The following is a 132,132-nucleotide window of genomic DNA, read 5'->3' on the forward strand; positions in this document are numbered from 1 at the left end:
TCATCTTATTAAAGCGCGTGGATTGTCACCGTTATTTCGCAAATATAGTCTGACAAAGAAGAAGTGGGAATTTTGACTGATTGAACATCAAAGAAGCAACGTCTCCGCCTTTTCTATTAGAGCCCATTAAGAACAGAGGAAAACATCCATTTCTCACACATCAATGGCGGCTTCCTAATCAATTGAAAAAGACACTTGTATGGGGATGCAAATCGTATCTTTGTCTTATTAAAGCTTTTAGAAGATGCATGTCGGGATTTAATGTTATTAAATAAAAGAGGCCGTTTTTTAAAGTTTATTTTTTTATCTAAAGATGCAGAGGCGTTGGTAATGGTCTAAATCAAAGCCAAGGGACTCTCTTAATTACCAGAGGAGTTAGCCTATCCTTATTAATATTGATCAAATATACCGGGATCTGATTTCTAGGCTTATGATGCATTTGGGAGGTTGGTTAATGAACGGAAATAAAACATGGGACTCATTCCACTGTGTGAAGAAAAAGAACGGACCCTGATGGAACAAGGGTCTGCGTTTTCATTACCGTTATCACTAACTATGCTGGTCAAAATATAAAGACAGAATGAAACAGCCACCTATCTGTGCTGTGGTTTATGAGGACTGACCTGTGGCTTCAATGGCATTAAAAGGCATGCTTGTGTGGGGTATTTGTGTCTCCCTTTGCCCTTTGCCCTCTTTTTGTTCAGGTAATGAATTGCTATATCCTAATTGCAATTTGTAGCTTTGGAAGAAGGCAATTGCGTCAAAGAAGATTCAAAGTTGCTGCTCAATGAAACAATTTTGATGGAGTGCACAGCTCGAACCACCCAAATGGGCTTTTGTCCTCTATAGGCTTGAACGCACGAAACACACTGATTCATCAGCTGACAATACAGGCAGTACATCACAGATCACTGAATGCACATTTGAATTGTAAATCGGCAGGAACACTTTCAAACATGTTAGTAGACAGTAAGCGCACCAGTTATCAGCCATACAGCGAAACGCAGGAGGAATCTTACTGCCATGTTGAATCGTAGTAAGAAATACAGTGGGGAGAACAAGTATTTGATACACTGCCGATTTTGCAGGTTTTCCTACTTACAAAGCATGTAGAGGTCTGTCATTTTTATCATAGGTACACTTCAACTGTGAGAGACGGAATATCCAGAAAATCCAGAAAATCACATTGTATGATTTTTAAGTAATTAATTTGCATTTTATTGCATGACATAAGTATTTGATCACCTACCAACCAGTAAGAATTCCGGCTCTCACAGACCTGTTAGTTTTTCTTTAAGAAGCCCTCCTGTTCTCCACTCATTACCTGTATTAACTGCACCTGTTTGAACTCGTTACCTGTATAAAAGACACCTGTCCACACACTCAATCAAACAGACTCCAACCTCTCCACAATGGCCAAGACCAGAGAGCTGTGTAAGGACATCAGGGATAAATTGTAGACCTGTACAAGGCTGGGATGGGCTACAGGACAATAGCCAAGCAGCTTGGTGAGAAGGCAACAACTGTTGGCACAATTATTAGAAAATGGAAGAAGTTCAAGATGACGGTCAATCACCCTCGGTCTGGGGCTCCATGCAAGATCTCACCTCGTGGGGCATCAATGATCATGAGGAATGTGAGGGATCAGCCCAGAACTACACGGCAGGACCTGGTCAATGACCTGAAGAGAGCTGGGACCACAGTCTCAAAGAAAACCATTAGTAACACACTACGCCGTCATGGATTAAAATCCTGCAGCGCACGCAAGGTCCCCCTGCTCAAGCCAGCGCATGTCCAGGCCCGTCTGAAGTTTGCCAATGACCATCTGGATGATCCAGAGGAGGAATGGGAGAAGGTCATGTGGTCTGATGAGACAAAAATAGAGCTTTTTGCTCTAAACTCCACTCGCCGTGTTTGGAGGAATAGAAGGATGAGTACAACCCCAAGAACACCATCCCAACCGTGAAGCATGGAGGTGGAAACATCATTCTTTGGGGATGCTTTTCTGCAAAGGGGACAGGACGACTGCACCGTATTGAAGGGAGGATGGATGGGGCCATGTATCGCGAGATCTTGACCAACAACCTCCTTCCCTCAGTAAGAGCATTGAAGATGGGTCGTGGCTGGGTCTTCCAGCATGACAACGACCCGAAACACACAGCCAGGGCAACTAAGGAGTGGCTCCGTAAGAAGTATCTCAAGGTCCTGGAGTGGCCTAGCCAGTCTCCAGACCTGAACCCAATAGAAAATCTTTGGAGGGAGCCGAAAGTCCGTATTGCCCAGCGACAGCCCCGAAACCTGAAGGATCTGGAGAAGGTCTGTATGGAGGAGTGGGCCAAAATCCCTGCTGCAGTGTGTGCAAACCTGGTCAAGAACTACAGGAAACGTATGATCTCTGTAATTGCAAACAAAGGTTTCTGTACCAAATATTCAGTTCTGCTTTTCTGATGTATCAAATACTTATGTCATGCAATAAAATGCAAATTAATTAATTCAAAATCATACAATGTGATTTTCTGGATTTTTGTTTTAGATTCCTTCTCTCACAGTTGAAGTGTACCTATGATAAAAATTACAGACCTCTACATGCTTTGTAAGTAGGAAAACCTGCAAAATTGTCAGTGTATCAAATACTTGTTCTCCCCACTGTAGATAGGTGGTGACCAAAAGAGACTTCATGCCCTTGGATATATTCAATACACCTTACAACACCATGAAGGTGTATAATTCATTAGGTGTTTATTTCATTGAAATTCTTATCAAAATCCTCCAGCTATAGTTAGTAGTTTTATCCACCCATGTAAAAAGCATTGATTGGTGTTAGCTTGAAGCCATCATTAATACATTGCACACAAACTTGAGGCCAATTGATTTTCCTGCATTAATTTCTTAATTAGCGTCCTGGTATGGAAACTGTGAGGGGTGCTGATAAAATCACTGGTGGAGTTTAGACCGATTGGAAAGAGGGCATTTGGAGGATATGGGGAGCAATTCAAAACAGTAAACCAGGAGAAAATACACAGATGTGCTTAAAAATAGATACGATATGGTTGATTTTCATATACTTTAAGGAAAATAACAGATTTGTATCAGTTTGACCTAGGGCAGAAGTAATCAATATTGCAAATCATTATGCCCTTAAACTAATGCCCATGATAATAACTCACATCACACCAGAACTCTGTAAACTCTCGGATTACGTCATATAATCCATCATTTTGAAGAGTTTTGTTCTTTTGTTTACCTGCATTTATTCTCCTTTATAGCTTCCTTACTGTATGCTCTGTGTCACTCTGCATAGGAGAGTCTGTATACTGACTAAAGTTTAAAAAAAATACAGTAAATTTAAAGCCCTGGCTTTTTATTTCACTATTTGGATTTAAAAAATATGTACATCACCTCACCCATTGGGAGTGATTCTAATGGTCATGATCCAGGGGTACCAGGGGGACCTCATTTTGCCTATCTGGTTTCACCAAAAACGAGTTCATGTGTCTGCTGCATCCATCTTGTTTTTTTGCCAGGCATCAACCATAACCCTGCGCCCTTTAACCTCGAAACCATTCTCTGCCTCCGTCAGTGTATAAGCTTTGATCTTGCATTCAGCTGTATCCCTTCACCCACCTGCTGTTTATGAAAACACAAACTGAACAAACACGAACCGGTGGAACGTACTGTAGTCACAAGTAATTGATGAGAAACCGATTTCATTTGCATTATGAAGCATCTCATTTGACCTAAGGTCACTAAGCCATTGTGGCAATATTGAATACCTAGTGAATGTAGTCCTACAGCATAATGCACAATCGTGCCCCCTTCCAAAGCAATTACCGATATTAACCTTTTACTGCAGTGGGCTAAATCGGGGTCACACAGAGTGTTTCTTGGTAGTCTTGAACAAATCTACTTTGAAACCAAAGTATACACCTCACACACATGGTTATGGGCTTTAAAAAAAGAAGACACCTGTTCCATGTCAGATATAGAGTTGATATGTAATACATTTTGAGTTTGCATCTCAATATTACACTTTATATACATCACAAAAGACTGTGTTTCAAAAATAAAGTAATCTTTATTAATTAGGAAATTAGGAAAAATATGAAGAACATTCCACTCATGAGACCAAAGAGGGGCCCCTTAGTTCCAGTGAAGGGAAATCTTAACGCTACAGCATACAATGACATTCTAAACTATTCTGTTCTTCAAACTTTGTGGCAACAGTTTGGGGAAGGCCCTTTCCTGTTTCAGTATGACAATGCCTCTGTGCACTTAGCGAGGTCCATACAGAAATGGTTTGTCGAGATCGGTGTGGAAGAACTTGACTGGCCTGCACAGAGCCCTGGCCTCAACTCCATAGAACACCTTTGGGATGAATTGGAACGCCGACTTCGAGCCAGGCCTAATCACCCAACATCAGTGCCCGACCTCACTAATGCTCTTGTGGCTGAATGGAATTAAGTCCGCGCAGCAATGTTCCAACATCTAGTGGAAAGCCTTTCCAGAAGAGTGGAGGCTGTTATAGCAGGAAAGGGGGGACCAACTCCATATTAATGCCCATGATTTTGGAATGAGATGTTTGACAAGCAGGTGTCCACATACTTTTGGTCATGTCGTGTATAAACATTGAACTTGGATTTACTGCTATTAGCTCATCGAAAAACATTGAATAACACATGCATACATGGCAAAACAGATCAAAAGGAGAGATACAGGAAAGCATCAGGAAAAAACTAACAACAATAACAAAAAGGTTACATGTGTAACCCTGGTTTAAAAAAAGCCTTTTCATTTTTATAAATGTTTTACCGGTCTGTAACGGGTTACCTTCAGACAAGTCTTGGTGAAGCTTGTAAGCAAGTCTTGTGAGAGTCTCAGCTTTTGATAGTGGGTAGCTTAAACTGTTGGTGCTTGACGGGCGTTTCTATGAAAAGCACCATTTTTGGGATGTCTCATGTATTAACAAACACCTCTGCAGAACGGCTACCTTGCACTGCAGGTGCGGGAGGCCGACATCGGCGGCTGCGGTGGATTGAGACACAGCATTGGACTCTGCAGCTAGAGACTTCTGTTTAAGCAGAAGTCTCTAGCTTAAACAGACAGATTGTGATGGTGATTTTTGTATTATGCTAATGACATGTCCACATGGGCGCGGACATCGAGGCTAGGGTTAACATTCTGGGGACACAAAGTCTGAATCTATTCAGTATTTTTGTGTTAGAAAGGTTTATTTTTTTCAGTACCCTCAATGTCCTATTCAAAGAGCACCTGCATACAATCAACTCTGGAGCTATACAGCCACTACCCATGTGAATCCACCGCTTGTACATAATTTGTTTCTATATATAAATATGATTGGAAAACAATTCCATGAACCGTGAGAAAAAGACAGAGAGAATGATAGAGCGAAAGGAGGGAACGCAAACGTGATGTGGACAATGGGTAAATATCCTAAATAAGCCCTTTCTGAATGGAAATCTAATTCTCAGACCGCCCACCCACCACCACCACTACCCCTCTCAACATACACACACTTAATTCAGCCACAAACAGGGCAAACTGCTTGCTCTCAGTCAGTACAGTTGTAATTATGGGCCATTCTTCTGAATGTCATTGAAACATTGTTCCTGGTCTTTCTCCTCCTGGCCCTAAGACCTGCTGTTGCACCCCCCACCCCCCTACAAAAGTAGAGGTAGTGTGGTCCAAAACACAAGCACATCATTATGAGGCACTTCCTTTTAGTCCGAAACACAAAGCGGGGGGTCAGGATAACAGTTATTTTCCACATGCCTCCTGTGCATCTCTTTTGATACGGTTGTTTGTGAGGTTTGTGAAAAGTGAGAAACAAAACAGGCCAGTTCTCTGTCAGTTTTCTTTGTGGTAATGTTTAGTGCCACACCTGACCTGCAGTCAGTAGAAGCCAAATGGCACAAGCCTTGTCAGCATCATTATAAATACCGCACATATTTGTTTTAAAACTAGACAAAACCACAAATTTGAGTCACTCTCATGCAAAGTCAATGCTCTCATGTTCTTACTGAAGACCAGCAGAATGTGCTGGTGGAATCATCCAATTTAGCACTAACAAATACAGTCCCAGTCAAAAGTTTGGACACACCTACTCATTCCAGGGTTTTAGTTTATTTTGTACTATTTTCTACATTGTAGAATAATAGTGAAGACATCAAAGCTATGAAAAACATACGGAATCACGTAGTAACCAATGGACATTAGACCGGTGGAAATCTGTCCTTTGGTCTGATGAGTCCAAATGTGAGATTTTTGGTTCCAACCGCCCTGTCTTTGTGAGATGCAGAGTAGGTGAACGGATGACCTCTGCATGTGTGGTTCCCACCGTGAAGCATGGAGGAGAAGGTGTGATGGTGTGGGGGTGCTTTGCTGGTGACACTGTCAGTGATTTATTTAGAATTAAAGGCACACTAAACCAGCATGGCTACCACAGCATTCTGCAGCAATACGCCATCCCATCTGGTTTGCGCTTAGTGGGACTATCATTTGTTTTTCAACAGGACAATGACCCAACACACCTCCAGGCTGTGTAAGGGCTATTTGACCAAGAAGGAGAGTGATGGAGTGGTGCATCAGATGACCTGGCCTCCACAATCACCCGACCTCAACCCAATTGAGATGGTTTGGGATGAGTTGCACTGCAGAGTGAAGAAAAAGCAGCCAACATGTGCTGACCAAATTTGAGAACACCTCCAAGACTGTTGGAAAACCATTCCAGGTGAAGCTGATTGGTAGAATGCCAAGAGTGTGCAAAGCTGTCATCAAGGCAAAGGGTGGCTACTTTGATGAATCTCAAATATAAAATATATTTTGATTTGTTTAACACTTCTTTGGTTACTTTATGATTTCATATGTGTTATTTCATAGTTTAATGTCTTCACTATTATTCTACAATGTAGAAAATAGTAAAAATAAAGAAAAACCCTTAAATGAGTAGGTGTGTCCAAACTTTTGACTGGTACTGTATATGGATCTATGATGTAGGCCTCCGTAGTTTTCACTTCTCATTAAGTGTCAAGCAGCATGAAAACACAATAATACCAAACACAAATCTGCTGTGTTGTTGGCCTACTATTGAACTTTACCTAACGTTTACAAGCCAGAGGTGGCTTCCCACTGGGCACTGACGTCAGTTCAATGTCTAGTTTTGAATTACATTTGGTTGAGTTGTCAACTAACGTGAATTCAATGTGAAATAAACAAAACATATCAACATGCCATTGGATTTAGGTTGCAAATTGGGTGAGAAAAAAATACAAAAATGCCTTACGTTGATGACGTTTTGCAAATCCAAACAGTTTCCCACGTTGATTCAACATCATTACATAGATTGTTTTTTAAATGACATTGAAACAACGTTCATTCAACCTGTTTTTGCTCAGTGGGTTGGCTCGCCATCCAGGTGACCACAAGGCTTGACAGGCCCTGGCTGTGTTCCGTAGCTCCAAGGTCCTGCAGTCCTGTCTCAGGTGGGTTCCATGTTTAGAGAGCTCTAGGTCTGCCCCACCCTCTGATTAATGACTATCACATCCATTTCTGAAAAGCCTGCTGTTTGTTTTGGATGAAGGAGGCAATTCACTTAATTTCTCTAATATGGTTCTCACGATGTACTGTTTTGTAACAGTGGACTGGTTGGAGACAGTCCGGTGTTGCCAGCAGCCAATACCTACAGAGGTAGAAGTAGTGCTACAAAACCAGAATGTTACCATCAATCATGTTAGTCTGACCTGTTACTTGAACTCTTCTTCATATTGTGCTTCTCACTTCTAAACATTCTAATGCCTATAGTTTGTACAGTATCGAAAAAGTCTGAAAATGTGTTCACTCACTACTGTAAGTCACTCTGGATAAGAGCTTCTGCTAAATGACTGAAATGTAAAATGTAAACATTTACAGAGTGAGTATATATGTTGGGGAATTAATGTATAGTTTTTAATAATCTAATCAAACTACAGCCGCTTCGTTAAACAGATTGTTAAATAAATTGTGGCATGGCAATAGTATTGATTGTACAGTATAAGACAAACCCATGCTTATTTTTGTGACTTACTCTCCAGCATTAATAATTGCAGAGGGTGCGTGGTATCTGGCCAATATACCACGGCTAAAGGCTGTTCTTATGTGCGACGTAACGCGGAGTGCCAATCAGCATTCAGGACTCGAACCACCTCATTTATAATCTCTTTTCTGTTCTACTCAGCTTTCTGAGTGGTATTGTATGTTTGTACTGTACACTGGCAGGAAACATTAATTAACCACCTCTGCAAACACATTTTGGTAGTCCGATTAGCTTTTAAAATAATTATGAAAATACTGTACATCATAAAATAAAAGGTCCTTTGCATAATCAAATACATTAAAACAATTATTTCCCCCATTATTGTATTTTACACAATGGGGAGAACCATTAGAAACACGTTATTGTGGTTAACCATGTCATTATTCATATGATATAATGAATCTGAACTGTACTAGAGAAAAATGCTAAAATGGTTACCGGAGCCTTCACATACAATAGGGCTAATTTGTAATTGACTAAATGCAATAAAAGGTTAAATGCCAAGTTCCACTTGTTAAAGACAGAAAACGTTATATTGTTTTATTCATCTTGCTCAGACTGGATCTGGCATGACTCAAACTGTAGTTACCCTTTAAACACGGCTTTAAAATGCACATATTGTTACCAATATGAAAACAAGTGGGTAGGCAGACGGTTAGTGCTATCCGGGATCTTTGGGACGTCCCTATCCTAAACGCTAACCCTAACCTTACCTAACCCTAACACTTACCTTAACCATTTGAAATGTAAACTTCAATGGGGTAACGTCAGAGTTGGGACGTCTAAAAGATCCCGGATAGCAAGGACCATAGACAGACCCTATAATATACTAATTGTCCCCAGACCCATTTCAGCCTGCACGGTCGGGAATAAAGAGGCATTGTGGGTAATTAGCTGTAGGCTCACATAGTTTAGTATGTGTGCAGGACTATCTTGCCTGAGGTTGGCTGTAAGGACCACTAGGACTATAATAGCTCTTTCCACTGTAATATCTAGGAAGGAAGAGTGGTTGATCAAATACTGGGGTGTGTATTGATATAAAGTGGTGAGAATGTGATAGAATTGATATGTCCTTTTACAATTTATAAAATTCCTCCATTGTGAAATTACTACATAACTCCAGTTGATAGGAACACCAATAACAACACTTAATTTTTGTATTTAATTTTTACCCCTTTTTCTCTCCAATTTCATGATATCCAATTGGTAGTTACAGTCTTGTCCCATCGTTGCAACTCCCCTACTGACTCGGGAGAGGCGAAGGTCGAGAACCATGCTTCCTCTGAAACACAAACCTGCCAAGCCGCACTGCTTCTTGACACACTGCTCGCTTAACCCAGAAGACAGCCACACCAACGTGTCGGAGGGAACACAGTCCATCTGGCGACCGGAAGTCCGCTTGCAGGCGCCCGGCCTGCCACAAGGAGTCGCTAGAGCGAGATCGGACAAGGAAATCCTGGCCGGCCAAACCCTCCCCTAACCTGGATGACGCTGGGACAATTGTGCTCCGCCTCATGGATCTCCCGGTCACGGCCGGCTGTGACACAGCCTGCGATCGAAAATGGGTCTGTAGTGACGCCTCAAGCACTGCGATGCAGTGCCTTAGACCACTGCGCCGCTCAGGAATGATATAATATACACTGAGTGTACAAAACATTAGGAACATGACATAGACTGAACAGGTACATCCAGGTGAAAGCTATGATCCATTAATGAAATGTACTTATATCAGTGTAGATGAGGGGGAGGAGACAGGTTAAAGTTGAATGTGCAAGCCAAAATATTTAAAGTGCCTTTGAACGGGGTATGGTAGTAGGTGCCAGACGCACTGGTTTGAGTGTGTCAAGAACTGCAACTCTGCTGGGTTTTTCACGCTCAACAGTTTCCTGTGTGTATCAAGCATGGTCCACCACCTAAAGGACATCCAGCCAACTTTGACACAATTGGGCCAGCATTCCTGTGGAAAGCTTTCGACACCTTGTAGAGTCCATGCCCCGACGAATTGAGGCTATTAGGAGGGCAAGCGGGGCTGCAACTCAATATTAGGAAGGTGTTCCTAATGTTTTGTTCACTCAGTGTATAATAATAATAATAATAAAGTAATTCATCAAATGCCCATTAGATTACATACCATCCTGTTTTTGGCTGAGTCACACATCTGCCTATTAAAAGGTCCCTCAGATTAGACTCAATGGGACAGCATCAGAGGCAGGTACCCCGCTGCAGGCACGATAACACGCCACACAACACAGTGAACTCTCAGGCACCTGCTGAGGTAATCCAGGGAGAGGCAAGCTTGGAATTCCACTGCTTTGGGCTGTTATGTGTGGGCTCCAGGTCTGTAGAGCTTGGTGTGGTGGGGCGCCTCTTTGCTGCATACACAGACATACATGATTATCTAAGAAGAGTATCCTTATATTCCCTCCTGCCCAGCCAATGTTTCCTTCCTTCCTTCCTCAATAATTTGATAATATTGTGTAGATTTCTACCATATTGCTTTCAGCTGATCCAGTCATGCCAGATCAGTGATCATATTGCGCTTTTAAAACAGCCTGTTTAAGCGAGTTGATATACAGGTTCATTATAGAGCCCTTATCTCTGGCATGCAGCAGGTCTATGTGGATTTTTTTGTCAACACAGTATTTTGACCACTGAGCAGAAGACAGACTAAAAACCAGTATATTATGCCATAAAAAATAAAAAAAATCCTACAGTTGTATATTTTGTTTTTCTGGAAGAAACATTTAATAATTTATTAAACATCACTTTTATGATTATTAAATGGAATATTGCTTTTCCAGGCTGCATTTTGGAGCCTTACAAGTGGACTACTGAGTCACACACATGCTCTCTCTCTAAAGTGGTCTGTCTAGAGCTGCCAAATGAGAGGTGTCAGCTATAGGCCTATTTCATAAACTGCTTATATTTTCAAAAAATATATATATATACACATGCCTACCAACAGCATTTTAGGGGTCATCAACATATGAACCCTATAGGCTGAAGCAGAGATATACACTTTAATAATTACATTTCAGAATTAACAATGAAGAAAATTGTGCAAAACAAAAAATGCTAAACCCTCGTTTTGTTTCTCTGCCTAATGTATTCAAACACTTCAAACACTGAGCGAAGAATGACTTATTTTGAGTTCCAGAGGTTGCTGTTTTTAAACAACACTTTGAGACGAAGGCGTGAATACAAGCAGCGATAAGTATTGAGAATGATCGTAGACCACATTCAGGTAGGCAGTTTTATATTCAATAAGTCTTCGTCGTAAAAAAGACTAGATACTGGCCTTCTAGCTAGGCAGCCCTACAACCAGGCTGCTGTCAATTGACCGTGACCTGATTGACCACCTGGTGTAGAGCTGTCAAGGAGTCAATTAAGCATATTCATATTTAGACAGGCGACATAATTTGACGCAAACAGTAGGTTTTAGTGTGTTATTCATTAACAAAATCTAGCCTATCGTCTAATTAAAATTACAGCACCACTCGATGTCCATTATAAATAAACCTGCTCCATAATGATTTATTTTTTCGAGAGCCGTTAATAATTTGCATCAATGACACAGATGAGCTGAAAAGTTTATTGGTGGCATTTTTTCCTGTGCTTTAGAAATCTGTCAGATGGAGAAAAGAACACAGCACAAATGTACCAAGCCCCTGTTATATTATTCAGAATGAATAGGCTACAGGTTAGTCCTAAAACCCCGGCCTCATTAGCCCCTCTGCCTGTATTCTTCCCAACCGTGTGCAGACAGAGCACGTCTGTGCGCCCATCATTGTGTCCTTTGTATTTCAAAATGCAAATACATAAACTATAGATGCAACCTAATTCAGGATATAGTCTAAAATATAAAATTATGCAAAATGTTGTGAGAAATGTACAACAAAATGTCTAATAATATCAACATAATCATAGCTAGCATTACATGGGCTAAAGAAAAAAGGAACGGGCTCAAGATGTCATAGTAATCGAAATGGTATTCATACTGCTTCATGTAACCTGCCCCTACCCTATGAAGCAAATGTTGATATAGCCTAGATTGATTTAAGTTTATCCTGGAAAGCATGCGCAGTAAACTTTTGGCCCCTATGTCGTGGCTTTTCAAAATTGCTACATTTTGAAAACTGGAGAAAATAAGGATGTGCTCTCTATTCATTTTCAGTGGGAGACCGCCCATATATTGAATCCGCATTTACAAGTAGGCTACTTCTGCCTATTTTGCTATTCCAGCACAAAAGCAAACGGGTGCTTCACTGTCCTGCGTTCCTCACCCAAACTGCCTTCTCTAACTGCACACTCGTCCGCCGGCTTCCTCCAGGCTTTTTTTTTTCTCTCTCCCTATTTATAAAAACGTCACTTCAAGTCCCTCCCTTTTTGAATCTCATTAGTTTCTTGTGTGTTTCTCCCTGTCAATAATCCTGAATCCAGACTCTCTCTATTTCCATCCCTCTCTATCTGTCAATCAGCGCCGCCTTTGAACTGAAAACCACTCCGACCAACTTCAACTCACTCAATCCGAGCGGCTCAGCTCCATCTCCGGCTTCTTTTTCTGCCAAGATTCCCCTTCTTTTTAGTTTGTACTAACCGCCAGTGCTTGGAAAACGCCAATACAGACTCTAAACTTTAACTCGGATTCTAGATCACCAAGATCAAGGGTTTAAAACTTTGTGTTTTTGCCCCCCAAAATTGCTCGGGAAAATGCCGCAGCTCAACGGCGGTGGAGGGGACGATTTGGGTGCGAACGATGAAATGATTTCCTTCAAAGACGAAGGGGAGCAAGAGGAAAAAATTTCGGAGAATTTATCAGCAGAAAGGGATTTAGCAGATGTCAAATCTTCTCTTGTAAATGAATCAGAAACAAATCAAAACAGCTCGTCGGATTCGGAGGTGAGTGAAATAATCGTAATCGATTGTCCAGTCGGTATTTTGCAACCATTTACTTATTGTGCGCGAAATGTGAAGTGAAACCACGGTATTTAAGACGTAATGATTTCCCTATGTGTTTCTTTAATACAACCCCTGTGTTTCGTTGCATTTCAAGGCGGAAAGACGGCCTCCGCCTAGATCTGAAACTTTCAGGGACAAAACAAGAGAAAGTTTAGAGGAGGGTGAGTTTCTGCTTTTCCGTTCACGCTCTTGTCTCTTAGATTTTTACACAATGGCACTATATGAGCATACCGAATGAGTTTCTTCTGGAATCTCAGATGCATCAAAGTTTTCAAGGCACTTATAAAAGTTATTCTTTTCCCCCGCCATGTTAGCTGCGAAAAGGCAAGATGGAGGGCTGTTCAAGAGCCCACCGTACCCGGGCTATCCATTTATAATGATCCCCGATCTTACAAGCCCGTACCTTCCGAATGGATCACTTTCTCCAACAGCACGCACAGTAAGTTCGTTTATTTACACCTATACATTAGTGGACACAACCCAAGTAGCCCCTAGAGTAAACGCGCATTGTCACCCAGCTAGGTGTGTTTAGTTGTTAAATGTAGACAGAAGTTTCACAACTTATGAACTGTACAATGGCATGCATGTCGCTTGCAACACAGTGTTCCTGCATGTTTCTCTGAAGCCGATAGCATTCTATAGGAGCTCAATGCGTTTCCATCACCTCAAATAAAAACAATTGTATGCAAGGTCATGTGCATATGATGAATAATCTATTTATTGTTCACCTGTGATCAAATTATAATACAAAACATAAACATTAATTTTAATAAAAACATTTCAGTTTATAGTGGACAATAAAAAATTATTCTTGTTCTTCTTCTTGTTATTGTATTATTATGTGAGTTTCAGATAGGCTACTTCTGGCTTTGATTTTATACTGCCCCCTAATATAATGTTGTACTGTGCCTTGGCTACGTTGTTTTCACAACATCATTGAAAACCTTTTTTACTTTAATGCTTAAAACTCATGACCCATTTAAACCTTCTTAGTACTGTATAATAACACCTAACACAGGTACGTTTAGATAAATATATCAGCATAAAGGAAACTCAGAAAAGCATCGAGAAGGAACCTTATAAAAACAAAACCAATGTGTTGATTAGTTTATTTAATTTGCATCTGTCTAACGGCAGTGACATTAGCTGAAAGAGGCCTGTCATTGACAGTTACTTTGAATATGCAGACATGAATATTTTTCCCTCAAACATTTAAATCTAAAATAATTGATGTATAGGCTGGAAATAATGTGAGAATTTTACATGCCACAGTGTTGTAGCCTGTGTACTGCTTGCATACCACTCTAGCTTGTAACGGGTAAACCATCGCTCTTAAAAGCATGTGCCATGTAAAACGTTATTTATGAATAAATTCATCTTATTTATTAGAGGCAATCAGCTTTGCTATAATTATGCAAACTTACTCAATTACTCGCCACCTCCAAGTCACACTGGGCAATGCTTAAGCGGGATAATTTTCTAAACCGTTTTTATTTTATTTTATGGTTGCAATTACAAGTCATCGCTTTAGGACATGTCATCTAATTTTACAAGGTTAAGGCAAAAAAAATAGGCATTAGGAAATATGAACTTACCCCCATATATGCCTTTTGGTAATGAAATTAATATTTGTTTCCTCAATTTAGTGCATCAGGCACACCTTGAAAATCAACACACATGTGATAGGCAATGCAATGCATCCTTTTGTGTCAGGCACATTTTAAGCATGTCTTATAACATGTCTACAAAATAATTGCATAGCAATTTATTTTATTTAAAAAAAATGTTTTTATACATCTTATTGAATTATCTTGCTATTTGTATATTTTATGATTTGGTCTTTTATTAAAAGTGTGTCTCGTGCATATTTGAGACCAATTGCCATTCTTTACCTTTAACACACGCACACGCACACGCACACGCACACGCACACACACACAAACACACACACACACACACACACACACACACACACACACACACACACACACACACACACACACACACACACACACACACACACTTTAAGCTGGCTTCTAGTTTCAACGTGGCAAGGGTTAGTTTCTTTTTGTTCACTATAAACCCAGGTCCAGCACTAGCACACGTAACTTCCACATTAGAATGTGCTTATGTACTAAGCTGATAAGAATAAAGTCATGGAATGCCCTTGCACTGTAAGAAGATGCTGCTGCACATGTCTCAATCTGATCTCGGGTCTGTGTACAGTCTTCCTCCTATTGCCCATTAGTTCAGAGGTAATTCCTAATCAGGAACGTTGTCATATTAGCCTTTTTGGTCACTGTCATTCCCCATCACCTACCTGTATGTAGGATAAGATCATCTGCAAAAATAACATTTCAGAAATGCCTAGCGAACCGTGTTTGCTTTGTAATTGGTTTACAAAGCAAGGCGACATTGTGACATCATTTTATTGCACAAGTAGAACTGCACTATAATTGTGCTTTATTCTTCCCCTGAGAGTACGTCATACCTTTTTAGGCTGATGATGGTTTACCTACTGCACTAACCCAACCCTCCTTTTTGCACCGTGTGTGTCCAGCCGTTAGAGCTTTGATGTTTCGTCTCCGTTGTATTCATAAATGTATAGCATCAATAATTCACCTGGGCATTGATTATCTGTCTTTCTTCCTAACTAGTAACGAAGGCTGCGGAATATGACTAGTGCTGTGTCTGTGATTGGAAATGGCTAGCTCACTCCATTGTTATGTTACGGTTCTTTGATATAGCAGGCGTTGTCGGTTGTCCAATTTTCTAATTTAATCGATTTCCGGTCTCGTTGGTGCAGACGGTGCAATACTATTATTTTTGTAATTCATGTTTTGGCATGTGTGTGGACATTTTTGTTTTTTTGTTTCCATACCTTTAGGCATTTATTGGTCCAATGTGATACGATTGTGACGTTAGTGATGCTACGGTCTTACCACTTGAGTTCTCCTTTTTGTCAGCTGGCAGTGATCTTAACATTTCGGGCATGCCTTTCTATGCTTCCTGTGATTCCGTTACTGCATGTCTTTTTGAAGTGTGAGTGTGTGTGTGTGTGTGTGTGTGTGTGTGTGTGTGTGTGTGTGGAGGTCACTATAATTTGTCTGACCTCAGAGAGCTATAATGAGCGAGAGTTTGTTTTTCCAACCACCTAAGTCTAAAAAGCTGTACAATTTGGGATCATTTAGCAGTTTGACATGACGTTGTGCCCAGGGTGTTAGGCCTCCTGCCCTCTTCTCCTCTCTCTTCCCCTCATTCCTCACATCCTTCCCCTCCCTCCTTTTTCAACCTCACACAAAGGTCTGCTGGTTCAGTAGGAGCAGGATGAATTGGTGAAGTGGCCTGGCCAGCTAACCCCCGGTGCCATACTGTTTCTTGCACATCTCTCTCTCTCTCTCTCTCTCTCTCTCTCTCTCTCTCTCTCTCTCTCTCTCTCTCTCTCTCTCTCTCTCTCTCTCTCTCTCTCTCTCTCTCTCTCTCTCCCTCTCCCTCTCCCTCTCTCTCTCTCTCTGCGATTGTGCAGATGCTAATGCTAACATGGGTCTTTCTGAAAAGGTGATGGGTTAGCTCCAGTGCTACGGGCTAACGTCACACCTCAACAGGTCTGCAGAGAGGCGAGAGAGCGGAGTTGCAAGAACTCTGGCATAGGGCTGCAGGGCCATAAATCTACTGGGTTTATTTACTGCCTCTCAGACTTTTGAATGTTAAGATATTTGACGCCACCCCTGGCCCCATAATTCCCGGGGCAAGCAGGCTTTTGGCTGGGGTTTTGGGTTTCGTTGTATAATTACGATTAGTTTTAAAAAGGAACAAAAAAAGAGAGAGGGAGAGAGAGAGAACACAACACCAAGATTCCACTAGTCTATTTAGAGTGGGAAGAAAGACGCTCCCGAAACCCGTGGCGATTCCACAGCAAGCTTGGCGAGAAGCGTTGTGTGGTTAGCTATACCAATAGCTTTTTTTCTCTCTTTTCTTTGTTTCACTTGTATTGCTGCACCACTATGTCTCCTATTGTGGTAGACCCACCTATTTAAAAAAAAATACTACTTGCCTTCACAATTAATGACATGCCATTTTTACATGTTTTTGGAGGGAATGGTGGATTTGTGGCAAGATTATTGCAATTAACATCCGGTTTAGCAGTTGTAATTGCACATCAGCCTGGAAATAGCGCCTAGCGTAATCCTTTGTGTTTATGTAGATGTGATGGTATGTCCAATATTTTAGAATTGACACAGACAGTATCTTTTTAAATATGTTAGCAGCATATGCATAACAATGGTATATGATGTGGATTATGTGTGTTCTGGTGCAGTTCTGAATGGCTTGTCCCTGCGAGGTGGGGAAAGATAGCTTCATGTGGATTTAGGGGATAGACCCAAACCTTATCAAATCGGCTTTACATGTTAATAGGACCTAATTGCTATCCGCAGGGGGTTCATGGCACTATGCGTCCACATTTTGTGTTTCACCTCGCAAAACGCACTCCGAATTTATTAAGGTTGTGATCCTTTTGTCCTGCAAATCACTTTTGTTTACAAAGTATAGTGGAAGCAGGACCCGCTCTCTCTCCCCCTCTCTCTCTTTCTCTCAATCTTTCCTCTCCCCCCCTTCCACTTCTCTGTTCCTCTCATCCCATGCAAGGAAAAGAAAACATCTTTATTTTTCTTGAGCTTGATAAACACATAAAAAGTGCAATCTGTTTTGGATTTGAGGGAGTTAAGTTGGGGAGCAAATTTTGGCACCATTAAACAAAAATTGGGGCCTGCTAGACATTAGCGGCGCACAGCACATTCTCTCAGCTTAATTAGTCCAAACTGTAATTGTTCATGGTCTGCCAATAGGAGTAATGCTCAGGAAAAGTGGAGTTGCACTAAATCGGCCCACGGCTTTTAAAACAATAAATCACTCGCATATTTGTGCCGTGATTCAGATGGAGTCTCGACCTCTCCCATCTCGACATGTGGTAAATTGTAAAGTCAATGAATCGCAGATGTAGAGAAAGAGGAGGAGGGGGGGTTAGAGAGGGAGAGTACAGTAAGGTTTTGTTAGCGCCTGGTGAATGAATGGAAAAGATTTGCGCTGTAAATATTTACAGAGATTTTTTATTTTTTTTTGTTGGCAGGGCTTAATTGTCTTATGCTGATGATGTTGGCAGGCTGAGCTGTGTGAAAGCATACAAAACTCTCCATCGGTTGGTTTGAAACGACACACAGGAAGAATAAGTCAGTCCAACACGTTTGTGTGCGTGTTTTTAATTTGGTTTTTAAATACTGGGATGGGAGTTGTTCCCTACTGGTTGTGAATAAAGTTTGGGTATAGTTCTTGCGTCTTTTGTCCCCTTCTGTTTACCTATCAAACCTATGCGATGGGTCTTTGTGTAATAGAACTCTAAATCTAAGGTTATCAAAAAGGTGATGGATTTCATTCAATTGTAACAGACCAAGAACTGAAATATACAATGTTTCTTCCTCAGTAGAACTGCAGCTGGTAAAGCAAATTGCATAGACTACTGACAAAACACTTTCACCCCTAACCTTCCACTTCCCTATCGCTGGGCCATACCGCTGTATGCTATTCTGTTAAAAAAACAGCATTGGCTTAGCAGCTGTGGACTGGTGCTCTCCTCTTCTTCCCCTCCACTCACCCCCTCTCTCCCTATCTCTCTGTCTCTGTCTCCCATGCATTTCCATAAAGCTCAACACAAAGATCTCACTGTACATCTGGAATGCAACTTTTGTCATCTGTTAAATATAGTCTTGCTGCCGGCCCACAGGGCTCGGGGCTCTCTGAAACATGGAAATCTAACGATTGCCTATCTGTGGGTGTGTGTTTGCATGTGTGTCCCATATATGTACGGCACAGTATGTGCATGCAATATGCACTCATATATTTGATATTCTATGCTCCCTAGATCCGGCACATGTAAAATGCATGGATGCTCCCTGAATTTCAAGGGGCAGTTCTTATGGTTCTTTGTTGTACTGTCCTTATACCTTTAAATTGTTCTGATACAAACGCACGTGTTGGGTGCGTCGGATGAGTTAGCCCCGGACTGCTAGTCGAGATGTCAAGGCTTACCTTGCAGGCAATGACTCCTTAGATAGACCATCTCACCCCTTTATTCTGTAATTCTACTGAAGCTCAAAGATTTCTTTCTCTTTCCATCAATTATAGAATCAATATAGTTTAGAGCAGGTTGTAGCAGGGGGTTGTATTCCTTTACAATAGAGCTGGGGTTTTGCACTGCAACCAGTACAAAGATACCATTTTTGGGGTATTTGGATCCCTATTAGCTGTTGTAATATCAGCAGCTCCTCTTTCTGGTGTCCACAAATAGCTCTGTGGTACATCTGTAGTATTGATTGTCTGTCTAATGATCATTTCATGATCATCCTACCATAGACCTTTTTATAGGGAAAACCTGTATCATTAAGTGTGTTGCATTTTTCAAATGCATGTGCAAGGTATTTTACTGTATGTTTTTGGGGGGAAATAATTATTGATGCTATTATTGATAACATTTAGACTAGGTATATTTATTTTTTTGTCTGTGTGCATATTTCCATAAACTCATTCATTCAAGCCCAGCAGCGAAAGGAGTTTACCAGCGGCGTGGGAGAGAATGCGTTGGGTGGGGGGGGTTAAGAAAAGCGGGAAATGCGTCCAGCGATGTGTGTATGTGTGTGTGTGTGTGTGTGTGTGGGGGGGTCGCACAAAGGCCGGTTGAATAGGGCGCATAATTGCTGTTAATGCTGGGCAATGAGAGCAGCGACAGTTCCTGGTTAATGTCCAAATAATAGTGCCTCCAGGCCTCACATTTATCCCCCCCCCAAAAAAACAGCGGGACTAGGAGAAGAGGGGGGGGGCAAGTTTATTGCCGAGCTTGACGGACAGGCCATGTGTGTGGCTTTTCCTCTTAATGAATCTGGCCAGTTCTCTACAGTATTTACCTCCTCCTGTGTCCACGTCTCATCATCAAAATGTCCGCCCTAAAAGCGTTGGTGGGCGAGAGGATTGTGTGACTGTGGGGGAATTTGGTGGTGCCAGGCATATGTTTGGATTGGAGTGTGTTTGGGGAGGGTCAAAGTGCAGAGTGCTTTCTGTTGGGAAAAGAGCTGCCTCTCTGACCCTTTTATGACGAGTGATAGGAGTGGTTGAGTTTTCCATTGGAGTGTCTGTGTTTGAATGTGCTCGTGCGCGCATGCGTGTGTGTGCGCGCGCGTGTGTGTGTGCGCGCAGCTCGCACGCCTGTGTGTCTGCGGTTTGTGTAACACTATCACAACCCCTAATGATCATGTTGGGCTATATAATAACTAGCCGTGCCAATGTGCAGCGATCACCTGTGGTAGGCCAGCCTTTTGTGGATGCGGTAGAACGCTCTAGAATGTTCCATTGTGCGGAAATCTCACTCAGGAGAGCTTGGTGTTTTGGGAGAAGTGATTATGAATAATTGCCTGCAATGTTTGGAGAAAATATGTGAACCCTTTAGGACTTATACATCCCTGTAGCATCTCACCATTGTTATAAACTACAACAAACTTATAATTGTATTTTTAACTTGAAAGGGAAAAGAAATTGCATATATAAAGTCATTGTCATTACAATATTAGGTCCTGCGTTAAAAGATGCAGCAGTCTTACCAGTGTATCCTGTTATGGTTATTATCTGCTGTATTTAATGTACTCACAAATGTCAAGGGTTTCTGTATTTGTAAGGAGCATAGATCATTTGACATCCTTGAGATGGGTCTGTCTGTCCAGTTTGTGATTGCAATTTTTTGTTTATTCGGATAAACTGGACCCAAACCTTTTAAGATGTGAGGGACCGTTTTGTATTAAACGCATAATTGAGAAAGGAAAGGTGATAAAACTATGCATTTTTTTATATTCTAATTAAACTCTTAATTGTGGGAGGATAAGCTCTGAGGAGTGCTGTGTGTGTGTGTGTGTGTGTGTGTGTGTGTGCGAGCACTAATGAGGTGATTGTTTGCTTTTTTGCTGTTAAAGGTTGGTTCATAACTGCTTGAAAAGCTGAGGGAGTTTTAGAGCCACAGCAGAAATAAATTCATCTGCTAATCTCCAGATTATTGTGGGATTTAGAACAAAATGTTGCGGAGATTACTGTATGTAAAAATGCACAAGGCTAATGAAATGTAAGCCCTTTGCACACACGCAATGTGGAGTACTGAGAGAGCGTCCGGGTCTGTGCACCAATTTCCCAATAGATTAAGAGCAAATTTCCAGTGTCCACTCTTTTGCTGCCCATTAGAAATCTATTTGCACACAATAATATTGCCCCTCTTAAAAGGACAGCTTTGGGTATAGTAGATAACATATCATGAGAAGTACTGGTCACATGGGCACATGCTATAGTGGGCTCCTAGTAGGCTGTAGAGTAGATTGAAAACCACATCTCATTCTGTTGTGGGATATAATTGTATGTTGTGGTCTGTGTGTTTGAGTAGGTGGGGGGGGGGGGGGGGGGGGTCGTTTGTGTGAAAAGCATAGGTTTAAATCTCCCTAATGCACTCTACTCCACTGAGGAAGGGGGTCAGCAGTGTTTAGGGTCAATTCCAAACGTGAGGAAATTGACTCCCAGCACTGAGTGAATTGTCAATTGGCTCCCCAAGGGGTCAAAGTGAATTGAGTGTCTGTTTGGACAAGTGGCCCGAGGTGGGATGAGTGGCCTTCGCTGTCAGCCAGAGGGGATGGATGCGGACTGAGGACCAAATCAACTGAAAAGCAGAGAGCAGATTTTGCCCTGTTGAAGTGGAGGACAATTGGATTCAGCAAGGTTGAAATAAGGTTTGGGTTTAAATCATGACCTGTTGTTCACAGTCATATAGCACTAAGATCGATATCTACAGGGAAAAGGAAGTCGACTCTGATTTTCTATATTAGGCCTATTATAGTGATATAACAGGTTTGATTGACAGTCAATTGAAAGGATTTACATGATGTCATAATAATGGAAGATAAAAAGGAAGATTTTTGAGACCTTAAGTGATTTCTGAAATATTGAACGTGGTCCACATAATCGACAGTAAGCGTCTCGGTCGCCATCGTGTCATTTTGCGGGGGTGGACAATGAGGGTCATGTGACCGGCCCTTGTGACGTCTGTCACGGTGCCCTTTAGAACGAGGAGTTTTTTAAATCTTCCCCTTTACTTCCCCTCTATCTTTATGGAGCACCGTGCTTTGCATTTTTCAAATACCAATAAAGATAAATTGCTGGCTTTGTCATAACAGGTGGTGTTGAGTGGCAAGATTTCAGTTTTAACGCTTGATATTCTGGTTAGCTCATCTGGCTATGCCCAGGTGACTACCCTACCATTGTATGTGACCAAATAAAACCCAATTCAGACATCACACTGGTCAACGTAAACCTGTTATGGCCATTATGTATTTAAATATGTATTTATCTTTGGAGGATGACCCCGAGGACTTTTTGACTTAACACTGAGTCTCTCTCTGGTCTGCCCTGCACTGAGGTCTCAGTGGAGAGCAGCTGCTCTGGTAGGGCCAGACGGCCGGAGGAATTCTCTGCTGTTTAAACAGTGGGTCGTCTCAGTGCCGGCCTGAAGGACCGGAGGGGAAGGAAGTTCCTCTGTGTTTACATAGCTGAATTGTCCTGTGGGCCCCAGTGTGTCTAATGCACTACTGTTCAAACACAACACAAGTGTAGAGACGAACCCCACCAACACCAGTGTTCACAGCTATGGCGTGGTCTGTCTGTGTGTGGTTGCTCACCACCCTCATTTACCAGATACCACAACCATGGCCGGCTGTTGTTTCTTCAACCTGGAGGTTTGCGTGATTGATATGAAAGAATTGCGAGGTTTGAGTTGAGAAAGAGTGGGGATTAGATAGATAGCTCCATCAAGGCCTTGCCTACTGGCCCGCCAGACATTGACATACAGTGAAGTCATCAGACTAATTGTTGTTCGTATTACCTGTTATGATCCGATGACAAATCTCCCTCATTGGAGCGGAAAATGTAGCCGCTATTGGCATGATGTTAGCGAGTGTGTAAACTGCGTTTCAACAAGATGGATAAATGCAATTATTGGCCAGACCTGAGGAGGGGGAAATCCATTTAAAGCCTGTAACGCTAAGCAGAGGTCATGGTTAATTCATTTGGCCAATTTATGGGTGATGTATGAGTGTCGGGGCACATTAGTCAGGGGGGGGGAGTTGGGCCTCAGTGTCCGTCCGCCTGTGTGTGTGTTCCGGGGGGAGGTTGGTGTTGAGAAGCGCCGCTGTAGAAAAACACAGTCTCCTTGGGACAAGACTCCCGTGTTTTCTCCTCCTCCCTACCCCCTCCTCCCTCTGCCTGCCATTTCGGCAGATAATACAAATGGGCCCTCGGCAGGGAAACGACAAAAAGATACACTGAGTGCAGAAAGCGGGACTGCTGTGCAAATGAGGCGGGGAAAGGGGCGGTGGTCGGCCATGTGGCAGAGTGAGCACCGGCAGCATCTCCATACCAGGGGCTGCAGCACTCAATCAGGCTCAGTCCTCTGCCCCAGCACCCAGCTTGAACCCTAACCCCCCCCAAACTCACTATATAGCGCACATAAAGTATATTATGGGTAAAGAAGCACTAGTAATGGTAATAGTAGAAGGATTCACAGTAGCTGCAGCAGTGTCAGTTGTAGCTGTTGTTGGACTGTACAACTCAATTACACACTCTCTGACCCAGCTAGACTTTGATACTCTCAGTGAACTCAGGGGAGTTTACAATTAAGTTACAGTTACAGCGTGGATTCCGACGTTTACTCCAGGCACACAAGGCTCAGGGCCTCAGCCCCAGGCAGTCTTACCTATCTGTGCTTCTCACTGTTCCCTTAAAAAAACAACGCACTGTACAGGTAACTGCCAAAATAAAGGAAACACTCTGAGTAAATGAGGGATACAAACTATACTGAAAGTAGGTGCTTCCACACATATGTGGTTCCTGAGTTAATTAAGCAGTAAACATCCCATTGTGCTTAGGATCATGTATAAAATTACTGGGCAGGCCATTATTTTGCCTATCATGGCTATGCCCCCATAGGATGACAATGCCCCCATCCACAGGGCACGAGTGGTCACTGAATGGTTGATGAGCATGAAAACGATGTAAACCATATGCCATCTCATTCACCAGATCTCAACCCAATTAAACAGCAATGGGAGATTCTGGAGCCTGAGAACGTTTTCCACCAGCATCAACAAAACACCAAATGATGGAATTTCTTGTGGAAGAATGTTTTCGCATCCCTCCAATGGAACTCCAGACACTTGTAGAATCTATACCAAGGCGCATTGAAGCTGTTCGGGCTCATGCTGGCCCAACGCCCTATTAAGACACTATGCTGGTGTTTCCTTTATTCTGGCAGTTACCTGTATGTTACACAACTCTCATAGAAGTGTTTATTTTAAAACAGTGGACCAATCGTCTTGTCTCTCTCACAATCTCTAGCCTATTTAAAATGGAAAGATTTGGCCTGCTCTGTACACAGTCATTGTCTCCCGAGAGAGAAACCACTCGACAGTTACGCAAGTCGAGCGCTATGCAAAAAAAAAAAAACGGTGGTCACAGCAGAGACTGCGGGAAGCAACATTTTACAGCTCCAAGCCACAGATTGAATCTGAGAGACATGAGGGCATCTCTAGCGATGGTATTGAGGCTTTGTAAGTGGTCTGGATAACACTTACGTGCCTCTTGGTTAGGATATTGCAGCGCCTGTAGTCTACTGTATGTGTGTGTGCTGTAGTCAGGAGATGGGGGTTCGTGTTTTTCACCTGACTTCCAGGCAGCTTTAGTTTCTGTGGGAATGCTGGGACTTGTCAGAGACAGGTGTCAGAGCTGCCTGCCATGGCGCTCACCCTGCCACACACACAGCAGCTGGGAGAGTGTTGTTAGTAAGCCACTGGATGCTACTACTGTGGACCAGTATTGACATTTGATTGTGTAAGGATGTGGGTCAGTTTGCAGTATAGGCCTAGTGATTGGAGCTGTAGACTCAGGTCCTTCCAGCTTGCCAGAGCAGAAGCTGGTGGTCCTGTATGACTCAGTCGGTAGAGCATGGCGCTTGCAACGGCTGGATCGTCGGTTCGATTCCCAGGGCCACCCATACGTAAAATGTATGCACGCATGACTGGGTGTCGCTTTGGATGAAAGCATCTGCTAAATGACCTGTATTATTATAATATATTAGTTAACGTGTCTGCTATTCCCCCACACTATAACGCCGATATCATGGCAGAGTTGGAGATTACAACGGGGAACTCTTTTTTTCCAGGGCCACAGAGTGGATGTGCATGAGAGACTAACTCTGCCCACCAACCCTACTCCTCCTCGTCCTGTAACTTGGCCTGCGGGATCGCTTTGCGGACCTCCGCATTTTCTGAATCGCTCTGGAAGAATCCCTCTTTCTCAATTTGACATGTGGTTGGTAACATCCAGCCATCCTCCCTCCTTCCCAGTCGCTCACATGCCCTCTTGAGAGAACAACTGCTGACCACGCTCTATAGGCCAAGGGAATTCCTCACCCCGACTCAAAGAAACTGCTTGGAACTTTTCTATCTGTTCTGAGGGTCGTTTTACAGCAGAGGTCGTGCCACTCGACGCAACTGTTCCCATTTAGCGGGGAGCTGTCGGTCTTATTAGGGTTGTGAGGGGGACAAATGTTTTTCACAGCCATTATATACGGATTCAGAATTGTCCGCGTCTGAAAATGACTCAACCTGGCGAGTTAGTCTCAGCTTGACCCGTATATATATCCCCCTGGAAGTTCCTGTGCTGGTTTAGCCCATGTTGCTCCTTTCTAATCGAGGAGAAGAGGTGGGAGTCACCATAGTGTTCTTGTTGGGTTGGAAAACGTTTGTGTTGCATTGATCTTCTCCTTGTCCCTGTGATGGTTAGGGTAGATTAATAGCCCTCCTCCGGCCTGTTGGGCTCCAGCCCCCAGTGGCATGAAGCTCCGTATACATGTCGAAGAACATGACACCCCAGGGTGCAACCAATCAGGGCAAAATATATACCCAATGACCAAACGGGCAGCCAATCAGCCAGAGGATTTACAACCTGAAAGACCAAAGCATTTATCTCTCTTGGCTCGATTAAAGCCTAAGTTCGAGTATTTATACGAGCATCGGTGCAGCAATATTTGTGCTATTAAGTTCTAGCCTAAACTAACCAGGATTTGTGTCTTCATTGGTTTTGGCCGTGACATTTAGTAATAGTATCAATATCAAATCAATATCAGTATCAGTGTTGGTTTCAAGCATGTCTGAGTAGCCAACACATTCGAGCTGATTGGCCAGAGATTGAGATGCTTGGGGAGCTGTGATCAGAGACGCTGGGAAGCCAACCTCTAATTATTCACAGAAGCCATTGGCAGGAAGAGCGAAGCATCGGCAGGTTGGACACTGAGCAGAGCTCGCTCACTGCTGGGTTTTCAGGAAAGGAGCCGAGCCTCGGGATGTTCCCCAAAGACAACTGCTGGGCCCAGAGAAAACCATCAACCAAATGTCTTCCCCCTCTGCTTTTAAAGGCCCAATGCAATCAAAAACGTGCTTTACCTCTGTTTTATATATTTTTCCACACTGAGGTTGGAACAATACTGTGAAATGTCAGCCAGTTTTGGTGGGATGGAGTAAATGGCCACTTTAAAATGTGCAGTTTTATAACACAACACAATGTTGGAGGTACTGTGCGTGCAATTGGCTGCCTCCAATGTCATTCTATAGAATTTGGCCGTACGTCCAAATTGTGTAATAAAGCCCTTTTGTGGGGGAAAACTTTTCTGATTGGCTGGGCCTGGCTCCCCAGTGGGTGGGACTGGTTGCCTAGTGGGTGGGCCTATGCCCTCCCAGGCCCACCCATTGCTGCACCCCTGCCCAGTCATGTGAAATCCATAGATTAGGGCCTAATGAATTTATTTCAATTGACTGATTTCCTTATATGAACTGTAACTCTGTAAAATCTTTGAAATTGTCACATGTTGCTTTTATATTTTTGTTCAGTATAAATTGCTCTTGTTATGTGGTTTACCAAACTAGGGTGTTGGGAGCCGACATGTTTTTCATAGGCCCATGATTTTGGTTCCTTCATGAAAAATAAGGGTCTGTTTTCACTGGCCCTGAATATAGTATTATAGATAGATAGATATTTTTGAAAACTAACACCGCCCTGCGCTTGTGTTCTTCACGCTGTTTTGATCTCTGTCACAGATGCTTGGCAAGAGGCACATCTGCTCCCCCCACCCCACACTTGTAGCACAAATCCTGTTTTGTGGTGTTTTTGTGTGCCATAATTGAGCAAATAACATCAGTAATGATTCAATTGGGCATAAAGTAATTGAGAGGCGGCCTGCTTGCCATCTGTCTGGTGAGATTACTGTTTCTGTGTAATTAAAAGTGTGACCTTGTGGCCATGGTGAGAGGTGCCAGTGGGCAGTCAGAACCACAGGCCTGGACTGGGCTCTTTTCTTTTAAGAGGGGATGGGGGTAGTGGCGGTTTAGCAGGGCGGTAAATATAGCACAGGGCAATAGAGTGGAGCTAAAGTGGCATTCTCCTTTACATGGGATGTGCCCTGTATACACACAAGTACTGGTCCGTGTCAAAGCCCCAAAACCTGCCACAATTTGTAGGGGGAGAGAGGAGCCCCACAAAGTCGTGGTGATCCTTGTGTGCATCCAGTGTAACCACGAGAGGGCGGAGAGGTAGGGGAGATGAGGGGTGCCGAGGGGGATCTGTTTTTGCTCTGCTTTCACGTGTGGTTTTGTTTTGACTCCTGGGGTTCAGTTTCCCTTGGACAATGTCCAGAGACTACAGAGCCTGCATTTTGCACCCCTCCTCCACAACGTGAAGGGGTCTGTCAGACCTGGAATTGGATTTGAGATTTGATCTTGTTGCATGTAGTAAACAGGGCATTATAGACAAGGAGATGGGGTTAATGACTGTGTGTGTGTGTGTGCGCGCGCGCGCGCGTGTGTGTGTGTGTGTGTGTGTGTGTGTGTGTGTGTGTGTGTGTGTGTGTGTGTGTGTGTGTGTGTGTGTGTGTGTGTGTGTGTGTGTGTGTGTGTGTGTGTGTGTGTGTGTGGTGTGGTATGCATATTCTCTGCACCCTCATTGTGGTAACACACACTCAGATCAGGAAAGGAACTAAAACAACTATACCATGATTACACATAGCCTACACACACACTCACATACAAAAACAGGATGCATGGCTGAAAAAGACATTAGACCATGTTACCAGTGTGGGCTGGAAGCCGTCTTGCAATACTTCCGCTAAGACGGTGAGGGGAGAGAACAAAAATAACAGTTTTAATTACTATGGTTTGCTATGGCGCTGCCACAGTGTGGACAGCAGGCCCGGGTGAGGTGGCACCGGCCATAGGGGACCGAGACTGGGCGAGCCTCCAGGAGAATTACAGGGTGCTCAGGGCAAGAAATAGATCTGGCGGCCTCCACTACCTGCCACACCTTCAGCTGTCTGCCTGCTCCACTTCAACTGTCTGCCTGCTCCACTTCAGCTGTCTGCCTGCTCCACTTCAGCTGTCTGCCTGCTCCACTTCAGCTGCCTGCCTGCTCCACTTCAACTGTCTGCCTGCTCCACTTCAGCTGTCCGCCTGCTCCACTTCAGCAGTCTGCCTGCTCCACTTCAGCTGTCTGCCTGCTCCACTTCAGCAGTCTGCCTGCTCCACTTCAACTGTCTGCATGCTCCACTTCAACTGTCTGCCTGCTCCACTTCAGCTGTCTGCCTGCTCCACTTCAGCTATCTGCCTGCTCCACTTCAGCTGTCTGCCTGCTCCACTTCAGCTGTCTGCCTGCTCCACTTCAACTGTCTGCCTGCTCCACTTCAGCAGTCTGCCTGCTCCACTTCAGAAGTCTGCCTGCTCCACTTCAGCTGTCTGCCTGCTCCACTTCAGCTGTCTGCCTGCTCCACTTCAGCTGTCTGCCTGCTCCACTTCAGCAGTCTGCCTGCTCCACTTCAGCTGTCTGCCTGCTCCACTTCAGCTATCATCCCTGAGCGCTGCTGTTGCATCTCTTCCCACTTTCCACTAACTATTGCTTCTCCGGCGATAATTGGAGAAAGGTACTCCCACATACGAGGCCTGTTCCTTCAAAGTATCTTTGTTTCACGTAGTCAGTGTTTCAGTCAATAGACCTGTGTAGGGGTAGGCCTAGACATTCACCATATGAGGAAAAAAAACATATGTTTTCAGTGTAGCAATATTTGGGCTATGTTTCTAGATTTGACGTCTTTTTTTCCCTTTTCAGTGTTTTGTTGTACTTTCTACCTCTCGGGTTATATGTGTCTCTTCTTCTTTACGTCTCTTCCACTCTTCCTCTCCCCTTGCTCTCTCACTCACAGTGTATGCTCTGATTACCTCTCCAAACTGGCAATAAGTTGATTGCTTTACAGAGATGATGTAAGCCCTTGCCCTAGGGTACATCAGGTTGGATTTCTCCTGCTTTATCTTGTAAAGCCTAAATTAACAGCTGGTTTGGTTTGAGTTCTTCTGGATCTGACTAAAGGATTAGGCTTCGTTCTCATGTGAGTCGATCTAGTTAGATTTATTGCAGGTCTATCAAAAAAGATCAATGGGAGTCCTTTTTGAAAAGTAAATCCTTAATCGTTCTTTGCACTTAGGTGTCATCATTGGGACTTTTTTTCTCTCTCACACGCCCCCCGTCCTATTCCCCCCGTCCTCGTCTATCCTCCTGTCTTTTCTTCCCCCTAACCCGTCGTTGATAGGGAGGAAACTAGCGATCTGCCTTGTCGATGGATGGTATTCTGCGGTATCACCCGATGGATTTTTCTCTTGCTCATTAGCGATCCATCACGGCGAGGCAGACTGAAGCCGAGATTTAGCAACACAAGCCCTGATCACACCTGAAACATGCCCCACCTGCTAATTTCCTTTTTATTTTCAAGTTCATCCACCCATTTCTGGTCATGGCCAGAATGTAAAATTAACGTAAAAAGTAGATTTTTTTTCTTCATTTTAGCTAACCCTAACCATTTTCCTAAACTTAACCTAATTATCCTAACCTGCTACGTTAATTCTCCTAACCTGCTACGTTAATTCTCCTAACTTGCTACATTAGTTCTCCTAAACTTAACCTAATTATCCTAACCTGCTACGTTAATTCTCCTAACCTGCTACTTTAATTCTCCTAACCTGCTACGTTAATTCTCCTAACCTGCTACATTAGTTCTCCTAACCTGTTACATTAGTTCTCCTAACCTGCTACGTTAGTTCTCCTAAGCTGCTACGTTAATTATCCTAACCTGCTACATTAGTTCTCTTAACCTGCTACATTAGTTCTCCTAACCTGCTACGTTAGTTCTCCTAACCTGCTACGTTAGTTCTCGTAACCTGCTACGTTAGTTCTCCTAACCTGCTTCGTTACTTCTCCTAAGCTGCTACGTTAATTTTCCTAACCTGCTTCATAAATTCTCCTAACCTGCTACGTTAATTCTCCTAACCTGCTACAGAAAGTCAAAAACTGTATGCCCTCTAGCCATGAACCCCATTTCTGGCTCTTCCCCACAGTGCAGCCATCACTCAGGTTTGCTCTAGTATGGATACAGAGCCAAAACAGTTACTTTTCAACCATCTGGATACAGTTCATCTGGTGTTGCCATCCTTGCCTTGAAATCAAGACTAGGGCATAGGTTAATATAGAGAAAGTGGCATGTTGGATTGTTATTCTTGTAGAAAATCCTTTAGTCATAGGGAAATGGTGCATTATGTTGTCAAGGGGATTGTCTGCAATATCGAATGATCTACCTTTTGTGTGCTGCATTTCTCTATGCTATATGCACTATTTCCCAATGAAATTCAATAACCTAAACTAACAATTTTCTTAAAGGTCAATGAAAGCCGGAATGTCTTATAGATTGGACATATTGGTGCTGTATGCGACTGAATAGCAGCACAGGTCTTTTCCTTCAACTATCCTTCAGCTATTCATTTACATTGGGAAGGGCCCCATCTGTTTTGTGTTTACATACAATACCGTAGCACTTGAGCAATGGGATACTTTTGTAGTTCTTGTCGACAAGTTCTATCATAATGTATACATGCAGCCACTCATAACCTAGGCTTACTTGTACTCAGACACACAAAGATGTGGAAATACAGTAAGTCCAGAGGACCTGGCAGCTGTTGCGAAACAAGATCCGGACATGTTTTATGTCCCCCCCCCCCCCCCCCCCCCTCCCCTTCTCTCTCTCTCTCTTTCTTTCCATTCTCACTCTCTCTCTCACTTTCTCCTATTCCTCCAACAGCGGGCTGATTATGTCGTACCTCCATTCTTTTTCCCCCACTCCTCCCTCTCTCAAGGCCATGTCTCTTAAGGAATCTGTAACTTGAAGAATGGGGCTGTGGCGGTGACCCCAAGGGTAGATGAACAAACCTGGCTGACGTTGATACTGGCTGGGCTTTTAGATGGACGTAAGACTGCGTACATGTGTCTGTTTGTACACTATTCCGTGTGCTAGTTGGTTTATAGATGCAGGATGGTGACCTGCATGGATGGTAGAGTTCTCTCAAGGATGGCTCCTCCCATAGAGGAAGCGATGAAAGGATGAACATGTTTTCCACCCTCCTCATTCATCCTCAACGGTGCACCTCCATCCTCAACGGTGCACCTCCATCCTCAACGGTGCACCTCCATCCTCAACGGTGCACCTCCATCCTCAACGGTGCACCTCCATCCTCAACGGTGCACCTCCCCGAGGTGTCCTTTACCTCGCACCACTTTGGAGTTGTCAGCTTTATTTAGATCAGATTGTGTGTCTGTGTCTGTGTGTGTGTCTGTGTGTGTGTGTGTGTGTGTGTGTGTGTGTGTGTGTGTGTGTGTGTGTGTGTGTGTGTGTGTGTGTGTGTGTGTGTGTGTGTGTGTGTGTGTGTGTGTGTGTGTGTGTGTGTATGTGAATGTGAATGAAAAGCTTGGGGCCGATCGATGTCAAGTTCAGGTGTGTCCTCCTCGTAGGTATGGCTAGCTGGCAGACCAGGGGTGGAGGGGTGTGTGGCTGTGGGGGAAGATCGACGAGATACGTGGGAAGGAAGGGCTTGCTGTCAGCCAGCTGGACCTCTTAATCCTATAGCCTTGGGGAAAGGGTGTGTGTGTGTGTGTGTTTGTTTGTTTGTTTGTTTCTAGCAGGTTTGTCAATTTCAGCACACCTCTGCTCCAGTATTTGGCCCAGCTGTGTGTGTGTGTGTGTGTGTGTGTGTGTGTGTGTGTGTGTGTGTGTGTGTGTGTGTGTGTGTGTGTGTGTGTGTGTGTGTGTGTGTGTGTGTGTGTGTGTGTGTGTGTGTGTGTGTGTGTGTGTGGACGATTCTGTGAGAGACACACAGCATTTCATCTCCACCGTGTTTACTGTAGTCCTCACTTTAACAGCACACTGTATATTTATGTAGAGAAGACACAGCCTCACCGCCTTGATGTTGGGGGTAAGGGGTAGGTACTGCACTGCTGTTTGAGGGATTGGGTGCAGGGTAACAAACACTGCCAGTACTCCCCCCCCACCCCCTCTCAGTATCAAACCAATACCTATTCTCTGATTCAAACACACATTATTTTAACCTCCCATTCTAGCTAAAACAACCAGAGGTCAAGCAGCCAGTTGCATCCCCACTGTTCATTAAGAGTGAAACCTACTATTTAGCCACATTCCTTGCTAGCTTGCTCTCTCTTGCTCTCTCACTCACCCCGCTCTCCCTCTCGGTCTCTCCCTCTCTGCCTTTCTCTGTCCGTCTCCCTCCCTCTCTCTCTCTGACTCTCGCCCTGTCTCTCTCCCCCGTCTCTCCCTAGCTTGCTCTCTCTTTTTTTTTTTGCCGTAGATTTTTACATATATCACAGGCTGGCAGGCTAAGAGCCTGGGACTTCCCCACGCCACACTCCAAGCCTTTGATCCTTTGCTTTGGAGGTAACATCAAAAGGAGAGGCATAGAAAGGCAGCTACTACTGTGAAGTTCAATGTTCAACTTGATGGCTTGGCTGAGGGCTTTTTTTTCTCTCCTCCTCCCGCCGCTGCACTGCTTCCCCCCAGCTGACAGAAACACACAGTTTGTAGCTCAGATTTTTTTCTAGATGATGTTAACCTTTATGGGACCTATCTGGAACAAAACGAGAAGCAAAAAAGAACCTTTATGAATCTGTATCTACGTCACTATAGGTGTATACATAGCTTTATTCATATTAAGTGATTTCCGGTGCCAGGATCTAGCCTTTTTTCCCCGAAAATCTCCCAATATTGCCGAGGGTTGCTTCAGTGCTGGCCCTCGTTGACATAAGAGAGGACATTACTCCGTCTTGTTTGCTACGCGCATGTTCAGGTGTATTCATCTGCCCGTCGGAGAGAGCTGTCAGAATGTGTTAAGGGGAGGAGAACGTCTTCTGTTTAAGCTCCCGTGTTGACATGGGCGTGCCATGCACGCCTTTGTGTTCACTCACTGGAAAACAACTCAGACCTGCTCTTATGACGAAAAATTATTTCAGAATGAGAATATAGATCATATTGGAGCTTAATGGTATAATGTAGTGGGACTCTATGGAGCTAGGGTATATATAGTGTGTCCTCGCTCTGTCTCTCTCTCTCTTTCTCTCCCCTCTCTCTCTCTCTCTCTCTCTAACTCTCTCTTTCTCTCCCCTCTCTCTCTCTCTAACTCTCTCTTTCTCTCCCCTCTCTCTCGCACTCTCTCTTTCTTGCTCACACACATGTTTGGCGTGTCATTAGCCGGTCTGCTGTAAAGCGTGTTATTGGACATGATGAACGGTTAGCCACAGTGTGTAAGCATTTGTTCAGTTGTGTGTGTGTGTGTGTGTGTGTGTGTGTGTGTGTGTGTGTGTGTGTGTGTGTGTGTGTGTGTGTGTGTGTGTGTGTGTGTGTGTGTGTGTGTGTGTGTGTGTGTGTGTGTGTGTGTGTGTGTGTGTGTGTGTGTGTGTGTGTGTGTGTGTGTGTGTGTGTGTATGTGAATGTGAATGAAAAGCTTGGGGCCGATCGATGTCAAGTTCAGGTGTGTCCTCCTCGTAGGTATGGCTAGCTGGCAGACCAGGGGTGGAGGGGTGTGTGGCTGTGGGGGAAGATCGACGAGATACGTGGGAAGGAAGGGCTTGCTGTCAGCCAGCTGGACCTCTTAATCCTATAGCCTTGGGGAAAGGGTGTGTGTGTGTGTGTGTTTGTTTGTTTGTTTGTTTCTAGCAGGTTGGGTGGGTGGGTGTGTGTAATGATCTCCATCCAGCCTGGCTGTTGCACCCCAGCAAAGAGATGCAAAATGAAGCTGATCAATAGATGGCCTTAGCTCGTTATCGACGTATTATCATGGTGTTGGGATTTCTGTCCGTTTTCATGGGGCACTTCGGAGAGATATGAAGAAGGGTGTAACAAAGTGTGTATTTTCAAAAGTTTTTTTTTTCCCCTATCAAGTTTGCATGTTTAAAGTTGGCTATACAGGACAAAGGTCAAACACAGCAGATTGTCACGCTTTCCTATCTTTCTCCCTTTCCCCTACATTTCCCTTGGCCGGTGGAGATAACCCCTAGGAAAACCAAACAGGGAGTTGGTAGAAGACCATATAAAAGATTCATCGGTAATTGGCTTGTGTGCCCACGTTTGTTTGTGTCTCTTGTGAAGGAGGGGGTTTTCAGAGTCAGACAGATCACCCGGTGATTAAGCTATGCAGTAATTAGCCATGAGGTGTCTGTGTGTCTGTGTGTGTGCAAGAGACAGTGGGGGGTGGGGTGGTGGGAGGGGGGTCATTGTCAGTTGATTTGGTGGTGAGGGGTGGGGTACAGAGGGACAGGAGAGGGGCAGGAGAAACACCCGCGCAGCCCGGCCCACGTAGGAGGCTCCTTGACCCTCCCAGAGTCCTGTTTTCACAGCAACGTCCTCCATTTTAATGAGCTCCAATAACCACATCCTTATGACTTATTTATTCATCATAAACTGGGTGGTTCGAGCCCTGAATGCTGACTGACTGAAAGCCGTGGTATATCAGACCGTATACCACAGAGATGACCAAACATTACGTTTCTTACCAGTGTATAATAGCAATAATGCACCTCGGGGGTTTGTGGTATATTGCCAATATACTACTGCTAAGGGGTGTATCCAGGCACTTCGCGTTGAGTCGTGCGTAAGAACAGCCCTTAGCCGTGATATATTGTCCATTTACCACACCACCTCTGACCTTATTGCTTAATTAAGCCCCGACGGGGAAGAGCAAGTCTCCCAATGCTATAATGTGTGTGTTTTAAATGGATGGAAAATATTTGAATCACAGTCAAATGGATGGAATATTTCCCTGTATCACAGTCAATAAGATCAAATTTCCCTCAGGAACAGTAGATTAGTTTAAACTAGGCTTGATGTTTTCTCTAGGATACAGTATATTACAGAGTATTGTAGATTTACAGATTCCTCTGACCACTGGGAGGGTTTCTGCTGTAGTGCAAACTGTCTTCACTGTCTTGGCGGTGTAGTAAAGGCCCTATGCCTGTGTCCTGAAACCATTCTGAATTTTGAGCTGGAACCCTAGTAATGGGCCGCATGAATATGGAGTCTGAACTGCTTCACGGTGTGTGTGTGTGTATGTGTGTGCGTGCGAAAGTGTTTGCGAATGTGTAGAAAACCTTTTGTAGGTTGTGTGTAGAAATGGTCTGTGTATGTGTGTGTTATTCTTTTGTGTTGTTTGAGGGTATGTAGGCGTAGCTGTGGGATCTCTGAGCGTTTTAGTGTGTGTGTGTGTGTGTGTGTGTGTGTGTGTGTGTGTGTGTGTGTGTGTGTGTGTGTGTGTGTGTGTGTGTATGTGTGTGCGTGCGAAAGTGTTTGCGAATGTGTAGAAAACCTTTTGTAGGTTGTGTGTAGAAATGGTCTGTGTATGTGTGTGTTATTCTTATGTGTTGTTTGAGGGTATGTAGGCGTAGCTGTGGGATCTCTGAGCGTTTTAGTGTGTGTGTGTGTGTGTGTGTGTGTGTGTGTGTGTGTGTGTGTGTGTGTGTGTGTGTGTGTGTGTGTGTGTGTGTGTGTGTGTGTGTGTGTGTGTGTGTGTGTGTGTGTGTGTGCGCGCGCGCGCATGTTCTCTAGGCTTTTAGTACTTCACAAGGTCAGTGTATTTTTCTCCTAAAGGAACCTGCGTTCTTTGCTTTATACTCCAATATAATCCTTTTCCAATTTGACGGCCATGGAAGTGTATAGTACCGTAGTTACCTAAAAGTTACCTAACAGGTAAGCTTCTTGTTGTGTCAGGGTGACATCCATCTGACATCACAAGGCCAATCATCATCAGCCTCAACCCATTCAAGGGGGCTGCCATAAGAGGTTTCAGAGCTCTGGCTCAACCTTCAACTTCTTAGTTTATACTTTTAATATTACCACAAGAATTTACACACAACGTACACCTATTACCCAACCTTTTCTTTTGTAACACAGAACGAGCGCCTTGCGTAAAGGGCTCAGGCACACCTAGCCCTGCTGCGCTAGCATGCTGAGCCCACGTAACCGCTATGTAGGTCAGTGTGCTCGAGAATCCACCGGCGGAAGCAGGACTGGGATCTGACTTGAGCTTCTCACCTCAGCCCTGATCTCACTGTGCTGCTCTGGGCTACTGTGGACAAATAGTACAGTTATCAAGCGGATGCGTTCATCCAAAGCCACCTGCAGTTGACACTTTCTGTGTGTTAAGCATTCGCTGGAATTGAAACGATTAGAACCGTTCTCCGAACCACGGTAGATCCAAGAGACCCTTGGAGAGGTTTGTTTTAAGTATAGACTGAGGAAGATGTGGAACCACAGTCTTGGGGAAAAGGCCCAGACACGGAGAGAGTCAGAGAACTAGAGACTGAAGCTGAGATAGAAGCAGTAGCGGCCTGAGACCCGGGCAAGCCGAGCCTGATGTTAAAGATGCTTGTGCTGTTTGTTAGCGTCCCTGGTCTGTCGGAAGAACAGCAGGCCCCTGCAGTCCTCAGCCTCCCAGCTCTATTTATAGAAAGACCCAAAGATACTCTTAATGACACCGCGAGGTAGAGCCAGGGGGAGTTAAAGAAACACAACACTGTTTACTTTCTGAGTCTGTAGGCTGGGAATCCACCAACAGTCTGGAGTCACACTGGGATGATGTCATATCCCTGGAGAAGATGTGAGTGCCCCAGTGTGTCTGTGACTGGGAGTGGGATCAGTGCTTGACTTGGCCAGGAGCTCACAGGAGCTGAGTACCGGCACCTCAAATGTTCTACTGCTTGAGCTCCTGTTCCACTTATAGAATATTGTCTCTAAAGTATTGTGGAGCTCCTGGAGCTGAAATACTCTAGCTCCTACAGTCACTCAGTTTATTTATCATTGGTTCAGATTATTTTGTCTTTCGAACAGACATGTTAATAATAGAGCACTTTACTGCTGTTATTAACTTTTGTTCAATCCTTTTTGGATATTTTCTGGTTGTTGAATGTGTGTTGTGCGTCTTTTGAAACTTGTGTTGCAAGTCCGTGTTTTAAATAGGGCATGTGTCCTCACCTGTTAAGTATAAAGTGGAGGAGCAAGACCACACATATCTGGTGAATCTGTGTTTGAGACCAGAGTTAACATCCAGAACAGGACAGATTAGGAAAGGGTTCAGGGCCACATTTTGAGGAAACAGTGAAAATAATTTCCAAAATAAACCTTTTTTTATGGAAGAGTGCAAAGCCTCAAAGTCTTTTGAAACCAACACAGCTTTGGCCTCGTTGTTTTCAGACAGTTTGTAGAATACGTTTAGAGGATGTGTGGAGGGGTGGGGGAGGAGGTTGCGGTGTGGAGTGGGGGTGTAAGAGGTGAGGAGTCAGGGCCTTGTGGAACCCCCTAGCGGTTCTGGCTTTGGAGTAAATGCAGGCCCAGCAGACCCCTTCCCGCCCCAGGGCACACAAACCCCAGGCCTTCCCATATTCCACTGTTATTTTCCTGGTGCAAAACGCCTCGGGCTATCAGAGCTGGTGGGGCTTGTAAAAAAAAAATACAAATATTTACTCATAAAATGTGTATTAGAAGAACTAAATCAGTCATGAAGAGCCCTCTCGCGTCGACTAACTTTCTCTCAGCTTTGGCTGGACTTTTCCCCCTCCTCTACTGCTCTTCGCTGTTTGCCTGCTTATTTCACTCTTCTTCCTCCCCATCCGCAGTTTTCTGGAGACAAAGCCTACATACGCACCCACCCACACACGCACACACACACGTACGCACACACACATCCTAGAGATTGGGAAAGGGTCTCTCTTTTGACCTGGGGGATTTCAAAGAGTCTGGATTGCATAATTCTTCTCCCCCCCCCCTCAATTACAGAAAATGACTGTTCCCGCCCCAACAAGTGGGTGCATATTTTAGCCCTGCACCTGTGGCCTAGACAAAGGAACCCACAAATATCAACAAGGAAACATATTCGCCCATCGTTTCCCAGTATAATTTGAATCTAGCAGCTGTCCTTAGGAGAATGTGAAGTTAAACAATACAGCTTCTTAGACCTTCTAGTCTTAGTCAACGCCAATAAGACTTGACGCTGGGATAGTGGGATTGACTCTTTTGAATAAAGCTCTTTTATATTTGTTGTTTGATTTGGTGTTATCTGCGAGCTATCATTCTGATCCCAGGCCCCTGTCCCCAGGGTGTTATTGGACATGATGAGCATGTGTTCAGTAATGTGTGTGTGTGTGTGTGTGTGTGTGTGTGTGTGTGTGTGTGTGTGTGTGTGTGTGTGTGTGTGTGTGTGTGTGTGTGTGTGTGTGTGTGTGTGTGTGTGTGTGTGTGTGTGTGTGTGTGTGTGTGTGTGTGGTGAACATGCCTGTCACTTTGTGTTGAGTGTATGCGTATGTTGCTCATTGTAGCCTACATGTCAAAATCTCTGTGTGTGTGTGTGTGTCTGTGTGTGTGTGGTACACAACCACTGCTCTTGTGTCTGTCTGGCGGTGGCTGTGTCATGGCTGTACTATGAGGCAGCAGCGCCCATGGCCACAGATGGGCTGGAGATCTGCTTGGGGTCTCCAGAGCAAGATCCAGGCTCCATATGTAAACCGGAGCTGCTCGCCTCTCTCTCCCGCCGATCTCCCTCTCACGTTGTTTACAGGGCTGGAATGCCTCTAGACCCCGTTTGGCCTGCGACCGGGATTCACTTCATCCTCTCTCGCTGGTCTGTGGGGAATATTTACAGTGTTCCAAGCCACTTTGGCACATTAGGAAGCCTGTTTGTCTGATTGGGGGAAAGCCTCTGCTCTTAATCCAAAAGTAAATTAACAAACCGGTCTGCGCCGAGGCTTGGATTGGATGTGATAAACACGTTAGATGGGGTTTTAACAACAACAGGTTTTACACCATCGACCGTCTCCACAATTCAGGGCAGCTGACTCGGTTTATCGCTAGTAAAATTGCATAAGATTATATTATTTGGTCAGTGTTTTGACGCTTAGTTTATTCATGAAATTCGTACATTTTGGGAAAGCTTTAGTAACATTATGCATTAGACTAGTGTTAATGACATACAGTATGTATCAAAGTATTTCAGGTTAAAATGTTCTAGTAGTCCTCTCGTATTCCAAGTCAAATATTCAGTACTATCGCCCAATTGGTGGTGTGGACGTGGAAGGATGTGTGAGCACTCACAATGCACTCTGTTGTCTCCCGCTGTGGCCTCCTCCTGTATAATGGATGGCACTGGGTTAGCCTCAGCTTGTTTGCATTGTGATGACTGGGTCTCATTCAGCAGCTCAAGCCATGCCAAGCTGAACTTCTGCATCAGTCACTCAAATATGGCAAGCAGACAGTCCAGCAGTTAGACCTTGGTAGTGAAATGTGGGGGCTTGGGGCTATTTTTTAAGACCACTTCTCTATCACTAACTCTCACCCACTTTCTAACCAGTGTGCTTGTCGCTATGGGAAATCTCCAGGCGGAAGAGAGAGAGTTCATCCCTGTGTAAGGATTTAGAGGACTCCCTTGTGTTTCACTTCATCAGAGACAATTGAGTTATTCAGTTCCCATTGTTGGTCCGGTGAGCCGAGGAGGGGCGAAGGGTTAGGAGGGGGGGGACGCCCCCTCCCATGCACAGTGTGTGCTCTGGGTGGCTCTTAGGGGCGGGAGATGCTGGGGGTAAGGGGAGGTAGAAGAGGTAGGGGGCGAGAGAGTTATCCTCCGGAGCAATTTGTCACATTGGAATGGCTCTTGAGTTACCAGGGAGGCCCTCCTAGCAGGAGAGTTTTTCAGGGGGGGAGCAGGGCGTCAGAGAGGGGTCAGGGGTCACTGCCTACTCAAGCCCCGGCGGCGCGTCCGTCAGCAGGCGCTGGGAGGAGGGAGGAACGAGGGAGGAGGGGAAAGGGGGAGGAGGTGGGGTCAGAAAGCTTGCCACTTGCCGGGGCTCCGTTTTCCTTGGCATGCTTGTAAAACCTGCAGGAGGGATTAGCATGTGGGAACATTTGCAATAGCAGCCTGAAGTGGAGCTGCCTGTCAGGGCATGTGCCCCCTGTTTCTCCGTCTCTCACCGCTCCAGCACCACACTCTGGGGTGTCACCTTTCACCCCCCCCCCCCCCCCCCAAACACATACCACCTCAACGGACGTCCCCTCACTCAAGGCCTCCCTGTGGTTGTGTGGATATTTTTGTGCATCTGGACAATAATACTGAAATTGGACAATCATTTGGTTAGTCTAGTCTATGAGAAGAGTTTCCAATGACTGGAATCAGAATTAGGAACGTGACATCCACCAGGCTCTCTGGCACCAGTACACTCTTCGAAAAAAGGTGCTATCTAGAACCAAAAAAAGGTTATTCGGCTGTCCCCGAAGTGTAGCACACTTTCAACAGAGGGTTACAGGTTTTTGTTCTAGATCAAAAATGGGATTCGCCCTGACCGTCTGTCAAGCTTTTATTTTGGTGGTTGTGAGTACTCAAAAGATTATATCATCCAAAAAATATTTAGGGCCATTATCATTACCTTTTCTACATACTTTATATCTGGTTTTAGTCGTTGAGGTTTACACTGGGTTTTTCCATCCATACAATGTATTTCTAAAAAATAAAATACAATAAATACAGTTGAAGTTGGAAGTTTACATACACTTAGGTTGAAGTCATTAAAACTCGTTTTTCAACCACTGCACAAATGTCTTATTAACAAACTATAGTATTGGCAAGTCGGTTAGGACATCTACTTTGTGCATGACACAAGTCATTTTTCCAACAATTGTTTACAGACAGATTATTTCACTTATAATTCACTGTATCACAAGTCCAGTGGGTAAGAAGTTTACATACACTAAGTTGACTGTGCCTTTAAACAGCTTGGAAAATTCAAAAAAAATGATGTCATGGCTTTAGAAGCTTCTGATAGGCTAATTGGCATCATTTTAGTCAATTGGAGGTGTACCTGTGGATGTATTTCAAGGCCTACCTTCAAACTCAGTGCCTCTTTGCTTGACATCATGGGAAAATCAAAAGAAATCAGCCAAGACCTATAAAAAAAAAAATGGTATACCTCCACAAGTCTGGTTCATCCTTGGGAGCAATTTCCAAACGCCTGAAGGTACCACGTTCATCTGTACAAACAATAGTACCCAAGTATAAACACCATGGGACCAAGCAGACGTCCTACCGCTCAGGAAGGAGACGCATTCTGTCTCCTAGAGATGAACGTACTTTGGTGCGAAAAGTACAAATCAATCCCAGAACAACAGCAAAGGACCTTGTGAAGATGCTGGAGGAAACAGGTACAAAAGTATCTATATCCACAGTAAAAATAGTCCTATATCGATATAACCTGAAAGGCCGCTCAGCAAGGAAGAAGCCACTGCTCCAAAACCGCCATAAAAAAGCCAGACTACGGTTTGCAACTGCACATGGGGACAAAGATCATACTTTTTGGAGAAATGTCCTCTGGTCTGATGAAACAGAAATAGAACTGTTGTCCATAATGACCATCATTATGTTTGGAAGAAAAGGGGGGAGGCTTGCAAGCCGAAGAACACCATTCCAACCGTGAAGCACGGGGGTGGCAGCATGATGTTGTGGGGGTGCTTTGCTGCAGGAGGGACTGGTGCACTTCACAAAATAGATAGCATCATGAGGCAGGAAAATTATGTAGATATATTGAAGCAACATCTCAAGACATCAGTCAGGAAGTTAAAGCTTGGTCGCAAATGGGTCTTCCAAATGGACAATGACCCCAAGCATACTTGTGGCTTCAGGACAACAAAGTCAAGGTATTGGAGTGGCCATCACAAAGCCCTGACCTCAATCCTATAGAACATTTGTGGGCAGAACTGAAAAAGTGTGTGCGAGCAAGGAGGCCTACAAACCTGACTCAGTTATACCAGCTCAGTCAGGAGGAATGGGCCAAAATTCCCCCAACTTATTGTGGGAAGCTTGTGGAAGGCTACCCGAAATGTTTGACCCAAGTTAAACAATTTAAAGGCAATGCTACCAAATACTAGTTGAGTGTATGTGAACTTCTGACCTTATGGGAATGTGATGAAAGAAATAAAAGCTGAAATAAATAATTCTCTCTACTATTATTCTGACATTTCACATTCTTAAAATAAAGTGGTGATCCTAACTGACCTAAGACAGGGAATTTTTACTCGGATTAAATGTAAGGAATTGTGAAAAACTGAGTTTAAATGTATTTGGCAAAGGTGTATGTAAACTTCCGACTTCAACTGTATATACACTGAACAAAAATATAAACGCAACATGTAAAGTGTTGGCTCCATTTTTCACGAGCTGAAATTAAAAAAAAAAAAATACCTGACATTTCCCATACGCACATGGCTTATTTCTCTAAAATTTGGTGCACAAATTTGTTTATATCCCTGTTAGTGAGCATTCCTCCTTTGCCAAGAAAATCCATCCACCTAACAGGTGTGTCATATCAAGAATCTGATTAAACAGCATGGCCATTACACAGGTGCACCTTGAGCTGCGGACAATAAAAGGCCACTTTAAAATGGGAAGTTTTTGTTGCACAACGCAATGCCACAGATGTTTCAAGTTTTGAGTGAGTGTGCAATTTGCATGCTGACTGCAGGAATGTCTGTTGCCAGAGAAAGGAATGTTAATTTCTCTAGGTCCAACCGGCCTCACAACCACAGACCACGTGTAACCACGCCATTCTAAAATGGATTAAATAGATTTTTTCCCTCATCAATCTACCCACAATACCCTATAATGACAAAGCAAAAACATGTTTTTATACATTTGAGCAAATGTTTTAAAAAAAATTTGGGGAAGAAATATCACATTTACATAAGTATTCAGACCTTTTACTCAGTATTTTGTTGAAGCAACATTGGCAGCGATTACAGCCTTGACTCTTCTTGGGTATGACGCTACAAGCTTGGCACACCTGTATTTGGGAAGTTTCTCCCATTCTTCTCTGCAGATGCTCTCAAGCTCTGTCAGGTTGGATGGGGAGCGTCACAGCATAGCTATTTTATTTTAAAATAAAGGTTAAATAAATAAAATACAATGTTCAGTGTTTCTCCAGAGATGTTCGATCAGGTTCAAGTCCGGGCTCTGGCTGGGCCACTCAAGGACATTCAGAGACTCCCGAAGCCACTCCTGCATTGTCTTGGCTGTGTGCTTAGGGTTGTTGTTCTGTTGGAAGGTAAACCTTCGCCCCAGTCTCTGGTCCTGAGCGCTCTGGAGCAGGTTTTTATCAAGGATTTCTCTGTACTTTTCTCCTTTCATCTTTCCCTCAATCCTGACTAGTCTCCCAGTCCCTGCAGCTGAAGAAACATCCCCACAGCATGAGGCTGCCACCACCGTGCTTCACCGTAGGAATGGTGCCAGGTTTCCTCCAGAAGTGACGCTTGGCATTCAGGCCAAAGAGTTCAATCTTGGTTTCATTAGACCAGAGAATCTTGTTTCTCATGGTCTGAGAGTCCTTTAGGTGCCTTTATGACAAACTCCAAGTGAGCTTTGATGTGCCTTTTACTGAGGTGTGGCTTACATCTGGCCACTCTACCGTAAAGGCCTGATTGGTGGACTGCTGCAGAGATGGTTGTCCTTCTGGAAGTTTCTCCCATCTCCACAGACAAACTCTGGAGCTCTGTTAGAGTGACCATCGGGTTCTTGGTCACCTCCCTAACCAAGGCCCTTCTCCCCCGATTGCTCAGTTTGGCCCAGGGGGGCAGCTCTAGGAAGAGTCTTGGTGGAGGCCACTGTGTTCTTGGGGACCTTCAATGCTGCAGACATTTTTTAGTACCCTTCCCCAGATCTGTGCCTCGACACAATCCTGTCTGGGACCTTATATAGACAGGTGTGTGCCTTTCCAAATCAGTCAATTGAATTTACCACAGGTGGAAACAGGATACACCTGAGCTCAATTTCGAGTCTCATAGCAAAGGGTTTGAATACTTATGTAAATACGGTGTTTCTGTTTTTTATTTATAATAAATTAGCAAACATTTCGAAAAACCTGTTTGTCGTTATTGGGTATTGTGTGTAGGATGATGAGGCATTTTTTTATTTAATACATTTTAGAACAAGGCGGTAACGTAACAAAATGTGGAAAAAGGGAAGGGGTCTGAATAATTTCTAAATGCACATTTTTTAAGCGTCCAGGATTTCAACGGCAGAAAAGTCCCTGGGGTTCTACATGGAACCCAAAAGAGTTCTACCTGGAACTAAAAAGGGTTCTCCAATGGGATAGCTGAATAACCCTTTTGGAACCCTTTTTTCTAAGTGTGTACGGTGTCTTCAGAAAGTGTTCACACCTCTTGACTTTTTCCACATTTTGTTGTGTTACAGCCTGAATTTAGAATGGATTCAATTGTGATTTTTGTTTTTGTTTGTTACTGGCCTACACACAATACCCCAGAATGTAAAATTGGATTTAATTCAAAATTAAAAGCTGAAATATCTTGAGTCAATAAGTATTTAATCCCTTTGTTATGGCAAAAACGTAAATACGTTCAGGAGTCACATAAGAAGTTGCATGGGCTCACTCTGTGTGCAATAATAATGTTTACTGTGATTTTTGAATGACTACCTCGTCTCTGTACCCGACACATGCAATTGTCTGTGAGGTACCTCAGTCAAGCAGTGAATTTCAAACACAGAATTGTGAAAAGAATAATGGGCAAATGTTGCACAATCCAGGTGCGCAACGCTCTTAGAGACTTACCCAGAAAGACTCAAAGCTGCCAAAGGTGCTTCTACAAAGTATTGACTTTAGTGGTGTGAATACTTATATAAATTAGATATTTCTGTATTTCATTTTCAATAAATTTGCAAAAATTCTTAGAAACATGTTTTCATCTTTCATTATGGGGTATTGTGTGTAGATGGGTGAGAGAAAAATATATATTTAATCTATTTTGAATTCAGACTGTAACATAATGTAGAATGGTATGAATACTTTATGAAGGCACTGTATATGCTGTTCTGAGTTACCTCACATCACTCTCAAGTGCCTCCGTCTCCCCGTCCCTTCATGGCAATTAATACCCAATGTGGGGGGTCTGTAAAAACCACAAGACCACAATCACTGGAGCTTTACAAGTCGTCTTTTCCACTAGGGCTGGGAATTGCCAGGGACCTCACAATATGATATTACCACGATACTCAGGTGCCGATATGATATGTATTGCGATTCTCATGATTCTATATGTATTGCGATTTTTATACTGCGATTTTACTGTGATTCGATGTTCCAAAACATATTTCTCACCATATGTCTGCTGCAGAAGAACAAGAGAGAGTCATGATAAAACGAGTTTTGATCAATCATAGAAATACAAGTGCTGAAAACAAAATGGCTTCCTATTTAAAAAGAAGATGATGAACAAGCCTTGAAGGAAAAATAGTTTCGGTGCAGGTACAGCCAATTAGCGCAAAGTAATATTGTGATATTGTCAAAACGATACGATATATCATAAAAAATAATATCACAATATGTAACTAGCGATTCCACCCCTTGACGCACAAACATACCGTTGCAGTAAAAGCCTTGCGGGGGTCATAAATGAGTCGTTGTGGAGGCAGCCGGAGTTTTTGTTACAGGGGCTGAGGCAGAGGACGGGAGTCAGGCAGAGGACGGGAGTCAATAACTCCCTCCAGCACAAACCACAGCAAAGCACCCTGCAGTGAACCCTCTGCTAATTACCACTGATTTATCCACGGTCTCAGGAAGGGTTGTGGCACACACACAAATACAGACGTCACACACACACACACACACACACACACACACACACACACACACACACACACACACTTTCTGACGTAGTAACAAACACAGCAACACACAAGTGTACAGATTTCTTCTAGCACAGGCCCTTACATAGAGGACAGAGAGTAGCTCTGATTAGGTAGTTGAATAGGCTACAGGAAAGGAGCTGTCGGATAGCGGGCAGCAGAAGGGCCATAGTGATTGTTTTATTTAGAGGCTAAGGATAGGGACACTGACGTATATGGAATGACAACATTCCAATTCTAGCTCCGGCCAAGTTTTTTGGACGGAATCCTAGCCCAGCAGTTGATGTTCCCTTTGCATCAGAGGCCAAGATACAAGGCCAACTCGACTTGTCAGAAGTTTCCTTTGGGGGGACCTGGTGTGGTATAAGGCGGCATACATTACGGTGCTACTTTTTATATCGAGTTTACTTCAAATCCATTTTTCATGCGCCGGCCTGTGGTCCCAAGGTTAAGAAACGAGTCCGGAACCCTCCAGTGTTTCCACTAGCCAACTCTAACGACCCCTTTCTCTCTCTCTCTCTCTCTCTCTCTCTCTCTCTCTCTCTCTCTCTCTCTCTCTCTCTCTCTCTCTCTCTCTCTCTCTCTCTCTCTCTCTCTCTCTCTCTCTCTCTCTCTCTCTCTCTCTCTCTCTCTCTCTCTCTCTCTCTCTCTCTCTCTCTCTCTCTCTCTCTCTCTCTCTCTCTCTCTCTCTCTCTCTCTCTCTCTCTCTCTCTCTCTCTCTCTCTCTCTCTCTCTCTCTCGCCTTATTCTCTTGGTGTCAGTTTTCCTATCTGGTTGTGTTGTTCTCCCTGTACATATTTAGTTGTTGATCATGTTCTATCAACTGTACAGGGTTTTATAGTTCTTTTTTATGTCATATTTTTCCATTCATATTTTGACTGCCCTCATTCCCATTAGTAGTGTGTCCACAGCCCCACATGCAAATTCAGGGAACTCCTGTCACCGTTTGACATATTGGTTTGAATACCTATTTGAATGTACTCTCCGTCAGTCAGCAGTATGGAAAGGTCAATGGTTCTTACACAGTGCGCCCTAGCATGATATTTAGTAGTTCTATTTCTCACACCGTACAGTAAGTGCCTGTTTGACCCTGTTGACCCCCTGGGGCTCTCTCTGAGCGCAGGCAGGCAGCTGAGGTGATCTCAGTCTGTGCCCCCTCCGACTTGGTAGACCTGACATTCGTAAGGCAAGAGTAGTCTATAGCAGGGTCACCCCGGAAGGATCACTGTGTCAAAATGTAATGGGAGCATTAGCTATAGTCAAAGAGCAGGCACAGCAAATAGAGGTCTAGAAGGGAAAGCATTCGGCTGTGGGTAGTGGAATGAGCGGGGGGGGTATTATACTTCCACTATTGCATTATATGAGTACCCTTTTGAGAGTGTCCTTGAATCCTTTGAAGGTAAATAGTCAGTATGACCTGTTGACAAAGAAGACATTGGTCACAATACTTAAGATGCTAGGCTTCTTCTTTATGAAGTTCTTGCCGCTGTAAAGTTTTCTCTTCCTCCTGCTTCCTTCCGCGTTACAGTCCAGGAAACTAAGTATGGTTGACTATGTCACCAAAACGATTGGCATATCATCTGATTTAAAGGGCTCCACCCAGTTTATGAGAAAATTGTCCATGTATTTATCTACATCTTGTGTGTGTCTCTCTCACTCTCGCTCACTCCCACTCTCTCGTGTGTGTGTGAGTGTGTGTGTGTGTCACTCAGTCCTGATAAAGGCCAAGTCAATTATTCACTGGGACAGTCACTAGGTAGAGTCAGACCCATAACAGCTTGCCGTGGCTCCACAGTGCACCGTTTTATGAGGTTGGCCAATAAAAGTCATTCAAGTCACCTGGAATCCCAGAGTGGTCACATTTATGGCATTAAGTCATTCTAAACCCATAATCCACTTACAGTAGCCTTCACAGAAGCAGTGATTTAGCCTACCTCAGATTTGGAACGGTTCTAATTCTTGAACGGATGCCATAGAACACAACTGTACCCCCTTCAAACTGCTAGGACATGTAGTTCTCTTTTTTAATGTCTGTAATAAATGGTTTCAATCTAATGTCGTTTTTTGGGGGCGGGGACTAATATGACACCGAAAACGCAATGTTATGATTCCTCTCAATCCATATGAAGAGCGTGTACTTGTTCCTGAGGCAAAACCTCAGGAACAAATTTAAGTTTGTTTTTACTTTCTTTCATGTCATCTCTTTTAAAATGTTGATTCCTTTTTGTTAAATGTTTTTTTTTTTATTACTTCCTGCATCGTTAACGTGTTCTTTTTTTTCTTTCTCCACTTTGTTTCTTTCTCACCATCTAGTACCTACAGATGAAATGGCCCATGCTAGACGTTAACCACGGAAGTCTTCAAAGTAGACAAGCACTTAAAGATGCCCGGTCCCCGTCACCGGCGCACATCGTTGTAAGTAACACCCTGCTTTAGTCCTTTACATTTCTCTACCTCTTTTTCCCTCTAAGACGGAATGACAACCCTTCTACTGTATCCCGTTGTACACCTCTGTATACCCTCTTTTTCCAACACAAAACCTGTTGAATGGATGTCAGTGACTAACTGAAATACCTAGAGAGATGGCTGTCTTCCTGGAAATGACAGTCACTCACTAACCAGCCAAGATATTTTAAACCCGACCAACAGAGGTAGCTACTCATCATATTTTTAGAGGGGTGTCTTGCTTATATAAAGCATTTTGGGGGCTATAATAATTATATTGATTGTACTGATTGCGTAAAGCCAGTGGTAAGATCATGGGAAAGGCAAAGCTCACTTGGGATAAGCTGTTGGCTGTAGTGGAGTTGGCAAAGTGGCAGGTGACCATTGCTCTTTGGACGGCCACGCCGCTTCGGATGCAGTGTGTCGACACAAGGCCCCGCCCAGCCCTTACTGTACAGTAGAGTTTGGAGCCGGATAAGGATAAAGATATGAACCTTATAGGAAACCTATGGAGATGACCCATAACCTCATGGAAGGTTTATTCTGCTGACTTCATGAGCACGGTGTAGGCGGAGTTATAGCCACGTGGTTAAAGAACCCACGCTGCTCACATTCTGGCACCCAGGCTGGCTACGTGACTATTGGACCGTGATAGGGTCGTGAAAACTGAATCCTTGTTGTCTAATAGACCATGTTGAAATTTAAAAGGCCAGTTCTCTGTTATACTGTTCTGTTTCTCACTTTCCTGGCTATTAAGACAGGTCAATGGGACAGTAACATGGTGAGGAATATCAATCCGATGTGTGGCATGAATGTTAAAGGTGTTAACAAGGTGACTAAGAAGTGCCTTAGGCCAGAATTAGCATAGTGGGTAGCATTGTTTCTAGAGTTACATCACCAACGTTAATGTTCATACATGGTGTATATGCAATATTATCGGACATATACTTGGTTTAGGCTACGCTATAGACCCATTGGCCCGTATTCATAAAGCTTTTCCGAGTATGAGTTTTGATCTAGGATCAGTTTGAACTTTTGGATCATCGCAAAGAAGATTACATGGACACGGGGGAACTGATTGGAGATTAGTTGTCTTACTCTGACATGATTTATTTAGAGTTCACCACATAGCTGACCCTGTGTTGACCCATGGAGCGAACACGTAGTCTACATTTGTTTAGCGCTTGAGTTTTTACGCAAAGACTTGAACATTTAGTGGCATAACTGTCAAGGCACTGTCTTCACGTACATCACTGTTGGTATTTGCTAAGTATAGACAGTTTTTATGAGCCACAATAAAAATACTATCAGAAATGGTTTCCAGTTCAACATTAATAGAAAGTTGGCAAGCCAGCCCTCTTGGTCTTTTGCCCAGTTTCGTTAAGTACATACAATTTAAAATAGGCTGTTTATTTGAAACAGAAACCTTGTCAAAAGTTATGCTAAGACAAAGAGATGGCGATGACAGTGCTCTAAAAAACACAACAACTAAACTCAGTAGGAGAGTCCTACCTTATCCTCCGAGAGACGCCAGTGTTATTTTTATACCGTAAAGTTCAGGGGGCCCTACTTGGACGGTTATTTTAAGAGACATACATCTCCTCTGAAATCATTAAGCTGGTAGGAGGCAGTTAAGTTGCAGGTAAATACTTCTGTTTTTATTCCTCCATGAGTCATATGGCTGTAAATACTTATCACCTCACGTCTTCCATTGCTCCTTAGTACCGGGGGCTTGAAGAGGACTTTCCTAAGATGACATCCAACACACGGTTCCGGTTCAAATGCCTCGTGCTCAGAATACATTAGCGTCTCGTTGCGCCAGCAAACGTGTTTATCTCATTGTTTATTATATTATTTATTTTGATTGATCGGTACCATCTGTGATTTGTTTGATCAAGAACCGGGGGGGGGGGGGGGGGGGGGGGGTGTGTAAGATCAGAGGTGTTGCTGCACCAGCACACACTTGCTGTTAGAGTAAGTGATTCAATTGAATGTGAGATGAAGCTTGTTTTGTTATTTCCCCTCCCGCCCTTCCTCTCCATCTATCTCTGACTGAGGGGAGTTGGATTTAATGTTTCCCTGGTTTGCATCATTCCGGTGTTAGCAACGTATAGACAGATGGGTATGGTCAGGGATAACAGCACCTTGCGCCTTCGTGTCTCAGTCAGCGTGTAAATGTATAGATCGCAACCCCCTAACCAACATGGCCTATATGTTACTCTACGTGATCCCCTTATCAATAAATTGAGCAGTAAACAGTGGTTTCTTTTTGCTTTTAAATGGGAAGAACCTTGACCTCTTTGGCTAGGAATATGCTGTCTGCACTGCAGCGATAAGAGCCAGCCGATAGGCACCGAAGATAAGGAGAAGTTCAAGTGACCCTTCAACAATCTTAGAAAAAGTCAGAGACAGTGAAACAGTAAATAAAACAAAAAGATCAAGTTTGAGACATACAAATGCTAAATTGAGCAGAGAGAGATGGAGTAGGACAAAGACAGATGGACAGATACACAGAATGAAACAAAAATGGACTATCTTGTGAAGAGTCTCTGGGTAGGTCAGTTTCTGGGGTAGAAGTGGGTGGAGCTCTTGAGGGTCAGCCATGAAGGGAATGGAGGAAGTGACCTCGCAAGGGCTTGTCGTTACGAGGCTGCGTGGTTTGCCCATCACCTCCACGCTCGCAAAGGGAGCACGCCAGGGCTTTTGAAGTGTCTGACCGCCCTGCGGGGCAGCCTCCAAACCACTGCCGCTGAACTTTTAGACCATTGGCTGAATGTTATTATTTATTGATATGTCTATTGATGTGATTTTTTTACAGAAAGGAACCCAGGGAGAGACATTTTTGTATTGTGCATCTGCCTCACACAGTCAACAGTCCGAGATATTGTGGGAAATAGACCCTCAGTCCGTAGTCATACAGTTCCTAATGTTATCTTCATGTGACACATCATGAACACAGTCTCAAAACTCAATGAGTTGACAGTCATCTTCATTATTGGTGCACCACAGATAACCAATTGGCTGATGTTTTATGCCACTTTTTCTAGTAGCTTAGAGGTGGGATTTGTTTTTAGACAGATTTATGATTTGTTACGGGATTTGTTGTGTGTGTGTGTGTGTGTGTTCCACCACATCACAGTCACTGCTGCGACTCAGTCAGTCATCATAGCAGTGGCCAGGCATAAAACGGGGGTGTTCTGGTCATGCCATTTCTCAACACGTACAAGTTAAGAAAAGTACTTTACATTTCTACTCTGTATAAAGACTAGAAAAGGGTAAGGGAATGTAAGAAAGGTGACGTCACTTGTTGTTGGCTTTAAAACATTGAGTCATCTTCTTAGTCAGTCATCTGACAAAGTAAATTATAGGCTATGTGATGAATAGCCTTCATTTCGCAACCACTTTAGACTTACTATTATGGTGCAAGTCAAACATTCTTAACAATGTTTCTTAAATTGACATGCTGGGAACTGGGGCAGAAATACGCATATGTTTGAGAGCGAGAGAGTGCACGTGCGCACACACACACACAGTCCTTTTGGTAGAGTCTTGTTTAGGCCAGACAATGTCTGCATTGTTTTCTGGGCTTTCACTAGCAACAGGGGATGGGCTGGAGTGTTAACCATTTCCCAATTGGGCCTCCGTGTAGTGTGTGTGTGTGTGTGTGTGTGTGTGTGTGTGTGTGTGTGTGTGTGTGTGTGTGTGTGCGTGCGTGCGTGCGTGCGTGCGTGCGTGCGTGCGTGCGTGCGTAATTAGCTTTGAGGAAGTGATGGAACCTGACCATTACATCTATGTATGGAAAGACCTCCCACCTGAGGCTTTCTAACCAATGAACACTCGGCTTTCACGTTGCAGGCCCTTTTGTCACTCCGTATAAAGTGCACTGGAAGAAGACCTACAGAAACGAGTGGGAGCTGGCTTGAAATGAAGTGCCCATCCCTACATTTTGAAATAGAATAGATGTGTTCAGGAAATGCCCACAATGACTTCTCAGTCCCCAACTGTGGCTGAACGGCTTGGCCGGTCATCCTTAGAAAAGAAGTGGCCTCTTGCCCACTCTGCGTCCATCTTTATGTATGTTGTGACAAGTTAAATAAAGATTTATCTCCTCCCTCTGAATCACAGTGCACCTGGGTTGTACAGACAATAGCCCTTTGGGTTGGAAGCCCTGGTGTGAAATCCTGGCCTCCTTCACTGTTAATGAGCGCCCCCAGGGTCACAGACTGGAGACACTGCCCTCACTGTTTACGAGAGGAGATCTCTCTCTCTCTCTTTCACATTCTCTCTCTCTATCGATATTTCTCTCTCTCTTTCTTGATCTTTATCTCTCTCTGTCTCTGTCGCTCTGTCTCTCTCTCTTCTCTGTTCCTTGCTCTGAAACTCCCCTCAACTACAGTCTGTAAGCTCTGGCTAGTCTGAGCAAAGTCAGTGGTAGCGTTATCACAGATGTGTTCAATGGTGTCTGTTGTTGTGGCAGCAGTGCTTTATGCCAGAGCTGTTGGTAGGAGACATGGCCTCACCCTGAGACAGGGGGCTTTGTGCCTCCTATGGACACCCAACCAGGCCTTTGCACTGTCCACTGTCTCAGACGAGACTGTCAGGCTGACATCACAACCAACTTAGGTGCCAAATGTGAGACCAGCCGAGACGAGACGTGTGTCAATCATGGGAACTGTGACGAGAGGGCAGTAGGGGTTTGCTGTTTCACTCAGTGAAACCTAATCTAGACAAAGTCATTGTTTCTCTACGACACCGAATGTCCAGTTGTTTACGAACACCCCAACGACAGTCAGTGGCTGCTAAGCAGACGACAGAGACATTTCTAGAGAAGTAGCATCCAGATTCTGACCTGTAATAGCGGGAAGCCTATTTTCTCCACCGTTCGTTGTCATCCGATTTGCACGGAGAAATGTGGATAGCGGCTTTGAAACTCACAGGAATAGTTGACAAGTCATTGTCCTCTTTACCTCTGAATGGTATTTTAGCGGTTATAGCCCTTGTGAACTAAGGCCTCCCTGGGGAATGTGTGACGGAGATCTAGAATATGTAACGGAGATCTAGAATGTGTGACGGAGATCTAGAATGTGTGACGGAGATCTAGAATGTGCGACGGAGATCTAGAATGTGCGACGGAGATCTAGAATGTGCGACGGAGATCTAGAATGTGTGTGCGTGTGTGTGTAAGCACTGACAATACTGTAAGCCTGTTCCGAGAATTGACTCATTGACCTTAGTGCAGAGTGACCTGTACACGACAGTAACTTAATGTATGAGGTTTCGGTATATGGAGAAACACACTAACCTAGGTGGTCCAGTAGGGTTTTGTGTGTGTCTGAATGACTTTGCACAATGTGATTAGTGTGCACGTGTTGTCTGTAAACTGATGCATGAACTCTCCTTCCCTGTTTCTCTTCCTTTTCCCTCTTTTTCCCTTTCCTTTTTCCATGCCCTTCATATCCTGATTTTAGAGTGATTTCAAATGTGATTTGGCTGTTAGCTGCACACCTACCGACATGCACAGGAAGACATCTTCCCATGTTCACCCTAGTGCACGCTGCAGTCTCCTAAGTCAATGTCTTTGAACCAGCAGCAAGAAACAGCCAAGTTACTCCAGTGTTAACAACTAGCCAGCCAGTATAACAGCCATGTAACCAACCCAGGGCCAACCCATGTTCTCATATTCTCTCTGTGTAATGTGTGTGTGTGTATAAGGAGAGTTAAGGCACCCTAGAGAAAGAAAGCTGAGGTACTGAAAAGGAAAGGAAATAGACGTTTTAAATAAATGAATAGCCTAGCTAGTGAAAAGGGGGGGTGCATTAGGCTTAAGTGAGAACACATTCCTTTGCATTCATGTCCCTGGTAGGCTAGGATGATGATGTGTGTGTGTGTGTGTGTGTGTGCGTGTGCGTGCGTGTGTGTGTGTGTGTGTGTGTGTGTGTGAGCTGATATAATTGTGTGACTCGGCAACGTCCGTCTTTGCCTTTCAGGGGCCCTTCTGCTTGGAATTCCCCGGACAGTCAGATCTGAGCCTTCACCAATTTCAGTTGGTGAGAACTTTGAATTCCAAGTATCTTGCTAGCTGGTTGATGATGCCAAATAACAACTGACAAATGATGATGATGATGATTATTTTTTTTAAATAATAATAATAGTCATTCTAATGATAGCCTAATCATGCTATGTTGTTGTGTTTGCTGCTGATTGAGTGTGCTGTTGCTGCATTGTTGTTGACTTGCTTTTTGTTGCTCTGTAATGGGGGCTGGTGCAGATATTTTGGGGGATACTTATCAAGTTTCAAGTGCCTATTGACTTTTTTACCCTGGTTCTCACACCAAATATGTACTGATGTCTTGTGCAACACATACATGCCTAGTTCTCTGACAACCCTGATTTCCAGAGATGGTTTAGAAAACTGTGAACTGTGTTTTGTAAGTAATTGGCTTGTAAACCCACTCTAGCGTTATGATAGTCGGTGTAGCCTAGCTCCGTTTGCTGACTGTGCTTTGTAGCTAACATCAGATGGTTTAGAATGTTTACTCTCGAGGTAGTATTACGCTCTCTGTCGATAGAGGATTGTATCATTTGCTTTAAAACAGTGCCAAAGTGTCTGTTGATTATAAGGAAAACTCCACCCAGAAAATATTTTGGGGTAATTTGTTTCATTAGTCCGTTGTTGACATAGTCCCAAAACTTTCAAACTATAGAAATCATCTGCGGATGCAACATGCATCATACTGGGATGATTTATGTATTTTGAAATGTACGTATTTTGGGACTATGTCAACAGACTAATGAAACAAATACAAAAATATACTTTTTTGGTGGTATTTTACTTTAAGTCTATACTGTTTGAACATGGTATAGATTGATGATTTCAGGTCCACAAAGGTTTCTGTCAGACAGTATAGTGTATTTATTCTGAGGTTTTTGGTAATTATTTTTTCACATATTATGAGATGTCAATCGTTTTCCAGTCTTTTGCTGAAGGACTGTATTCTGTGTTCGTGTTTGAATTACCATCCGGGAGAGAGAATCTCTTTCTGTTCTCTTTTCATCTATTTCTCTTAGCAGCTGTCTTGAAGAGGATTCTCTTTATTATCGTCATCTGAATGCAGAGCCAGCGAGAAGTTAACTAGGGAGTGGAGTGTGTGAATCTCTCTCTCTCTCTCTCTCTCTCTCTCTCTCTCTCTCTCTCTCTCTCTCTCTCTCTCTCTCTCTCTCTCTCTCTCTCTCTCTCTCTCTCTCTCTCTCTCTCTCTCTCTCTCTCTCTCTCTCTCTCTCTCTCTCTCTCTCTCTCTCTCTTTTCTGAATTGTTCTCCTGTCGTCAGGAGCCATCCACGGACCATGAATAGTCAGGGCCTGTTTCATTTCTATATTACTACTTTTTCAATTATGGTTCCCTTCTTGACGTACCCAAACGGTCAGAGTTTGAATGGAGCAGGACATAATGGTTAGCCTTCATCTGCAGAGCTGACTGTTGACTGCTGCCAGATCAGTGGGCGCTAGGCTAGATTGTGGCTCATGGTTGCACGTTTAGCCTGATGACGGGAGTGAGAGGAACTGTGGGACGTGGGTTGTCATTGAGGAGCCAAGACAAAAACAAATTGTTGTCTCCTTTGTATGGACCCCGGATTCTTTTGAGTTGCCTGCTTGAGTTGCTCCGGCTGATCAATTGCTTGATTTTCCACGCTCCATCGGGACCGTGTCGGTAATAAAAATGTTACACTTGGAAAAAACACTTTCGGAAATAACCTTTAATGTTAACACTGTTTACAAGTGGAGAGAGATATCCCTCCCTCCCTCCCTCCCTCCCTCCCTCCCTCCCTCCCTCCCTCCCTCCCTCCCTCCCTCCCTCCCTCCCTCCCTCCAGTAAAAAGTGTCTGCCAGAACTTGTTTGATTAGGTAAGGCAGGAGCTCTGTTGGGTGTGTCTATGTCTGTGTTTCTTTGTGAGTGCGTCTTGAATATGTGTTTGTCTGCACAAGTGTGTCTGCATATGTGTTGGTGTCTGTGTCTCTCTGTCTAAGATGTAGATGTATGGTTGCCCAATCCAATTTGAGGTGTGTCTGTTTGTGTGCTACATTAGTGGTCTTAGTCAGGTCAAGTAAGGTTGTCAAGCACAGTTGCACATGACATCACAGACACCACGCCTTGTGACACACTGCAGGCGTGTGTGTGTGTGTGTGTGTGTGTGTGTGTGTGTGTGTGTGTGTGTGTGTGTGTGTGTGTGTGTGTGTGTGTGTGTGTGTGTGTGTGTGTGTGTGTGTGTGTGTGTGTGTGTGTGTGTGTGTGTGTGCTTGAGAGCAAACTAGAAAAGTGACGAGAAAGTGATGGCACTGAATTTTTTTAAATAGTAGCTTAGCTTTGCAGTCAGATAGAAAAATGTCTCATCAAAATTTGACTTTAAATAATGGTACAGTGTGCAAACAGATACGTTAATTTGGCATAATGGTCTTCAGGAACCTGGTGAAACATCCCACTGCGAATTTTCCAAATAATGATCATTAACATTAAGCCCTTTTTCTATATCCCCCTGCTTGTCCAACCCTCCCTCCCTCCTCCTCTGCCCAAGTCCCGCATCTGATTCTGTGGCTGCGCTGCTGTGAGCGATGGAGAGGGGGCCGTGTACTGTAGTAGGTCTTGAGGGCGTTTCACAGGGAAACTCGTTTTGACAGAACTCCAGGTCTCATTGTTGGAACTGCTATGGTTCAACAGATTTACCAATTAGTATTGGGCTGAGGGCATGGTTGGGCGGGAAGGGGGAAACGGGGGGTATGGAAGAATTGAAATGGGGAGGTGTTGTTCCGGGTTGGGTAGAGTGATGGAATGAAATGGGGGGGGGGGGGGGTTCTTCTGAAGGGTCTTGTGGCTGTAGAGGGAGAGGGACGCTGGGTAAGTCGATACGTGACCTCCTTTTCTCAGCTGAGGAATGGAATGACTGGTTCCAAGGAGGAGGAGAAATAGGAGGAGGGGTGATGGGAAGGCAGCAAAGGAGGGAAACATATTACATGAAGATTTAGGCTATAACTTTACAAGTAGCCTATAGTCCAGCCCTGATGCCTCCAACAAAGCATGAAAAGTTGTATTTTCTTGCTCTGTCAGTTATTGCCAATGTTACTGCAAAATTGAGACAATTGGATTTACCCTATCTCAAGTGGGCATCAGCACACGAAATTGATTGACTCAGGGGATAAAATCTCAATCTTTGGAGGGTGTTTTTACACACATCTGTTCGCCAAACCAATGATTTGTTTTTGTTGAAATGCTTCCTCCCTCTGTTCTCACTTTCTTACCAGACTGAATTGTGTGGGATTATACACAGCGTTATTACTTTGTGAAACTCTTTGTTTTTCCTTTAGAAATGCCTACTCCAGGAAGTTTTGACATGAGAGAGTAGGGTTAAGTAATTTAGAGAATATCCCCAGGGTCGCCTGTAGAATTTGGAGCAGTGTTTGCCTCCAAAGTACAGTATGTGTTTGTGTGTGCGTCATGACTCGTGTTAGCGCTCTATGAAATCACTGCCCGTGCTTACTTGGTCAGAAGGTTAAAGGAAAATAAACTGTAAATAACAAAAATGATGATCCCTCTAGAATTAAAGTCTTAAAGATTTCTCATTAAAGGAGAATTGTGTTTAGTTTTTTTTTACAGCAAAATCTCTATTCTTGATGTAAATTACATGTTATAGAAGGGTCCAGACACTTTTGCAATTTCACTTGTTTTTGAGAAACTTGCATGACATTGTGTCATTTTGAACTTTATTCGCAACGTTATATTCCATTTTGTTTCGACTCGAGTGACCATTCTAGCAGCAGGCTAGAGTAAACGTCTTGAGTCGCACAAAATGGAATATAACATTGCGGATAAAGTTCGTAACGACCCAATTTCATGCGTATAACATCTAAAGACCTGCATCACTATACTGAGAGATTTGCTGTTTCTAAAAGGACATATTTGGGTGTTTTTGGAGCATTTATTCATGTTTTTTCAGAGTCCCCCGTACTGCACAACAGGAATGAGTTTCTCAAAAACAAGTGAAACCGCTAAATAAGTATCTTGACCCTTCTAGCTATAACATGCCATTTACATAAACAATAGAGATTTGGTTGTAAAAAAGTAAACTTCTCCTTTTAAGGACTATGTATTGCTGTATCTGGCTGAAAGATGTCCAAAGGTCAGGGTCAAATAGCAGTGCACCCAAAGGAAGCTGGATGTACAGCTCTAAAATTCGACTCTAAAAGTATATAGTGCTACTGTCTGCTGTCCTCTTGAATCACATTCAATGGCTAGACTGGTACAGCATCCCTTGTGTCGGAGCACCCATCCCCTGCCTGCTTCTTTGCCTGACTGCAGTGGCCACACTTTGTTTGGGGTGAGAGATTTTGGGTGGGATGTTTTGAGAGGGGTAGTGCGGGCTGGGGGTCTATGGAGAGGCGATGAACCCCACAGCCCCAAATAACAATTTATTGCTACGGTTGAATGCACTGTGGCAGTCAAAGTTTAAAATCTTCTCTCTCTCTCTCTGAGTGTGTGTCTGTCTGTGTGTGTGTGTGTGTGTGTTGGCCAGTGGAATGCTGACTGTTTCCAGGGAGCACTTAAGCTGCCCTGAATTAGGTTTAGGTTTTCCCTGCTCGTACGGCGTGAGAGCGGGTCAGGGGGATTAGTTGAGAACACTCGGTATCTGATTTCTGAATAGTTTTCTATTGTCCTCAGTGAGTTTTTCAACCTGAGTGAGACTAACCTCCAATTTATTTGATTTTATTCTTCTCAGCAGTTTCAGTGAAGACATCGCTGAACTTTCTTTATTTGTTTGGCTGTGTTTTTATTTTCCACAGTCAGTGTAGTCAATGATCCCTGAGTGCCAAGCCCTTCTTTAGTCTCCTGAATCCTCAAAAAAGCAATGACAGACTATTTAATATATTTTGTGGAAATTTGTGACAGTTCACACCAAGGCAGGTGATTGTATTTGCATGCTCTTGCATTCCTCTGCAAGTATGCACGTTTCTTATTTATTTATTTTTCTCAGCACTCCAAGAATCACCTCTGACTAAAGGGCTTATTAAAGTGCCACTTAAATCTACCTGAGCATACCACAAGTGCACTAAGTAAGGGGACATTCTTAAATCATAATTACCATACATGTCAGGGAAACATTGGCCAATTTCATTCAAGTATGGGTATGTTGTTAAGGAAAATCAATTATTATTGTCGCACTGGTCGGCGCTACAATAGTATGGCGTTGGTTGAAACTCAATATTAAATTCAAATTTCCTTACCATCATATCATATTTTTTAAATATATTTTTTAAACTTTTATTTAACTAGGCAAGTCAAGAACAAATTCTTATTTTACAATGATGGCCTACCCCGGCCAAACCCTCCCCTAACCCTGACGACCCTGGGCAAATTGTGCGCCGCCCTATGGGACTCCCGATCACGGCCGGCTGTGATACAGTAGTAGTGATGCCTCTAGCCCTTTAATATATGACACTAATGTCAATGAAAATTCTCAAATCACCTCGATTGGAGGTAACTCCCTGTCTCTCATTATTAGCCGTCACCGCAACCATATACCAGATTTTGAACAGGGTCGTTAGCATTGGGGAAAAAACAAACTAATTTGCCCCGGCCAAGCTCAATATCTAGGCGTTGGATAAGAACTAGACTAAAGTGTCCATAAAGTGACCATTAGACTTGCCACCTTTTCGGACTGAATACGTTTGTAGGGGCAACAGTTTTGATTAAATGCATACTTTATCACTCTCACGTGCCAATGACGTGCTACCTTTTTTGTAGCATTTCTGACAATGCTAATACACCAGGTCAAGCAATTCGGTGGCTCGGCAACAACACAGCTGCACCAGGATACCAGTCATAAGAAAAGTATAAGAACAAACACAGGCTACAGTAGATAGCTAGCGATATGGTGGTATTCAAGCTGAGCTTAATCAACAAATACAAACAGATATTTTGAGTAGCTAGCTAGCTAACATTAGCTTACTTGTCTAGCTGACACCAGTCAGCTGAACGCTAGCTAGCTAATGAACAAGCAAAGAAAGATAACTTAAACTCACTCACTTTTGTACATCGCCTTGGTCCGTACAATTGACCTTATTTTAGCGCCCCAAAAACGTAATACTTCCAGATCAACTGTAATGTCAATACCATTGTAAAGCACAATTTCTCCCCTTTCCAACAGAATTCATGCCGAGACCTCCACGCTGCCCGTTTCTGCATGATTCAAGAAGGCAATGAGCTCCGTCCGGTCTTCTAAAAAATGGCGGGTGGGGAAGCGAAACTAATGCGTGGTAGTGAGAAGGAGAGGAGATGTATGGGAAACTGCTTTTTTTCACTCGATCTGTCCAACTTATCACCTTATCGCCTCTAAAATGTAAATAAAACACTCTAAAGAGTTTATATAATGTGTCATTACATACCTATTTGAAAGTACGTGTCGAATTTGAATCTGGTTTTTAGGGCGGTGCTAAAGTGATTTTCAGAAGTAAACAGCGGCTTTGAGAATCATGATCGCTTGCAGTGATGACGCAAAAAATGACTAGGTATCCCCCCTTACCCCCGTCACTGTCCATTTCTTGTTTTTAAACGATGAGAGAAGTGCTACACCTGGTGGAGAGAGATTGTAAGACAGAAATAGTTGCTTTATGCGTGCTGTACGTTACGGCATGACACGTCAGTTTTTTCAACTTTTCTCCAATACTATAGAGCCATTACCATGTCGATCAACGCATGAATAGAAACGTAATTCACACCCCAGATTTTGAAGTCAACACAGTCGCTACAGTCCCATTAGTTTTCTATGCAGCCTCGTTTGAATGTCGCGGTTGCGCACATTTGTACGGAATGGGGTGAGTTTATGTTAGCTAGCTATTTTTGGTTATGGAAGATTTATACACAAAAACAGCTGACAACAGCTGACCTTGACACAGAAGCTAGCTAACGTTAGCTAGCTCATATCCAAATGGGAGTCCTACATTTTCCCACAAAACATAGCTAGCTAGTACATTAGTTCAAAACCAACAAATTGTGACACTGCTACCGTACAATGCATGCGATTGGCTTTTGCAACACTAGCTAGCTAGCTAATCCATACTCCAGGTTTCAGTAAGGGTTAACCACATTTCACTCTCAGACAGGACACAACTCAAACTGTAACGTTAGCTGAGAAAACAAATTGCTAGCTAACGTTACATGTGAACAGTGCCCCGGTTGTGCACTGACTGCAGTGTGCAAATACATGCTTGCTAGCATCAGAAAAACTCACCAGTTTCTAACATCCGTAATACATTCCAGTACGCTCCATCTCCTGTTACATTAATGTGGATGCAACCATGGTTACGGATAATCCGGAATTAATCCTGAATAGTGATTAGTGAGAGGCACAAATATCATACCCCCAAGACATGCTAACTTCTCAACATTACTATAACAGGGGAGGTTAGCATTTTTTTTCTGGGGGTATGATATTTGTGCATCTAACTTTCTCACTCATCATTATTCACGATTCAGTCAGGATTATCTGTAATCATGGTAGTATCCACATTCATGTAGAAGTGTATAGAAACTTATTCTGTTCTTGTTTACAATAAAAGTGACTCCAAAATGAGACAATACATTATCTACCATCATCCTGACTGGTTGCATCACTGCCTGGTATGGCAACTGCTCGGCCTCCGACCGCAAGGCACTACAGAGGGTAATGCGAACGGCCCAGTACATCACTGGGGCCAAGCTTCCTGCCATCCAGGACCTCTATACCAGGCGGTGTCAGAGGAAGGCCCTAAAAATTGTCAAAGACTCCAGCCACCCTAGTCATAGACTGTTCTCTCTGCTACCGCACGGCAAGCGATACCGGAGCGCCAAGTCTAGGTTCAAGAGGCTTCTAAACAGCTTCTACCCCCAAGCCATAAGACTCCTGAACACCTAATCAAATGGCTACCCAGACTATTTGCATTGCCCCCACTCTTTTACACCGCTGCTACTCTGTTATCGTCTATGCATAGTCACTTTAATAACTCTACCTACATGTACATATTATCTCAACTAACCGGTGCCCCCGCACATTGACTCTGTACTGGTACCCCCCTGTATATAGTCTCACTATTGTTATTTTACTGCTACTCTTTAATTACTTGTTACTTTTATTTCTTATTCTTATCCGTATTTTTTTTTAAACTGCATTGTTGGTTAGGGGCTCGTAAGTAAGCATTTTACTGTAAGGTCTGTTGTATTCGGCGCATGTGACTAATAACATTTGATTTGATTTGATTTCCAATCTAGGTCCAAAAGGCTCCTTAACAGCTTCTACCCCGAAGCCATAAGACTGCTGAACAATTAATCAAATAGCCACTCACTGTTTATTATCTATGCATAGTCACTTTACCTCGGCTAACCTGTATCCTCACACATTGACTCATTACCGGTACTCCCTGTATATAGCCTCATTATTGTTTATATATAATTATATATATATATACAGTTAAAGTCGGAAGTTTACATACACTTATGTTGGAGTCATTACAACTCGTTTTTCAACCACTCCACAAATTTCTTGTTAACAAACTATAGTTTTGTCAAGTTGGTTAGGACATCTACTTTGTGCATGACACAAGTAATTTTCCCAAAATTTGTTTACAGACAGATTATTATTATTATTTCACTGTATCACAATTCCAGTGGGTCAGAAGTTTACATACACAAAGTTGACTGTACCTTTAAACAGCTTGGAAAATTCCAGAAATTATGACATGGCTTTAGAAGCTGGATGTATTTCAAGGCCTACCTTCAAACTCAGTGCCTCTTTGCTTGACGTCATGGGAAAATCAAAAGAAATCAGCAGAGACCTCAGAAAAAAAATTGTAGACCTCCACAAGTCTGGTTCATCCTTGGGAGCAATTTCCAAATGCCTGAAGGTACCACATTCATCTGTACAAACAATAGTAAGCAAGTATAAACACCATGGGACCACGCAGCCATCATACCGCTCAGGAAGGAGACGCGTTCTGTCTCCTAAAGATGAACGTACTTTGGTGCGAAAAGTGTAAATCAATCCCAGAACAACAGCAAGGACCTTGTGAAGATGCTGGAGGAAACAGGTATAAAAGTATATCCACAGTAAAACAAGTCCTATATCGACATAACCTGAAAGGCCGCTCAGCAAGGAAGAAGCCACTGCTCCAAAACTGCCATAAAATAGCCATATGGGGACAAAGATCGTACTTTTTGGAGAAATGTCCTCTGGTCTGATGAAATAAAAATAGAACTGTTTGGCCATAATGACCATCGTTATGTTTTGAGGAAAAAGGGGGAGGCTTGCAAGCCGAAGAACACCATTCCAACCGTGAAGCACGGGGGTGGCAGCATCATGTTTTGGGGTGCTTTGCTGCAGGAGGGACTGGTGCACATCACAAAATAGATGGCATTATGAGGAAAGAAAATTATGTGGATTTATTGAAGCAACATCTAAAGACATCAGTCAGGAAGTTAAAGCTTGGTCACAAATGGGTCTTCCAAATGGACATTGACCCCAAGCATACTTCCAAAGTTGTGGCAAAATGGCTTAAGGACAACAAAGTCAAGGTATTGGAGTGGCCATCACAAAGCCCTGACCTCAATCCTATAGAAAATTTGTACGCAGAACTGAAAAAGTGTGTGCGAGCAAGGAGGCCTACAAACCTGACTCAGTTACACCAGCTCTGTCAGGAGGAATGGGCCAAAATTCACCCAACTTATTGTGGGAAGCTTGTGGAAGGCTACCTGAAACGTTTGACCCAAGTTAAATAATTTAAAGGCAATGCTACCAAATACTAATTGGGTGTATGTAAACTTCTGACCCACTGGGAATGTGATGAAAGAAATAAAAGCTGAAATAAATAATTCTCTACAATTATTCTGACATTTCACATTCTTAAAATAAAGTGGTGATCCTAACTGACCTAAGACAGGGAATGTTTACTAGGATTAAATGTCAGGAATTGAGTTTAAATGTTTAAATTGAGTTTAAATGAAAAACTGAGTTTAAATGTATTTGGCTAAGGTGTATGTAAACTTCCGACTTCAACTGTGTATATATATATATATACTTTTTTAAACTTTAGTTTATTTAGTAAATATTTTCTTAACTCTTTTTTCTTAAAACTGCATTTTGGGTTAAGGGCTTGTAAGTAAGCATTTCACGGTAAGATCTACACCTGTTGTGTTCGGCACATGTGACAAATAATATTTGATTTGATTTCTATTGGGCACAAAATAATCTGAAACACAACCAAAACAAACAGGAAATGCATCCAACAAATTTGTATAGTAAGCGTGATATTGTCATTGCCTGCTATGAATATGGGACCAAATACTTAACTTTTTACTATTTTAATACACATATAAGTGAATTTGTCACAATACTTTTGCTCCCCTAAAATGGGGGGGCTATGTACAAAAAGTTCTGTGATTGCTCACTAGTTCACCTGATGAAAATACCCTCAAATTAAAGCTGACAGTCTGCACTTTAACCTCATAGTTATTGTTTGAGTTCAAATTCATTCTTTTGGAGTATAGAGCCAAAAGAAGACAAAAGGCTTCACTGTCCATTAGTTATGGACGGCACTGAATATGAAAACAGCTTTGCTTTTATACTTACAAGACCATCATGCTTGATTGAGCAAGCTATTTTGTCTTGTAGTAATGTGGTGCCTGCCTGTATTATAATTAAGCTATAAGGCACGAGGGGGTTTGGTATATGGCCAATATACCACGGCTAAGGGCAGTTCTTAAGTTGTCCGCATGCTTCCCAGCCGAAACAGTTCGGAAGAGTTTGTGCATATATTACAGCAATATTTTTTTTAACGTTTTTGTTTGTTTTGGACTTCGGTAAGGGTTTTTTCGGCTGTTTGGGCACACAACATTTTTGGGGGAGGCAAGCTGTAAGTCGGTAGCCAACATTTTACACCCCTTCGTTGGTGATTGGTCAACTGTAGGGATTCTTCAATAAAGTCTTTGTTGTCATTCAATGAGCGACAACTTGTTTTCATGCGCATTTTTCATTGGGAAATACTGCATGAACATCTTAGTTAGATGTAAATTCATGTGGCTAAGATCTCCTCTGCATAAAAAACTTCAAAATTCATGACAGATTTATTGAATTATCTTAGATTCATTCTGACTATTTTGAGGAAGTGTATACTGGCAACGGCGTTTCAAAATGGACAAAACGGTTTTTTTTTCAAGCAAATGTCTTTTAAGGGAGTATGCGAGCACACGCACTCGTTTTGACTAGCCGAAGCCAGCAGAACTGTAGCATGCTGAAGCCTTTATTCACAACGCAATGCAGAGTGCCTGGATACAGCCTTTAGCCGTGGTATATTGGCCATATACCACAAACCCCCAAGTTGCCTTACTGCTGTTATAAACTGGTTACCAATGTAATTAGAAACGTACAAATATTTTTGGGGTCATACCTGTGGTATACGGTCTGTTATACCACGGCTTTCAGGCAATCAGCATTCAGAGCTTGAACCACCCAGTTTATAATATTTAATATAGAATATAGCTAGTGGATACAATATTGTTTCAGGCAACATTTCACACTGCTGATGGGCAAGCAGAAATGCCATGTGCACCAGACACTAACCAGACTGTAAACAAAAACACGTACAAGAGTTAATGAACCCACCATAATGAACCAACCCACTGTCATGCCCTGACCTTAGAGAGCCTTTTTATGTCTCTATTTTGGTTTGGTCAGGGTGTGATTTGGGTGGGCATTCTATGTTCTTTATTTCTATGTTTTGTAATTCTTTGTTTCTGGACGAGTGTGGTTCCCAATCAGAGGCAGCTGTCTATCGTTGTCTCTGATTGGGGATCATACTTAGGCAGCCCTTTCCCTCCTTCTGTGTGGGATCTTGTTCTTTGTTTGTGTGCAGGTAGTTTGCACATCGAAGCTGGTCGGTCGTTGTATTCTTTATTGTTTTGTCCTTTCAAAGTTTCACTTCGTTATTAAATTATGTGGAACTCAAAGAACGCTGCGCCTTGGTCTCTTCCTTCCGACGACAACCGTTACACCCACCATCAAAGTCCTCAGCATTGGGATATGTGTCAAAAAGCAAAACAGCAGCTTACTTTTCATACATTATTAACGTTATCTAAATGCATTATTTGTGTATTTATTCATTCATTTGTCTTGTTAACATCCTTTCAGAGTAAAATAAATAGCATGGATGCAGCCCGGCCCGAGTGGCTGTGTGACAGTTGTTTGTGTGTGTGAGATTTGAAATTAAAAACCCGTTAAGCGTTGTGATTGGAGTGAGACAGGCGTGGTTTTGCAGACACGCGACAGGCTGCTCTTTAGATGCTGATTAAGGGACAGTGAGGCGATGATGTCGTATCTGCTCAAGTTTTACCGGCCTGCCTCTTTGAACACTGCCTCTTTGAACACTGTCGCTCTGTTATCTGCTACATGCTCTGTTCCTCCGTAACAAGATGTCGCTACCCTTCCCCCTCCTCTTCATGCTTATTTATTTGGTGCTCGGCAGAAACCGAGAAGATGCGGCTTGTCCGCAGAATTTGTTGTTTTCATCGACTTTGTTGGAAAGCCCAGCATTTGGGCTCTTTCCGTCACACGTCTTGCTGAATGGAGGTTTTAATTAGAACTTTTGGCACTGTCTCCATCTTGTGTTGAAATGGCAGACAAGTGACTGGCTGGTGGTGTGGCCGGGCGGGCAAGCTGATTGGTGTGTAGTGAGGCATGGATAAATCAACTGGCAGCCTGAATGGCTCAGTGGATTCTCACTGGCATTCATTGAGACCATAGCCGTTGTGTTTTTTTTATGGGATTCTGTCTTTAGAGAAGTCTAAAATAACAGACAAAAGACAGAATGCTTCCTTGTTTTATGAAGCATGACTTGCAGTGCTATGTACACAGAACTGATGTCCAATTTATGTTTGCAAATAAATGCAATCTTATGCATTAGCTATTTTTGTTTCTATCACTATCATGCAGTTTGTTGACAAGCTGCTAAAAGGGCACCCTTTTGACATGTTAGTCTTGACGGATGCTAAAACGCTGGTTAAGCTCTTGTCTTGACCGATGCTACAGTAAAACGCTGGTTAAGCTCTTGTCTTGACCGATGCTACAGTAAAACGCTGGTTAAGCTCTTGTCTTGACGGATGCTACAGTAAAACGCTGGTTAAGCTCTTGTCTTGACGGATGCTACAGTAAAACGCTGGTTAAGCTCTTGTCTTGACGGATGCTACAGTAAAACGCTGGTTAAGCTCTTGTCTTGACGGATGCTACAGTAAAATGCTGGTTAAGCTCTTGTCTTGACGGATGCTAAAACGCTGGTTAAGCTCTTGTCTTGACGGATGCTAAAACGCTGGTTAAGCTCTTGTCTTGATGGATGCTACAGTAAAACGCTGGTTAAGCTCTTGTCTTGACGGATGCTAAAACACTGGTTAAGCTCTTGTCTTAACGGATGCTACAGTAGAACGCTGGTTAAACTCTTGTCTTGACGGATGCTACAGTAAAACGCTGGTTAAGCTCTTGTCTTGACGGATGCTACAGTAAAACGCTGGTTAAGCTCTTGTCTTGATGGATGCTACAGTAAAACGCTGGTTAAGCTCATGTCTTGACGTATGCTAAAACACTGGTTAAGCTCTTGTCTTGACGGATGCTACAGTAGAACGCTGTTTAAGCTCTTGTCTTGACGGATGCTACAGTAAAACGCTGGTTAAGCTCTTGTCTTGACGGATGCTAAAACACTGGTTAAGCTCTTGTCTTGACGGATGCTACAGTAGAACGCTGTTTAAGCTCTTGTCTTGACGGATGCTACAGTAAAACGCTGGTTAAGCTCTTGTCTTGATGGATGCTACAGTAAAACGCTGGTTAAGCTCTTGTCTTGACGGATGCTACAGTAAAACGCTGGTTAAGCTCTTGTCTTGACGGATGCTACAGTAAAACGCTGGTTAAGCTCTTGTCTTGACGGATGCTAAAACACTGGTTAAGCTCTTGTCTTGACGGATGCTACAGTAGAACGCTGTTTAAGCTCTTGTCTTGACGGATGCTACAGTAAAACGCTGGTTAAGCTCTTGTCTTGACGGATGCTACAGTAGAACGCTGGTTAAGCTCTTGTCTTGACGGATGCTACAGTAGAACGCTGGTTAAGCTCTTTTTGGCTACTGCTCCTTGCTGTAGCTTAGCGGTCACCAAATGATCGATCGCGCTCGACTGGTCGCTCTTCAAGGCGTTCCTAGTCAATCACCAAACATTTCTGTAGAAAAGCCAACTATAAAGGCTGTGAAAGGCTTGCTTTCCTTATTTTAATTTTTTTTGTGTGTTGTGCTGTTGGTGGTTGATTCAGAAGCCCTGCGCACCGGGTAAGCAAAGTGTTCCCATTTGAACCATTTAATTCTTATGAAAAGAGAAACTCTGCCTACCCGGCGGACTGGGAGATCTGTAGCTAAATAGAGTGTGCCTGCTGCGCTGGCCAATCGGATATCTCAAACCACCTACAGAGACTCCATGACCCCGGCCACAGAAAATGTTAATACTAGTCTACGTAAGATTTACAAACTTTTAAAACATGCTACTTCCGCTCGCGCTGCATCTGCAATGAATGACAAGACGAGTATATCGATAGCCCTGCGTTTTTATTATTATTAGCAGCACGTCGTGTCTACTTTAATATCGAGGAATATTTCACTTTCTCTGGTCATGCCGTGTTCAAAACGACTGGGAACTCAAGATCCGACTGGGGAAAATAGTTTTGAACGGTTATCCAACTCGGAATTCCAATTCGTAAACTCTGGCAACTGTCTAGACCTCCAACTTTCGAACCTGAAAATCACTGATCAAATCAAATCAAATTGTATTTGTCATGACTTGACCTTGTTTTTTCCCGAGTTCCCAGTTGTCTCGAAAGCATCATGATCATCAGATGCAGGTAGCATCAGTCCAGTAAAATAAAAAATAAAATGATTTGCAAATGTTTTCAATTTATGCTCAGCTGTGCCTCGCAAGTGATCACCACCTGATCTATAGCTCAAGTTTTGAAATATAATATGGTCTGAGAAGAACAATATTGGCAGGCCAGGCATATAGCCAATATGCTGTGATAATGTATTAGGCCTACTGTACAAACCTCATTCTTACAGAACTGTTTTTATTAGGTTCATGTTTAAAAAAAAATGTGGAGTGGTAGATCTCTGCTTGCTTTTTGATTGCGAAAGTGGTCTTGACTTGGAAATGGTTGGTGACCACTGCTGTAGCTAATGCAGACCACATGTTCCGTTGCATCTGCGTAAGCACACCTGTTTAAACTATAGATGACCCTGCACCGTACAGCAGAGTCAGTCCTGGTATACTGTAGGTATAGCACGACAGACTAAAGGCAAAGGAGTTGACAGGGGAGGATCGCAGTATATGGGGACTGGGGAACAGGGTATGATTTGAAGTCATTGTAATCCTCCTTAAAATTATGTGGGTTTGTGCCTGGCTGTGTGTCAAACTGATTCTGCATTTGTAGGGGAGGTGTGTGTGTGTGTGTGTGTGTGTGTGTGTGTGTGTGTGTGTGTGTGTGTGTGTGTGTGTGTGTGTGTGTGTGTGTGTGTGTGTGTGTGTGTGTGTGTGTGTGTGTGTGTGTGTGTGTGTGTGTGCGCACTCTATCTGGGCTGGTAGTCAGTGCTGTGTAATTACCTGGAAGGTTGCCACTGAGAGGAGTAAAGCTGTGTCTTATGCAACATGGAGTCACATACATTACAGGCCATCTGGGTTTTAGTAACTACCACTAAGACGGATTGTGTTACCACTAACTCCAATTGTGTTGATGAAAGAGAGGTAATGACAGAGAAGCAACAGAGAGAAAATGGAGATGGATGGAAAAGACGCTACTAGGATATATGTGTCAAGATCCTTCATCGCTTGTACCGCGGTCTCTGTCGGTGCTAACCCGTTAGCCACCATGCTAAACTTCATCGCTTGTACCACGGTCTCTGTCGGTGCTAACCCGTTAGCCACCATGCTAACGCCTAGCTTGCCTCTCCTCCATTGTGGCCCACCTTCTGAGCGGGCGTGCTTACGGCACACGAGCTCTCCTGCATGCGCATGAGCCTGTGTGCTGTGCATGCGTGCCGTGGTGCCTGCCTCTTGCCATTTTAATTGTTACGTCTCCTCACCCTTGATATGAGCAAAAAGGGAGGCCTCGGCAGCGCCTGGGACTTCAAAGGCTACCTCCCCCAGTCTTACAAGTTGCCCGTCTCTTTGGAAGAGTAGGCTCCAGAGAGCGAGGGGGTTTGAGAGGCGGCGCCGAGTCTCGGCTGGAATGAGTTTGATTGGTTAATTGTAGCCCCCAGTGGACACAGCTGCACATCACAGAGAGGACTAGCAGAGTGGGGAGCACTGGGTGAGAGTCTACAGCTCTGGCTCATCATGGGAATGAATGGAGACTGCAAAGACTCCCGCCATCTCATTCTCCCTTTCTGTAGTTGCTACCTTACCCAGCATTCTGACCGTGCTGTCTTTTTTCCCTGGCTCCGTATCTTGCTTCATGATGGGGGAAATGAATGGACGTTGCAGACTACCTTCGTTCTTCTCTTTCTCCCTCTGCTGTCAAGCTTTCTCTACCTGTCACTCCATAACTTACCATCTCCTTCTCCCAGCTCATGTAACTCTTAATTTGTTGAATAATAGTGATGTTCTTTATGTTTCTCCCTGTGTCTGCAGTTTAATACCGCGCATCGAGTGAGCGAATGTATTCCCTTCGTCTACCGTTCAACTCCATAGGGATAGGCCGTGTACAGTAGGTCACGTGCTGGAACATTCTAATGATCGTATATCAGCGTGTCGTAAAGCTGTTGCATGTTTTCACTACATTTAATGAACCTACTGACCACATGGAATCTGGGCGTGAACTAAACACAACGCAGAATCAAAGGAATTCACAGATAGACGCACACAAATTCACATATACAGTCTTTGTCTACTGTTTACTACTGCCCCTACTAACAAACACCACTAATGTAGTGGTGATCAAAACAGAATCTCCGCGGCTTTGAACTGTCCCCCCCCCCCCCCCCCCCACCATCTCATCAAACAGAAATCAATAGATGAAACTTTGGGCCGCATGTATCAGCTTTTCTTTTCTTCACCCGCTCCTCTCTGACGGTTTAGTACACTACGCCACTAGAGTAAAGCACGGTTAAAAGGAAGGATGGTGCTGGAGATGACACCGTCAAGGAAGGGCCCCGGCTGAGAAGAATCAATGGGAGGGAACACTTCCACACACGGAAAGGGCACACAGGGAGGGAGAAAGGGGAGGGGGTGTTTTTGGGGCCGGAAATTAGGGATTTGTTTTACCCAGAGAGAGAGGAGAGTAGAAAGAAAAAAAACACTTCAGAACATTTTTGAAAACAAATAGTTATTTGGTAAAGTTGAGTTGTGCGGTTAAGGTTTGTTTTATCCAACTGTGCAGAAGCGCATGTAGCTGTCTTTCTGGTCTCTTTTTTTGTGTTGGTGCACAGAAGGACTAGCTTACTCATGGCATGTCCAGGACAGACTCAGTGGGCATGAATTCCATAGAGGAGGCAGGGGATTGGGTTGTGAAATGTACTACAGTAAGAATGCCATAAACAGTATTCAGACTTTAATTTGGTATCCAGTAGTAGTATTAAGTTGTGCTGGCAGGTGAAGGTCATTGTGACTGACACAGTTGGCACCACAGTGACGTGCACTCAGAATACTATTCTCCAACACTGCGAAGAATGCCTCTTCTGAAAGGACTGCATTCTCATTTTCCAGTTTTTATTGTCGGGCTTCCTGTTTTGAAAGCCATTAAGGAGCAAATTTCCTCACAGCATGAGGCGAGATAAAAAGCCCTGGTCTTTTGAAACGTGTCCAAACGCAAAACGTGAAGAAGACAGAATGATAGCTATCTGTAAACATCCCCGCGGTGGGGTCGAAGGAAAGGGGGCGATTGTGGAAAACGACGCATTCATTTGAGGCACATTTCTGATGCGATGATGACTGATGAAAGATGTGCCGGTGTTTTGTTCCATCACAGCTGTAGTATTACGCTATTCACACACACAAGTATCCCAGGGCAAGCTCACATGACTACTGTATGTAGCCCCCTCCCAAATTGCTTTGTGACATCTGCATTCAGGCGTTTTTGCTGTCAGATTTCAGATGGGTGGTATTTATTAGGGCTGGGAATTGATTCTCACGATTCCACAGTGCCTTCAGAAAGTGTTCACACACCTTTTATCACATTTTGTTGTGTTACAAAGTGGGATCAAAATGGATTTAATTGTTTGATGTCAAAGTGGAAGACATTTTTTAACATCAGTAATAAAAATAAGAAAAACTCTAAAACACCACATTGCCAAAAGTATCTGGACACCCCTTCAAATGAGTGGATTTGGATATTTCAGCCACACCCTTTGCTGACAGGTGTATAAAATTGAGCGCACAACCATGCAATCTCCATAGACAAACATTGGCAGTAGAATGGCCCGTACTGAAGAGCTCGGTGACTTTCAATGTGGCACCTTCATAGGATGCCACCTATCCAATCACCCACAGGTGGTTCTGTGGGTGGCAGGTAGCCTAGTGGTTAGAGCATTAGACTAGTAACCTTATTCAGGGGCGGAACAACAGATGTTTTCCTTGTCAGCTCAGGGATTTGATCTTGAAACCTTTCAGTTACTAGTCTAACGCTCTAACTACTAGGCTACCTGCCGCCCACAGAATCACCTGTGAGTCTTTCTGTGTAAATCTCACATTGCTTTCCACACCAGAATTGTGCAACATTTACTCATTATTCTATAAAAAAAATATTCAAGATCTGTCAAATTGGTTGTTGATCATTGCAGGACAACAATTTTCATGTCTTGCCATAGATTTACAAGCAGATTTAAGTCAAAACTGTTACTCGGCCACTCAAGAACATTCACTGTCTTCTTGATAAGCAACTCCAGTGTAGATTTGGCCTTGTGTTTTAGGTTATTGTCCTGCAGAAAGGTGAATTTATCTCGCAGAAAGGTGAATTCATCTCCCAGTGTCTGGTGGAAAGCAGACTGTACCAGGTTTTTCTCTATGATTTTTCCTGTGTTTCTCTCTATTCCGTTTCTTTTTTATCCTGAAAAACTCCTCAGTCCTTATTACAAACATACCCATAACATGATACAGCCACCACTATACTTGAAAATATGGAGAGTGGTACTCAGTAATGTGTTGTATTGTATTTGCCGCAAAGATACAGTGGATTCGGAAAGTATTCAGGCCCCTTGACTTTTTGCACATTTTGTTACTTTACAGCCTTATTCTAAAACAGATTTTTTTAAATTATAATCTCATCAATCAACACACAATACTCTATAAAGACAAAGTGAAACGTTTTTTTTTTTTTTTTTTGCAAATGTATTTGCAGAAATACCTTATTTATATAAGTATTCAGACCCTTTACGATGAGACTCGAAATTGAGCTCGAAATTGAGCTCCCATGAATCATCCTTGGGATGTTTCTACAACTTGATTGGAGACCACCTGTGGTAAATTCAATTGATTGAACATGATTTGGAAAGGCACACACCTGTCTATATAAGGTCTCACAGTTGACAGCGCTTGTCAGAGCAAAAACCAAGTCATGAGGTCGAAGGATTTGACCGTTGAGCTCGGTAAAGAAGTGGCTTGGTCAGGGAGGTGACCAAGAACCCGATGGTCACCCTGACAGAGCTCCAGAGTTCCTCCAGAAGGACAACCATCTCTGCAGTACTCCATCAATCAGGCCTTTATGGTAGAGTGGCCCGACGGAAGCTACTCCTCAGTAAAAGGCACATGACAGCCTGCTTGGAGTTTGCCAAAATGCACCTAAAGGACTCTCAGACCATGAGAAACAAGATTCTATGGTCTGATGAAACCAAGATTGAACTGTTTGGCCTGAATGCCAAGCAGCACGTTTGGAGAAGCATGTTGGTGGCAGCATCATGCTGTGGGGATGTTTTTCAGCGGTAAGGACTGGGAGACTAGTCAGGTTGAGGGCGAGATGAACAGAGCAAAGTACAGAGAGATCCTTGATCAAAACCTGCTCCAGGGCGATCAGGACATCAGATTGGGGCGAAGGTTCACCTTCCAACAGGACAACAACCCTAAGCACACAGCCAAGACAACGCATGGGTGGCTTCTTGACAAGTCTCTGAATGTCCTTGAGTGGCCCAGCCAGAGCCCGGACTTGAACCCGATCAAACATCTCTGGAGAGACCTGAAAATAGCTGTGCAGTGACGCTCCCCATCTACCCTGACAGAGCTTTAGAGGATCTGCAGAGAAGAATTAGAGAAACTCCCCAAACCAGGTGTACCAAGCTTGTAGCGTCATACCCAAGAAGACTCGAGGCTGTAATCGCTACCAAAGGTGCTTCAACAAAGTACTGAGTCAAGGGTCTGAGTACTTATGTAAATGTGATATTTCCAAGTTTTTTTTAATACATTTTCAAAAATGTCTAGAAATGTGTTTTTGCTCTGTCATTATAGGGTATTGTGTGTAGATTGATGATATATATATATATATATTTTTAATACATTTTAGAATAAAGCTGTAACGTAACAAAATGTGGAAAAAGTAAAGTGGTCTGAATACTTTCCAAATGCACTGTAACACTTTGTATTCAGGAGAAAAAGTTAATTGCGTTGCCACATTTTTAGCAGTATTACTTTAGTGCCTTGTTCAAAACAGGATGCATGTTGAATATTTGTATTCTGTACAGACATCCTTCTTTTCACTCTGTCAATTAGGTTAGCATTGTGGAGTAACTACAATGATGTTGAGCCATCCTCAGTTTTCTCCTATCACAGCCAAAAGACTGTAACTGTTTTATAGTCACCATTGGCCTCATGGTGAAATCCTAGTTCCTCTCCAGCAACTGAGTTAGGAAGGATGCCTGTATCTGAAACACAACAAAATGTGGAAAAAGTCAAGGGGTGTGAATTTGAGTTTTGATCAGTCATGGAAGTAAAAGTGATGAAAACTTGTTGGCTCACTATTTAAAAAGTTGAAAGAAAATTTGATCAATTGTTAAATCAGCGGTCATAAAAGTAAGTAATCATACCATGCTTTTTCTAGTTTGATAACTCAGTAATACAGTATGGCGTAGCCTGGCACACAGTACTGCCTCTAAACCTGACTGTTAGTCCGACCCCGTTTCACCTCAAGGATAGATGATCAGTGTGGCCTGAGCAGCTGTTTACAGTACTAATCTCTCTACGTGCCAAACGGGGTCTTACCCTGATGATGTACATTAGGCTAATCATTAGAGCATCTGAGGTCAGCTCACCTGCTGACCCCGGCCTGGTTGAAGAATAGCTTTAAACTTTTTCTGTTTTTCTACACCTCCATTGTTTACATTCACAGCCGAGTTGTTTAGTCAAGTTGTCTGTCAGTTGTCTTTTTTGGTTTGCTGACGTCTGCTTCTGTTTGCCCTTCTCCTCAGAGTTATGCCTCTATTCCCCTCCGTCAGCCAGTCTGGCTGCGTGCAGTGCAGCAGTTTGGTGCTGCTGCAGCTCCTACTCCCCGTGCTGCCCCCGAGCCTGGCCAGCCTGTGCCTCTTAATAAAACCGACAGGCTGTAATTGGACTTAATTGCACCCTTCGGGCGTCGTCAAATGGAGTGTTGCTAAACAAACTGCAGGGTCTGCAGGCAGGCCAGCACTGATGTCTATGGAGGCATACAGTACATAGACCTACATGTGAGGGGTAATTTAATAGTGGGAATGCAAGGTGGGTGTGTACGGTATGCGTGAGTATCCGCAAAAGGGTGTGTGTGCTGTATTTGTGTGCACGCTGAGATTGGAGGCTATAGCAACGCGTTCCTCCCGCACAACGAGCCAAGAAAACAAGAGAGCACAAGCCTGAGAATCTCATTCAGCCAGGCACCGTCACCTGACTGAACCTATGTGTGCGCCACCGTTAAATAGTGTGTGACAGTAAAACTGAGAGTTTCTATGCCTTTGTGGAAGTGTCTACAACTCCAGGTGTCAAAATGCCTTTTAAATCCCTGCTAATAGAAAAAACAAAACAACCCCCCCCCCCCGCAGTAGGCCCCGCGTTTCAGGGTAAAAACCTGAAGCACCGCTGCCTGGTGCGGCAGCCATTTTGGAGCTGCTCTTCCCAGTGGCACTGGCTCCTCCTTCGTGAATAGGGCGCCCCCCTCCCAGGACGGTGAGACGTTGGTGGGCATTCTCCACAAGGACCTCTGTGGGGCCACTGAACACAATCGATTGAGGGCTCCTGACGCAATTCAATCATTGAAATGGCAAGGCCAGGCATGTGTGAATGGCACCGCTGACCCCGAAACCTGCGGCCAGAAAGGAAAGAGAGAGATAATCACATTGAGCTGAGCGCAGGGCTGCTGTAGTTGCACGTCAACTGGGCTCGCTTTTCTGGGCATTTGTTCCTCTTCACCACCTCCTCAGTTATTCCCCCCCCCCCCCACATTGCAGCCAAATGGATTTGTGTTGTTGTTTTTCAAATGCCCATGTGTTAGAAGAGATAGGTTTACTGCGTGTCATTAAAAGACTGTGTATGTAGGATCTTGATTTTGATAAAAGGAATTATAATTTTTACGATAATGCAAACAAGTGGCGCTTCATGTGAAGCTTTTGAGACCTATTGGCCTTGTATAGTGTGTGAGCATGTGCCTGTTTAAATGTGACACACTGTTTAGAGAAGGCCGTGAGTTGTGTGGTAATGCGGTGGGTAAGACAGAGCCCATAAAGTCTAGCAGAGATTCATTACAGAGGCCTTCTGCTGCCCTGGGATGACTAGGAGACTCTTCTCCGGCTCCACTCTCCCCTGTAGGAGAAGAAACACAGCACATAATTAAGATGTATACAGCCAGGCTGGTGCTGAATACATAGAATAAGACCAGACTACTCTCCCTCAAGCAGAGCCTGTGGTTAGTGTTGGACTACTGCGAATACGAGACGTGTGTGTGTCTGTCTGCCGTCTCACAGCAGTCTGAGCAGCATGCTATTACAGGGTGCCGAGCAGAACCATAGCCTCTCTGTGTGAAGGGGTCACTGGGAACCAAGTGGTGTGTATGCTGATATAGGTGTGTGTGTGTGTGTGTGTGTGTGTGTGTGTGTGTGTGTGTGTGTGTGTGTGTGTGTGTGTGTGTGTGTGTGTGTGTGTGTGTGTGTGTGTGTGTGTGTGTGTGTGTGTGTGTGTGTGTGTGTGTGTGTGTGTGTGTGTGACCCAAAGCATTCCCTCTGTCCCATCTCTCCATACACACCCCTCAGTAATGTAGGACCACTCTTAGACGGTAATAGTGTGTGTCTGAGAGGACGCATCCTCCTGCACCCCGGCATTAGGCCCAACACACGCCTCAGTCGTTTCAGTGCTTTGTCACCCTCTAATGATAACTATCCATCAATGAGGGGGGCGGTGCCGGGAAAATGAAGATGGATTGAATTACCAATGTTAAATGAGATGGTTGGAGCGTTGTGGGGAACCCGTAATTACACTGTCAGGAGTACTGAACCCCTTCTACCACAGGGTAACCTTAACACATTTGCTCCAGTGTTAATTACAAGGTATTTTATACGGACAGATTCACCTCGTGTAGTTCCTAATAGCAAGTGACTGGTGCAGTCGTTTAGGAGGTATTAGCTGGTTGTGTGTGTGTGTGGGGGGGGGGGGGGGTCTGTCTGTGTGCGTATGTGGTAAGATGGAGAGAGTGAAAAGGTGGGAGAGATGTTATTTTTTTCCTTCTAAAACCTTATGACACACACAAGCTACCAAAATCTAGGGGAAACACTAAATTGACCAAACCGTATTGGTGACTCATGCCATTTTCTCCAACACCACCCCACAGCTGCATGTAGACAGGCAGCCCGATTCTGATCTTTCTTTTCACTCATTTGTCTTTTAACCAATCAGATCAGCTCTGAAAAAGATCTGATGTGAAAAGACCAATTACTTGGGGGGGAAAAATCTGAATTGGGCTTCCTGTCTAAACGCAGCCTTGTGCACGTACTCATGGCAGTGGATGATGTTTATCTGAAAGAGAGCTTTGTACACCATGGGGTATCTATGAAGAGCATATGATGGTTCAGGAATCATGGGAAAGCATTGTAAGACCAACCAGCATAAACAAACAAATAAATAAACAAACAAACAAGCAGACATGGTTAGATTAACACAGCCTTTTTTTCAACTGTGTGGGAAATGGAAATTGGGCTGAAGTGTTTGTAATTAAATAAGTTGTGGAAACTCCGGGAAATGGCTTAATTTCATATTGAGACACATGACTCTGGGATCTTAGCGAACCAATTAACCCTAGTGCAACTCATTAAAGCGCTGCTTTCAAGGCCAGGAGCAGCGACTTATCTGCCAACACGGGACATGAAAGTGCACATTTGTAAATCCCAAACTCTAAAAGTAATTGGAAAGGTAGATATGAAGGGTGTAATCAAGTGACACGGCCAAACTTTAATGGACTGAAAATAGAAGTGATTATAAAGAGTAGCGACTCTAAGATTGCTCGCTAGTTTTCGACGAAAATAAGCACGTCTGTCGAGCGTTTAACTAAAATAAGCACGTCTGTCGAGCGTTTAACTAAAATAAGCACGTCTGTCGAGCGTTTAACTAAAATAAGCACGTCTGTCGAGCGTTTAACTAAAATAAGCACATCTGACGAGCGTTTAACTAAAATAACCATTGTTTTTTAAATAAACACCAGGATTATATAGACCTAGAGTTTAGACTGGGGTTTCCTGTTTTGTTTTTGCCCTAACACTACACAGCTGATTCAAATTATCGATGATTAGTTGATTATTTGAATCAGCGGTGTAGTTCTTGGGCAAAAACCAAAACGTGTAACTCTTGGGGTCCTGAGGACTGAGTTTGGGAAACCCTGCTATAAGGTATCACCATTTGTGCCACACAAAAGAAAACTGAATTGCTTTCTTGTAAAATGGATAAATGGATCAAACAGAATGCTATGTTCCTGTTTTATTATATGACCTATTATATGACCTATTATAAGACGTATTATAAGACCTATTTAAGACCTATTATAAGACCTCAGGAGAATAATAGATGTTAGTATAAAAACATTACGGCCTACTGACATTGCCTTTATTTTTTTTTACCTTGCTTGTGTGTAATTGCTCCTTTAAACTGTCAATGTGCAGGTAATGAGAATAATATGATGGAGTGCTCTTCAAGAAATACTTTTATCTTTCACTGGATTGTTGTTCATAGTTATGTTTTGGGAAGAACAAGAAATATGAATTCTCCTTTACAATTGAAGCCATAGGAGATGTGTGGGTGGCCCTGATTGCCCATTGAAGCGCTGTCCGCTAGCATGGCAAATGTCATGCCGTGGTCGTCGAGTTTGCCTGTTTTTCTACCTCATTGAAAGTCCATTAGTGTCACGTCACCAGAACATTACTGTCAGTCATTACTTGACTTGAAGATGGTCATTGTGTGTGCTCAAACCTGCTCTTTCACCTAAAACAAAACGCTTACTGTAAGTCCTTTTGTAAGTAAAAAAACAACCACTATCTAATGGGTTAATGGTATTTCGAGGCACTACTCTGCTTTGTCCATGTAGAGGTCTTTAACTCACTGTGCGTACGTGCGTGTGCGTCATCAAGCCTTACACACCGCCGCTCAAACAATCTCCGTCATCTGCATCAAAATAATTACAGGGAGATAAACAGAACAATTTGACCATTTTCACAGTGATCTAATCTGAAACAGGCCTGTGAAAGCACATGGGGAAGATGATCAAATCCCTGCTTAATGGAAATGATCACTGCTGTATGTTCAGCATTAATCTAGCAGAGGTATTACAAATGTACCGTTACTCATTTTGTTCTGCATTTAGCCTGCTTGTTTGTTTTAGCCATATTTACAATGTTGTACATAAAACGTTAGGTAAATGTGTCACCGTACATTTCAGTTGTGTTCTTCCTCATCAGTGTGATTTGTAGCCTATAGCTAAACCTCAGATGGATGTATTAAAGGACTTGTTTTTGAGGTGCAGACATGGACTCTGATGGACTAGGGGAAGTGTATTGGTTACAGCCCTCTTGCTCTATACAACCCATCTCCCCTTAGCTAGAAGGCAAATAGCATCCGAAATCTGATTAGCCCCATTATAAAGAGTGATATTTACATCCCGCCGATTCTCGGGCACTATGTCAGTGCACTCCACTGCTTCAGTGCCGGGAAAAGCCTGCTCTTTTGACAGATAGTAGATATCCCCACCGTCGCTTGTTTGGACATCTATGTCTTTTGTGACGTGGAAGAAAAGACGGGCAAGAAAATAAAAAGCATCTAAATAATGTCAAAAGATCAGAAATCAATGGGCCGGAGGAACGTGATCCCCGCGTCTCTGTATATGATCTCCCCCATCGCAATACGAGTGTCTTTCCGCAGCTGCTGAAGTTGCTTCTGTTGGCCCCCTTCGGAGATGTAATTCAAGCATGAGGAAGCCGTCTGACGATGTTTGGATATCAGCAGAAAATAGCCTTTTACTTAAAGGTTACTATCCAAGGTTTATTGGGTTACATGTTCATCAATGTTAGGAAAGAGGAAAAGTTGGGCAAAGAAAGGTTTATTAATGTGCAGGTTCAAATTTCAAAAACACTTTGTGATGTCATGCGTACAAATCTGGAATTTATCAATTGAAATGAGCTGATGTACGGTATTTAATAATTTTTTTGTATTTTTGTGTAGCATATCATGTATCCATGATCCATTAATGGGTAAAAAATATAGCATTTAAATGCAAAGTTAAACTATGAGGGGGGTGTTATACCATGCCACATAGGCTATATTCCAAGACTACTTATCAGTACAGGGGATATTGGATATTAAAGTCTAAACTAATTTAGACTTTAATTTAAGATAGGATTAACGTAAAAACTCAATAAACAGATTTTTACCTCAGATTTGTCAAGTGATATGAAATCTGGTGTATTTAATTACTATTTTAGGATAGAAGTTAAATAATTCAACATTAGGCCTAGGTCTATATTTTTTATTTGACAATAGGTTGGTTAAAGGGTTTTTATCAAAGTCTCAATCCATCACATTGTTACATTTTCTGTGTTGGATTTGGCGTTACAAGGTTTCAAGTTCTGTGGAAGAAGTTGTGATCTGTTCTGTGGAAGAAGTTCCAATCTGTTATAATGAGAGAAGGAAAATATGGCACCACTATGCTTTGTGTTGCCCACAGTGGCCGAGCAATAGACATAGGATAACAATAAAAATAACTATTTTTGGACATTTCTAGAAGATAAATTGAATTTCTTTGCTATTTGGAGGTCCTCTTTGTAAATGCAATTGTAATGAACACATTCAGAAACCAGAGAATAGATTTACCCTCAGCTTCAAATAAGTCCGTTATCAGACTCTGTGATTCGCTCCTTCCCATTTTCCAGCTGCTAATTGATGTTTTTGATGTTGGCTAGAAAATTGAAGAAAATGTCATGTGTGAACCAGCGCGGAAGTTAATAAGATTGACTTCGTTGACTGAATTCACAATGAGCGAAGGGGAGGTGTGTGATGGGGACTTCGCCCGTTCGTCTTCGGGGGGGGGGGGTGAAATTGACACCCTGCATGCTGTAGGCCTAAAACGATCGATATGGAGAGATGGAGCTTTTGGGATGGTTCCCCCCCTAATCTGGATCTCTTTTTTTAGCAGTTTTTTTTTTGTGTTTTGTTTTCCCACTTTGCTCTATGGAGTTGCTGATTCGTGCGCATAAGCAGCTGTTTATCCAGAGGGCTCTTGCCCCGGACCAGGCCTAACAATTCTGTGGAATCGTCTCCCAGGGCGGCCTCCCCCCCTCGCTCCAAACAATGCTCATTCTTAATGCTGTTTTGAGTCTGAAAAGCCACAGAGCTTTAAAAAGGTAAGATTAAGATATGGCTAAAAGATGCACCGATATCAGTTAGGGTCATTGCATATGCTTGGGCGATGTGTAACAGAGCTCAAACCCAAATCCCCTTGAATAAAAGGATCGAAGCACCACCATGGTTGTTCCATCTTGAGCCATTTATCTAGCCTTGGCTGAAAGCCGAGTGCAGTCCCTTGTTCAAAAATTCCCTCCATATATTTTCCATTGTTGTTTTATTCGTTCTCTTTATTATCATTATTATTTTGTAACTTCGGAATAATTCGATGTTCCGACCTTTTTATCACTCCCTTTTTATTTCGATTGGCATTACTGTGAGGTGTTTTGGGGTTTCAGAGTTTTTAATTAGGGTGCGGATTAGCCGAGGTTGGTTCAGCGCCTCAGATTATTTCCCCCTGGTCTTTAGGGGACTAAGCTAAAACCCGAATACGGCCAGTACCCCCAAGCGGTCCTCTTTTTGAAGACACTGAACAAAAAAAAGTGCCCTCTGCTAGCGTTAGGCCCTCCGAGGATCGTGGGTAAGGGACATTATTCTCGGAATAGCCAATTAATTCCACTGGCAATGATCGGTTAGTGCTTCTTTCCCCCACCCCTCCAAATACCCCCCCGCCCTCAACTCGCCATTTGAAATGCTAACACAATGAAATATTTTTCTATTGGTCCGTGTCCCTCGGCTAAGCCACTGCCGCGGGCAGAGAATTTCATCGACTGATGAGACCAGAGGCAGGCCCGATAAAAAGGTTACCTATACGTGACATGCACTCCAAGTAGCTAGCGATACCTTGAACTCGAAAGTTCTGTAACTTTTATTTGACTTTTTATCGTTAGTGATGCCACAGTGAGGCCGCAAAGGCTAGAAATGAAGCAAGCCTTCTTGTTACTGTTTACTGAAAAACTGAACAATGTGACTAATGCTTTACTCTTTGTTTGATTGCGTCATTTTTACGAGAACCGTTTTCCATTATTCCATTATACATGATACTTTTTTTTTTATCGACTAGATTTTCAGTAAATGAGCTTTAATCAATTAAGGTGCTTTTCAGATGATAGTAGAAATATTTTTGCAAACTTAATGCAGCATTGCCAATAATTTATTGCTCAATGAAATAGATACTTAAGATTGTTTATGAAAGTCAACAAAAAAAAGTGAAACGCATCATCTATTTGTTGTATTTTAATTTCACAAATTGTACTACCGAACGGTTAGTATATATATGTGTGTGTGTGTGTGTGTGTGTATATATATATATATATATATATATATATATATATATATATATATATATATATATATGTGTGTGTGTGTGTGTGTGTGTGTATATTATTGTGTGTGTGTGTGTGTATGTATATATATATATATATATATGTAATTATTACATTTTTTAAACAATATTATGCATTTAATTTTTTGCAGTCTTTGCACTGACCCAGGCTTTGTTTGGCTTGACTAGTTGAGAATGAAACAGTACAGGTGCACCTGTCACATTTGAACACTTCAGGTTTGGGTAAGGTAGGAAGGAAGAGAGGGGAGGAGGAATTGAGGCCTTTTCTCAAATTGTTAGTAAAATATATGTGGGCACAGAATAGGTATATATGGTTGCTGCAGTACTCCCAACCCTATCTTTCAAATTCACACACACACACACACACACACACACACACACACACACACACACACACACACACACACACACACACACACACACACACACACACACACACACACACACACACACAAAACACACACACACACACACACACACACACACACATTGCTGTCTACGAGGACTGAGGCATGTGTCTCCCCATGGCTGCGGCTTCATGACAACATGCCATTAGAAATAGCAGGCCTGTTGATCAATCCTGCCGACATGACAGCTTCGCGCCGCGAGGCCCGGCTCTTTGAGTGCCGGTGCTGCTGCAGCACCCTCTCCCGTTTCTCCCCACTAATTGGTGAAAGTTCTCTTATATATGCTCGTGGCACAGGGCCTCCCCTCTTCCTCTTCCTCCTTCTTCTTTTGCATTTTCTCCCCTTCCTCTATCCATCCCCCATGCATCTTTTTTTATATATTTTTTGACTTTAACATTGTCACAATGGAAATGCTAACTTTTAGCTAGATAGTGCGAGTGGGTTAAGATAAAGGCTGCGTGTGCCGCAGGCGCTGCTCCTCCTGATTTACTACGGTTCTAGTGCAGCTCGGGTTTGACGTTGACTCCTGGCACATCATCAGTGCAACATAGGAAGCGTCAGAAGAAAAATAAGTCTCTCATTGCTGATTGGTGATTTTACTTGCAGGGAGAATGAGGTCATGAACATTAAAGCAATATTTGACATTGTCAAATCACTTGATATTGTTTGAAATAGAACATTTTAAATGAAATGTTCTTTGTCATTCAATATCATAATGTCATCAAATTCGAAACCAATTTAATTGTTGCCTTTCACAACAGCTGTTTAGTAGCACAAGTCTTTTTACTTATTCAATTCATTGTATAATCCCTCTCCTTTTATCAAACAGAATTAAGTTGAACAGTGAAAAATGTCAAAACAATTGGCAGGTAATCTCTCTCTGTTGCCTGCTGGCTGTCACGGTATTGCTGCGGCAGCGTTTTAATTCACCGGCATCTCTCCCATCAGTCTTTAACACCACCCACTCTGAGTCTCCTCTGAAGTAAATAAATGAGTGCGTGAGGGGGGGAGATAAACACACATTAAATGTTTAACTGTCTCACATTTGCCATCTATTTACCCCTCTTAATTAAACAGACAAGGCTTAGCCCTGGCACTCCAATGTATCCACACGCACACGTACACACACACACACACACACGCACACGTACACACACACACACACACACGTACACACACACACACACACACACACCTCTTTAGTACTGGAGCCTGAGCACAAACACTGAGTTACTGATGACTCATTTAGTTATTCATATTTATTTTACTCTGCCCTTCTAGGTTAGTCGAGGAATGGAGGCAGAACCTGAAACCTTGTACCTCTTGTGTTTACAGTGGGGCTTGTTGAAATCCATTTCCCGGCTGTTCTAGTAGTGGAATGGAGAGAGCAGATAGGACTTCTTCTGAGTGGGTCAGACTCTGTTTTTTGTGTTAGGTTCATTAAAGTAGCCCCTGTAGAGGGTTTGCCCGGAAAAGATGGTGTTCCGTGGGCTTGTCTGGATTTGTTTATTACTCAGTATGTAATTGTGATTTAGTGTGAACTGAAAACATTAACTACTACCTCCACCCAGTGGCACAAAAGGAGAAACAAATCCCAGGTATGATTGGCAGTGTGCAGTATCTAATGTGGGTGTGAAGACTTGCCTTGGGCGGGGGGAGAAGGAGGGGGGGTTTTACCACACAATAGCATTGCTAGATTTAGCATTCTGCATTGTTCCTCTTATCCTTACACTATTTCATACTGTAAACTCGGTCAGGAGACTCCCCTCATTATCAGCAGTCAATTGTAATGGTGACGTCTTTAGAAGCGGCAGCAGAGCCGACGTGAATGTGACTTTTTATGCATCGTAGCACGCAGTCAAACTGTGTGTGTGTGTGTGTGTGTGTGTGTGTGTGTGTGTGTGTGTGTGTGTGTGTGTGTGTGTGTGTGTGTGTGTGTGTATTTTCATGCGAGTGTTTGTGTGAATCAGCAGGGAGATCTGCACCACTGTAAAAGCTACTGTATTTCTCCATGTTAATCATTCCCTTAAATCTGCTGCAATTAACAGTATGTGTGGTTGTACAGTAGTGGTGTGCCAGGTTTCCAGGCTGCCGGAGAGAAATAGAGAGAAAGAGAGAGCCGGTAGTAAAGCCCGGGCCTCGGGTGAGTGGGAGAGAGAAGAGTAGAGGAGAGAGGAGACGAATTGGGGGTTCCTCAGAAGCCCCTTCTCCAGATCCGAGGCGGGATCAAAGCGGCTTGTTTTATGTGGCTGGTGCGAGACTTTGAAGTCCCCGAGTCACCTACAGCACTCACTTCATCAAGTTCACTAGTGTCTTAATAGCAGATCAATAAGTTTCAAAGTCGGAGAGTTAATTTGATACTAGTGCTGATGTGATCACGCTGGGCCACAGAGCTGCTCTCCTCTCCTTCACCTAGATTGGACCTGTTTTAGACTCTCAACATGCATTAAGATGTGGAGGGGTTCTCTGATAACTGTTTGCTCTTAAACACAGAGTCCGGTGAACACATAATTAATTGGGTTGTGTGTCGGTGTCAATTACAACATTATCCAATAAGAATTATATTTGTGTAGTGTCTAATTTTGTTGTTGTTGTTATTATTATTATTATTTATATTATTCATAGACATAAACATGTATATCGATGTAAAATTACAAAATACTGTACATCTATGAGAAACACTCAATTATGTTGTAAAATTCAGCATATATTAAACTATTACTGCAATGTTTGGAAAATATTCTCCCATGTTAAAGTATAACTCTAAATATAGCAGTAGATTAAAACAAATATTGACTATGTTCAATTTATTTTTAAAGCAATATCAAAATATGATATTTCACACTAACCATAAGTGAGGTAAAATATAATACATCTCTTATAAAAATGACAGCTATATACTATACTTATCTAAAAATAAAAACACTCAATACAAATCCCGGCGACGGCTTTTTGAGTCGCGGAAAAATGTAGACATGGAGCTGTTGGTCCTAAACTGCTTTCTTCATTTGATAAAAGACACTACCATCTGTATTTTGGGGCGGTAGTGCTGGTGGGCTGTTGGGGTCGGATCGGCACCTTGAGAACAAAAGCCCAATTTAGAATGTTCATCTAAGGGTTGCTAATGGTATTAAATGTCCGGCGGGGTGGTCGGCAGGGGCCCGACACTCCAAGGTGCGCCCAAAGCTTGACCCCCAAACTGCACCAATTCACCGGGCCGGTGGCATTAGTGCTCCACATCTGCCATTTTTTGTACACCCCCCTCAGCACCATTTTACTATATTTCATAGTAGTATTTTCTAGAGAAAATATAGAAAGTATTAACGTGCCCAAAAAAAAGCTTCAGACTTTGGTCACCCCCCTGACCGATAACTGGAAAATGAAAGCAGCGAAAGCACGTCACAGAATGGTAAAAATCGTTTTTATCAAACGAGTTCGCTTTCTGTTTGTTCAAAATCTTACGCCTCATGACTGAGAAGACAAAATAATTTTTTTGCAGAATATATATATTTTTAAATATGTTGGATTAACAGTAGGACTGAACTAAATGGCATGTTACCCGGCTAAGTTCTCAGCGAGGCAGGTGAAGGTAAGAATGCTGGTGATTAAGGCGCTATTTGTTTAAAACACATTTTTATTACGACTTGGTATTATTCTGGCCAGTCTCGATCAGAAAATATGTGATTATTCAGACGTGTTGTTTGATGTACATCCCAGATTGTACGTAGTGCATTTGAGACTGGTAGGAAAAGGTTCTCTGGTTTGAACTGTAAGCGGGTGGTTCTGATGGTTTAGGGAAAGGGTTTCCCGGTTAATGTTGAAATGTTGGTAGCGGGTGGTGGTAAAGGCTGCATGTGTGGTCCATGGCAATCGGCACTGTGTCAGGCTCCGCGTAGAGCGCTGGAGGTCCAGGTTTTTGATTAATGTTTCATGGCAAATTTGTGCAGGGATTATTTACTATTCCGCGTCTGCAGCGCATTCCTCTTCATTCCAACTCATGTTAAAAATCACCCAGGAGAAAGTGTTCCATGAGGATGGGAGCAATGTCCCTCATAATTCAGGTTCTATCAAAAGGACAAAAAAAGATCATAATTTTGGAATGTTGTCACAGTAAATATTTGTAATTTGTGGTTTCTGTCCTTTCAGTAAAAACTGTAAAAATCATTAGTCAGAATATTTATATTTTTCTGATGTTCCTCCAGCTCACGCACAATGAAATCGTGATTCATTAAAAGTGTATTAATCTTGTCTCCAGGGAGGCACCTTAAGATGAGGAGTCTTTTTCTTTAAATTGTTGGAGTAGAAAAAAATCTCCCAGATTTGGTCCCTGTCAGTCAGAAATAATTGTGTGCTTAATCTTGTCCCTGATGGATGACTTGGAGTTCAGCAATGGGCCAGGTCCAATGACAAATACAATATTAATATTCATTAACTGCTTTGACAATGCTAATTTTGAAGCAGTAGTAAAGGGCCTTCCAAAGTTAGCGGCCAAAGCATCAGAGCTGCACAAGGTGGCAAGATAATTTACTGGTTTACTGAGCTGAATGCTTTTAAAGTCTAAGGAAGGGGAAAAAAGCTGGTTACCACAAACAAAATACAAGGGAAAAGTTCAGACACGTTGGAAACCAGGACTGCGGAAGTAATACGATCAAGAGACGGCTACAAAAATTTGACACCTCCGATGCCGCATCTTTGAGCTAATATTTTTTTTTTAAACAAATTTAAATTTGAAACCAAAAAAAATATCATAACATGGTAAGTCAGCACATTCTCGTTTTTGTTTAATCTTTTTGATCTTTTCAATTATCGCCATTTGAAGATCAATAGTCATTTTTTTCTGCTATGGTTGAAAGGCTCACAGCGGTGGTACGGTGGATGGTCTGAACACGGCTTTAAGAGTGGGCTTCCTCTCTTCAAGCCACCAGTTGGCCGGGCTTCATTTCCTTTTGCCAGTTTGCTAGGAACCCTACCGGCTTGTTTCGATGTATTAGTATTTTTGTTATTGTTAACTGCTGTTGTTAGCTTGTCTTCTGGCTTTGTTTGACTTTGGAGTCGGGGCTCGTTTTTCTTCTCGGTTGTCTTTAGAGATTACAGGGAGACAGTAGAGGTTGCAAAGCTGTAACAGTGCGACAGGTCTTTTGTTAATAAATGTCTGGTTGGTCTTTTGGTGTCGTTGTATTTCTCGGGGTCCCTTCGTGAAAATCTGGGGCTATCGGCAGGCAGGACCGGCGGCAACGTGGCCACAACACCACACACCCGCTGCCCGATCGGATTACTTTCGTTGGCTTTTTTGTTGTTGTTGTTGTTGTTGCCTTGTGTTGTTTTTTATTTTGCGTTTTATTTCGTCCGACTCCTATTGAATGGAGCGTGGATAGCGTTGGGGATTAATGACATGACGAGGGACACTCCACTGCTTGAGTTTAGCCAAGTTAGGGCAACTCCTATAGAAAAGTCGACTATCTTTATGTCTGCCAAGCCGCCGAAGGAAAGCCTCTCTCTCTCCCTATCTCTAACTTCTTTCTCTCACTTCTTTTTATTGTTCTTGCAACTTATCATGGAAAGAGAGATGGACACGAAAGAGCTTATTAGGGGGGGATATGAAGATGGGCCAGGGGGAGAGAGGGACTCCTGGTCAGATGCGGAGGAGAGCAAAGCTGCCTGAGTGAGTGTGTGTGTGTGTCTGAATGAGGGGGCTGAGTGTTTGCAGCCCGGTTTGGGGCGCTTGCTCTCCTCTGTCGGACATGGATGCGCTTGCCATCGCTGGCTGGTGTTCCACCGTTCATTTTTCCCTCTTCTTTGGGCTGGTGTGTTATTGACTCAGCCGATCGGGCGTTTGGTTAGCGAGGGGCTGTCGTAGATGGGGTGCTGCCCCCCAGTGGATTAGGGGATGACATGGTGATGGGCGTCTTGTTGTAGTCTGTGCACTGCCATGAGCGCCAGCATGCTTGTTTTAACCAGGAACCGAGCAGCATCCCAAATACAGCTCTTTTAAATGGTAAGACTTCAACATTATTTATTACCTCCTGTGCTTTCTTTGTTCAACTAATGTGAGCGTACTTTAAATCTGGCTTTAAATATAATTATTTTATTGGAGTTTGTTGACATTATTGTGTGTCTTCCATTTGGCAATTTATAATCGTTTAGTTGCTAAGTGACAGGTTGAAAGGAAGTGTTTGATTGCTTTGTCTGACAGTCTGACAGGGTTTTTTCTCAGGCAACACTAATCTTAAATTATATATATTATTTTGTCAAAATAATCATATTGATATTGATATTAAATCATAACAATTATGATTAAGGTAATGAAAACAGTGAAGTGCTCCGTACTACTTTTAATTACTAAATATCATGTCTTTTTTCTTCAGTTTCTTCTAATGCATTTTTCTATATATATTTTTTTCTATCAATTTTGATAGTTATTGTTCTCAAATAATTTTGCTTTAAAAAAAATTTTTTTTAAATTTTAAATAATGAAACTCAATTTCTATTATCAGTACATTTTCTATGAAATCAATTATCATGGTATGTAGATTAGGAGCATCTCTTGGAGTTTATGCCAGTAATTTTCATTTAGTGACCAGTCTTATATTCCTCAAAGTTAAGTCCAAATGAGTGGGATTTGTAACGGTCTCTGTCCATTGCTGTCTATTCCGGTGTTCTGTCTTTCTACAGACTTTCCTCTCGGTCATTTCTTTTCTTGCACACTTTTTAGTCTAGTGCGAACGCCGGAGACAGTGGAGGGGGATGGAGGGTCTTTTTATTTCTCTCTTTTTTCAGAGTCGTCTCTCCTGTTGGTCGCACTGTTGCCATTGTGGCCCGGCGGATCGGGAGCTGTCCATCATTTGCGGGCGAACTGGCAGTTTACTTAAGAAAGTGCACATGGGACAAAGGAGGTCGCGGGAGTGTGAATGGAGGGAGGGAGGGCAATTAGCCACCACGTTGTGAGGGGCTCATTTACTTGTCAAGCCGGAGCCTCGTTGCTTTTGTGGGAGCCGTGTAAAGGACATTCCCAGTGCTTTGTTTTGGCATTAAGGGCCTCGGGACTGCCTGGCGAAGGCCAGAGAAGAGCAGGGCAAAAAAAGAGAGAGAAAGAAAGTGAAAAAACATATTGAAATAAAATAGTTGGATAAAAGCCATGCGGTAGGTTTTTGTTGTTTCCGTTGTTGTCTTATTGTTGCACAGATATTGAAATATACCGGACCACCTTTTCAGTTGGCCCTATATTTAAAATATTTTTTTAGATTCATTATCACTCGGTAAAATTAAGTGACAATGTGTTTGGAATATACCGTCGGCCAATTCCACCTTTTTTTTGTCACTAAGTAATATTGCAATGATATAATTATAAATTTATTAGAAACCAACCGTTTATATTTAAAATAAAATATCTAATTAAACCTTGGTGAAGCAGGTTGTAGTGCAAATGAGTTAATTCACCCTGCGTGTTAATTGGTTTCTACGTCTCCTAGGTATGCTTGCCCTGGTCAAACGCCCTGGATGTGCTAAGAGTCTGCTAAGAGATGGGGACAGGAGCATGGTTGTGGGGCCCGAATATTCAGAGGAAATGATCTCAAGATAATAATGTTTAAGAGAGGGAGTACAGTGAGAGCAGTAGGGGGTGTGGAGGCTTTAGGCCTTGCCTGGTTGATCTCCTCACACGGAGAAGTCAGAAAGAGTTAACAGTGGAATCGTCCACTATTGTTGGACAGGACAAAACAGAAAGAAAACCCCATGCAGATGTCACGTCCGTGTCAAAGGGAAGACAAATACCTTTCTTTCTCGTATTCTCCTTCCCCCCTGGAAAGTGGGGTTGGACAGGGGACTGTCAGTATCACACGGATAAGTGACTGTTGGCCACACTTTGCTGAGCCTACCCTCCCTTTGTGGATGTTGTCGTGTCTTGTTCTTTTTTTGTCCCCGTCTCTCCTCTTTGTCTTTTTCCTCTTGCCTTGCTGGCTTTACCTTGTTGTAGCCAAAGCTTTTCAAGCCGCCAGTTCGACTCTGGGCATCCTGGAGGGACTGCAGAGCCCACACACACATACACACCCATATATACACACACACACACATATACACAGATACAAGCGTGCAATCTGGGAGTTGAGTAATAACATGATTTTGTTGTTTATATTTTTTCTTGTTTGTTGCTTGTGGGAACACTTCTCTGCACAGACGGGAAGCAGCACTTGATATTTCTTCTCTCGCCTCGGTATGTGTTCTCGCTTTCATTTCTTGTGACCGGCACAAACTTTCCTGAGAGAGGAGGCTGCGAAGGGCTGCTGAGAGTGGTGGAGGAAGCTGAGGATTCCTCGGGCTGTTTTAGGGGAGGTACGGGGGGGGGGGGGGGGGCAGGCCACTAGGCCCCAGACCCTGAGCCCCATCCATGGATCTTCAGAGACATACGCCTGTGGTACCTTCAGTCACAAAACCCCTTGAACAATAGACCCGTCGTGTGGCGATGAGGATGCCTCAGTTTGAGGGACACGCACATGCCCAGCTGCACACACTCCAGTACTTTGGGGGATGAAGAACCGAGGTCTAAGAAAAGACGAAGAAGACGAAGTAGAGGAGGAAAAAGTGGGCGAAGAAGAAAGGGAAGGCCGTGGTAAGGGAGGAGAAGTGGGAGGCAGGTGAAAGGAGAGCGAGGGGTCATGTACCCGCGGGATGGCGTTTTAGCGGGGCCGGAGGAGAGGTGCTCCAGAGGAGGAGTCCTCGCCCCCGGGCTCCCCCTCCTCCAGCAGATTGGCTGCTGGCATCTCAATCTCAGTGGCTGGGTGAGTAACGCACACTCCCCTGCCTCTCTCTGTCTCTCTTCATCTCCCTTTCTCTCAATTCCTGTGCTCCACACTTTTTGTTTCCGTTGAACTTTGAGGATCAGATGATGGTTGGTGTGATTAAGGGGGGCCCAGGGGGTATTCCCCCCACTGAAAGTGCAAGCTGGTGGTCATCTGCTTTAAAGTGGCTTTAAAGAGCGCTTTTTCCTTTCAAATATTATAACTCTTAACCTTCTTTATTTTTGGTGTCTGTGTGTGTGTTTATGTGCGGGGAGTCGGTTCTTGATCTTGATGTGTGTATGGGAGGTGTGTGTGGGGATATGTTAATGAGCAGTGTACATTTACTGAAACAGTCCAAAAAACCGGAAGTAGCAGCATTGGAAATATTTGTGCTTTTTGCCATTTTGTTTTTAAATCTATAAACAGTTATTTACTAACACATTTACATTTAAATTGTTATTTCAATATTGCATGGTTATTCCTCAAAATATCATATCTTGTTATCCAGCTGAATAATATTTCCTAGACAAATAATTACATGATTATGCTCACGTCTAACCATGAAATGTTAAATATAATTGAAATAACCCACAAATTATCATATTCCTCAGTTCATTTTGCAGTCTAATTCAAAATTATAATTGGCTCTTTCAACTGAAAATGTGAGGCGCTGATTGCCTTTCAAAAGATGACAGAACTCGTGTAGCTCTTGTACTGCTTCGAGACACCTCTTCAACTCAGGTAGGAAAGCTCAAGAGATGTTTACATTTTAACGGGAAAGCATAAACACACACAGCATTCATGTTGCTCTTGTATAAACCTCAAAAATTGAAGACATTCAAATCAATGTCAGACAATTATTTTTCAAAATCACATTGACAAAGTTTTGTGTAAGATATATTGTGGAATGTAAATTTGACAAATGAAAGACTTCGGTATGAAAGATTGAATGAAGAGAGATGGAGAATGAGAGCAAAGGCTTTTTGCCCAGATAACATTTTTGTTCGGTTTTGTGATCAGCAGCATGCAGCAAAGTGAATAGATTAAGTTTTAAATATACTGACTTGGTCTCTGGAGCAAGATGCTCTGGGCTGGGCTGCTTTCCCCACTTTCTGGAATAGCATTTCTGATCGCCTGGCGCCTTCCTAAATTCTTTAATTTTTTCCCAACGCAGCACTGAGATCCTTTAATGTTACTGACAGATACTATTTTAGTGCAAACACGACTGTGAAGGTTGGTTTCACGTGTAAACAAAAGTATGTATTTAATGCTGTAGAAATTTTCCAGTTTTGACTACAATATGGTGATCTAATTGATTGTTTTTACTGCTAACAGTGAGAGGGAAAATGTAGTTACTGGAAACAGAGGTGGGAAATGTGCATCACTTGGAGATTAGAATATTTTTGCCTGGGGCACTCTGAGGAAGGGAAGGGGCATTCTGAGGAAGGGGAAGGGGCACTCTGAGGAAGGGGAGGGGCTCTCTGAGGAAGGGGAAGGGGCACTCTTAGGAAGGGGAAGGGGCACTCTGAGGAAGGGGAAGGGGCACTCTTAGGAAGGGGAAGGGGCACTCTTAGGAAGGGGAAGGGGCACTCTGAGGAAGGGGAAGGGGCACTCTTAGGAAGGGGAAGGGGCACTCTTAGGAAGGGGAAGGGGCACTCTTAGGAAGGGGAAGGGGCACTCTGAGGAAGGGGAAGGGGCACTCTGAGGAAGGGGAAGGGGCACTCTGAGGAAGGGGAAGGGGCACTCTGAGGAAGGGGAAAGGGCACTCTGAGGAAGGGGAAGGGGCACTCTGAGGAAGGGGAAGGGGCACTCTAAGGAAGGGGAAGGGGCACTCTGAGGAAGGGGAAGGGGCACTCTGAGGAAGGGGAAGGGGCACTCTGAGGAAGGGAAGGGGCACTCTGAGGAAGGGGAAGGGGCACTCTGAGGAAGGGGAAGGGGCACTCTGAGGAAGGGGAGGGGCACTCTGAGGAAGGGGAAGGGGCACTCTTAGGAAGGGGAAGGGGCACTCTTAGGAAGGGGAAGGGGCACTCTGAGGAAGGGGAAGGGGCACTCTGAGGAAGGGGAAGGGGAACTCTGAGGAAGGGGAAGGGGCACTCTGAGGAAGGGGAAGGGGCACTCTGAGGAAGGGGAAGGGGCACTCTAAGGAAGGGGAAGGGGCACTCTGAGGAAGGGGAAGGGGCACTCTGAGGAAGGGGAAGGGGCACTCTGAGGAAGGGGAAGGGGCACTCTAAGGAAGGGGAAGGGGCACTCTGAGGAAGGGGAAGGGGCACTCTGAGGAAGGGGAAGGGGCACTCTGAGGAAGGGAAGGGGCACTCTTAGAAAGGGGAAGGGGAACTCTGAGGAAGGGGAGGGGCACTCTTAGGAAGGGGAAGGGGCACTCTGAGGAAGGGGAGGGGCACTCTTAGGAAGGGGAAGGGGCACTCTGAGGAAGGGGAGGGGCACTCTTAGGAAGGGAAGGGGCACTCTGAGGAAGGGGAGGGGCACTCTTAGGAAGGGGAAGGGGAACTCTGAGGAAGGGGAGGGGCACTCTGAGGAAGGGGAAGGGGCACTCTTAGAAAGGGGAAGGGGCACTCTGAGGAAGGGGAGGGGCACTCTGAGGAAGGGGAAGGGGCACTCTGAGGAAGGGAAGGGGCACTCTGAGGAAGGGGAAGGGGCACTCTTAGGAAGGGGAAGGGGCACTCTTAGGAAGGGAAGGGGCACTCTGAGGAAGGGGAAGGGGCACTCTGAGGAAGGGGAGGGGCACTCTTAGGAAGGGGAAGGGGAACTCTGAGGAAGGGGAGGGGCACTCTGAGGAAAACTTGAATGTTTTATGAAAATAGATCCTATCCTGCCAATAACAGTTACTGTGGACAATAATTTCATGTTGCCATGGTAATGACATCAGTTTGTGTGTTGCTTTTTTGCGCTTATCAAAGTCCACAGACACACACACTCCAATCATTCCCTCTTTCTCTTTCCATCCCTACCTCCCACTCCCCTTGTACAGTTTGTGTTTTCTGCAAACTGGCACGTTTTGGGAGCGGTTCAGGGCCTTGGCAGCCACTTCTGTTTGCTCTGGAATTTGTGGGCCTGTGAGTACCCCTATCCATCACTACGCTGTCGGCCCCCCCAACTTCCCCTCCCCGGCTCATCCCCACTACAGCTCATTACAGCCCGCAAGCCATTGTGACAACTCATCATATCATGACACAAAGGACGGAGAGACGCGCTAGGCCCCCCAGGGGCCACAAGGTCGCCACCTTCACATTTAGTCTTCAAATTGCCCTGCAAGGTGCCACCAAGCGGATATGCAAGGCCAACAGCTTTTCCCTGTCCTTTTTTTCTCTCTCCAGGGCCCCTCTCTCTCTTTCTCTCTGTCCTCCTCCTGTCCCTTTCCTTCTGTCTCTCACAGGGCATCCTCTTGTAACTGTCATTCCCACATATCTGTGGTGAAGTCCCCGGTAGGCCGTCATTGTAAATAAGAATTTGTTCTTAACTGACTTGCCTAGTTAAATAAAGGTTAAATAAATAAAAATGTTTTTTTTTTAAATAAAAAAGAGCGTGTTGTAAGAGTAAAAAAAAAAGACAGTTTGATTAGCCTAGTTTCCTCTTATTTATTTAAGGAAGTTTGTAACTAGACTAATTGATAAGCAATACATCATTAAAACATAGTTACTGACTCTAACATACCATTTGAACGTCAAATACCACTTGATATCTTCAGATCCAAAACCATGGTCAGTTGAACCATAGAGCACAAGGCAGTATGAGAGAAAGAGGGTACCTAACCAACTCTGTCAAGTTGTGTCCGCCCTACATCAGCCCCAGTGCGTGAGTGGCTGATGGGAAAGCCTTGGGGTCAGGGGGCCGGACAACGATGCTGAGTGAGTGTGACACTGCCTCTCCGTGGCAACCAGAGAGCCTGCACACAAACACACAGGCCCTCTCTCCGTCCACACAGCCCAGACACTAGTGAGGTCACCACCAGGGGTCAAAACCCTGAGCCCTGCGGCTGTCACTCGCACCGATGGTGTTCAGCGTACAGACGCGTACGCTCACGTCGACACGCACGCTCTCACACACACTCACGCAAACCTTTCTCGAGGGAAAACATAGCTCTTTCTTGGCAGTGTGAATCATTTTTGTATTTTCTATATTTTAATAAAGTAGTGTTTGTGTGTGTGTGCAAGTACTGCAGGTCTTCTGGAAAGAGCTTAGCCATTCAGCGGTTGGAATTGCTGCAGGACACTTTGGTTCAAAATGAACATCAAGGAACAGCAGTGCATACAAAGTCAGAGGTGTGTGTGTGTGTGTGTGTGTGTGTGTGTGTGTGTGTGTGTGTGTGTGTGTGTGTGTGTGTGTGTGTGTGTGTGTGTGTGTGTGTGTGTGTGTGTGTGTGTGTGTGTGTGTGTGTGTGTGTGTGTGTGTGTGTGTGTACGCACTGTACTCAGCAGCTCTCTCATGACTGGTCTCCTGATATATTTCTGTCTATTGTAATGCAGGAAGTGGTGAGATTGATTGAAACAGAAGGGCCAGGAAGTCAGCTTTGCTCCTGCCTTTGTAGAGAAACAGAGAAAATACTCCCACCTAGTTCCTTTGCGTAGTGTGCGTGCTTTGCATAATGCTCCGCTTGTTTTGCGGAGCTGTGTTGTGATTCCGTCAGCGCCTGTTGTCCGAGGGTGTAAAAAGCAGACGCTTCACCGAGGTCTGGCTTACACAGGTAGAGCAGGGCTTGGATTCACTTGAATGGAAGAGGTGTGTGTGTACAGTGTACAGTGTAGGCTGTATTTTATTTTCTAGAAGCAAAAATGTATTGTTGATCGAAGGCATATGGTGTGCACCTGCAAAAAAGGCCTGAACTTCAGGTTTTATTGGTCTCACAGCAGTAAAACAAAACAAATAATCCTGCTTCTCTCCACGGATGATCCGCTAGAGCTCTGGGAATGTGTTACAGTCCAGATGGGCTCTGCACTGTAGGTGTTGGAATCTGGGATGGCCCACCTGCTCTCTGTGTGAGTGTGCAGAAGCTCAACTCATGAGCTTGTCAGGGAACTCTGGACTCTAGGTCACGTAGAGGTGTGTGAGTCGACTTGACCCAAATGGAAGTGGCAGAGAATCGCTGGCGCACACCTCTTGCTGCACACCTACTGCAAGCATATCACTGAGAGTTGTTTTAGAATAACTGCACGGCGAAACAATCATTAGAAAGAATTCAGAATGCATTTATTCTTTAGACTTGATACAGCCAAGCTTTCTCTGTAAGGCAGCACACCTCTGTTGCTTCTGCATTATTCTCTCTGTGTGTGACATTACTCCTCCCTTTTCCCTGCTCCCTTCCTGGGGGGGTTGTGATCCTCCCCTCAGTGAGACAGAGAGAGGCTGGCCGCTACAGTAGCCAAACAGCAGCAGTGTCCGCGTGGACCCAGAAGCCACATAAACTGGAGCGCTTGTCTTGGCTATTATTTACCTGGCTCTGCTCGGGGCTTCTGAAATGGAGGCCTGTTAGCCTCTGAAGTGACTGTGATGTAAATCGGTTGTCTCTCTCTCTCTCTCTTTCTCTCTCTCTTTCTTTTCCTCTTTTGCTGTCTGTCTCTCCTTCATTCTCTCACCCTCTCGCTCACTCTCTTTCTCTCGTCTCCTTCGCTGTCTCTCTCCCTTCCTCCCTCTCTCTCTCTCTCTCTCTCTGTCTCTCCATCCATCCATCCATCTCTCTCTCCATCCCTCTCTCCCTCTCTCTCAATGGAGACTCAGTGGATGGGCATTTTAAACTGTCTCTGAAAGGAGACTCAGTGGATGGGCATTTTAAACTGTCTCTGAAAGGAGACTCAGTGGATGGGCATTTTAAACTCTCTCTCAATGGAGACTCAGTGGATGGGCATTTTAAACTGTCTCTCAATGGAGACTCAGTGGATGGGCATTTTAAACTGTCTCTCAATGGAGACTCAGTGGATGGGCATTTAAACTCTCTCTCAATGGAGACTCAGTGGATGGGCATTTTAAACTGTCTCTCAATGGAGACTCAGTGGATGGGCATTTTAAACTGTCTCTCAATGGAGACTCAGTGGATGGGCATTTTAAACTGTCTCTCAATGGAGAGGGCCCTGGACAAAATAACTCATTTAAATGGCCACTAAAGCCTTTCGGCACAGGGAGAATTGACAACATTCTTTCACATCATTACTGAGGGGGGTAGAGGAGGAGGGGAAAGGGGTTAGGAGGAGAGAAGGCCGTTTGGGGTAACCAGTGCGCTGCTCAATGGCTACCTTCGTCAGCAGTGTTTGGCAGCTGTCATCTCCCTCAATATTTATTGAACCCTCCATTCTAGATTTCTAGATAGGGGGACTGTGGGGGAGAAACATGTTGATTTGTGTCTTGTGTTCATTTTAACGAGGCGTGTACCTCCACCCCCCCTCTCTCTCTCTCTCTCTCTCTCTCTCTCTCCTTTCTCTCCTTTCTCTCTCTCCAGTCTTTTGAGCTCAGGGCTGAATGAGTCCCCAGAGTCTCTCCATGTCTCCCAGTAGTCCTACTGGGTTCATTAATCTTTCATTGGGACCATGGCAGTGGGGAATGATCCCTCCCTCCCTCTCCCCTCTCCCCTCTACCCCTCTCCTCCCCTCTCCTCTCTACCCCTCTCACAGCCCCACTGAAGGGGGAGGTCTGGAAGGGTACTTTACCCACTCCAGCCTGGTACAGTCCAGACCAACCCCTTTTGCCACCCACCCTGGGTATGGAACATTGTAGGGTCAATTGGTCTGGTAGTCAGTCACATAGAATAGGCCATTTATTTCATACAGTGCTCACAGTAAGCTCAGCCAGAGTATGGAGATGATGATGGCTTTTCAGCATTAAGCTCTGCACACATGTGTCTTGCCTAGGGCCCTCAGCTTTGCATTTGTATAGTTAAATGGGCATAGAGTCCATGTATTATCCCTCCCTCTCCCCCTTAAATGCATTTCAAAGTCTGTTGGAAAATTGCCATAGCCAGGCTTTGGGTTGGTGTCTCACCATGGTTAGGGTAGCTAATGAGTGTTTGGACTGTTAGACTGGAATATTACCCACACCCCCGTTGCACCTTCATACTCCCTCCCTCTCTATACACACACACACACACACACACACACACACACACACACACACACACACACACACACACACACACACACACACACACACACACACACACACACACACACAACCCAGCTAGCTCCCTGTCTCCTTCTCCCCAGCACACATCAGCCATGTTATCGTAAGCCTGATTAGTGATGCCTCTTTGACTGCCTAGGGACGGAATAGAATATCGGTTGAAGAGCAAGACCAGCTCACCGCTAGTGGTTTGTACCAGAACACTAATCTGGTTAGTGTGTGTGTGTGTGTGTGTGTGCCTGGAGAAAAGGGGGCTAAGCTCTGGTTATCATGGGGCCCATAGCGGAGAACCCCTCAGCTTAACTATCATCTTTTGGTAATTGAAAAAGGGGCCTGCGTCATTTAGTGGTACAAAGAGCAGATTACATAGCTAAAACTCATTTGGCAAATATGTAGAAATTGATTTATTACAACGTCCCCCTATCCCCTTTACCTCCCCTCCTCCTCTACCCCCCAAAACCAGGCACTGGGGGAGACAGAGAGAGGGGGGGTAGAGATCAGAAGGAGGAGAGGGAATCAGTGGGATAAACCACTAAAGGAGAGTGGGGGGATTGGATGGTGGAGTGTTGCTGTCTGCTGTTACAATGGCTGTGGATTTTACACGTGTTTGGTTGAAGCCCCCTTGTCATGCAGCCTCAATCCAAATTTAAAATGGCAGCCCTGCGTCTGAGATGGCATTACTGAGTGTCACCGCAGAAGTGTTGTTAATTACAAACCACACTATTTTCACTCGGCTCTGGCGGTTTGGCACTCCGAGGGGGTCGATCATTTGATAGCTCTCGTTTTTCAACAGCTTTCTGAGCCATGTTAGAATTCTCCTGTAGGAGCCTGCAATCTCTACCCCAAATATTAACATGCACTTCTCCTCTCTCTCTCTCGCTCTCTCTCTCTCTCTCTCTCTCTCTCTCTCTCTCTCTCTCTCTCTCTCTCTCTCTCTCGCTCTCTCTCTCTCTCTCTCTCTCTCTCTCTCTCTCTCTCTCTCTCTCTCTCTCTCTCTCTCTCTCTCTCTCTCTCTCTCTCTGCTCTCTCTCTCTCTCTCTCTCTCTCTCTCTCTCTCTCTCTCTCTCTCTCTCTCTCTCTCTCTCTCTCTCTCGCTCTCTCTCTCTCTCTCTCTCGCTCTCTCTCTCTCGCTCTCTAGTCTAATAAGGTCCCAGTGGTACAGCACCCTCACCACGTGCACCCGCTCACGCCTCTGATCACCTACAGCAATGAACACTTCACACCGGGCAACCCCCCTCCGCACCTACAGGGAGATGTGGACCCCAAAACAGGTAAGACAGACTACACTACACTACACTACACTGAGGCCCAGTTGCGAAATGGTTAACATGGTTTGCAAATGATTAACTCTCCAGCCACTCAGTCCTCAAATCCAAACAGTGATATTCTAGTTATTACCAGTTATTAACAGTTATTACCATACATACCTTCAACAGAACAAAGAATTGTCATTGTTGTCCACATATAAATGTCCACACTGTTCATTTATGCAGCCACCACCTCATTGTATTTATGGAAGATATAGCCCTCACAAAGTACAGCTTTGCAGGGCCTGCGTTCTTTGACAGTGGATTTCCACCGTGGATCACAGGGCAGGTGGCGCTGAAACTTCGGATGCCAATCAGTTTCAGTGGAGGGGAAGGAGGTGGGCGTGGGGACCGATGGGTGGCGCGAGCATGGGTCAGGGAGCGTATAGAAAAGCTGAACTTTATGCAAGTACTCCGCAACATCGCAGCGCTATTGACCAATCGAAGCTCACGATAGATTCCAGCCCCCTTCTGGATTGACTGTTAATACCTAGCACTACCTAGCCTGCTAGCACCCACATGAGGGCGAAGCTAGTGTGTCGATCCAAGTTATCGTGTTACGTGGAAATCCCCGCTGACCAGGTCTGAGATATTTGAGGGCAGACAACAGTCAGGGCTACTCAGAGAGAGACAGAGAGCTTCTCTCTCCTTCATGGCCTGTGCTATTGTGTCTCTGGACCTGCAGAAGTAAGCCTGTTGACCCCAGTCCCTTGAGCGTCTCTGCACACATGCTCTGGCAGGTAGGGGAGGGTCACTGCTTCCTCTCTCTGTTCTGACACTACAGGAGGAGGTAGGTGTGTGGAACCTCACACGGCTGAATGCCCCTCTCCTACATACCCCCCCCCCCCCCCCCCCCCCATCTGACTTGTCCACCTGCAATAAACATTATGACCTAATAGGGTAACTTACTTTCAGTATGTTGTACAGTGGTAAGCATTGCTTTGAAAGGTGTCTGGTTGTTTTGTTAGGGTTTTGGGGTCATAATGGTCTCTTATTACGATTGTCCTCACAAAGGAGCAATAATAACGACCCCACGGCTGTTTAATGTGCCAGTTAATGGCCTTGCTTAATTGAGCTTAGTGTTTAATTAATTAACCAGCTATATTAAGGCCTCAGCACTGGATAGCAATGGAGAGCAACATTCAGAACGCTTTCCTCTGAGTAGTGTGTCAGTCAGAGCCATTATGTCTACAGAACTAGGTCCTACAGCAACATTTTTGGAACCCTTCTCAGCATCAAATGCATAATTAACGATCTATAACTTGTGATTCATTTTTTTTTTTATCCTAATTGTTCACAATTAGTTTGCCGTCAGATTAAGAGACCAGTGAGAGTTTTTCTATTTTTTGGATGCACAAAGGATTCTTTAGGTACCTGTCACTGAACTGAACGTCTGCTTTCCACATACCCGGCTCTGCCTTGTTGCTTTGGGTGTGACACACACCGGCAACATACAGGCTGTGGATGGATTCATGCGGCCAGGTTCAATTTCTGCAGAACTCTTTATCTGGGTCCACTGTGGCCATATCGGCACCTGCCAAAAACTGCTGCACCGACACGCAGGCCAGGCAGGCCCACTGTGAAAGAATGCACCGGAGACAATCAAAGTTCCTCTGCTATGCTGTCTGCCAGTGGAATTCAAACACTTCCTTGACGCGTTTTAACGCTCAACACTGGAAAAATGGAAAAGCCATTATTTCTTTGCTTTCTCTATTTCTCCTTTTTTGGTCTTGAGGAATTTTTTACGACAGACCTTTGGAGACCTAATGTTTTGGGTGGCTTGTGTGCGTGTTTTCTTTGCCTGTCAGCTGCCACAGTAAGTGAAAGCGACATTGGCAAACGTGTGATCGTTTCGCCCTCTGTGAGAGCTGTCCTTATGTAGGACATCTGTCACTGTTCATCTTTGTTAAACATGAAGATGAATAGTGGAACATAAATACTTCTGCTAAAGAGAAGCAGGAGACCAAGGGCCCCTATTTATAAGACTGACTTTATAATGGCATAGGCATGTCATAATAGGTGTCATAGACAGTCATAAGAGCCTATGTCAGTTGAAAACAGCTAGGCTAATACAACATGTAACACAGTATATTGGGTAAGCCAACAAGCTATGAAACAAGCTGGTCATGAATAACACGAAGAGTTATAACATCACTTCATTCATGCTCACGACAGTCAGATGACTTGCTGGGTCAGACCCGGTTTATTTTAGAGTTAAGCTCTACCTGCAGCCCTCTAAAGGAACAGATGTCAATTTCATCTGTATGAGACTGTACACATCGTTTGTTATGTTAGCTTCTAAACCTCAATTATCACACGTTGTTAATCCTCTCATTCAATAGGAGACTAATGTGACAGGATCATGTTGGGGTAGTTCCCACCCCCCTTCTTTCTTTCTCTCGGTCTCTCTCAACACGTTATGCCACCGTACCGCCTGACTCGGAACAGCTTTGATCAGGCCGTGTGATTTAGCACTGTGAACATGCGGGCGCAACCGCACCTCCTCCTCCTCCTCCTCCTCCTCCTCCCAAACCCACCCAGCTTCCAGTGATGTCTACTTTGTTCAATTGTGAAACTCACAAAGGATTAATTTAACACGGACTTTTATTTTGGTTGTGGGGGGTGGGGGGGGGGCTGCGATGTTGGGAACAATTTGATAACTGTTTGCCCTCTCCCTCTCTTTGTCCCTCTACCCTTTCTCTCTCGTTCTCTCCAGGAATTCCAAGGGCTCCACAACACCCAGACATATCTCCCTATTACCCTCTCTCACCTGGTGCTGTAGGCCAGATCCCCCATCCGCTAGGGTGGTTAGTACCACAGTAAGCAACATTCTATTACTCTCTTCTTAATGACCCGTCCCCTTAAATGTATGTTGTTCTGTCCTTGAGCTGTTCTTGTCTAATGATGTTCTGTATTATGTCATTCTGTATTATGTGTTCTGTTTTGTGTGGACCCCAGGAAGAGTAGCTGCTGCTTATGCAACAGCTAATGGGGATCCTAATAAAATACCAATTACCTGTCATTAAGTATGTTGTAGTACTCTAAGCATGCGCTGTTGTCGTTGTTTGTAACTATGTCTAGATGTAGATTAAGAGCATTCAGTTCTGTAGTACATTACGTTGTAAAATCAGCATCTCTAATGTAGAAGATATAACGTCAAATAGTTCTCCGTCAGAGGCAATGTCGTCTGGTTTGTTGTGTATGCTAATATAGCTTGGTTTCAGTATTTTCCAGACTGGTAACATCATAAGCAGAGCGCATAGGGAAAGCTCTGTATCCACTTATCTCAAACTGGGTCCTCTCAATTTTGATCAGGCACTGATTTGACTCCTAGCTGCCCACATTGCAGAGAGAATGGCTAAGTCTCCCTCTCTACCAGTGTCTCCAGTTTATACATTCAAGCAATGGACTGACTCATGGGCCACAGAAGCACACTGTGGTTTCCTAAACCCCCCTCCAACCCCAACTTTGTGTCGAATGCTATTTTGCATGTCTCTGTATTGTCCAATTAGAGCAATGAACCGTGATTGCCCGTATTTTACCCACAATTCCACATGGGAGCTATCCCTGGGTGACTCTTGTCAACACTTGTTAATATGACAAAAGGCTACAAATTAAGCTCTGTTAATTTAATGTTTTCTCACCGCAATCTAAATACCAGGAGAGGTTCCGAGCACAGCCGCGGCACCCTTTGATTTGCTGCACTTTATTTTGGTATAAATTTACATTCATTATTGTTTGTCTTTAGATGTGTAGACCTCAATTAGCGTGATGGCTCCATTAAAGAGTTGCGCTTCGTCTTTAATTATCACAACAAAACACCTAGTTTCAGCTCGGGGAGGAAGGGGCCCCCTCTCCGTCGACACGCGAAGGGTTATGAAATTTAATTAGCCATTCGTATCAGATTTGTGGCATTCAAATTGTTCGGAGTTTGCCTCTCCTTTGATCCGCACTCTGCAATCCCCTAGATTTTAGTCCTGATCAAATGAGAATAAAGAGGCCTGCGATCAGGGAGAGAGGGAGAGGGCTTTACCTCCTCTACTTCCATCAACCATGTTTCTTTACCTCCCTCTCTTCTTTGTCCTTCTCCTAGGCAAGGTCAACCTGTTTACCAGGGTTTTAGACACCCCTACCCGACTGCGCTCACTGTCAACGCATCCATGCAAAGGTGAGTTGAGCCTTGGGAGATAAACACACACACACACACACACACACACACACACAGGAGGAGGCTGTGACGCGGAGAGTGCACACTCCCGTCTCCACGCTCAAAAGGCCAATCCTCCAGTGTCCCCCACTAATCTGTTGAAATATTAATTATATGTATCACTTTCGAGCTAATGAGGCCCCCGAAGAACATTTACCCTAGCTGCATGTCAGCCACATCTATAATGGACGGGTCATGTCCTTGCTGCTAGTTTTTAAACAACCAGACACGTTGATATATAAATGTCTATACACTTAAAAGGAGAGAATGATGCATGCTGGGGCTTGACACTTGGTTAGTTCTTTGTTGGGCCCATTAGGGTCCAGCTCAAGGGGAGAGCTCTGGACACAAGTGAACGGGGGGGAGGGGGAGGGGGGCACAAATGTTTGTTGTTGTGTTATGCGTTTTGAACTGGGCCTGGTTCCCCCGGGGACTGTGCTATACTACTCTGCATTGTTGTTGCTGCGTTATGTGTTTTGAACTGGGCCTGGTTCTCCCAATACTCTGTATTGTATGGAATGTGGGAAGAGTTAACTGTGGATGACAAGTACCCCATGATTTGTGTGGCTGCTCTTTCCCCATGTCCCTCTCCCCCAGCCCAGAGCAGTATTCACAGGCATTTCAGTGCAGGCAGCTAGAGAGTTTGGAACTAGGAACCAGACCAAACTTCAGTTTCATTACAGGCTGATTGGAAAAGCAGCTCCTGAGGGTCGACTGTTCAAACCTCTGTGACTTTGATGGATAAGTGTGAGCGAGGGAGGAAAGGAGAGAGAGGGAGGCCTCGAATGGGGTATAGCAAGGTTAATGTTGTGAAATAGTACCTCACGCCCTTAGTGTTTTGACATTGAACACGTTTCGTGTGCACTCGGGTTCCTCATCTGTCGCTCGCTCTCTCACTCACACGCACATGCACACGGATCTTGAACGCTGCTTTTAATTAAAAGCAGAATAGCACATTCACACTGTTAAAAAAAAGAGGATATGTTAGCCAATAGCTCTTAGTTTGTCCTCTTTCTTGGTTAGCCTTACATTGAACATGTATATCTTCACATATATTCCTCATTAATATACAACACTTACGCATTTAGGTTGATAGTTTCCATCATCACCTTGATCCAGACTCGCTCATGGCTTTAGCAACTGTTCACTGTAACACAGGCTGGTTATAGCAGTGTTATTATAAAGGCTCTCATTTATAATCGCAACCCATCTATTGGATCCCTCTTCTACTCCCAGCGACTCCCTTAAAGCAGACGTCGCCCCCCTCTCCCCAGCCCAGCCCTGGTTGCTCTGCTGTCCGGTGCAGTCAGGGTGTGTCTGGTTTCTGGTAGAGCCGGGCAGCCAGACTAACCGAGGTCTGGCAACGTCTAGTGGACCTGTGCTTTAAGTGACAGCTAATTCAGCTCTAATGACGGCCTCTACATTGTGATCATCTTATTTCCAGCGAGGCTAATTGAATCTGCTGGATGGGGGCTAGGGGGATTGGCTGCGGGGCTGGGGAGAGCTAATGCGTTCTGATGAGACCTAATTGAATTAGCATAGCTGAATAGGTGGAGGTCTCCGTCTCTGGAGAGAAGGGATTTAGCACGTCCTTGTTAAAACTGCAATGGGGGATTTGACAAAAAAATATGTCCATTTGAGTTGTCAAAGGCATAGATAAATGGTGCAGAGTTGAAAGGTTTGGATAATTGTGTATATGACAGGGTTTCGGAAGCAAAAAAATGTAAACAGAATTAGAGAATTGTGTCTTGGCTTTAAAAGGGCTGTCTTGCTTAAATATGCCTCAAGACATCCAGTAGTTATGAAGTCCAGTTCATGTCTAATAATCAAATCATATTTTATTGGTCACATACACATATTTATCAGATGTTATTGCGGGTGTAGCGAAATGCTTGTGTTCCTAGCTCCAACAGTGCAGTAATATTTTATTATTATTATTATTTATTTTTTAATATATTATTTTTACCCCTTTTTCTCCCCAATTTCGTGGTATCTATTTGGTAGTTACAGTCTTGTCTCATCGCTGCAACTCCCGTATGGACTCAGGAGAGGGGAAAGTCAAGAGTGGTGCGTCCTCTGAAACACAACCCAACCAAGCAGCACTACTTCTTTGACACAATGCCCACTTAACCCGGAAGCCAGCCGCACCAATGTGTTGGAGGAAACACCGTACACCTGGCGACCGTGTCAGCGTGCACTGCGTCCGGCCCGCCACAGGAGTCGCTAGTGCGCTATGGGACAAGGACATCCCTGCCGGCCAAACCCTCCCCGACCGAAAGGTTGCAAGATCGAATCCCCGAGCTGACAAGGTACAAATCTGTCGTTCTGCCCCTGAACAAGGCAGTTAACCCACTGTTCCTAGGCCGTCATTGAAAATAAGAATTTGTTCTTAACTGACTTGCCTAGTTAAATAAAGGTAAAATAAAAAAAATACCCCGGAAGACGCTGGGCCAATTGTGCGTCGCCCCCATGGGTCTCCTGGTCGCGGTCGGCTGCGACAGAGCCTGGACTCGAACCCAGAATCTCTAGTGACACAGCTAGCACTGTGATGCAGTGCCGTAGACCACTGCGCCACTCGGGAGGCCCAGTGCAGTAATATTTAACATTTACATGAGGCCTGAGTGCTTGAGATGTCCTGATCCTGTATTTCACTGGGTAGCCAGATCTTAACAAGAGACCAATCCCCTAGTGCCACATACCGGCCCGATTAGGATGCAGAGGGTGAGTCTCACTTTCGTACATTGCACCCCCTCAATGAGCACCTTACACTCAGGACCTGTTAAAAACGATATTATCTGGAAGGAATAAGGCAAGCAGGAGAGCGCAGAGTCAGTGGACGGAGCAAATGAAAATACATTATTTGAATAATGGGGTTGGAGCCATACAGGTCCTTCATATCTGGCAGGCCTGTGTGTGACACATGGGAGGAAGTGTAGGCCTCTCGCCCCCTGCCCTTTGATATGTTCCTCCCTCACCCCTCTCTCTCTCTCCCTTCCTCACTCGCTACCTCTCAGACTTTTTCTGCGGAAGGGAAAGTGCGCCGGGCGAGTCATTATACATTAACCAGGCACGGGGATACCGCCTCGCATTGGCAATTAAATGGCCCTGGCTGACACTGGGCCTCCGTTACAGCCAATGACCCACCCCCATCCCTGTCTTTCAGATTGAGACGTAGGAGCCTGGGGGTTGGGGGCTCCCTCTCTCTATCTCTCTTTCCCTCTGTTGGCTAAATTGGGCCAAGGCGCTGTTCTGTGCTGATGAGGCTGGATGATGCCCCCGCACATCAAAGGGATGGCCGTCATGTTTAAACCATAACCTGGGCCGCGCGGTGGCAGCTGGAGGGAGAGAGGGAGGGAGGGAGGTTGGGAGGGAGGGAGTGGGGGGGGGGGGGGGACAGGAAGGAGAAAAGTAGAGAAGGAAGAAGGATAAAAAATAAAAATAAAAAAATGCACGAAGAAAGGGAGAAGGAAGGAAAAAGAGAGAGAGTAGGGGAAATGCAGCAGCCTAATGATGGCTGATCTGCAGCCACTGTCCCCTCAGCAGATGACATGGCACAAACACAAACGTGTCAATGATGAAGAGAGGAGAAGGGAGGAGAGAAGAGCAGTGGGAGCGAGAGAGAGAGAGAGAGAGAGAGAGAGAGAGAGAGAGAGAGAGAGAGAGAAGAGCAGCAGCGGGAGAGAGAGAGAAAACACACTCCCCAGAGATCGCCTGCAACAGAAACTAGTTGTTCCTGGCGACCTGATGCTCATCATTATATTCTGGCTCCAAGCCATGCAGCCAGACACATCCAGATAATGAGCCGTTAAAAAAGAAAAATAATAAATTATTCCTCCTTTTCCCCCCTCCTTCATCCTCCACTCTTTTTTCTACGATTTGTGTACGGTCATGCGTAGCTGAGGCATATATATACTCTACACTCACATTCAAATAATCTTACATAGACATAATTACTCTGACTCACTCATCACACACACAATTGTGTGTGATGAGTGAACTGTGAAGTGAATCCATAGATGCGGGTTATTGCCGTCAATCAGTGTAGCTAATGATACTGGTGTTACAAAGATGTCGAGTAGGGGGATAAAGAATAACACCATTAGTAATCCAGATCTAGCATGAGGCCCAATGGAATCTAGAATGAGGCCCAGTGGAATCTAGCATGAGGCCCAGTGGAATCTAGAATGAGGCCCAGTGGAATCTAGAATGAGGCCCAATGGAATCTAGCACGAGGCCCAATGGAATCTAGCATGACGCCCAAAGGAATCTAGCATGAGGCCCAATGGAATCTAGCATGACGCCCAAAGGAATCTAGCATGAGGCCCAATGGAATAGGCCTAGGCCTAACACAGAAAAAGGTGCCTTGCCCATGGTTAAAGCTAAGGCCTAGGAGCTGAAGATGTTTAAACATGACCTCAGTTTTGACATCAGCCTACACCACAGATTGGCATAAGACTCCACATACCTGTAGTTTGCCACATTGTAAAGGGGCCAAGACATCCTGGAACTTGTATTTGTCATCCACAGTGCAGAGAAGGCTGGCAGCACTAAACACTGACTTGCCATTGGAGGAAGTCACTATTTTGGCTCAGTTATAGAAGCATGAAGTGTCTGTATGGGACATTTTGGCAGAAAATTACTGTCTTGTCCTTCCATTTGAAACTCTTCCCACTTCAAAACAAAACAGCTCTCATTTTTAAAATGAATATTATGAAATATGACTTGTGATGTTTAGTGTGTGTGTGTACTGGGTAACTGCTTCTATGTGATCGTGAGATACAAATTCTGTGATACTGATGGACCGAATCCTTTCTTGATATACGCGTGCGAAACTCAAGCTTTTGTGTAAGTCATGCATTGAATCTCAATGACAGATTTGCACAGAAATCCAACTTTCCCGCTCGAACCTCAAGTTAGGATTCGGCCCTATACAGCACGGCAACATGTGCACGTCTGTACGAATGCTCGAGTGGGCATACTCTGTCTCTGTTTGTGTCTACATGTGTCCATCTTCCATTTCACACGTGTCCACTCTGACGATTTACACAGTTTTCTGTCCTCCAGGTTCCCTCACCACATGGTCCCCCCTCATCACAGTTTGCACCAGACCGGCATCCCCCACCCCGCCATCGTCACGCCCAACGTCAAGCAAGAGTCCTCCCACAGCGACATCGGCCTCAACAGCTCGTGAGTACACACATCTGCACACACACACACACACTCACCTCTGCTTATTTTGACCATTGTAAACTAAACGGCAGTAGAGGAAATCTTGCCACTGGTGTTGTTGTTCTAAATTCTACCATTACAATAAGCTGTTTAATACCAATTCTGGGTATTTGCCAACCATACAGTACTATACTGTACACACTCCACAGGAAACACCAGGACTCGAAAAAGGAGGACGAGAAGAAGAAGCAGCCCCACATCAAGAAGCCGCTGAACGCCTTTATGCTCTACATGAAGGAGATGAGGGCCAAGGTGGTGGCCGAGTGCACGTTGAAAGAGAGCGCCGCCATTAACCAGATACTGGGACGAAGGGTGAGAGAGAGAGAGAGAGACGGCACCGCTATAGACACAGACTCACTCATTTCACACATACAGCTTGGTAACTCCCTGTACAAGGGACTATGCATAGGGCAGGTAGCCTAGCGGTTAAGAGTGTTGGGCCAGTACACCAAAAGGTCGCTGGTTCGAATCCCTGAGCTGACTAAGTGAGAAATCTGTCGATGTGCTCTTGAGCAAGGCCCTTAACCATACGTTCTCCTGTAAGTCGCTCTGGATAAGAGCGTCTGCTAAATGAATTAAATGTCAAATGAAAATATCCACCCCACACCCTGTATGGTTTAGTTGACTATAGGCCTGCTACTGGGTCTGGTAGACAAGGGAAACATGTCTTAGTTTGTCTCTACGTCTCACTGCTCTTGACTGAACACTGTCTTCTTCTACTGTTGACACTTTTTGCACTCTTCTCTTTCTATTATGTCCTTCCCCCTGTCTTCCTCCCCCTCTCTCTTCCCACGTGTCTGTCTGTAGTGGCACGCCCTAACACGAGAGGAGCAGGCGAAATACTACGAGCTGGCCAGGAAAGAGCGACAGCTTCACATGCAGCTCTACCCCGGCTGGTCTGCACGAGATAACTATGTAAGTTTTTAAGTTTTCAACACGTACCTCTTCAAGGACGTGTGTCTGGGATGAGTGCTCTTACTGTTCTGTTTGAGCTGAGAGCTCACCTCACTAGCAATGCCTGTTGACTGCTTCCCTAGACACCTTAGCCAATGGAATCTACAATATACTTTACAGTAGATTTGCTGGGCTATATAAAACAGGGTCTAAAGTCCCTGGAATTCTGATGCTGATAGGAAGTTTCTCTCCCAGCGTTTGCTGTGCGTCCAGCAGTTCAGGGGTCATCGTAAACCCCTGCAAAGGTCAGGTTGGCCAGTGAAACTTTGACTCCTCTCAGCCTGCACAAAGCATTCTGCAAATCTGACTCCCTCGCTAGAAACCAACAAAGCCTCTACGATGGTCACTAAACGAGAGGAAAATAAGTCAAAAGATTACAACAAAAGAACAAGAGAGAGAAAAAAATACAGAAAGGGAGAAGGCGAAATTCTGCAATGTCTTGCAGTGGCAGTTAAAACCGGCGGGCAGAGAAAGAGTGAGAGAATGAATGAATAAATAAACAAACAGAAAGATGGGCCCGTTTTCATTTCACGTGTCAGGTCTTCTGCAATATAATAACTAAGGTTCCTGTCTATTTCTCTTGTTTTGGCGGCTAACCAACAGGGCAAGAAGAAGAAGAGGAAACGGGATAAGCAGCCAGGAGAGGGCAATGGTAAGTGAGCGGCAGTTCTCTCTCCTATTAGGAGACCCTTCATGTGTTCAGGACTGTGTGACATCTTACAAGATAATAGTCTAGCCCGTTTTTCCCCCCTCTACTGCTTTTAATTTTAATTTTGTGTTGTTGTGCTCGTTTTTTACTACTACATAGTTATGCTACACGTAATGCAATATTTAAATGGTAGACTTGCTTGTTACCCCCATCTTCCATTTCCCACCTCCTCCCATAGCCTTCCCCAGCTAATAACGTTGAATATGCATGACCCCCTCCCTTCCCCAGGCCCCCCCCCCCCCCACACACACACTTTGCCCCCCAGCATCTATGAAACGTTGATATGTGTGTTTTGAGAATGTGAAATTGAAGTGTTACGATAGTCATTAACATGAACTTTGCCAGTGTTGTGTGTCTGTGTGTCATAATGCCTGTGCCCTGCAGATAGACTGTGCTTGATGCCTGTGCCCTGCAGATAGACTGTGCTTGTGTGTCTGTAACCTGGGCCGCCCCCTGCTTGTTTTCATGCATGCTTTTTAGTCACCCCAAAAAAGAGGGGAAATAATCACCCACTTCTTAAAATTAAGGAGGTTTACTAATTCTATTTGCTTCTTCATTTTATATTCTTATTATTCACATTCTTCTGATATTCCATATTGTGAGTTGAGAAGGAGAAATGCGGAATATGAAAGTGTATTTTACGCTCGTTTACGTGACGATCCCCTCTTGAAGGCTTCTCCATCTGTTCTTTTTTTCAGAACACAGAGAATATTTTCCAAACCCTTGCCTTTCACTCCCTCCGATTACAGGTGCTAATGTCATTTTGAGTCTTAACTTACTCACTTGTTTTTTTTCTCTCTTTTTAGTTTATTATGTATTTATCTATGCATGTGAAATATATTATATTTAAAGTACATTTTACTAAGCTAAATGCAATATTTTGAAGGATGTTATATGCTTTGGTTGCTGCTTTCTTTCTTAAAATGTTTCTTATGTTTATTTATTTGACCATTTTATTTATACTAGCAAAAGTACATTTTATTTTATATACTTAAATAGTTATTAATGACGCTTCTGTGTTTAAGACATTTATTCTAGAACAATCTTCCCCATTTGGCCAAATCAATATGTTGTATATATTTCTAGTGGTGGCTGTTAAGTTAAAGTCATCTTAATGTTGAGTATGACCCAGAGATTTTACGTCAGTCAGGGTAAACCTCCTTAATCTATTTGCTTCAGTAGCTGTGCTTGTGCCTTTCCCTGGGCCAGAATGAGTTGAGCCTATTCCCCTTCTACGCGGTCTCTGCTCAAACTAAGGCCTGGATTCACTCACCATAGAATTCCTCCTTTGGCCCAGCTGTCACTTTGCTCTACATTTAGATTATTAAGCCACTATGGTAGAAAACCGTGTGTCGGGTGTTTGAATTCAGGTCTAAGTACAGTAGTAGTGCCCTTGCTGCATTCAGTAGGGTTTAACCCTTTAATGCTTTCCCTGGCTGAGACTAACCCAAACCTCCACTTAGTGTAACAGTCTGATACTGCTGCCTCTTCCTACCTACCACCTCTAGCCTCTCCTTCTCAAATATGGCGATAAAAAGTATAACTATGAATGGCACTTAGCAGAAATGTAATCAAGTCTGCATTATTTTCCCCGTCATATTCTGCTCCTTTAACAAATACGTATGGTCTTTTTATTGGCTTTAGCCTTCTATTAAAGTGGAAATGACTATCCTTTCGTTCCACTTAATCTTTGCACATTTATGCACTTGTTCGCTTTTTGCTTGCGGTTTGATTACTAATGTCTGAAAGACTAACTGTGTCTTCTGACAGTCCTTTCTGTAAAGACATACTGCATCTTTTTAATTAAGGGGGAAATTAGCTAGATATGCCGCGATTACGAAACTCACAGACTCACTGGTTTCCGTTTTTTTCTCCTTTATTTTCCTCCTCTTTCTCTTCCCCCCCCTTTTGGTTATTCTTCCTCCTGTCTGCTGGCTTCCCTCCCTGTTGTGGCATCAGACCTGAGCGCTCCTAAGAAGTGTCGAGCGCGCTTTGGGCTCGATCAGCAGAATAACTGGTGTGGCCCGTGCAGGTGTGTATGGTGTGTGCTGGCGTGAACGCCGGGGGCCAGGTGACGGCTGCTGTCTGAACTGGGACTTCCTCCTTCCCTCCCCGCCTTCCTCTCTCCTTCCTTCGCCAGGCTGTCGCCACCTCCCAACTCTTCCTCCAACCCAGCCCTGCTAGTCTGGCCTGCCTCTAGTTGTGTTGGTGTTTGGGAACAGGGCTAACAGGGTATGCGTTAACGTCCGCGTGTGTGTGTGTGTGTGTGTGTGTGTGTGTGTGTGTGTGTGTGTGTGTGTGTGTGTGTGTGTGTGTGTGTGTGTGTGTGTGTGTGTGTGTGTGTGTGTGTGTTGGGGTGAGTGGTGTTTGTCTGTACCCAAGTCTAGATTGCAGCATATAGATGTGGGGTTGGGTGGGTCCTATAGGGCATATTCTCATAATGAGGGGCAGGACTCATCAGACTGGGTCTGAGAGGAGTTGGAGACGCGATGGCCTGGTCTGTGTGGAGGAGGTCCCAGTGTTGGCAGCCCAAACCTAAGCCTTGGCTATATGTTGTCTGTCCAATGACGTGTCCATTTTCTGGTTTTTTTTGTATCGTTTGTGTGTGGCTAACAGATGCAAATGCCCCAAAGAAGTGTCGTGCCTTGTTCGGGCTTGACCAGCTGAGTTTATGGTGCAAACCATGCAGGTATACCCCTGTAGTATCTACGGGAGGACAACCGTAATGACAATCACTTCCTTCTCTTACGTCTTCTCAAGGCGTCCGTCTAAAACAGATGTGTCTAATGTTTCCTTCAATGTGTTAATTGATGACGCCAACGTTCTGTCTTTTCCTGATTGGGGTATTTTCTGCTAGAACTTCTCCTAGCGGGTCATTTCACTTATTTTCTTTGAAAACTAGAAGCCCAGGCGCAGAAAATGGATTTACTAGCATCATTTGTACTCTACCTCAGCAATTATAACATTGTCAGGGAAGATCCTGGTTGCAACATTGTACACAATCAAATTTAGGAGAACCTTGGGCCTTTTTGTTGTAATGTAATTTTTAAAAGGAATACATTAATGGTTTATGATACTATTCTTCTGGCAAGTTGAAAGGTTGAAATCCATTTTCTATCCAGGCTGTATGTAAGTGCCTGACATCCTAACTGTTTTAAGTGTCTGTCTGAATTGGCCTTCTTGATAACCTTGTCGTGCTAAGGTTTACCCTGCTTCTCAGAGGGCACCAGAGTGACTTTCTTCTATGCCCTCTTCCTCCTCCTCCTCCACCTCCTCCTCCTCTTCTTCTTCCTCCAAACTCCTCTCTAATAACCCTTAATTAGTCCCTACCTGTTGTCTTTCTGTTCTGACACAAGCAGTCTTTGAATTGGGAATATTTTCATGGTAGGTATCTGTTTCTGTTAAGTAATACCCTTCTCCGTGTCTGGCTTGCACTGTGTCCCCACCTCTACCCTGACCATTGTGACGCTCCGTTTGACACTCTGCATCACCATGGTCAACCCAGGGCATGCGACCTATCAATACATTTCATTTTTCTCCTTTTTGTTTTCAATATTGATCTGTAGTTATTAGTACAGAAAGTCTTATCTGGCATTTTGTCATTGCCTCAAAGAAAACCGGTCATAAGATATTGAGTTATCTTACCAAGTCACTTTTCATGTCCAATTCTAAGGGTTGATTTCATATGGTGTCCAGTTGAAGTCAACATCCAATTCAAGTCATCCACAAGGCCCGCCGAACTCAATTAGCAACGCTCCGCACTCAGTTTCTACTGCCGTGCGGTTCCAGATTGAAAATAAGACGTAGAACAGTGGATCACATTGATATCGGGATGACATACTCGCTGTATTTCCTGATCTAGTCTATGAACGTAACGGGTGGATGACGAGTAGAGCAGCAGCGGGGTGTCAGAGGGCCGGGGCTTGGAAACAGCCAGGGATAAATCCTGCTTCGTTTAAGGAGCCGAGAGGTTAACACACCCCATCGGGCTCCATTTCCTGAAAGATGCATCTGGCGTTATTCCCCTGGAGACAGGGAAATCAATATGTTACACAGGCACATACTATCAATCGATATGTCTGGTAAAAAAAAAAAATGATATTAGCTCATTTGTAGCGGTTTGACAGGCAGTTATCACTTCAGAGGAAGAGATACAGGCTGGCACTGGCAGAGGAAGAGATACAGGCTGGCACTGGCAGAGGAACAGATACAGGCTGGCACTGGCAGAGGAACAGATACAGGCTGGCACTGGCAGAGGAACAGATACAGGCTGGCACTGGCAGAGGAACAGATACAGGCTGGCACTGGCAGAGGAACAGATACAGGCTGGCACTGGCAGTAATAATAGTACCACACAATACTCATACAGGGTCTTTGACAGCCAAGCAGACATCTCAACTCCCTTTCCCTTGCTTTTCAGTTGACATTTCCCTGTGTTTTTACTCTTTCTTGTGGGTCATTGTTGTGTGCTTGTTCTCTTTGTGTAATTGTTCAATCTCACAAGTGCATGCCTTTTTGTCCAGCATGCCATCAGTGTAAGGTATGTGTGGTTGTCCAAATATATATTTTTCTTCCCCACTCTCCCTTTCTCTTCATTCCTCTCTTATCAGTTCTCACTGATCGATCCCCCCCCTCTTTTTCCCCATCTCATTCTCTCTCTCACAGTATTTGTGTGAACCCTTTACCTGAAGGAGTACAGGCAGGGTATGACTTGACAAACAGGCCTTACCCTTGATTGAACGATAGAACAGAGAAAGCTAGCTGAACCAAAGCATAGTTTCTATCACTCACTTCTGCCCGCCTCCCTCCCTCCCCACCTCCCAATTCTGTTCTTTCTCCTTCTTGCTCATTGTCCCTGTGAGCTAGCAACACAGTCTGAACCACAGTGTATTTGCCCTCGAGGCACGCACAGACCTTGTGATAAGGAGTTGTTGTTGTTGATGTCAGGGTGAAACGAGGTGGGCAGAGGCTCCCCCCTCTGTCCATCCTTGCCTCCCTGCACCCCATATGAACATAGCATGTGCACAGCCACCCCCCCCGCCTCTTGAGTGATAGCTCAGTGCAGTTGCATTGTGGGCCGTTCCACAGAGCGAGATGGGTTGGCTGCAGGCGTGCCAGACAGGGGAGAGTCCTGACCTGAGCAGAAATGCAACCATTATAGCGTGACCCTCATACACACATGTCTTAGGGGCAGGTGCAGCGTAGTGGGGATCCCCCTAACCTCTTACCTCAGCATCTGAACTCTCCCCCCTAAGGGGGAGACAGAGGAGAGACAGAGAGAGAAGTAAGGATAGTGGAGGAAAGAGAGAGAATTCAGGATAGTGAAAGAGAGACAGAGAGAGAGAGAGAGAGAAGTCAGGATAATGAAGGGAAGTAAGGAGGAGAGAGAGAGAGAGAAGTCAGGATAATGAAGGGAAGTGAGGAGGGAGGAGAGAGAGAGAGAAGTCAGGATAGTGGCGGAGAGAGAGAAGTCAGAATAGTGGAGGAGAGGGAGGAGAGAAGTCAGGATAGTGGAGGACAGGGAGGAGAGAGAGAAGTCAGGATAGTGGAGGAGAGAGAGAGAGAAGTCAGGATAGTGGAGGAGAGGGAGGAGAGAGAGAGAGGTCACGATAGTGGAGGAGAGGGAGGAGAGAGAGAGAAGTCAGGATCGTGGAGGAGAGAGAGGAGAGAGAAGTCAGGATCGTGGAGGAGAGGGAGGAAAGAGAGAGAGAGAAGTCAGGATAGTAGAGGAGAGGGAGGAGAGAAAGAGAGAAGTCAGGATAGTAGAGAGGAGGGAGGGGAGAGAGAGAAGTCAGGATAATGGAGGGAAGAGAGAGAGAGAGAAGTCAGGATAGTGGAGGAAAGAGAGGAGGGAGGGGAGAGAGAGAAGTCAGGATAGTGGAGGGAAGTGAGGAGGGAGGGGAGAGAGAGAAGTCAGGATAGTGGAGGGAAGAGAGGAGGGAGGGAAGAGAGAGAAGTCAGGATAGTGGAGGGAAGAGAGGAGGGAGGGAAGAGAGAGAAGTCAGGATAGTGGAGGGAAGAGAGAGAACTCAGGATAGTGGAGGGAAGAGAGGAGGGAGGGGAGAGAGAGAAGTCAGGATAGTGGAGGGAAGAGAGAAGGGAGGGGAGAGAGAGAAGTCAGGATAGTGGAGGAAAGAGAGGAGGGAGGGGAGAGAGAGAAGTCAGGATAGTGGAGGGAAGAGAGGAGGGAGGGGAGAGAGAGAAGTCAGGATAGTGGAGGGAAGAGAGAAGGGAGGGGAGGGGAGAGAGAGAAGTCAGGATAGTGGAGGGAAGAGAGGAGGGTGGGGAGAGAGAGAAGTCAGGATAGTGGAGGGAAGAGAGAAGGGAGGGGAGAGAGAGGGATGGACTAGTATCTCAGAAGAGCAGGTTGATCCTGGCAGTAGCTCTTCACCACGGCCAGCTCTTTGGTTGAGTAAAGACCAGAACTCTGTGAGGAAACGTTTAAAAGATCAGGGAAAATAGCAACAAAAAGGGGAGTTGTTTTGAGATTCGCCATTAAAACCATTCTTCATTCTTCTTTATTTTTCATCCATTTCTCATCCATCATTTTCATCCTCCTGCTGCCTCTCCTCGTTCATCATCCTGTCTGTCTGTTTGGTGTACTGTGTGTATGTCCTGGGAATCTGAGCAGGCCACATGAAGCCTTGATCCTCAGCCAGGCTGTAGTGTTGGCAACCACTTAAATGCACCAGAAAAGAACAATAATGTAACGCATAGAAATAGGTTTTTAGATGTTATCTTTAAGACATTGACGGTATGCATAATGCCAGTGAAACAAGATGGTGCATTTATGTTGACTGCTAAGGCTCGGCTATTGCCCAGCAGATTGTTGTCAGTTCTGGGATGTCCTGCTAAACAAAACCCGTCTTTCTCTGTCCCCCATCTCCAGGAGGAAAAAAAAGTGCATTCGCTACATCCAAGGTGAAGGTAGCTGTGCCAGTCCTCCCTCTTCGGACGGCAGCTTACTAGACTCCCCCCCATCCTCCCCCTCCTCGGTGGCCCCCTCCCCCTCCCCCTCCTCGAAAGAGTCCAGACCTCAGACTGAACAAATGCAACCTCTCTCACTGACTATGAAACCGGCCCACCAGCCTCTCCACTACCCGCACCGGCACCTCCTGGCTGGGCATCCTCCTCCGCCATCTTTGGTTCTGCTGGAAAACTCTGCTGCTGCAGCGGGCAAAACGCCTGGCGCAGCCCACAACGGAGCGCACGGCGACGTCTCGTCCTCGCGGCAGCCGGGCTCCTCGGGCGCCGCCCTGGCCAGGCCCTTGGCAGCATCGCTGTGTCATTCCCACTCGCTACACCCCAACTCCACGGCCCCTCAGCCTCTGTCGCTCGTTACCAAGTCTATAGAGTAGATCCCTCCTTATTCGCTCCTTCCTTCCTTCCCCTTTTTCTAGCTCAGCACCCTTCATTCTTTTCTCTTTGTTTCGTTCAATCTTTTTCTTCTGTTTCTGTGCCATAAGGCTTTGAAAATGTGTTACTGTTTTATCAAAGTTCATTGGTCAATATTTGACCCATCATTATCGAAAAAATAGAAATATTATAATGAAATAATAATCCAATGAGCTGTAGAGTATGGCTTTGTGAATCTGCCCAAATTCTTCTGAACTTCTGTTCTTCTCTTTATTTTGTAGTGTTAAAATGAAAATTGTTATTTAGTTCCACTTAAACGTGTTTCAATGACAGATATAAAAAATTGTAGATTAGACGACTATTCAATGACCCCTTTTCTTGAAAGTGTTGGTTCTCCTTCATTATTTGTATTAAATACGAGCTTGCGAACCAATCATTGGAGGGTATGAGGATCGTGGAGACACCTCTCTTACTGAGGAACAACTTTAATTGTGATGTTACTTGTTCTTCTTTAAATGTACAGAACTATTTGGTGGGTGGGTTGGGGGGGACGGGGTTCATGTGTTAATGTGCATCGTTCCATTGCGTTGTCTTTTTTATTTTTTTTGGTTTACCTTTGGGGGTGGAGTCAGGTGGGGTGGGTGGGGGGGTTGGAAGGGAGAGGGGGGGGTCTATTGGGGTGGGTGGGGGGTTGCGGTATTCAATACAAAATGTCACAACGCTAGGACCAGTAGTATTTATTGCTTTAGAGATTGCTTGTTGTATCTTGTATGTTGTCCATTTTAAAATCTGTTCTTTTTCTTAATACATTGTATAAATATTTTTTTCTTAACGTAAGCAACTATATAAAAACTTCATTTTTTCTTCACTGAAAACCTGGATTCCACCCAATGTACTGTGTAGATTTCACACACAGAGGTATGCACAACTTCATTACAAGAAATGCGTCTATAAGCCATTTTACAAAAGAAGAAAATAAACTTGAAACAACAAGGGACAGTGGGTACCGTGTCTTCAGTAGTTTGGGGAAGTGTCTAAAGCCCTTCTTTTTTATTGCACAGTCCCATCTCTACCGGACTGTAGATTTGTGTACAGATTTTCCGTGCCAAATTTTGTGATAATTTTCTCTCCTCTAATCACGCTGTAGAGGTTTCAGTTGTGTTTGTTTCTTTTCTTTTTCTTTCTTTCTTCTTTTTTTTTTACATACTTTGCTGTGACGTTACATAGATTGCTATGTATGTAGTATAAATGTTGCTATAACAAATGTGTTTGGTAGCAAATTGTCAAATATACAAATTTAAATTTCAACTGAATAAAAAGACAGACATTATACTGTATAAACCCACATGGGCCAAATTATGTATATTATTAGGAGGTTCATAAAAAACTATGAAATAACTACAAAAAAAATACACAAACTGCCACTTTTAAGTACACTACTACATATAGGTAGATAGAAAAAATAGGCATGTTGATGTTGCAAGAGGCTGTAAAAATAAGCTACAAGAGAATCATCCACTCGGTACCATTGTAGTTGACATGACGCGACTGTAACCTGTCGATTTCTTCTCTGGTTTAATAAGATGCTAATGATGAAAAGTTTTGAATGTTTCCTTAACGGCTGTGATGTTCCTGTTCTATTTTATGCTCTTATTTTTTTTATTTTCCCCTTTTTTTTCTGTTATTTTAAATGGTTCCAAAACCATGTTTTTGTAATGAATCAATGTTTATGCTGTACAGTCTCTGTAGCATGCAGTTCTGTATTAATAAAAGCGACTTAGTATGTGCAGATCAATTTGTGTCTAACTTTTGTGATCGAATATGTGAGTGCAGCAACTCAATGAGAGATTTCACTAGTGTAAAGGTACTAAAAGCAGGTTTCCCAAACACGGATTAAGCATAGTCCTGGACTAAAAAGTATTGTCAAAATCAATGGAGAATCTATTGAAATAGCTTTTTAGTCCAGGACTAAGCTTAATCTGTGTCTGGGAAACCGCCGTTAAGGGTATGCATCAGTAGCTATGTGTTTGGCAGGGAAAAAACATGATATAATATTCAAAATACCACCAAAGCAAAGATCATCTTTGCTACTTCCAAGGAAATACTATTTGATTTTGAAAGAAGTACAATGAAAATGATTTGAACCCTTGCATTTCTCTTTATCAAACAGAAAGCAAGTAGAGTTCAATATAAATGGATAATATATTTGAGTTAAAGAAGGTTGGCAAGGATAAATGCAGAGGATGTAAATAGTGATAGTGATGAATAATCTTTGTGAAACTGACCCAAACTCACCTTTAGTTGGGTTCCCTCCTGTGTGATCATAAACAACCCCCTCTCATCTGTTTTCACATAAGTCAATGTGGGACATGGCTCTCTTTAAGATCAGTGTAGACATAGCAGATTTTTGTAAATAGTGATCGGAAATAATTGACTTTGTATGCATTGCTTCATTAAAGGCAACCTAGAGACGCTAAATTAAATAAATCCATTTGATTTCAGAGGGTTATACTGTACAGATGTAGGATCTTAATTTGAGGCAGTTTGCTACAGCAGGAAAATTATCCTGCAGCAACAGGAAATGGGAATTATGTGGATTATAAAGTAATGTTTTTTTTTTGTAGGGGTTGATATATCTTTCTTAAAGTAAAATCAAGTCTGCAATTTCTAAGTGGAAATTACACATTTCAGAAGCCTTTTTAAAATTCAAACACACTAAAAGTTTAAAATGTCCTGCATGGCAGGACAGTTATCCTGCAACAGGGTGATCAAATTAAGATCCTACATCTGTAGTTCATCAGTTAGCTACAATAAAGATGGCAAGAAGAAGAGTTGCTTCATGGGGGATAAGGAGTAGTCACAATGAGGTGTTGTCAGTTTTGTCCTTTGTCTTCTTCATATAGGACATGGTGGCCACAATTTCCACTGTAAAAATACAAAAGTCAATGTAAATACAGTCATATCAGGACATGATCTTTCTTGCTTACCTGAGTTTGGTGGTAAAGGTCAACAAAGAATAATAAAATCCACCTTCTAACCATGATATACTCTAATCTCAAATTCAACGTTTTTACCTGAGGTTAATAAGAACTTTGTCTAGTCAAAGGGGCCTGATTTCTGACAAATAGGATGTTCTTTGTGATCCATCCTATGTATACTCATTGAAAATATACAGTGCTCCAATTATTAAATAAAAGGTCATCTTAGATGTCTCACAGACGTGTAAGCAGAGGTCAGAAGAGACTCGCGATAACAGTGTTTGTCGGCGCCGCTGAGCGCTTCTCTCCCAAAGCCGTGTGCATCAATAGTCCTCCATTGTTCTCTCCACAGCTCCATTGTATTCATCATTCACAAGAGCCGGCGATGTGCTGGGGCACACAATAAACCAAAATATTTTTTTATATATATATGCTTTTAAGAAGTGTTTGCGAGGAAATGTGTTTTAAAAACTCGATAAAATACATCAACAACTTGGCATTGGATGAAACCGCCTAAAATGACTCATTACCACCATTGACTTTACCACGACACGATGGGTCAAGGACGATAACTCCCACAGCTCAGATTGAAATGACAACAAAGAAAAATCTTGTTTTGATGAAATAACATTTTCACCGGAGATTCTCTCCTTCTCCATGTCTCGGGAAGTGGCTTTATTCAGTGATGGCTACGAAGACACAACAAACAAGTTTGAACTGTAACTCCAATGGTCCATTTTTAAAGAGCACATATTTGTTAGGTACCCATGCACAACCAGTGGAGGCTGGTGGGAGGAACTATAGGAGGACAGGCCCATTGTAACGGCTGGAATGGAATAAATGGAACAGAGTTAAACATGTAGTTTCCATATGTTTGATACCGTCAGGCATCCCACCATGACACTGACAGGAAGAGTGGCCTACAGTATATTGTTATGTTTCTCTTATTTATCTCTTTGGTCAATTTCCTTATCATTCAACTCTTCCTCTCTTCCTTCCAGTGTGTAACAGCAAGCTAGACTACATTAATGACAATATAGTACTGTATTCACTGAATCCTATGCTCTATTCCAGGGATGGGCAACTTTGATAGGGGTGGGGGGAACCAAAAAATCTGAACTCATGATAAGGGCTGTGACTGTCACGAAATTTCATCAGCCGGTGATTGTCAAGCAAATAACCGTCAGTCTCACGGTAATTGGCTGTTAATTCACATGAACACATTTAGCATCTCCTCGCTTCCACGCATAGCCTACAAGCCACCGATGCTGACTTTTGGAACATCTACATTCTAAAAAGTCTAATAATCCATGTAATATAACCTACACCGTCACAATAAATCCAGGTCTAAAGCATGATAGGAAGAAAATGTAGTCTATTTCAGAAGAACAGAATAGCATACTCTGAGTTGTCCTTATGTTAGGTCCTGATCTGTGCCAAATGGCTGTGGGCTACACTAGTTCATTTAGCAGACAAGATTTGCTTAGAATTACGTGGCATTATTTTATAGTGTGAAGAATACAATTGATCAAAGCTGAATAAAATAGAAAGGAAATAGAACTAAAATAAAATAGATATTTTCTCATGGGGCTATTCTGTGTTGAGCGGTTAGCAAAGAAAAGGACATTCGTATATGCTTAATTTAGAGTTATTAATGTAACTTTAGTTGTTCTACAAACATTGGGATGTATGTTTTGATTTTAATACAATGTAAGGCTGCATGATGCGACTCTAATGATGATTTGAAAAAAGTCGCTTGAAAGGCATGATCTCTGCTTTGATTCTTGCGCATACTGTACACACTACATCAGTCACTCATTCACAATTTGACAAGCACTTGATAATGACTAGAATTTCACGGCAACATCCCCTTTGTGTGGCCGTAATGAACCCTAAAAAATATCCATGCCTTTTGCGGCCATTGGCCCTTGTGCCCTTCTTCCATAGAGCTGCGTGCTCCATCATGTGATCGGATATTTCTCACAGGCTACAAGTGAAGACAGACACATCGGGGATGCAACTGCGTCCATCCTTATCCAATTCCGAGGTGCATATTGAAGATATTGGAAGAACTGTCCACATTTACTTTTTGTCAGCCAGCAAGATGAGTTGGCCTAACAAACAGCAAAAGCACTAGCCTATGTCAATCTACTATCCCCCAAAGTACAAAGGTCAACCAATTCTATTCTGTGTGAGAAATAAATATTCCAAACATAGGACAGTTGTGGGATGCGATAGATCCCAAATGAATACAACCACTAGCATCAAAAAAACTTTTTTACGCAATGTGGCTGACGCAACAGATCAGAACATTTAGCTTAAAATGTTGATAAACTATTAGTCTATTTCTTCACATTATAAGCGCAGAAATGCTCACATGGTAGTAGGCTATAAGCGCAAATGTTCCATTAGCGGGCAAACACCATTATCAAAAGTGACGCAAATGCAATTATGCATGTAATGTTTTTATTATAAAGGTGCTTTTGTATGGTGAAAATTATCTCCCCCAAATTTAAAACTCAGGCGCTGCTAATGAATGGCAGTTAGGCTCTACACCCCTTGGAAAGTGGATTACAAGGGGTGTGCAACTTTAGTTGTGATGCAAACCTTATTCTAACATATAGGCCTATCGGCTGGGCTACATGAGGTGTGCGACTGATTCTAAAAAGTTGCAATAAAAAGCCATTGTTTCTTATGCTGGACATCATTGTCACGTTGTCTAATGATTGTAGACAGGTGCAGGAATACGTAATAGGGGGTTTACTTTCTCCACCCAAACAAGAGAGCGAGGTGTAAACCTCTAAATAGTACACGTGGCGAGACCAAGTGCACAAATACACGTAGCATGGAAGCCGATACAACAGCACAGGTACTCACAAGACTAATGGACATGGTAACAATAACCGACAAGGACAATGGGGAACAGAGGGCACATATATAACATACTAATCAGGGGAAATGGGAACCAGGTGTGCGTAATGAGACTAGACAGTCCGGGTTTGGTGGTAATGAATCCAGTTCAGTGACGCCTAGAAGGCCGGTGAGGTAGACCTCCAGAGTTGGTGAAAGGAATGAGCAGCAGTACCGGGGGGATCTGTGACAATCATTCACAAGTGATACTATATAATTCACAAGTGATAGGCTAATATTGTCACCCATCGGACTATTCTTGATTTAATCTTGTCTCTACATATACTAAATCATTTGTGTGAAATTTGTTTTGATTTAGAATGGACCATTATCATGCACCTGCATTAAAACCTGCACTTAAATAGCGAATGGAGGACGCTGTCCCCGTGGTTAATTTTCATGCCAGCCAGGTAGGCTATACTCCTGTTGTAAACATAAGCAATGTGCTTAATATTAGAAAAGTTACAAAATAAATATAGTCTATAGAAAGCTGAACCTCCTCTTTTTAGTAGAGGCCATCACTCTGGAATTTGACTGCCTTCATGACTCGTGATTGCCGGTGTCACGGTAATACGGTCACCGCAACAGCCCTACTCATGAGGGGATGCAGTGTTTAAAATATATTTCCTGCAATTCTACACGTTTTGCCATGGGGCGGAGAGAAAATGTTGGAATATTTCAGCAAATTTCATGCAATTCTACTCATTTTTGTCACGTATACTCCCTCTCTGGCGCGTGAGGTTACCAGTCTGCTCATTATTACCAGCGCCTCATCAGACTCACCTGGACTCCATCACCTGCCTGATTACCTTGCCTATATATGTCACTCCCTTTGGTTCTTTCCCTAGGCTTTAATGTTTCTGTTCCATTGTTTCATGTCTGTACGCTACTTGTGGTTCTTGTTTTGTTCTATGTTCATTTATTTATTAAATACACTCCCTGAACTTGCTTCAGAATGACCACCGGGTTCTTGACCAAGGCCCTTCTCCCCTGATTGCTCAGTTTGGCCGGGCTGCCAGCTCTAGGAAGAGTCTTGATGGTTCCAAACTTCTTACATTTAAGAATGACGGAGGCCTCTGTGTTCTTCGGGAGACTCAATGCTGCAGAAATGTTTTGCTACCCTTCCTCAGATCTGTGCCTCGACACATTCCTGTCTCAGAGCTCGACGGACAATTCCTTGACCTCATGGCTTGGTTTTTGCTCTGACATGCACTGTCAACAGTGGAACTTTATATAGACAAATGTGTGCCTTTCCAAATCATGTCCAATCAATTCAATGTACCACAGGTGGACTCCAATCAAGTTCTAGGACAATCTCAAGGATGTTCAAGGGAAACAGGATGCACCTGAGCTCAATTTCGAGTCTCATAGCGAAGGGTCTGAATACTTATGTAAATAAGGTATTTCTGTTTTTATCTTTAATACATTTGCAAAAAATGCTAAAAACCTGTTTTCGCTTTGATTATGGGGTATTGTGTGTAGATTGATGAGGAAAATGTTTTATTTAATCAATTTTAGAATAAGGCTGTAACGAAACAAAATGTGGGGTCTGAATACGTTCCGATGGCATATACATTTACATTTAAGTCATTTAGCAGACGCTCTTATCCAGAGCGACTTACAAATTGGAAAGTTCATACATATTCATCCTGGTCCCCCCGTGGGGAATGAACCCACAACCCTGGCGTTGCAAGCGCCATGCTCTACCAACTGAGCCACACGGGACCGGTGTGGGACCGGTATATACAGTTGAAGTTGAAGTCGGAAGTTTACATACACTTAGGTTGGAGTCATTAAAACTCGTTTTTCAACCACTCCTCAAATTTCTTGTTAACAAACTATAGTTTTGGCAAGTCTGTTAGGACATCTACTTTGTACATGACACAAGTAATTTTTACAGCAATTGTTTACAGACAGATTATTTCACTCATAATTCACTGTATCACAATTCCAGTGGGTCAGAAGTTTACATACACTAAGTTGATTGTGCCTTTAAACAGCTTGGAAAATTCCAGAAAATGATGTCATGACTTTAGGAACTTCTGATAGGCTAATTGACATAATTTGAGTCAATTGGAGGTGTACCTGTGGATGTATTTCAAGGCCTACCTTCAAACTCAGTGCCTTTTTGCTTGACATCATGGGAAAATCTAAAGAAATCAGCCAAGACCTCAGAAAAATAATTGTAGACCTCCACAAGTCTGGTTCATCCTTGGGAGCAATTTCCAAACGCCTGAAGGTACCACGTTCATCTGTACAAACAATAGTGCGCAAGTATAAACACCATGTGACCACGCAGCCATCATACCGCTCAGGAAGGAGACGCGTTCTGTCTCCTAGAGATGAACGTACTTTGTTTCGAAAAGTGCAAATCAATCCCAGAACAACAGCAAAGGACCTTGTGAAGATGCTGGAGGAAACAGGTCTATATCCACAGTAAAACGAGTCCTATATCGACATAACCTGAAAGGCTGCTCAGCAAGGAAGAAGCCACTGCTTCAAAACCGCCATAAAAAAGCCTGACTACGGTTTGCAACTGCACATGGGGATAAAGATTGTACTTTTTGGAGAAATGTCCTCTGGTCTGATGAAACAAAAATAGAACTGTTTGGCCATAATGACCATCATTATGTTTGGAGGAAAAAGGGGGAGGCTTGCAAGCCGAAGAACACCATCACAACCTTGAAGCACGGGGGTGGCAGCATCATGTTGTGGGGTGCTTTGCTGCAGGAAGGACTGGTGCAAAAATAGATGGCATCATGAAGCAGGAAAATTATGTGGATATATTGAGCAACATCTCAAGACATCAGTCAAGAAGTTAAAACTTGGTCGCAAATGGGTCTTCTAAATGGACATTGACTCCAAGCATACTTCCAAAGTTGTGACAAAATGGCTTAAGGACAACAAAGTGACCATTACAAAGCCCTGACCTCCTTCCTATAGAAAATCTGTGGGCAGAACTGAAAAAGCGTGTGCGAGCAAGGAGTCCTACAAACCTGACTCAGTTACACCAGCTCTGTCAGGAGGAATGGGCCAAAATTCACCCAACTTATTGTGGGATGGGAAGCTTGTGGAAGGCTACCCGAAACGTTTGACCCAAGTTAAACAATTTAAAGGCAATGCTACCAAATACTAATTGAGTGTATGTAAACTTCTGACCCACTGGGAATGTGATGAAAGAAATAAAAGCTGAAATAAATAATTCTCTCTACTATTATTCTGACATTTCACATTCTTAAAATAGAGTGGTGATCCTAACTGACCTAAGACAGGGAATTTTTACTCGGATTAAATGTCAAGAATTGTGAAAAACTGAGTTTAAATGGGAGACAGGATGGACAGCTGATTGTCCTCGCAATGGCAACCCACGTGTAACAACACTTGCACAGAATCGGTACATCCGAACATCACACCTGCAGGACAGGTACAGGATGGCAACAACAACTGCCCAAGTTACACCAGGAATACACCAGGAATGCACAATCCCTCCATTAGTGCTCAGACTATCCGCAATAGGCTGAGAGAGGCTGAACTGAGGGCTTGTAGGCCTGTTGTAAGGCAGGTCCTCACCAGACATCACCGGCAACAACGTCGCCTATGGGCACAAACCTACCGTCGCTGGACCAGACGGGACTAGCAAAAAGTGCTCTTCATGGTTTTGTCTCACCAGGGGTGATGGTCAGATTCGCGTTTATCGTCGAAAGAATGAGCCTTACACCGAGGCCTGTACTCTGGAGCGTGATCGATTTGGAGGTGGAGGGTCCGTCATGGTCTGGGGCGGTGTGTCACAGCATCATCGGACTGAGCTTGTTGTCATTACAGGCAATCTCAACGCTGTGCATTACAGGGAAGACATCCTCCCCCCTCATGTGGTACCCTTCCTGCAGGCTCATCCTGACATGACCCTCCAGCATGACAATGCCACCAGCCATACTGCTCATTCTGTGGTGATTTTCTGCCAGGAATGTCAGTGTTCTGCCATGGCCAGCGAAGAGCCCGGATGTAAATCCCATTAATCACGTCTGGGACCTGTAGGATCGGAGGGTGAGGGCTAGGGCCATTCCCCCCAGAAATGTCCGGTAACTTGCAGGTGCCTTGGTTGAAGAGTGGGGTAACATCTCACAGCAAGAACTGGCTAATCTGGTGCAGTCCATGAGGAGGAGATGCACTGCAGTACTTAATTCAGCTGGTGGCCACACCGGATACTGACTGGTACTTTTGATTTTGACCCCCCATTTGTTAAGGGACACATTATTCCATTTCTGTTAGTCACATGTGTGTGGAACTTGTTCAGTTTATGGTCTCAGTTGTTGAATCTTGTTATGTTCATACAAATATTTACACATGTTAAGATTGCTGAAAATAAACACACTTGACAGTGAGAGGACGTTTATATACAGTACTAGTCAAACGTTTGGACACACCGACTCATTCCAGGGGTTTTCTTTATTTTTACTATTTTCTACAATGTAAAATAATAGTGAATACATCAAAACTATGAAATAACACATATGGAATCATGTAGTAACCAAAAAGGTGTATTTTATATTTGAGATTCTTCAAAGTAGCCACCCTTATCCTTAATGACAGCGTTGCACGCTCTTGGCATTCTCTCAACCAGCTTCATGAGGTAGTCACCTGGAATGCATTTCAATTAACAGGTGTGCCTTGTTAAAATTTTATTTGTGGAATCTTTTTCCTTCTTAATGCATTTCAGCCAATCAGTTGTGTTGGGACAAGGTATGGGTGGTATACAGAAGATAGCCCCATTAAGACCAAGTTCATATTATGGCAAGAACAGCTCAAATAAGCAAAGAGAAATGACAGTCCATCATTAATTTAAGACATGATGGTCAGTCAATACGGATTTTTCAAGAACTTTGAAAGTTTCTTCAAGTGCAGTCTCAAAAACCATCAAGTGCTATACAGAAGATAGCTCTATTTGAAAAAGACCAAGTCCATATTATGGCAAGAACAGCTCAAATAAGCAAAGAGAGATGACATTCCATCATTACTTTAAGACATGAAAGTCAGTCAATACGTAACATTTCAAAAACTTTGAAATTCTCTTCAAGTACAGTCGCAAAAACCATCAAGCGCTATGATGAAACTGGCTCTCATGAGCACCGCCACATGAAAGGACGACCCAGAGTTACCTCTGCTGCAGAGGAAAAGTTCATTAGAGTTAACAGCACCTTAGATTGCAGCCCAAATAAATGCTTCACAGAGTTCAAGTAACAGACACATCTCAACATCAACTGTTCAAAGGAGACTGCGTGAATCAGGCCTTCATGGTCGAATTGCTGCAAAGAAACCACTACTAAAGGACACCAAGAAGAAGAGACTTGCTTGGGCCAAGAAACACAAACAATAGATATTAGGAAGACCCAGAGTTACCTCTGCTGCGGAGGATACGTTTATTAGAGTTAACTGCACCTTAAATTGCAGCCAAAATAAATGCTTCACAGAGTTCAAGTAACAGACACATCTCAATATCAACTGTTCAGAAGAGACTTGGTAGCAGCTAGAATGGCCCAGCCCCGAAGCTAGCCTTGAGCCAGGCCCATCTCCCGGCCTGCTCAGTGGACCCTATGATCACTCGGCTACACAGCCGATGCCTCCCGGACTCTTCACTAACACGACTAGAAGCCACTACATCACCGGATTCCTGCCATAAGCTCTGGACCTTTGCATCAGATCATCACAGCTAGCTAGCTGCTACCATGTGTCTATAGTGGATAACGCCCTTGTCCCGAAGCTAGCACCAGTTAGCTTCGAGCTAGGCGCATCTCCCGGCTACCAAACTAAATTACTCCAGCTACAATACCTATTTTGCCAATTGGCCTGGACTCTTTGTCGACACGGAGCCCCGCCGATCCATCACGACTAGTCTGCCGACGTAATTCCGTCCGTTGTGCCCTCAACCGGCCTTTGCCAGACGTCGGTGAAGACGCTTCTGCTAGCACCGGCCTGCAATCTTTATGAACACCGTGTCTCCTGCTAGTAACAACTACCTAACGGCTTCCCTGTATCATCTATTGCTGTTCACTGGACCCTATGATCACCTGGCTACATAGATGATGCCTGCTGGACTGTTCATTAATCACGGTACTCCATTCTGTTTATTTATTTATTTTTATCTGTCGGCCCCAGCCGCGAACTCAGGCTCTGTGTGTAGTTAACCGACCCTCTCTGCCCATTCATCGCCATTTTACCTATTGTTGTTTTAGCTGATTAGCTGTTGTTGTCTTACCCGTTGTTGT

The 132,132-nt window shown here is 43.8% G+C and overlaps 1 protein-coding gene across 31 annotated transcripts; it reads left to right on the forward strand.

Moving 5' to 3' along the window:
- Positions 1–12,337: 12,337 nt before the first annotated feature.
- Positions 12,338–120,589, forward strand: LOC139570202 (transcription factor 7-like 2). 31 transcript variants are annotated; one of them, XM_071391865.1, is made up of 16 exons: positions 12,339–12,988; positions 13,143–13,209; positions 13,363–13,487; positions 48,586–48,687; positions 54,705–54,764; positions 101,358–101,490; positions 104,243–104,345; positions 105,620–105,694; positions 110,783–110,920; positions 111,088–111,274; positions 111,770–111,877; positions 112,505–112,568; positions 113,324–113,374; positions 114,585–114,657; positions 115,242–115,314; positions 119,515–119,650. In XM_071391865.1, exons 1-15 carry the CDS (start codon positions 12,800–12,802, stop codon positions 115,282–115,284), a joined length of 1,518 nt encoding a protein of 505 aa, XP_071247966.1. In that variant the 5' UTR covers positions 12,339–12,799; the 3' UTR covers positions 115,285–115,314; positions 119,515–119,650. The 31 variants fall into 31 exon arrangements, with proteins under 31 accessions (XP_071247970.1, XP_071247969.1, XP_071247966.1 ...); XM_071391863.1 differs by lacking the exon at positions 115,242–115,314 and adding an exon at positions 115,949–116,009 and having other exon boundaries at positions 119,515–119,638; XM_071391866.1 differs by lacking the exon at positions 115,242–115,314 and adding an exon at positions 115,985–116,009 and having other exon boundaries at positions 12,340–12,988; positions 119,515–119,628.
- The last annotated feature ends 11,543 nt before the right edge of the window (positions 120,590–132,132 follow it).

This window comes from Salvelinus alpinus, chromosome 3 (assembly GCF_045679555.1).
Source record: "Salvelinus alpinus chromosome 3, SLU_Salpinus.1, whole genome shotgun sequence".
Classification (NCBI taxonomy): Eukaryota; Metazoa; Chordata; class Actinopteri; order Salmoniformes; family Salmonidae; genus Salvelinus; species Salvelinus alpinus.

What these genes read in the sequence shown, in the direction of transcription:
- LOC139570202 (XM_071391843.1), top strand. Translation starts at nt 12,800, where the DNA reads ATGCCGCAGCTCAACGGCGGTGGAGGGGACGATTTGGGTGCGAACGAT. An exon ending in ACAGCTCGTCGGATTCGGAG is followed by an intron (nt 12,989 to 13,142) that starts GTGAGTGAAATA and finishes TTGCATTTCAAG; the next exon opens with GCGGAAAGACGGCCTCCGCC. An exon ending in AGATGTGGACCCCAAAACAG is followed by an intron (nt 101,491 to 104,242) that starts GTAAGACAGACT and finishes CGTTCTCTCCAG; the next exon opens with GAATTCCAAGGGCTCCACAA.